This window comes from Crocodylus siamensis, chromosome 1 (assembly GCF_052110815.1).
Source record: "Crocodylus siamensis isolate JL-2025a chromosome 1, ASM5211081v1, whole genome shotgun sequence".
Classification (NCBI taxonomy): domain Eukaryota; kingdom Metazoa; phylum Chordata; order Crocodylia; family Crocodylidae; genus Crocodylus; species Crocodylus siamensis.
This window is the reverse complement of record NC_143395.1, coordinates 268357155-268501333: the sequence shown is the minus strand read 5'-3', so window position 1 is coordinate 268501333 and position 144179 is coordinate 268357155.

Sequence of the window (144179 nt, the reverse complement as noted above, 5' to 3'; positions counted from 1 at the left end):
ACTGCTGCCACTGCAGGTGGTGCTTCCATCCCCAGGCATCCTCCACACATCACACCTCTTCTGCCAAAGCCTTGTGGAACTGCTCCCCCTGGGTCTCACAGATGTTATGCAGCACACAGGAACTTCCACCCAGTGATGATGACCTTGGGGAGGTTCTCCTCAGTGACCTTTAGGCAGGTGGTAAGGGAGTGCCAGTGGCCTTTGAGGTAGCCAGAGGCACACCAGGGCACAGGTCTGGTCCAGGCATCAGTTAAAGTGGGCCTGGTGGGGGTCCAGCTGGCTGCTGTAGGGTCACATGAGCCAAGGCAGGAGCAAGTAGGTGGGTGCCCAATGAAGAGGGGATGGACAGCTACAGTGCCCAGCTGCAGATCCAGCACCCCAGGCATGAAATCTCCTCTTTCTACCAGGCCCAGCATGTGGGAGTTCTGAAACACATGGGCATCATGGATACTGCCTGCACAACTGGCACTTATGTGCATGAAGGCCCTATGGTGGTCCATCATGGCCTGGAGCAACATGGGGTGAAATCCCCTGAGGCTGTAATAGGGGCAGTTTCCATGGTGTGGGCAGGTGATTGGGATGTGGGTCCTGTCCAGGGCCCCAATAGATTGGGAGACTCCCAGTGCATGGAACCCCACCACCACCACCAAGGGGTAATGGACGCAGAGCACGGTGTGCCCCAGCACATCCTGGAGGACATTTCACGCCTTCTGGATGGCCTCCCCAGCATTGGCCTTGCGTTGTGCCAAACATGTGTGCAATGTACCAGAGACTGGCAAGCATGGCCAGCTTGAGCCGGGTGAGGGCCAGCCAGGTGTCTGTGGGGAGGCACAAGCTCGTATCCTGCTGTTGCATGTTAGGCTGGAGGTGCTGCAGGAGGTCCCAGAAGGTGGCCTGGGTCAGTTCAAACATGTACAGCCACTGCTTGTCATCCCAGGTGTGCTGAAAAATGTGCTGCCACCAGTCCTGTGTGGCACTGCAGACCTAGAGATGGCGGGGCTGGAGCTCCAGGAGAGTGATGGTGGCCCTGGAAATGGCATCCTGGAGTCCATCACTGGTATCGCTGCTGGGGAGAGCTGAACAGCAGTGGCCCTGGGATAGTGTGATGCAGCCAGGCAGGTGGTGACTGCATGTGAGGGAGGCAGGTGAGGCAAGATGGCTGTGGGCCAGGAGGCAGTTGGCACAGTGGGTCAGCACGTCCAATGTGGTGGCCAGCAGGGGCATGGGGTGCTGGTTGTTGCTGCTACAGGCAGAGGCTGGAGCAGTCATAGCACAGGGAGGCAAACTGGCCAAGGAGAGAGCTGCTGAATGCTGTCCCTGTGCTTGGCATGCTGCTTCTGAGCAAGGAATGAACTGTCCAGAATGCAGAGAGAGGGGCTGGCTTTTAAAAATGGCTGCAAGGTGTTGGTAGTTTCAGCCAGAGCCTGGCGCTCCCCCTGGTGGCAGTAGGGGCCTGCAGGAAACCTGGTGCAAAGAGCAGCAAATCTGTTCCCTAATCTCTGCATGTGTAGGCCCCTGCCTGAAAGGGTTTACAACAGAGTAGTTTACACCACAATAAATTTAGGCTGGATTAAATGGATGTGTAGATGCACCCAGTATGTAGTATATTTTATTATGTGCTTGCTCTTCTTTAATCTTCTGATAATATGGCCACCACAGTCATTGTTTCCCAAGTAGCCCAGCTCAGAACTTCTATGTGTATTAAGCAAAGAAGGATCTTGCAGCTCATCTCCTGGATCTCAGATACTGCAGTATTCCTGAGAAATCCTTGCTACTTAATTCCCTCTAACTTCTGGAGGGAAGTTAGACTACAGTACAGGAAGAATATACTATAATACAACAACATTCTTCCATTGTGGGGAAAGCTGGAGAAGAAAAACAAATGATAGCATAGGAGCCTACATAGAATAAAATGTAGAAATACAACCATTGTACATTTGTACTCTGCGTGCCCTCTGCATTGGGGGCCTATAGAGAGTCAGTATGTTGGCTCTACACAACTTGTGTATGGGAAGAGTTCCTCCAGGACTTTTGTGACCTCTTTATTGAGTCATATAGTAGTCAGGTATAGGCCAGGATGTGGTTTCTCTATTGGACAGATTAAACATTAATATACATGTACAAACATGGTCTAAATATACATCGGAACATTATTTATTTATTTTAAAATGAAGAGTTTCGTATGAAGAAGCATCTTGATGTGAAATAAAGTGTGGACTGGAAGTGGAGGAAGCTGACTTCTATCTAAGGGGAAGAATATTCATGTATATATTTGAGGTCACAAATGTGGAATTGCAGATGATATTCAAGGTGCTAGTTCATGACCGATCACCTGAAATCTGAAATCCACAGGGGGTCTCCCAGCAGTAATTATTCTCTTAGAATTGCAGACAGTAGAATCCTGGAAATGTTTGGAGAACTGCATCCAATCCTTTATACTTCCAGGCTCAGGATTGTTCTCACTGAAAACACACAGCAGCATTGGTTCTGATGTAAGGAGGGCAGGCTAGGCTGATCTATATTTGTCAAATAATAAGTTTTAAGAATAGGCAATGTAGGTACGAATGTTTTATGAGATTTTTATAAGCTCTTTTAAAAGTCTTTACACTGACTACATCAGTATGGTACTCATAAAACAAAGTTCTAACTCACAACATTTTAAGGTAACTTGAGGTATTCTTGAGAGGTTTTTTAACTTAGGAAGATGGGGATTTCAGTTTCCACTCTAAGTACTGTTTCATTTGTCTTGGTGTGAACAGAAGATGGCTCTAGCTGTAGAAATTAAGTTATAAACAAATTTGATGAACAAAAGAGCTTATTAGCTTATTTGAAAATACTGTTACAATGAATTGCCACACAGGAACTGAGCATTGGTGATAGTGCTGTATTACAGTAGCTATAATTGCTTTATGTTGCTAATTGCTTTATATTGGTATTGTTATAACAAACTATTTAGCTATTATGATAAGGTTAACCCTGCTATGATTTATTTTTCATAATGTTTTAATCACTTATTATTATTTTATATCCAATATTAAATAACCATAAAGTTAGGCAGCTACTTTAAATGGTATACCTATTTAAATATAGCTACTTTAGCATAAGTATACCTGACCTTTTGGTCTCATCCTTTTGGAACTTAAATTTAGTACAAGGAAAATATTTATGTAAGGTCTGAGGTATGTCTGGTATGCGTGAAAAGAGATAAGGAAAGAATAAGTAATGCATCTATGTGGCAATATGAAGGAAGAGAGTCCTCTCGCACCCCCAACCAGAAGGTGAACATAGCCTTCTGTGGTTTAAAAGTTAAAGGTTGCAGCAATGTCAATTCAGCAGCTAAGAATTGCCAAATACTAAATCACTGTAAGAAAGCTATCACTATAAGGAATTAACACAAACAAAAAGGCTTTGGGGTCTGTCCACCTGCAAGGAGGAGATTTGGGCATGTCAGACGAGACCTGACTCCGCTCCTCATGGTTGGTTTGACTGGCCACCAGACTGACCCAAGCAGCTTTAAAACTTGGTAACACTTTAACCTTTGCAGAACTATCTAATTGTCTGTGTGTGTTTATTTCTTTTGTATGAATGAATAAATGAATAAGTATGTATGGGAATGAGTGAAGCAGATAACCTTGCTGTTTTTATTCCTTTTAGGTTTTTTATTCCAATAAATGTGGCGTTGTGCCTTACACCCTGATAAGATTCCCTCTTGTTTTTAATTTATGCTGTATGCCGTGTGTGTACAACAATAGCAGATGCACCTTTAAGCAAATCCTACTAACTTATCTTAAAATAAATTTCAGACCAAGGTGGAACAAGTTGTTGCAGTTCTTTCTGCATATGTGTCATTTCTGTTGTGGATGACAGCAACACTTTTCATGACTTTGTAATGGAGAATCAATTAGATCCAGAACTTGAGAACTGACTTGAAGATGCTGATGTAAGCCAATTTTGGTATAAGTTGTTTCATTTAAGAACTCAGCCATTCAGTGACCTGCTAGACAATCAAGAGGGGGAGATGCTGTTATATCTCATCTAGCATATGTGTTGCAGGGGCACTTTGGTGACCTGCTCCTAGAGAGATACAGGTGTTGGTTGCCGGGGTAACCACAGTCGGTCAGATGACCGGAAGGGGCAGGGCCTGGCCTATATAAACAGCCTAGGCTGAGGCTAAGCCAGAAGTTCTCCTCTGGCAGCTGATGGAGTGGGAGCTCTGCATCAGCGCCCGTCGGGCACATTTCCACCGTGGCGGTGCGCTGTGACAGGCTCTGGGTCGGCTGGGAAGGCCTGGGCGGCAGGTGGCTCGCTGCTTCTCCTCACCCGGGAGCTGTTTCAGACCCCATAACCTCCTCAAATGTGTGTATGTACCCTGAGATACTGCAGGGCAAGGAGTTCACTCCTGGCACATCTCAGTCTGATCTCATTGATCAAGTAGCATGGGCAATGAAGGATGAAGGGCATCTCCTTTGTGTCTCAAAGTTGCATCTAATTTCATCTGGGTTCAGAGCGTGTCACATTTTAAAATAGTTTAGGAAGTTAAATAATTCAACATAAAATTAATCAAAAAAGTCATAAAATCATTGTCAAGACTTCTTCTTATCTGGAATCTTTCATCACATTCAAAAGATGTTAAAAAATTTTGATTTACCTTGCATGTTTTTAAAAATAATCCTTTGTTTATTTTGGGGGTCACTCTCCAGCTTATGGCTGTATTTTTATAGAAATTCATTCTAATTTCTAACTGTGGGAGTTCTCTCCCAGTATAACAAAATAGGCAATTGTGTCTGTATTTTTCCAAGATATAAAAAAGAGGTTGTCTAGTCATATCACTACAAGATGCTTATTTCCATAGGTTTCTTGATAGTGGCTCAATGATTGTGTTGCAGATTCTGAGTTATCATTGTGGGAATCTCTCACACTGCATTTTTCCAGCCCATGCATTTTTTAATGCAATTCTGTCTTCTGTCTCATGTCAAGCTGTGATAGTTTTTTGATAGCATATGTCTTTAGACTGCTGAAGCCTCAAAGACCACCTCAAAGACAATTTGAGTATTTCTCATCCATTTGAAACATGAAATCAGAAGTACTGTGAATCTTTTAAACACAGAACTCATTGGGGTTTTTGAAATGTTGAACTTTCAAAATAATTCCTAATTGAGAATTTCGGAATATTAAAGGGAATTGTTTTGCAGTTTCCCTTTTTCCTTTTTTTTTTTCTAAGCAGCTTCACTTATTCCTTGTTACAAAATATTTTTTCCTGAGTTTAATCATATACTAAGTTAAGCTTCTAGATACTTTCTGAGCCATCTCTTTATGTAAACATTTGTTTCACAAAATGTATTTAAATATGACTTGGGTTCTCTTTAGTGCTAAGCAAAAATACAAAACAATAATTCCCATTCATACGTAGTGTTCTCTCCCAACAACTTGTACCTACTGCAAAGTTATTTTAGTTCTGGTTTAGAAAAAGCTGTTATATAACAATGGACCTATGGTCTAGCTGACGAGGTAGTAACACTTTTGTTCCAACTCAGAATAGTTCTAAAATAAGAAAATACTCCATTATACAAATATTTAAATTAAAATTTTTAAATTTAAGTCTCCTAAGTAAAGCTTCTGTTTAATGTGAATGAAAAGACAATGTTCAGCATCAAACCTCAATTTTGGCCTGTGAAGGTTAATACATCAAGTCTGTTCTGAACAGTTTGTCACTTAAAATTGATCCTATTAAAACATTTGTTTCCCATGTATAAAGGTCTATGCTAAGCCACCAGTACATTATAAACCAGAAATGAAGTTCTGTGTACACACACACACACGCACACATGTACACATGCACACAAACACATACACGGAGACTAAATGGATAAAGCTCCATATACCATGACTTATGCATTTGGAGTGTTTGGATAATATAGCGCTAAGAAAATTGCAGGATAGGAACATTTTCCTATTCTGTTATCCATCTAAATGAATTTCATCTCCCTTTCCCTCTGGTGAATAATCCAAACTGAACTACATGGCATTTCCTCTCCTAGCCATGAGAATAAGCTGATAATGCTGAATTGTCAGCAAATCTTTGACGTACTTCAGTGGTCACAAGAGACTTCACTAGACAGTAAAAAGAGGAATATAATAATGTAACAATCAGCTCATCAAAGGAAAGCCTTTGCCTTTTCAAAAATAGCTAACTTTTAACAAGCACAGTCTAAATCAAGTAGTCATATAACCTCATTACTGGAGGATGTTTCTCTTTCAAAGTAGCTAATACCATTGTAATAAGATATTTATTTCTGACAGTAGTTAGAATGAAAAAAAACCTATAAAACATTACTGGTATTTTTTTGTTACCCAACCCCACCTCAGTACCTGACAGTTATTTAAATATCCCAAAAATGGCTTCAGAAATAGAATTTGTGGAATACATTGCCTATCATTATTAGATCCTCAGGACAAGAAAATATCTTTGTTTGGGCTGTATCAAAACACTCTTGAGATTCAAGCCAATAAATACTTGATAATAAATAATAATACAATCAAAATTAGGAGAAGAAATGAAGGAAAACATTTACTTGTGTAATATCCATCAACTGTTTTTGACTCATTGGATACGTGAGACATCAACATTGCACAAAACATAATGTTACTTATCTGCCCTATATAGACTGAGGCTCCACTGTGCTAGGCATTGAATAACTTCATGAGACAGTCCTTGCCCTGATGAGCTTACAACCATATAGACAAAGAAAATTGGGGTGGCAAGCAGAGGGACAGTTGGGTAACATGACATGCTGAAGGTTGCACAGTGCTAGGAATAGAATTTAGGCTCAATCTAGGTTCTTTGAATTGCATGTTATTACTCTATCCACTAAATGACACTGCTTCTCCCTTTGACTATGTAAAGTATTTCTAGGGTATCTCAAGGTTAAGTCTTCAACATATTTCTATATAAAAGATCCACAAATATATATTTGAAACTTCTAGATGATGTGTTTTGTTGGTTTATGAATCCAATACAACATAGATTTCAACACCAGAGGATGGAGCCAGACTGGTTGGATTTTAGGAACATTTTTCTCACTCTTACTTGAAGGGTGGTGATGCACTGGACTGGTTACCTAGAGAGGTGATAGAATCTCCATCCCTGGAGGTTTTTAAGGCCTGGCTTAACAAAGGCTGAAATAAACTAGTTGGGGGTGGTCTTGCTTAAAGCAGGGGGTTGGACTAGATGACCTGCAGAGGTCCCTTCCAACCTGAATTTTCTATGAGTCTCTGATCTTATATATAAGCCAACTGCATAGTCTTAAGCTTCAAAGTGAGAGGGCAATCAACTGGTATTTTCCAATATTACTGCCAAGGATATGGTGGTTCTTTTGACTGTTAAAAAGTCAGTATATTTGATGCACTCAAAATTTCAAAGTCATATTGGCAATCACGTTCACATTAGGTCTGTGACATATTTCTAGGAATCTCTTTTGGCATAATTCCATACATGGATGCCCTTCATGAAAAAGTTATAATATTCTTTTTCCATGTTGTTTGGAGTCGCTTATTTTCCTCCTTCGTACATTATGACAAAGCCCTTGGGTGTTAGGATGCTCCCAGAGATACACCCTGGGTTTATGTAAGCTTCTTGGTTCCCCTCTCCACTGAATGGGTATGCCCAGGTTATTAAATATGCCCAGAAATCACAATTTACCACAAGCACAACAGTAAAATAACAGAAAAAAACCAAAGGGTTTATTACACAGAGAGAAAAAGTGATCGAGTGCGTTGATAACAGAAAACTGTCAAACAAAAATGACAAAAAGCTACAAAATCTTTACCTTAATATTGGACTATTACCTAGCCCTCATAAAATATCTATGAATATCTCCTAGGGTCAACCTCCCCTTGATCACAGCTATCTCCCTCCACGGTAAACATCTAAGTCCACCCCTCCTCATAGGGAGTCTTCTCCTGTCACTCATCTGAGAACGTTCCACATAGCATCCTGCCCCCCCACCTACCTTCAAGGGAGTCAGAGAATCCTTTTGAGTACCTCTGCCTGTGGTTCTGTAACGTGTTTCATCACAGCATGCCTTAAACTCAAAAGTAATTATGCACTAGAGATGATTTTTTTGCTTCTGAGCATTCCTTAGATATTTTGATTTTGAAGGCTTATTGTTCTACATATGTAGAACGTGCACCTGTCAGCCCTTACATTTTGTTGGTAGATATTGGTAGGTGTTCAGTAAGCATATGCATTTGTGTTTCTATGTGCTCATTCAGATTACTCTTAGCTTCTAGCAAAATGTTTCCTAGATAACATTATGGCCACAACTAAGACTTTATTATGCATGTCCTTTTGGTTTGAAAGCTACCTCTCTCATATTAACAGCTATCTGTGTAGTCTGAGGGAGCGCAGAACTATTCGAAGCCATTGTAACAATGTTAAAGCCTCATGGACAGTTTTGATCTCAAATTATTTATTATAAATATATTACCGCATCTGTCAAAGCTTAATACTTTAATTATTCCATAGAAGGTTTTGGTTTTGGAGGCTTTTTTGTGGGGAGCGGTTGTTTTTTACCCTTCTTTATTCTACGTGATCACTCTGGGTGAGGTGTGGGGGAAGCAATCATTAAAATCTTTTCTACATAGTAAATCATCAACACTCAATTTAACTAATTTATTTTGGTTTAATAATGTCAATTTAGGAGCTTCCATTAACAGTTTCATTGGCTTTCTCTACATCTGTAAGTGTAAACTTCCCAACAGCCATTCATACTGTCCCACTACAACAGTCTACGACAGGGACAGACACTGTCTGGCCTGCAGTGGACTCTGTTTCCCAGCAGACTCTGCTCACATTGCTGAGGCTGGTTTCCATGGAGACCCCAGCAGTGTTAGGGTTGTGACAGCATGGGGTTAGGGTTTCCACAGAGACCAATCCCAGCAGCACTGACAGGGCGCACAGCTAGGCAAGGAGCTGCTGCAGGGCCCAGACCAGGATCTTGCAGTGGTGACTGAATCATCTGGAGCTGGGGCAGAGCTATGATCCACTGCCCGCATGTCCCTGCCTGAAGCATGTGGGCAGTGGATTGCAATTCTGCTCCAGCTCCAGACTACACTATCACCACCTAGCCCAGGACCCAAAGCAGCTCCCCATCCAACCCTGCACTCTGCCAATGCTGCTGGGACCAGTCTCCGTGGAAACCCTGGCCCCATGCTGTCACAGCCCTGACACTGCTGGGGTCTCCATAGAAACCAGCCTCAGCAATGTGAGCAGAGTCTGCTGGGAAATGGAGTCTGACCACTGGCCAGATCCACGATTTTGCCCACTACTGGTTTAAGAGGTAAGCATATACAGAAAGAATCTGGAAATATTCAGAACTGAACTATTCCCACAAATTGCAAATCCATAAACATATAAAAAATGGTCTACCTGCTGTTGTGGCCCAGCGGTAAATTCCTTATTTCCCATGTGGGACACTGGGGTTCAATTCTTGGATGTGCCTATAGTTGCAGTCATCAAGGCCCTAAACATCTGAACTCAAGCAGGTCTTTGGGTACTGTCTAAAGGGGGTGTGAAGGATTTGAGCAGTCTCGTCTCCTGTGTAGGTGTATGAGATCATTTCCCCCTGTCTTTTAATCTTTTATATAAGTCTTTGTTTTATAGCTTTACATTTCTAGGCCTATTCACCCTATTATGCTAGTGTTTAATGTCTCACCCAATATCAGTGCTAGATGTGATTGTACTAGGCTGCCTATAAAACATTTATTAGAGACTGCCTATAATGAAGAAAGAGAACATGAGTGTATATCTCTTATATAGATTAGCTACACATACATTTTTATAAAATGTGAACAAAAGAAATGCATATCACAAACTATTACTACCCACCTATTTCTACCTTTGTCTCGACTAGATTTCTTAGCATGGCATTTATCATCCCAGAATTCCAGAGAACTAATAACACCAGATTTACCATGATTAAATCCAGAGTGACCACTATCATAAAGATGACTATGTGTTTTCCTGGTGTTGTCCAACCATTAGCCATAAAATAATTTCCAAGATGCTTCCTGCAGCACACAAATGTTTGCCTTTTTTACTTTATTTTTAAATAATAAAGTTATAATTTAACACTTCCCATTCTTCAGGAAGGTTATAGAATGGAGGTGTTAGTGTTTGATTGTTACCGGGGAACCTGAAAGTTTTCTACATTCTATGTGAAATTTTTATGAACTTTGATATAAAAACTTATATTTATAATCATATCATTTGCTTCCCAATCCCCATTCAGTGATGAAACATAATTATGAAAATGATTCCAATCTTTTCTATATTTTTACAACCATTTCTACCTGGTAGGTATATCAGCATCATTGCTACTCTAACTTTATTATTAGTTATTTTGCAAATATGATATGAAAGTGGCTGATGTGATTTGATGGTATGATTCATATTTTTCCATGCTATTTTCACCCTCTATATTTTACTTTCAGAATGCAGTAGGTGATTTTCATTGATTCATTCAAGTGTTACATATTTACTGGGTATTGATATTTGGTCTAAGACTCACAATAAAACAGAATAACTTTATTTTGTGATTTTGATCTTTCCTTGTCAAGATAAGGCAAACAAAATGGACTAAATTTCAGAATTAATATCAATTCAACCTCTAGCTGTCAGATAGTACTCCCACTGAGAGAACATGCTCTATGCCATGTCAAGCTGAAGTTGTGGTTAATGGGAAACAACAAAAAATATTCCTTTTCTCAGCAATTTGTCTTCATACATTTAAAGAAAATATAGTATTGTGCCAAGTACTCTCTGCAGCCAGAAGCCCCCTTTTTCTTGATATATTCCTTCTATTTTTGTCTCTGTGATTTTTAAGGAGGTAGGCAAAGTCTTGAAAGATGTAGAATAGCACATTTTAATGAGCAATGTTGAGCTATGGAAAACACATTACTGCATGAAATAAGCATGCAGCCCACATAGTCTAGCCACAATAACCACACCAATTTTTGTTTTCAAAATGTTCATGTTCTTGCTTTACTGCTCCTGTTGTTCATAGGGGATCACCTAAAACTTCCATATAAAATCCTTACTGACACAGAGATGCACTATACACCCAGTAGATACAGTTAGAGAAACATAATTTAAGTTACAATAGCACTAACATTGCTTATTACCATACACAGACACCAGGTCAAGTTTTGTTTAACATTCTTCAAAGAAACTCAAATGGTTGTACAATGGTTGAAAGGTAAATACAAAGAAAAAATGGATGGACTATTCATAATATAAGATTTGCTTGGAGATACGTATATATCTGAATATTTATTTATAAATGTGTACATCTTTTACATTTTGTGAATTATTCTTCTAGCTAATTGCAACACCAGCACTGACACTTGTTTTGAGAACTTAGTCATAAAATTGCCTATCTATGATCAGCACATCAGCGGTATAATTAACTTTCTTCCTACATAAAGAATAGGAAATGGCTAAATACTTGATGCCTGGCCGTTTTCTACACCATATTGTCACGGTGCGGGGCCCTAGGAGTGGCTGTGATCTCTCCTGGCACCCCTACTGTGCCAGGTTAGCATCCAAGCATCCTCATTCTCTCCCGCCACGTCTTTGCTGGTAATATTGTTAAAGGGAGGCTGCCTTTTTGTCTCCTTGGACACGGTGTTCTTATTTATCCTGGCCCTAATGAGCTGTATAGCTTGATCTTTTTTGCACCCAGCCTTATGGGCTATGCATGGCTCCTACCACCCCTTATACCATGCCCCAAGCCTCTCCGGTGTACCGGACGTTGTTAGGTCTAACTATCATTGTTACGCTCGCCCTTCTGAGCCCTTGCCCTTTCGGGGGCCTTCTCTCAATGCGCTCGCCCTCTCGGGGGCCTTCTCTCAATGCGCTCGCCCTCTCGGGGGCCTTCTCTCAATGCGCTAGCGCCCACCCCCGCACTGGGGTCTTGCTTGCGCTCACGCAATCGAGGCTCAGGCAGCCTCAGCCTTACCTGGCCCCAGACCCCCTTCTCTGGGTCTTGCGCCCACTGGGGCCTTTCACCTATGCCCACACTGGGCTCCTCCCGATATTGCCCACACTGGGGCCGGGGTTGGGACACCCCAAAAAAACGTAGCGCCACTCTCTGGCACCAAACTGCTGTGCCTTCTCTGGCACCAGATTGCTGTGCCCTCTCTGGCACCAGGAACCCCCTCGCTACTGGGGTGTTCCTATGAGGCCTCCTCCAACCCCTACAGCCTCATCCGGTCCTCCGGTGTAATATTAAAGCAAAACCATAAGCCAATCAGCTGTAACACAAAAACCAAGCCTCCTGGCTGAAACACAAGCTCTAGCCCTCTGGCTAAATCTCCCTCAAACCCCTCCCAGGGGTTTCTCCTCACCCGGGAGCTGTTTCAGGCCCTTGGACATCTATAGACTGTAATGCTTCTGCAGAGCTCCCACTCCATCAGCTGCCAGAGGAGAACTGCCGGCTTAGCCTCAGCCTAGGCTGTTTATATAGGCCAGGCCCTGCCCCCTTACGGTCAGCTGACCGACTGCAGTTACCCTGGCAACCAACACCTGTATCTCTGTAGGAGCAGGGCACCAAAGTGCCCCTGCGACACACCTCCCCCCTTAAGTTCAAGACTCACTGGGGCTGCTCTTCACTTTGCGAGGTGTGGCATCCATCAAAGGCTCTTCTCTTGGCTTTTTCTTAGGTGTTCAGCAGCTCATATACTGGAGGCGGAGGTTATCAGGCGCCTCCAACTCGCCTTCTCCCCAAGGCACACCGTGTGGGATTTATTGGGATTTACCCGCCACAGGTAGTCCCCCCACATTAGCTGACCTTGGTAAGTTGCAACCTTGGTAAGCTGGCCGAGCTCCTGCCTACTTTCAGAGACTTCTCCCTCTCTTCTCTAGCCCACCTTTGTTCCCTTCCTACACACCTGGGTCTTATTCTCTGGGTAAATTGTAGGGTTTCTGGTCTTTCTCTGCCTCCCTGAAGGTCTTGGAGCCTTCCCCAGATCTCCCACTGTCGACTTAATGCTCTCTGGGCATCCTCTTCTCTCCAAAACTCCACTTTTCCCTGGCCAGTGGATCTCCCTCCAGGTCCTTGATAGAGTTTCACGTAGGCCACTCCTCCAACTTTCTCTTCAATAATCTTTCTTAGTGCCCTCCACCCGGTCTGTCTGGGTATGCTACTCACATAGAGCTGTGGTCTTTTCTCAGATTTGGACTTCCCCTTGGATGCTTGTTCCTTCCTCCTCCTCTCACATGCCTTGGCTCTACTTTCCTTTGTGGGCTGAGTTGCTGCCCCTTTCCTGGCCTTTGGCTCATGTTGCCCTAGGTCAGGGACTGCGCACAGTCCTGATAAGTTGAGCAGGAGATTTCACTCTTAGAGGAAGTCTGTTCATTCTTCCTTGCTGTTCCTCTCTCTGCTAAGTCAGCCACCTCTGGCTGTCCTTGACTAGGCGCTCCCCTTCTTTCTTTGTCCTGCAATAGGGACAGTTCCCTCAGCTGGTGTCTTAGCTGGCTCATTTCTTGGGAGTGACAATTCTGCCACTGGTCCCACCTCTGGTCCCAGTAGTCTAAGAAGGCTGACTGGGTCTCTCTGTGTAAGGCCATCAATTTCTTTTCCATGGGACTCTCCTCCCTGATGCTCCTCCCCAGCTGTCCTGGCCCAGCTTCCTCTCTAGGGCCTTCTTGGCACTGGGAAGTTCTTCTTTCTCTAGGCATCACGTAAGTTTGGGCCAGATGTTCTCAACTTGTGCCTCTGCTTGCTTCAGAGACTCTATGCGTAACTCCCTCTCGTGGAACTCAGATTTAGCGGCTCTCACATACCCCACTAATTGAATTTCAAGAGCCTCCAGCCTTTCCCTTAGGGTATCCATATTCTTCATGGTCTGCAGTTCTTGTCCTGTGATTCCCTTCTCCTTTGACCTCCCAACTTCCTTAAGTTCTCGGATGTTCAGGGTCATCTGGTTATTTGCCTCCTGTAGTCTCTTATTGTCAGGTTATGGGGAGATTAGATTGAGTTAAAAATGGCCATTCACTCTAAGGTAAGTTGGGATGGGGGAGCTTGGGAGGACTGGGGGGGGAAGGTGGGTTCTATGGGGGGCTTAGGGATTGGGAGGCAAGCATCATGCTCAGGAGGGACTGAGCTACTGGGGTTCTGTGGAGGTATTGTGGGGATTGGAGGGATAATCAGGTTCCACAGGGTGTTGCTGAGGTCCAGGGTCAATTGGGGGGATCAGGGGAGCTCATGGGATGCACAGCAGGGATATTATCCCCCCTGACTTCCCCACCCCCAGATGAACAACCACCCAATCCCACCTGTCCTGCTTCCCACCCCAGCTTATTTGCTCAGCTTCCAGCACTGGCAAACATGGGTAAAACTGGCACTGGGAGGAGGACAGTCCTTGGCTGTGTCCAGTGGCTGGGCTTTTGCAGCCCTGGGGTTGCACTGGGAACTGTGCAGAAGACCCATACAGTTAGCCCGGTGTAAAAATGGCCAACCTCAACTAAATTAGGTGTTCCTCAGACCATGAATATTGCATGCCTCCCAAGGCTGGGGGAGGGGGGCCATGATAACCACCTGCAGGTGGCGGCAGTGCTGGCTGTGGGGCCTGGTGGCGATGAACAAGGAGCTTCCGCAGGCAGCCGTGGTGGTGTCGGCAGTGAGGGAGGGATGACAAGCTCCAACTGGCAATCAGTGACCACCCACAAACACTGCTGGCAGCATCACTGGTGGCCAGCACAAATCGGCAACTGCGTGCAGACGCCACTGACAGTGTCGGTGGTGGTATGGGAGGGTGGTGAATGGTGACTGCCCATAGATGTCATCAGCAGTGTTGGCCAATCTCTGGGGGTGCACGTGCACCTGTGTGCACTTCTTAAACATTGCCAGTGCCTCAGAGGTAGGGTTAACTTAGATTGTGTTGGCCATTTTAGAGTGATCTAACTGTCCTGAACTGCTGTACAGTTTGCACTTAGATCTACGTAACTAGTGTAAGGTCCACACTTAGATTAAACCAGATTAGGTTGGATGGTCATTTTTAATGAGATGTAACTTCCTTCTAATCTACCTAAATGTCTGTACCTAACTCAGTTTTAATAATCTTACCCAGGTCTTGCCAGCTCTTAGCAGAAGAAATTTTTCCGTTTAGACGGATCACACCTTTGTCTGGTTATGCACTCAGAAAAGACATATTCCCCCCTTCCTGGGGAGAAGTCTGTCTGTATAGTCAAATGCTCTGAAATAGCAATTATCATTGACAATAGGTGTGTTATAAGGATAACAAAAAAAGTTGTTATAGAAACAAGAACAAACATAAGAAATCAGTAACCATATGCTAAGATACAGATAGAGATATAAGAATAAACAAGCAAAAGAAAATATTAGAACAATGATTATACCTTATCCCTGCATCTTAGTGGTAAGCTCTAAGGGTATGGAGACATGCAATGCTTGGAACATTCTATATACACTTCAAAACCCAGGAGTCTAGATGTACATACCACTTAAGACTGATTTAAACTTCCTGAAACTTTTCAAAAGCTCACCAGGAAAATCAAGTGGTATTTTGAACTGGTCCTTCTTGAATCAATTCTATGTTATGTGTGGAAATGGAACTTTCTGTGTTTAGCTTTTGTTCAATCCTTTAGGTATCCAAAATTCCACTGCTCCTCATCCTCCACCTCCAAAAGCATGCAAGGCAAGGGCCTGCTTTGGTATGTAGCCAGGATTATACTGATTATACAACCCACAGTCCTCTAGGGTGGGGAAGCAGAAAGCCAGATATCCCTGCTCTGCCCTGCCTTGAACTATGGATTTTGTTTTTGTTTTTATAAGACTTGCACTGGAAGACATTTTGCCACTTTCACTTCCATGTGGTATGCTGCAGGTCTTAGGCTCATTTGAAGCAGCTGGTACTGAGAGTGGAGGGATTGCGTTTTCTGCAGGTATGTATACCACCTGGCTTGTGGTGCTAGGGAGGGGGGCCTCCCAAGAACTCCAAAGCTTTTCAAACTCCTGCCCTGGAAAGCCACATTGTCAAATTCATGTATCTGGTAGGACCCTAGTCACCACCGCAGACACCCCCCCGCCCCACTCGAACACCACAGGCAAGGGACCAGGCAATTCCTTCCCCCAGCATGTGGCTACCCCTCCATTCCACCACCCATCTCAAATAAGCCTAAGACCCATAGCACAGGGTCTAGGCAGTGAAGAGAAATTGCCAAAATGCTTTCCAGTGCAAGCCTTGAAAAAACAAGGGGAGATCTTTGTGATGCCCCCAATACACCCTGCCCCGCAGAACTAGGGAGTCACACAGCCCCCCTTCCATCATGTGGCAACTCTCCCCCCCTTTTTCAATCCCTCACCCCAAAGGAGCTTGGGACCCAGCTGCTGCAGGGCAGAATCAATTAAACAGCTTTTAGGACAGGAGTTTAAAAGCTTTGCAGTTCTTAGGGCGCCCCCAGAGCACCCAGCCACCCAGAAACCATGGGTAGGGGTGGTCAGAACCAGCCTTCACAGCACCTAGTAATCCTCCACCACTCTGCCCCAAATAAACCTGGATGGAACCTTGCAGCATAGGGTCTATTAAAGGCAGCACAATTGACAAAATGCTTTCCAGTGCAAGCCTCGCCAGTGAAAAATGCAGAGATCTTGGGGACCCTCCAAAGCACTCAGTCCCTCAGGCTTGTCAACACAACAAGGGGCTAGCTGGATAATGGTATAAATTCTAAACAAATAGTGAAATAGTATTTAAGGTACTTGTATTCACTATGTTTTTATTTTCTTATAAATTAGTGTATTTGACAAATCATATCTTGTGATACAGGGGAAATTTTCTAGCTGGTCGAAGTGTTTGTTCATAAAGTATCTGAGGAATAATTGCAATTATTTTATTCAGCTGTTGTATGCAACTTTCAGGTGTTGAGGCTACTGCAAATGCTAAGATTTTCAATGTAGCAGAAGAGGCCGAAGATGATAATCTGAAAGCACCTACTGACGTTTCAGATCTAACGCTGGACCTGCAATATCTGTAAAAAGATTCCCCTTGTGGGCTGAAAATGTCACCCACCCACCATCAAGAAACATGTGAAGACTGCATTGGTACAAATACATTTTAAGGCTTTCTTACATGTGAAATTCCTTTTTTAGAGCTTGATTGAAGCATGAAGCTTTATGATCTTCTTAATTGTTAATGCCACTGGTGATTAGAGGAAATTTGGAAATGTTTCCCTCAAAAAAGTATTACAGGTAAATCATAGAAAATGATGGTTGAAGGGGACCTCAGGAGGTCATCTAGTCAACCCCTGCTCACAGCAGGACCAACTAGATCATTCCAGCCAAAGCTGTGTCTAGCTGGGTCTTGAAAACCTCCAAGAATGGAGATTCCACCACCTCTCTGGGCAACCTACTCCAGTGTTTTACTACCCTCCTAGTGAGAAAATTCTTCCTAATATCTAACCTAAACTTCCCTTGCTGCAACCGGAAACCATTGCTCCTTGTTCTGTCACCTGCCACCATTGGGAACAGTCCAGCTCCATCCTCTTTGGAACCACCCTTCAGGTAGTTGAACATTGCTATTAAATCCCTTATCAGTCTCCTGTTCTCAAGACTAAATAAGCCCAGTTCCCTCAGCCTGTCCTCAGAAATCATGTGCCCAGCCCCCACACCATTTTTGTTGCCCTCCCCTGGAGTCTCCAATTTGTCCACATCCTTTCTGTAGTAGGGGACCCAAAACTGAACACAGTACTCCACATGTGGCCTCACCAGTGCTGAATAGAGGGGAATAATTACTTCCCTTAACCTACTGGCAACACACCTACTAACGTAGCCCTGTATGCCGTTAGCCTTGGCAACAAGGGGACACCTTTGGCTCATATTTAGCTTACTGCTCACTGTAACCCCCAGGTCCTTTTCTACAGAGCTACTGCCTAGGCAGTCAGCCCCCAGCCTGTACTGGTACATGGGATTGTTCTGTCGTAAGTGCAGGACTTCGCACTTGTCCTTGTTGAACCTCATGAGATTCCTTTTGGCCCAATCTTCCAATTTGTCTAGGTCACTCTGGGTCCTAGCTCTACCCTCCAGTGTATCTATCGCTTCCTCCAGCTTGGTATAATCTTCAAATTGCTGAGGGTGTACTTTAAGCCATATTCCAGGTTGTTGATGAAGACACTGAACAAAACTGACCCAAAGACTGACCCCTTGGGCATACCACTTGATACCAGCTGCCAACTAGACATCAAGCCATTGATTACAACTCTCTGACCCCAATGTTCCAGCCCATTTTCTATCCACTTTACAGTCCAGGCATCCAGCCCGTACTTCCTTACCTTGCCCACGAGAATGTTGTGGGAGACTGTATCAAAAGCCTTGCTAAAATAAAGGTACTCCACATCCACACATCTCCCCACATCCACATAATCAGTCACCTTGTCATAGAAGGCAATCAGGTTATAACATGATGTCACTTAATTCTAATTTGACAGCTCAGAAGGAAGTGGGTCTTGTTGCCAGATTATATACCTCAAAGTTTCTTCTTCCCTTCCAACAGCTCTTGTAGATTTTAGCTAATAGAAATAGGTTTCTTTTTTTTTTTCCTTTTTTTTTTTTGCCTAGAGAATCAACAAGCTGCTAATGCAGCACCTGGGAATGTCTTTAATTAAAATCTTAATTATTCCAAAAATTCTAATTAGTTACATAAAAGAATGATAGCTACTTTTTCCTCTAGTTACTGATTGACTATAACATGATGGCAATTTTAGAAGCAGAGCATTGAAAAATTGAGCTACAGTGACAGTATGAAAAATAGCCGTCTTAACTAGGCTGAAGACAACAGCAAACCAAGAAGTTCAGGGATCATGTATAGGATGGGGTATCTAAATTAAATCAGTAATATAAGTCAATCCTGATCCTGCAGACTGACTGACACTAATCTTCTCTTTGTCTCAGAGATTTTAGTGAGACGTCTATACCTATTATTGCCATTGGTGGCTTTGAGTGGAGGAACATGTCCAGTGAATGGTATGGATGGTAATTCTGAAGTAGTTCCAGAGATTGCACCCAGCCTAGGAGCCCATGACACCAAGCAGGTTTGGAAGAGTGAAGGAACAGGGCTGGAATGTATATGGGATGCTTGACTTAGGTTCTGGACATGAGTTGGAGATTTAAGCGCTCAATGTGCTTGTGTCTCTAAATCAAGACCTAGCTTGCATTCATGCAGCATTAGGAAAGACACACCAAAGTGTGCAGTATTAGGAAAGACACACCAAAGTTAGATAACTGTTAAACTGTTCTATTTTTGTAATCTCTTTTTTCTTCAATTTGTTGAGAATTCTGATAGCTAGCAAGCATATCTTTAAATGTGTTTGTCTTTACATTTTTCATATTTTTACTTATGCCTCATCAAGTTGCAGAACACAGATAATAAAAGAGTGAGATTATGAATATAATTGGCATCTGTATCATAAGTAAATGATGACTTTTATCAGGACAAAGATTCAAGAACTGTATAGTTTCAGAAGAAAGCTGTTGGCTGATGTTGATTTGGTGTTTTTTTCTGGGGACGGAAGAGATGAGGAAGTCACGAAACCTGCCTATTCATTGAGACAAGCCACATTTCAGTAACTAGAGTGTATTTTTCTTAAATTGATAAAATACATATATATATTTGGAAAGCATTTTGATCTTTTTACATCTATACACAAAACAAAAACATGAAATCATCTTTGAGATGAGATCAGAAAGAAGTTCAACACAAAAGAATATTACTTGAAAATGTTAAGGCACAGAAAGAAGATAGTCCATCCCTAGAAATCACAGCTATTACCACTATTGCTACCTTAAAAATTAATGAAAGAAAATAAGAACAGCATATTTAAAGAACATATGCAGTATATGCACATTAATATATATATATGTTTAAATAATTTATGAACCTTCTAATGGTGCTCACTGTGTTCTGTGTTTTAGTAACTAGTCTTAAGCAAAGTTGCAGAGTTGACTTATTAGCTCTACAGTAAAGCATCACAATGAAACTTTGATGTTTTTGCATATTTCATCCTTTGGGATGGGGTAGATTCTGTTGCATTAAAACTGCTAAAACCAGTGACTGAGGAAAGGTACTTTGTTCCCAAAATCTCTAAATCTCCCAACTATTCAGTTCATTCAGTAAAAGATATCAACAAACAGCCCAGGTCCTCATATATTTCCTGGACCATCTTGGCTGCAACATCAATCCAACACTACTAAATGCAGTTTAGTTTTTTTGCAGCTAGCAGATGGCTAATACACAGCCATATAATATTAATATAGAATATGGATTCATATTGAGACTCCACTATTAGAAATGTTAAGTATAGAGTAGACCAACATTTGTCTGGAATAATTTAGACCAGTGATCCTGGGCAGGGAGATATGGCCCTTTGGGATCCTCTCCAGACCTATTTTTTTCTATTATTCTACATAAGTGTTATTCATAAATATTATAAACACAGAACATATTACAATTAGCTAATGTTTTAAAACTCTTTTAGAATGTGTATGTGTGTGTTAATAAGGATATATATTTTATAAACTGTTGCCAATACTGGTTAGTAGTTACATGGTATTGAGTTACAGAATACCGTGCCAATGTGAATGTATTTCGCCATAATGTGATCCTGTGAAAAATACAGCTTTGTATTTTTTGAAGCCATCAAGACTGCCAACTTGACTATTGTTTCTAGTGCTACTTTAAGGGCTATGGAGAGCTTGCGTTCTTAAGTTTCAGTTTTCTTGTATACAACAGCATGCTCTGTTTAGCTCTGCAGCCCAGGCTTAGTTTCCCTCAAAGTCGACAGAAAATCCATGAATATATCTAAAGTCAGAATTTGGCCTGCAATGTCCAGGTCTGTTCATTTAAGTAATTTATTAGAACTGACATGAAAATGGGAAAAATAGCACACATTTTCTATTTTTAATTGTAACATCGAATTTATCATTTTTGTTCAATTATACAACTGATTGAAAATGAGGATGGGTTTTTGACAAAAAATTAATTTGGATTCTCTTGCTAAAAATCAGTATTAAGAAAAGATGTGACCAACTCAATTCTTATTATTTTTTATCAGACAAATACATATGTAAATGATAAATACTATCATTTTGCTTCCAAAGAATTTGAGTTAATTAAATTCATAAGACAAATCATGGTCTGTAAAGTATATTTTACCAGAATATGTTTCAATCAATGATCAATGATACTTTTAGCTAGAATAAGGAGAAGTTGGGGCTGTACTTGTGACTATGTCATAAAAAGGTTCTTTAGTATAGGTCAGACAGTGTAGATCTGGGTGAACCTTTACACACAGCAGATTGTTACAGTTCCTACTAGGCCCCAAAGTACAAGAGAAAACATAAATCATTTAAGGTCAATAGTATTATATATTCCTTTAACTATAATAATTTTTATAGGAAAAAAATCACTTTAAAACCATTTTTTGATTTGCTTAAGCCATCGACAGAAAAAAAAGCAGCACTGAAAACTAACTACGGTGCACACAAAATTTACACTAAAATACCACACACTGAAAAAAAGAGAAAAGAAAAACATAAAGAAACAGCCTATGGTCACAATCTAAAAAAAGCCAAATTATTTTGGGGTTTTTTAATCACTTGAGATTGGCTTTTAAATCAACAAGACATGCCCTTCATAAAACCTTTTGGTACTTAATGGGCATATCTACACAAGATGTTTACTGCAAAGCTGTCTATTTAGCTCAATAGTAAAGTCTCAGCATCTACAAATGCGGCCTTATTAGTCTGCAGTAAGCTAATTAATGCCGATGTAGGGTGGTTCTTGTAAACACAAGTACTATCTTATAGCAGCATTATTTAGTGCACAGCAATGTACATGTAGACACTGATGGGGCTGGCTGGGGCACGAGGGTGCTTTAGTGTGGGGTTGCCTGCTGGCTATCCCTGCACTGGAGCAGCCCTGTGCCCCAACCAGCACACTGAGCCAGGCTGGAGCAGCCCCGGGTTAGCAGGCTGACCTCTTAGGCTAACTACCTTTCAGGGCTACTCCTTTTTGGCACAATGTGCTGTGTTCCTGGGCACATGTGAAAATGTAACACTTGGGATCAATGAACTCTGGTGCGATAAGCACCAGAGTTTATTGCTCTGCCTGCATTTCATGTGTAGATGCACCCACAGACTTGAATTGTTTGCATGAAATAAAATGGGCATTAGAAGGATGGAGGCAAGAGAGATATGAGTTGCTCAAAAGACAGTAGCTACAGTTTGGAATAATTTTGAGAGATGCAAATAAGAATAAGATGTGGACTCGAGGTACAGAATTAGCTACAATCAAAATGTATAATTGTAGGAACATTGAAAAAGACAAACATGGAAAATGCCAAAAAAACATGTACATAATAGGCATGTTCATACTAATTTTATAATTAGTCTGTACACTTGATACATGAAAAATGACATGAAGAGGTGTTTAATAAAACAAAGTAGTAAAAACAAATCACATCATGACAAGTAATAAATCAGTCACACGATACCCTCCGTAAGAATGCAAAGAATAAAAAAGAACACTTACAATATACTTTTCATCAACCACAAAGAAAGAGAGAAAAAATCACTGAATAACCTATTCAAGAACTTAAATTGAACCAGTGGGATTCTGTATTAATGGGGATGTTTTAACTATATAAGGATCTGTTGTGTGTGCGAGCTTATTTTGGTTTCTTAAGATCAGCTCCTTACCCCTAATAGAATCTATCTAGTCTAACATTTTTTTCTGCTGGGTTCAACTACACAAGGATGATTATTATTCTGCTGTTATTTACCTCAGTTTTATTAAGGCTATACATCTATGCTAAAGGTTAACTCAACTTATATTTTCTGCTGACTGGTTTTATTGAGGACTGTGTCTCATGACATTAAGTGAAAAACCATGCAATAGCAGGATCATAAGCAATTGCACAGAGTATTAACTTCTAATATGGCATAAAACAGCCTTGATAAAATATGGGTAGCTGATGACACAGTACTAATTACCCTATTTTAGGAAAATGAAATATCATCTAAGTAGCAGTACTGTTTTTCAGGTGTAAAAAAAGAGGGGGAAAATCTCATACGCTCAGCATTCCTTCAAAAATGGTAAGAGTTGGCACAAGCACAATTTCTATGCATGACCTAAGCAGCATTACTAAAGGATACCCAGTTGCCCAGCACAGCAGTGACCATTCAACTCCGTATTCATCTTCAGCCACTACACAGAGATATCAGAGATATCTATTTTCTACGCTTGGAAAAACAAATTCTGTCCTTCAAGGAGGTAAGTATTCTTCTAAGTGCTGTTCACATTCAACTTCCAGAGTTTGTTATGGCCCAGAGTTTTATGGCCAAAATGTCCTACTAATTGTTATTCATAGATATTTTGCCTTTGTTCAAATGTTTTATAAATGGATTGAAATAGTATTTATTTATCCTATTGTTCCCATATTAAGTGTTTTCTCATAGCTTGTGGAATTGCATCTACCTGTAGAATACTGGATGCTCTTGTGACTTGATAAATAAGGATATTTAAAATGACAAACCAATATTTTCACAGGTCTCTGAAGACCTTTCTCCCCATTCCTTCATCCCTCCTCCCTATTTAATTTAAAAGGAAAATTCAGCATCAGTTCAGCAGCGTTTTTTCAGCAGAAAACATTTTTGTGGCCCAGGTTTTAAAGTTTTGAATGATGGAGGCAGACAGACTTTAACTAAGCTGTCCGAAGTCCTAAATTTGTTGGTAACTTAAAATTCAGTTCATAGGTTTATAGGGCTGGAAGGGGCCTCACAATCTCCATCCTGTCTATCATTGCCCTTTAGGTAATTGAAGCCTGTTATCAAATCCCTTCTTAGCCTTCTGTTCTCTAGACAAAACCATAGTTCTTTCAACCTTTCTTCATAAGTCTTGCTTCCCAGGTCCCAAATAATTTTTGTTAGTCTGCACTGAACTCTTTTCAATCTGTCCACATCCTTCATGCATGAGATATGTTAGTTCTTTTGACTATGTGTCCTTGTGATAACAACTATAACATTCTGTGACTCTGGAAGGAGGCCGACTAATTATGCCAAATGAAAAAAAAATGCGAATGACCTCTGCTTAATTTGATGAAAAAAATCTGAAGTACCTTGTCAAATGATGGCAGTCCAGAAAACAGCTGAAAAAAGGAGAATGATGAGTATCATTATTTCAGAGTACTTTACTTAAGTGTCTTATGTTTATGAGTGACCATTATTCATTACATATCACGAATCTCACTAGGAAAGAATACCATAGCATATAGTTAATAATATTCCATTGTAAATCAGCAACTCTTAAATGTGCCTTCTGAAGTGCTGATTTTCAAAAGGTATTAGCACACAATGGTTGAAATGAGACATTGCATCCTGGATATTATTTGTTCAAATGGGTTACTGAAAATTTTTGTCCTCCACAGGAGCTTTTAGTGTCCAAACTGACCCCCCCCTTTTAATTTTTATGATCTGGCAATAAAAAAACTATCCTAGGTTTTAGAATAACCAAAATATGGTTTCTTATGCTAATTGACTATAAAACTTACATGTCCAGCTGCCTTGACAGACCTGTATTTCACAAGAATGAGCAAATGAAGGGACTCATAAACATTTTCATAATATACAATAAAACAGCCAATGAAGAGAAAATAATACACTACCCTAAATTTGAATGATCACTTTTGTATTTTTCTCTATTTTTAGTAAGATGTCAACTTCAAGCCTCTTTTCTGTGTCTGCATTGGGCATGACCAACAAGTTAGGGTTTTTTTTATTTTGGGGGCTGGGGATAGCTGCCTTCCCTAGAATCTGTTTTGCAAATGCAATGGAAACATTTCCTTTATCTTTTCACAACTGGTCACATGCTCCTGAGGTCTGTATACATCATTTCCTGCTATTGGACCAGTTCCAAAATGTTATGTGATAATTGTAGATTAATAGCAACATGGTTTAATTGATAGAAATAACACATACATGGCCATTCAAAAGGATGCAAAAATAACCCCCCTCTTAGTTTTTTACAGCCCAGAGTATCATTGCCGATATCAAAGTATTTATTCCTTTTTCAACCGTGTTCTTCCATTTAACTCCACTTGGTTATGTCTTTGCATAATGATATCCAGTCACTGGACAGGTGTTGGACTCTAGGCTATAATGAATTTAGGTGCTCTAAAACCTCAGTTTGCTAGTAAAAGTGATAATAGAGCCTAAAGCAGTCACCTCATGGGCAGATCTAGAAGTTTGAAAAGGGGGATGAAGATGGTGAGGTGCATCATCACATATAAACACGTTTTTCAGTTAAAAATGAAATAGAAGCTTTGTTAATATGCTAAGGTCCTATAGCTGCATTTTTCAAGTTTAAGATTAAACAAAAACAAAACAAATATAACTTCATTGGAATGAGTTATAAACAATCTGCAGGTCTGTGAAATAGGAGCTTTATTATCAGGAGCAGAAAACAGACAGAAGAATTGCAGAACAAAGGACAGCTTTATCAAGACCAGTAAAAAGAAGAGAGGGTCATTAGCATCCATGGAATGAAGAGGTTTAAAAGGGATCAGGTAGATCATAATGATCCCTGGAGTCAAGTGCCTCTCTGAGCATCATCTGACAAGAAATTCTTCAGCCACTTCCAGGCAGTTGGCTTTAGGAGCAGGAATCAAAGGGTGTTTTTACATTTACATAAGCAGTTCTGAAGTGGTTTATTGGGAGGACATAATGCATTGCAAACTAATGTCCCTATGTATCTTCAACCCAATAGCTATTAAGGTTACTCCAATGTATTTCAGATTGTTTTATATAATCCGTACTTTGCATACCTTAAATTGTCCAGGAAGCAGTGGAGGTCTTGGGACAATCACAAAAATATGATGTAACTGGAATTTCAGAGATGTGGAGAGAGTTTACATGATTGCAGTATGGGCATGGATGGGTATAAAGAGAAAGAAAAGAAAAAAAGAGGAGAGAAGTTATGGTGGGCATCTGTTACAGGTCATCAAACCGGGAGGACAAAGTGGATGATTTCCCTCTATTCAGTACTGGTGAGGCCACATCTGGTGTACTGTGTTGAGTTTTGGGCCTCCCACTACAGAAACGATGTGGAAAAATCAGCGAGAGTACAGCAGAGGGCAACAAAAATGATGAGGGGGGTAGGGGACATGACTTATAAGGAAAGACTGAGGGAACTGGGCTTACTTAGTCTAGAGAAAAGGAAACAGAGGGGATTTAATAGCAGCCTTCAACTACCTGAAGGGGGTTTGAAAGAGGATGAAGCTAGTTTGTTCCCAGAGGTGGGAGGTGACAGAACAAGAAGCAATGGTTTCAAGTTGCAGGAAGGGAAGCTTAGGTTAGCTGTTATGAAAAAACCTCTCACTAAGAGGGTAGTGAAACACTTGAACAGGTTACCCAGAGAGGTGGTGTAATCTCCATCCTTGGAAGTTTTTAAGACCTGGCTAGACCAAGATTTGACTGGGCTGATTTAGTTGGGGATTGTCCTGCTTAAAGCAGGAGGGTGGACTAGATGGCTCCTGAGGTCCCTTCCAACCCTACTTTTCTATGATTCTATGAATCCTTCTTTAAAAGAATTGAGGGAAGCTTCCAAACTGCAAGACTTGAAGGAATCCAGAAAATTATCTGAGTGTGTTATGGATAGATTTTTGATACAGGTGGTAGCCAGATCAACTAGGAAGGACACTCTATTCAACTTGCTATTCATAAACAGGAAGGAATTGTTTGATAATGTGAAGGAGGAGAGCAACTGATGTGAAAATGACCATAAAATGATAGTGGTCAAGATCCTAAGGGGAGGAAGGAAGGACATCAGAAAAGCAGACTTTAGCAAATTGAGGGAACTAGTGGACAGAAGTCTGAGAGGTAAAGTGATTTAGAAGAGCCGGCTGCACCTTAAGGACATCCTCTTAACAGCAGAAGCAATTTATCCCAGTGTGACAGAAGAATGGGGAGTGCAATTGGAAGCCAGCCTGGCTAAACAGCAATCTTTTCAATCAGTTGCAGCTCAAAAAGGAATCTTAATAAAAGTGCAAACTTAGTCATAGTACTTGTGAAGAGCATAAGATGATCACACATACATAGGGAGAAAATTAGGAAAGCCAAGGAATGATTTGAGATGCAACTTGCCAGGGACATAAGGTCATAAAAAGTATGCTAAAAATAAGAGGAAGACCAAGGAAACATAGGAAGGCAATCTAGATACAGATGATGCAAAGAAAACAAAAGCATTAATGCCTTTAGCCTTCACAAATAGAGGTATCTACCACATGACAAATGTTGTTGGCATCAAAGATAGGGAAAGAGACAGACAGCGAGGGTAGCAGAAGAACAGGTTAGGGATTACTTAGAGAAGCTACATACTTTCAGGCAAGCAGGGCCAGATGCCATGCACTCTAGGGTGCTGAAGGAATTGGCTGAGCTAATGTCAGATCCATTAGCTATTCTCTTTGAAAACTCATGGAGGTCAGATGAGGTCCCAGATGACTGGAAAATGGCAAATACAGTGCTCATCTTTAAGAAAGGGAAGAAAGGAACATCCAGGGAATAACAGACCAGTCATCTGGAAGAATCATGGAGCAGATCCTCAAAGAATATGCTGTGAATCACTTGGAAGAAAACATGGTGATCAGGACAGTCAGATTAGCACTCTGGACCCAGCTGATCCCAATCAGAAACTCAGAGCAATTCACTCCCTGAGGAACCAGGGGATTATGCTTCACCTGCAGCAAACCTGGATGTTTGGCCTGGGCCTTGAGGAACAATCAGAGAGGCTTATCCCCTGAGGCCATAGACCCACTCCAGCCTTTGAAGTCTAAGGACAGACTGAAATACTCTGTCCAGGCAAAGATTTATTTACTTGTTCATGATCCTCATATGCTTCCTTGCTTCATATATCCAATTTCTGGTTTTTACTCTGACTTTGGCTCCTGATTCTGGTCCTGACTCCTGGCAATTCTGAACCTGGCTCTGGCTCCTGATTCAGGTTTTAGCTTCTGACTCCTGTTCTGACTCTTAACATCTCTGAGCCCTGAGATCCTTGGGAACTCAGTCCCAGACTTTGCCTTTTTGTTATACAACCATCCCTGACTGTACATGCCCTGGTCCCTAACTCTGTTGGTGGGGATAGAGCAGTGGATGTGATATTCCTTGACTTTAGCAAGGCTTTGGACACTGTCTCCCATGACATTCTTATTAACAAGTTAAGGAAATACAGACAAAAGTACTGTAACAAGGATACAAAACTGGTTGGATAATCATGCTCAATGCCTAGTCATCAATGGCTGAATGTGTAGTTGGGAAATGTATCAAGTATGGTTCCCCAGGGGTCTGCCTTGAGTCTGGTACTGTTCAATGTCTTCATTAATTATTTGGATGATTGGATTGAGTAGACACTTAGCAAATGTGTAGGTGATACCCTGTTGGGTGGAGTTGCAAATACTACAGAAGGTAGGGCTAAGATCCAGAATGACCTGGATAGACTGGAGAAACGATCTGCAATCAATTAGATTCAACAAAGAGAAGTGCAAAGTCCCAGCACTTGGGATGAAATAACTGCATGTACAAATACAAATTGGGGAGTCACTGGCTCAGCTGCAGTGCTGCAGAGAAGGAACTGTGACTTCTAGTGGACCATAAGCTATATATGAGCCAAAAACAACTTGTTGCAAAAAAACCCAATAGCATTCCTGGATTATTTTAACAGGAGTGTCACTTGCAAATCAAGAGAAGTGATTCTTTTGCTTTCTTCAGCACTGGTAAGGCCTCAATTGGAGTACTTTGGCATGTTTTGGGCCCCATACTTCAAGAAGGATGTGGACAGATTGGGGAGAGTCAAGCCCAGAGCAATAAACATGATTACGGGCCTGGGAAGACAGACCTATGAGGAAAGTTTGAAAGAACTGGAGAAGAACAGAAGACTGTGGGGGATTTGATAACAGACGTCAAATACCTGAAGGGTAATTATAGAGAGAATGAAGATGGACTTTTCTTTGTGGCCACAGGGGACAAGACTAGGATCAATGACCTCAAGCTGAAGAAATTTAGGATGGCAATTAGGAGGAACTATTTGATAATGAGGCTGGTCAGGCATTGGAGGAAACTACATAGAAAAGTTGTGGAATGTCTACACTTGTGTGGCAGGCTGGCCCGTTGGCTCACCAGCAGACTGGATTGTTAACTTGAGCCTGAAATGGCTCAGGCTGACTGGTGGAACATTTCCACCAATTGAGAGGAGGCAGGAAGCAAGCTTTCCCTGCTCTGACCCAGGGGCAGGATGGAGAAGAGGACCTGAGAGGGAACTAACCCCTAAGCCTTCCTTATTGGTTCATTTTCAATCTGTGGGTGGAACATCCAGAAGGGATAAATGCCTATGTACCCAGCATGCAGTCAGCTGTTGGCAAGGGAGAACGAAGATGGGGGCTTGTGAAGATCTGGTTGAACTGACCGGTGGGGTGAAGCAGTTGCCCCAGAAGCACCCAGAAGATGCCTTGCAGAAGTGGACAGCACCTCAGTGGCTGCATGAAGCAGCACCGGTTGCCAACCTGGCATGAGGCAGGACCCTCAGTGCACAGATTGGTGCACAGGGCTTGTGAGGTCTGGGAACAGATGGGATCTTGGCAGCTGCAGAAGGCAGCTTAGGTGCCCAGCTCCATGAGTCGTAGAGATCCCACAGTACATGGGTCTGGTAGAGCTGGAAGGGAGCCAAGCAGCTACATGAGGCAGCACAGGTCCCCAACCATGCGTAAGGAGCTGGACCATTGGTGCCCAGGGCCATAGAGCTAATGGGTTGCCATGGCTGCATGAGGCAGTGTGGGTTCCCAACCATGCCCTAGGCAGGCACCCACTTTGGTGCACAGGGGGGGGTGCATAGCAGGCTGAGAGGGGGCTGAAATGCTCTGGTGGCTGTACAGAGCAGCTTGGGCTTTCCTGCTGCAAGTGGCAACTGGACAGATTGACCACCCCTGTAAGGGAGGACACTGGGTGTCATGAGTTACCCAGGGAAAGGGTGATTCTAACAGGGGAGGAAGGGCCTTTCTCACTGTAAGTGATCAAGGGGAAGCCCCTGAGGACTGGGAATGATTTTCCCCTGGGAACAGAGGGGAGTTGAGGGCCCCTGTTAGTTAAAGGTGGTGTCATGGTTATGGGTGGCTCCTAGTTGAGCAACCTGGAAGAGGGTAATGATATTCTATTTGGTAATGGATCTCAACAACTGTAAAGGTGGAAGAAGGTTGCAGTAAGGTGGAGGTCTCCTGTCATCTAGAGTTCTCCCTTGCCACTGGGCCCAGATTTCTACCTTGGTAAGATCATGTGGTTACTGTTTCTGTGTACCAGCTTTCTCATGTTAAGTCATATGCAAGTTTCTACTACAGGAAACAACATTCTCTCTTGTACCAACCTCCAAAACCTTGGGACAAAGGACCAGAGGTGACAGAAAAGGACTAGTGAATCCAGCAGTCTCCAGCCATGAATCTGTATGCAGGTGGTAGTAGCCTTATGGTTGTCTTGCACCTGGGTTCAGCCAGGGGTGCAGTTTGGCAGCTTCTATCATGACCGAGATGCTACCATGACTATTCAGGATCTCCTTTGCTTACTTCACATGGGGAAGGGGCCAAAAGGTATCCCTAAACCTAAGCTATCTTATTTTCTCCTAGCTAGATAACTCTGTCTGGTGGGATCACTCTCTCTGTGGTCAAAAACAACAGAAGAAGACAATGATTTCTGCATTGTGGAATGTTTGCACCTTGATGGATAACTAAGACAATGAATGATTAGAAATAAGAACTGTCGACATCTCCAGCTAACCATGAGATAAAACATGTATTCTTCTCCTCAGAAAATGTGTGGAGCAAGGTCTCATCAACGTGAACACCATCTTCAGTCAGTAGACAAATACAAGACCATGTGGAGACACCCTCGCTCTAAGCACTGACACCTCCTTGAAGATGTTATTGATAGATCCTGTGATCAAATGTATGTCTGTATTGTGTGAGTCATGTGAGTAACCAGTGACTGCTGGATAGATCACCCCATCTTGTCCAATCCATTATGAACATATGCTTTGCTCTGAAATACCCAGAATAGATCTTTTGGATCTGATTGGACCAAATCGTATCAGGACAGTGATTTGAATCTCCAAATCGAATCCCTGTCCTCTGAATTGGCCGAATCCAAAGCGAATACTTGCCACTTTGCACAGGCCTAATGGATACCACTAGGTCCATCCCCCAACACCTTGAAAAGGGATCCTAGAAGAAGTCTGCCATGCCATCCAGAAAAGCAAGAACAATGCTACTGAACTGGATGCCATATCTAAAAGGCTGGCAATGAGGAACTGGTTCTGAGACTCCAAAAATTTATTCTATGCATTTGGATGCCTGGGGACTTAAGGAAGTACAATACCATGACTATTTTCCAGAAAGAAGATAAGTCTGCATGTGGGAACTATTGAGGTATTGCCGTACTTTCCACAGCAGGGAAAATCCTCTCCTGCATCCTCCTGAGCCATCATCTCCTGGCTGAGGAATACTTACTGGAATCTCATTATAGTTTGAGACCATCCTGTGGGGCAACATAAACTTTGTTGCCTGCCAAGAAAAATGTGAGAAACATCAGAACCTATATATAGCCTTTATTGACCTCACTAAGCCCTTTGATTCCATCAGTTGAAAAGCCCTGTAGAAAGTACTGGACAGATTTTGATGTCCAGAAACGTACATTTAGATCCTAAGTCTTCTCCATGACTAGATGACTATAGCTGTTCTACGAAGCAGATTGAAGACGCATTCGTTTGTCATCCATAATGGGATCAAGCACGGATGTGTCATCGCCCCAACTCTGTTCTCCATATATTAGCAGTAATCTTGATTTTCATTAAGGACCACCTTCCTTCTGGAATTTACACTGAATACTGAATGGATAGAGGCTACTTGAGTCTGAGATGTTTGTAGTCAAGGACCAAAGTACCCAAAACAGCCATCCATGATTCTCAATATGCTGATAACTTGCTAACTCCATCTTTGCTAACCAAACTTTGGGGCTCTTTCATTGAGAAGATTAAGGTGATAGAGCTATTAGCTTATTGCAGGCCATGAATTTTATCCCCTCTCAGAGAGTGAATATTGATGAGGTGATCCAGCATAGGATTCAGTGTGCAATACCTCCTTTTGGAAATTGCTTCAGCATGCTTTTATTGATTGAGATCTCTGGAAAGACACCATGATCCAGGACTACAATGCAGTCATCATCTCTACTCTTCTCTATGGATGTGAAATGTGGGTGACCTACCATTGTCATCTCAAGAGCCTGGAGAGGTATCACCAATGATGCCTCCAAAAAATTCTCCATATGACATGGGAAGATTGTAGCACAACGCCAGCATCCTTGCTGAAACCATTGTTACCAGCATTGAGTCAGTGATCCTCAAGCACCAACTTCACTGGACTGGAGACTGTGTGTGGATGCCTGACTTCTGACTTCGAAAACAAGTGCTCTACTCTCAGCTTAGCAATGGCCTAAGATCTCATGGTGGCCAGAGGAAATGCAACAAGGACACACTGGAGGCATATGTCAAGAAAATGGATGGCAACATTAAGATCTTGGAAGAGCTGGCTGCCAAATGACTCCAGTGGTGCCACATTCTCAACCAAGCAACAGCCCATTTCAAGGTAAAGGTGGCATCTTGCCTGCAAAGCAGAGAAGATAGAATGGAGGAAAGAAAAAGAGAGGAATCCCATCATGTAGCCTATTTTTGTTTGCAGAAAGTTCTGAAACTTCTGCAGACTGATCTGTGGCTCAAGGACTGAACTCGTAAATCATCTCAAGACCCATAATCGAATCATAGAATCATAAAAAATTAGGGTTGGAAGGGACCTTAGGAGGACATCTCCAATCCCCTGCTCAACTCAGGACCATCCCCAACTAAACCATCCCAACCAGGGCTTTGTTGAGCTGGGCCTTAAAAACCTCCAAGGATGAATATTCAACCACCTTCATAGGTAACCTGTTCCAGTGTTTCACCACCCACCTAGTGAGAAAGTTTTTCCTAATATCCAACCTAAACCTCCCTTGCTTCGACTTGAGACCATCACTCCTTGTTCTATCAATGAGCCAAGGTAGAGATCTTCCTCAAATTGAGGGGTTTCTGATGACTATCCTTTGCATTTAACTAATACTCGTTAAGATAAAGGGAGAGCAGTGCATTTCTGTTCTACTGAGAGCAAGGGGGCAGGCTACCATGTGGGACATACCTACAGGTTCAGCCCAGATCCAAGTCAGCATCAGTCTCATGGAGCCATATATCCTTTGGCTTGTTCTATTGGTCCTGGTCCCACATATCTTCTTCTCTTGGTTGCCCAGGAGATCAGTTTCAAGGAGCTATTTAGGTTCAAACATGGGAGGGGCCTCCTTATCATGCTTTTTTGTTGTGTAACAACCACTCACTCTGGTTTTTCATCTGGCTTCAATTTTGTTATCTTACACATATTCATTGAACGTGTAGGACCATTTCTATCTGGCCAATGAATAGCTTAATGAACATGTTCAGTATAAGTGCCTATGCCTATATTTCCACATTGTCTTGGTAATAGAGGGTAATCAAATTGCAAACCATGCATAAGCACCAAAGGCCACTCATGCATCTGGAAACCTGCCAAGTAGATGCACAAAGGGTAATCAGATTTCACCCTTAGTAGAAATACTAGCTTTATATTAATGAGCAGTTCAAAAAGCTAATATTCTACAAAGCTAACGTGAAATGAGCCTGAAAATATGCCTATCCACTGAGATAACTTCCCTTCTTGAACATGAGATGCCAATCTACCCTGAAGTTCTATAGTACCTGCAGAGCACAGTATAAGAAAAAGGAGTAACTCATTTCCTAGTCTAGGGCTGTGCAACCTGCTCTGTGTCTGCATACCATGTGGGCTCCTTGGACTCTCCTGTTATCTGTGCTGCAGGCTCCCTGAGTCTTGCAGGCTACACTGTCCCACCACCAGAGGCAGATGCAGGTGCAGGTGCAGGAAGGAAAAGCTGGAGGAGGGAGGGGAAGCCTGGAGATTCTGAGCAGAGCAGCAGCAGTGGAAACAGTGGTGAGTGTAATGCCTAGGTGGGAACCCATGGCTTGCAAGTTAACTGCTTGTGGGCTGCATACTGTGCATATCCTAGCATAAGCCCTAAACAATTTGTCTGTATAAATATTCTGATTACTTTTTGTCCGTATTTCAATGATGTCTGCTGCAATTTTCTTTCCATTTTTTGACCAGCTGCCCTATTCTATATAAATGACATTCCTTCCAAACCACCTTCTCAGCACTTGGTGTGGCTAATCCCTTTTATATACACACCTTTGCAAGCAGAGATACACATGGACCAAACTCCTGATGATCTTAACTGCTGATGGTACTTTTTTTTCTGGAGGAATTTACTAAGAAATGTAATCATTTTAGTTTACTATAGATAGTCATGCATAGTTAGCACTATTAGGTTTAATAAACAAATTATTGCCTGCTCATTCAATACAAATATGACCAACTCTAAAGATGACAGGCTTATAAATTCCAGATATCTTTCAACTTGCTGAATAGAACTCATCACAGGTGATTTGACAACTACCTCTAATCAATTATGCATATACACATCTCCTTGCAAATTTGGATTATACTCTTAAAAATGATTAAGAAACGATGTGAGTCATCACTCAAGAGAAGGAGTCTGCTACATATCACTAGATGTTTATTTACTCATAAACTCTCAGTTTCAGTTGCAGCTCCTCTGTGCCTAATTGCAATTGGTACTGCAAAGATAACTCAAGTGTATGATATGACTGGTAGTAAAGTTTTGTTTCAGTAATATCAGTGAACATGTTGTAGATTGAAAGATAGGGAAACAATTAACAGTGCTTATCAATAAAATATTTTGAAAATAGAGGCATACAAGTTGGTTAAGTGTATAGCTACTGGACCTCTCATTCTTCCTCTCATTCCTGCAACCTCTCATTCCTCCATTTAAATAATTTTGACTTGAAACTAATTCTGAAGCCATCAGTGTGTGTGTGTATTTTAAATACAATTTTAGGAAGCATATTCTGTCAGAGGCATGGGTTTAGATAATTCAAACAACTCATTGTACACATCATTTCCCATTGATTGAATTAGTGGAGACATAATAGGATGTTACCTAGAATTTATTTACTTCTGAGTTCATTTTTGCACTCTCAGATTGAGTGATTTATGGATTAGATTTCTTGGGTTTGTTTGCTTGTTTAATTAAATTTTCAGTCTGTACATCAACCATGTTGTTTTCTGATATTGTCAGGTTTTTTTTCTTATTCAGATGTGTATGATTACGCCTTGGCTTTCATTTTGAAACAGCAAAAGCTTGTTTTTGTCTATAATTCAATTTCTCTATTAATAGAAATCCCAGAACCCACAGATGCTTTCCCATTTGTTTTGAAGAGCTGGCATCATAGGTTTTTCCGTTTTCCCAGGAGCATATTTACTTTCATGGTAGCTGCAGGAGACCCTGACAACCATTACACAGTTTTACTCAGATAATGGTTCTTGCATAGAGGCTATGTCCCTTTTCAGTTTTCTCTTTCTGCTTTTTGATGTTTTGCCCTATAAGAGTTGTACTTAAGTATCATTGCTTTTACATTAATTATACCCAGATTCTTATTTCTCTTTAATTCCAACTGTATGAGAAGCATGACCCAGTCTACAAAACATACTTACCTTTGTTACTTTAACTGCGCTCATTGTTTTAGTCCATTGATATGCATCCATTTAGAAGCACTGTGACCACGTAACAGGTGCTAGTGAAAAGTTAGTTGGCATTAGCTTCAAGAATTCTTTCCTAATTAAATTACTTGATGGATACATAGAGGGAGTCAGAAAAATAGTTTTCAAATAATAAAATCTGTCTTGCATTTATATCTATGGTGTTATACTTTCATATCATATATTTACTCAAATCCAAGACAAAGGTTTTTCCTCCCCCCAACAAATGGCATAGGGAGAAACGGCCTCATCTTAGATCTGAGTACCATCCTGAGGCAGGTGGTGGCTTAGGTCAAGCCTTGGTTCTTAGTTTGGGGTTAGGGAGAGGGCTTATAGTCAGGGGAGGGGGGGTGACCATGGGCTATGTGTAAGGGAACAGGGGAGATACATGTGCAACTGGGAGTAGGGCATGGGAGATACTGTGTATCCTGCCTCCTGCCACCCCTCCAGCTGACCCCTTTACCCCTTACCTTCTGTTCTATCTCCAGTCCCTCCAGCCCTAACCTGGTTGGACAGGAGCTGCTGCCATTTCTTCCCGGCAAGGCAAATCCCAGCTGAAGTCTGGCACTGAAGAAGGGGGTTAAACTTCCCTTCCCCTGAGTACAGAGCTGTCCTGCACTGCTAAAAACTTGCTTCTGGCTGTGAATGTGGACTATACATCCCAGAGGCAGCTGGAAACAGGAAGAGGAAGTTATGAGCAACCCAGAATAGTCCTGCTGTTGTGATTCTGGACTGCAAATCCCAGAGAATGCGGGGACAGCAGGAAGAGGAAGTGAACACACAGCACATGCTGGCTATGTCCCAGATAGATGTTTTCTAGCACACCTTGGGTTTTGGCATGAGCCACTGCAGGTATGTGGCTGCATTTCCTGAATAAAAGGTCAATGTCTGTCCAGTTGTTTCTCAGTTTAATCTCTGCATCTTAGACTAACCTGCAAAGATAGAATTGATTCATCCTCAGGTTTTTTGACTGTCTGTACTTAGCCTTAAAGGGAGGACAGGGTGGCATCTCAGAGATTCAGTAACTTATGAATTCATAGCCTCTGATTAAGTAGTCTGTTGCCTATGAAAGTTTAAGGCTTTCTGGGAGTCTTGTTGCACAAGCCACTTAGGATGTGTGTAATCCTTCTGCCAGGCACTGGTTGGCAGCAAAAAAGGTCAGGTTTATGTTTTGTGGTACCTCATAAATTATACCTGTAGCTCCAGCCCCCACCCAGAAATCAGGCAACACTAAATTTGCTGGGATGCCTCATATAAACAAAACTCCGTCCTTGTAAGCAGCATAAACACAAAAAACCTACATTTATTACAAAGAATAAAAACAAAGAATAAAAAAAAAGGAAAACATTAAACATAATTTTAAAACACTATTAACTACAAAGTAAAGTCAATAGGTGGCACACTCTTTGGGGGTGGCTTCACCCATACCAAGGCAGACAGGGACTTGAGGCTCCCCAGTGGGTAGTTCTGGGGGCTTGAAACCCTACATCTGCTCTTTAGTAATGGGTTGTAGAGGAGAGCCCACACTGGAGAGTCCTGAGCTGCTGCTTGAGGGAGCTGCTTAATAGTGTGGACTGGACAGTGAGGGTCTTTCAGGATTGCAAGGGACTTTGTTGCTCCTGGAAAGGTGGTAGTGCTGACCTCCAATTCCATGTTGTGGCTCTGAGAGGTTAACGGCTGCTTTTGTCAGCATATTGCACCCCAAAATTCCTAGTTCCCATCCTAGCTCTGCTGGGCAGAAAACTAAAGAACTCGAAGCAAAAGTCAGGCCTATCCTGGCTTGAGCCTGAACCACAACTAGTGCCCAACCACATCGCTTGGTTGGGACATAAGCTACAAAAGGGATACAAGGAGGTCCGGGCCTATCTTGCTGGCCTGAACTGGGCAGCAAAAACCCAACCAGGTCTATAATACACTGAGGCCTGGATAAACAACAAGTAGTGCCAGGTGTTACCCTGGCCCGAATCTGCCAGCCAGACATATGGCTGGGGTTCAGTCATGCAGTTAAACTAAAATGCAATAGCTGTAAAACAACAAAAGGGGCCCCAGCATATGGCTGTAGCCTGGACATCCAGTCTCAGCTACACCACTATGCTGAAACACTACAAGTTACAAAACAGAGGGGGCCAGGCCCATGTGGCCAGTAACTACTAGGACCCACTCCTGGTCAGTCTGCTCCCAGGAGACTGGTATTATGGGGATAGGTTGTTGCTGTGTTGGTCTAAGGACATAGGCAGACAAGGTTCTTTAGGTAAATCTGTTGTATTTTATTAGACCAACTCAAATAGTTAGAAAAAAATTCTTCTTTGCAAGCTTTTGGGCACAAATACCCTATGTCAGGCTTAGGAAGCATCTGCAGTTGGTCTGTATTCTTCCTGGATAGAATGAATAGTAAAGAATCCATAGGCTGGTATGCATGCAAGAAAGCCAGTCAGTGAAAATGTAAATTGGGGAGTCAATGGGTAAGGACAAGTGCATTGTGTGGGTGGGGAAGGAACGTAGCTGGTAAATAGTGGAGAGGTACCTGGGGAATCAGTTGTTAAGCAGGTTATAATGTATCATAAATCCAATGTCTACATTTAGTTCATGATTTTTTTGTATCCAGTAGGTTGATGAAGTGAAGTTCATAGGCTTGTCTGTGAAAGGTGTTTTGTAAATTGCCTTTGAGGATTAGAACTGAATTAGCGGAGAGAGAGTGGTTTTCTTGTGAGAAGTGTGTCCTCACAGGCACATCTATCCATGTCTTTGATAGATTTCCAGTGTGCATTCATTCTGGTGTGCAGTTGTTGTTTGGTCTCTTCTACATATTTCCCATCAGGGCATTTGGTGCATTGGATGAGATACATTACATTTCTGGGGGTGTAAGTATAAGATCCAGGAATGCTAATGGTTCTGTTGTGGGATGTAGTAATTGTGGGGGTGGTGGAGATATGGATCCAGACCATGCCATGGAAAGAAACATAAAACCTGCTAACATATCTTCACCACACCCACAAAAGGGTGTGGAATTTACATAACCCACAAAAGGAATTTATAAAACACTTTCACAGATGAGCCTATGGACTTCACTTCACTTCATCAACCATTGGATACAAAAAATCATGAACTAAATATAGATATTGGATTTGTGCAACTTTATAACATTGGATTTGTGACACATGAGGCCAGAGGGTTTTACATATTTTGCCCAGATACAGGAGCACATGAGCTGAGGACTTGGCCAGAACAACAGGGGCCATCTTGCCCACATAATAGCATGCACAAAACAAGCACAATACACAAACAAAGCACACACTTTCCCATATAAAACACAAGGGTGGGTGTGGATGTTACATGCATTAAACCTGTGCAGTATTAAAGTTAGAATGTTATGAGAAGTCATACAGTAATGTTTACTGTGATATCCAACATATGCAGCTTGTTGATTGTTGGTCCCAGCCCTGGCACAACACTGGAGTCTTGAACCAGCTCTGTTTTAGTGAAGGATTATGACCAACAATCAGCTGATTGTCCATCTCAGCCCCAGCACCCCAGGATAGTCTCATATTAGTCTAAGGTACTACCCAGTCCTGCCTTCTGTGTGACTTAAGACTAACATAGCTAACTACCTCTCCTACAGCAAAAGGTTATCTGCATGTAGGGTAAGCATTCAGGCAAGATAGAGGTGTAGCCTGTCTCTAATAACATCTCTAAGAGCTTTTCCCCATGTGTTAATATATAAGTAACTCTTTAGTTTTATTTTATTAAGAAAAGTATTGTTAACTCTGTATGCCAGTGATGAGAGAATACCAAAGCAAGAACTCCAGGTGTCAAGCCATTCAAGCCTGTTGGAATTTGAAACACAGTCTAAGATTAGGAGAAATCCCTGCCTTTACCATAGGTAAAGACACAAGGCCTGAGAATTGTGGGGGTGTATTCAGAGTAACCTAAAAGGAGACAGAGATGAACTGAACTGTGACAGCAGTACTCATGTTTTATAATCCTGATCCCGGCTAGTGATCCTGGCTGAAAATTATTTTCTTACTAATATTCTTATGTCACATCTTTTATCCAGCCCTCTGCTAATGTTAATATGGCCCAATAACCTTAATATAATCTAACTATGACATCTTTCTCCTATTGTTTTTCTCCCTCCTCCTTCATCTAACCCCCTATTTATAGATGGCAAATTCTTTATGGCAAGGGTTTTTTAAACTTTTTTTTGTAAACACCATTACACTTTTGGGTATAATCAGAAAGACAATAATTTAATTGTCTACCTATAATAATATATTTACCTATACACACAGCATATATTCCCCTATGTACAATACTTTAGGTATGATTGTGGGCTTTTTGTCTTATTGCAATAATAAATCCTATTGACATTATCTTTAATATAACTCCCATCTCATTATGTTGTGATATATGCTGAGCTTGGAGGACCATCATCTAAGGAAGATGTGTAGATGTAACATGGAGCCTAGGGCTCCCTTTACTTTGAGATGAGACATATTGCAAACAGAGCCCAAGTATCTATCTAGAGGCTAGATACAAGAAGATATACAGGAAAGAAACCTAAGCAGGAAGCTGAAAGGTGAAGGCAGCACCTGTAGCCCACCTAGGAAGCACTTTACAACATGAGCTGCCTATAAAAAAACAGGAAGTTAGAAGCCAAAAACTAGGAGTGCCTTTTGCAGTTAGTTACCCTGGAACGAGATAATAGGACAGAGCCTAGCTTAGGTACAAGGGCATTGCTAAGGTAGCAGCTGTAGAAGCCAACCAGTAAGCCTTATTAGAGAACACCTGCAGGTAGAGGTGTTCCCACCTGATCTGAGATGGGCAGGGCTTAGGAGGTATATAAGCCCAGGGCTTTGGGCATGGTGTGGAGTCTGGCCCTGCAAGTTGCAGGAGGAAGAGTCCTACAATCAGATTGCTGTGGCTGAGTGGGTGCCTGAGATCTGGATACTTTTGGGAACTATAAGTAGAAAACAGGGCTTGTAGGGACTAATTAGTGGAGGTAGAGTTCCCAGTGTCAGAGAAGCACACGTATCTTGGGCCTGCTGGAAGCAGGGTGCAAACTGCAAGGTAGCTTCAGAGGGCAAGAACCAGGGCCAGGGGCTTGGTGAAAGAAAGTGAGAGAGAGAAATGGATATAAGACCATAGGGTCCAGTAGCTCAAGAAAGCAGAGATGAGGTCCAAGTAGCTCAGGAAGGGTACAGATTAATGAGTATGTAGAAGCCTTAGAAGGTATGATACTGGACTGGGGCTGAGGGCCCATTAAACTGAATAGTTGGTAACACCTGTGAAGCATGGGCATGATTACAGGGAAGGTCAGGGGTCACAAATAGCCCATAAGGAAACAGGTGCTCTGGTGGGAGGCATGTACAGGTCAGGAGGACCCACTAGATTTGGGAGAGACTGGGACTTCCTCTAGGACACTTGGGTGGCCTCCCTTTCTAAAATTAATTAAGAACCTCAAGGCATGCCAGGTGGGAGTAATTTCTCACCCTAGAAATAGATGAGACATGGGCAGGAGCAGTATGGCCATCACTGGAGGGCATCATGGATACACCTGGAGCCATGGTCTTGTTACAGCAGACAGAAAGAGAAACTGAGAGAAATGTCTATACATATGCTTAGCAATGGGGGATGGGTATTTAAATTAGAGTGGTTCCTAGAGATGCACCACACCATCATATGTATGAAGCTCCTGCATATTTAAAAATGACTGTGGGACACTTTAACTAAAGCTCATTCAACAAGCTTTAGTTAAAACACCCCAGTGGCCACTTTTAAACCTTCAGGGGCTTATACACACGACACAGCGGCAATGCTAAAGCATTCCAATTGGAATGTGTTGGAGTAAGCATATAGGCACCCCTTGTGTCCTCTGAAATAGTGGACTGGATAAAGTTAAGCCCATTGCACATTTAAATATAATTTAAGCAACTTACTATGGAACATGTATTATAATTCCATAGAAAATGAAGAAGGAATTAAGAAATGACCTTAAATATAATTGATTTAAACTCCCCCTTCATTCAATTCAATTGGGTATGGCCTGTGGTGGAAGAGATTCTGACCTCTTTGCTATCAATGTTAGTCTGGAGTAATGTCCTTTAAATGAGTAGGGGTTACTTTGGACTGACAGCAATAGAAATGAGATGAGATACTCTGACATTATTTAAACTATTCCCAACACCTGTGTCAGGGCTGCAAAGTGGTATAATTCAAATGAAAAAATATATACATAATAATGAAGCCTTGATCATCAGTTTTGCCTGCTAAGTACAAATCAGTCAGTCTTAACCTATATTTTTGAAGCCTACAAAATCAATGTAAAAAGAGTTTTCTTCATTAATAAATTATAGGAATATATTTTTTCTTGTTAAGAAATAGTTATTTTTTTACTTGAAAAGTGTGTATGCTTTATTTTGTGCACTTTAGTTTCATTGTGCACTGTGTGATTGCATTTTGATGTTATAACCTGCACCAGTGTATATGTGCATTGTGTCTGGGTTTCAGACTTTCGTGCAAGAACATTGTGTGCCTCATGCCAGAAGAGGTATGGTTGGCATTGCAGGTCTGCTTGAACCAGGTTTTGTTCTTTTAAGTATGCCCCACACTGCATCTAATGTCATGGCCCTAAACTCTCACTTCTGCATCAGTCCTTTGGTACACTTCTTACTGTGGCACATGATGCAAAGCTGTTCCTGCTCCTCCACATCCATATGCCAATGGTCTTCAATGGTCCAATTGTATCCCCATCTTTAGCTAGCAGAGGAAGATGGGCCAGCCTCTGACATTGTGTTTGACTCCCTTGGGGTCTGGGTGTCTGTAGGTAAGTCTGAATGTCACTAGGGGGGTGAGTATCTGGCCATAAGGGAGTAGGTCAGGGCACATAGGTGACCATCTTGGCCAGCTGGGTTTCGGTCTAAACAGGCACGTCCCTTACTCCAGCATGAATGGCTGGCCAGGGTCCCCAAGTTCTGAACTTGCCAGGGGCATCCATCTGCTAACCCCAGCATAAAGGGCAAGCCCAAGACCCAAATTTTCAAGGGGTATTCACCTGACATCCCCAGCTTAGTTGGACATGCCATGCCCCAAAGCCTGAACTGATATGGCAACAACCATATCAGCAACACCCACTCATGTCCCAAGCTAGCATGACTCTCACACCCTAAATTCAGCATGGTCACCTCCTTGTTAGCCATTCCCATCCATTTGCCTTCCACCCTGGATCTGAAATGCCACAACTGGCTTCTCATATTGAGGGAGGGACTGGGATAGGATATAGGTCACAGGTTGCTTGGGTCTGGATCTTTGATTCAGGTTTTGAGTTTGAGTCTTTGGGTCCCAGGTCTATCTGAATCATTGGGGTCTTTTGGTCTGTGTGTGGGTCTTGGGGTTTCATGACGTTAAGGTAGTCCAGCTCAGGGTCTTGGGTGAGTGGAGGCCAGAGTGCAAGATCCAGACCTAAGCATCCTGTGACCCAGATCCCAGCACAGCCCCTTCACCAAAAGGAGGAAGCCACTTCTGGTATTTCAGATCCAGGGTGGGAGGTAGATGGATAGGAATGGGCTAGCAAGGAGGTGACTCTGCCAAATATAAGGTGTGTGTTGGCCATATTAGTTTGGGGTATGAACAGGTGTTGCTGGTGTGGTTGTTGCCAACAGATAAATGCCCTCAGAAAGTCCAGTCTTTGGGGGAGGGCGTGGCCAACTGGAGAGAGGGGCTGGGCTTTCTTAGCCTTGAAGCTAAGAAACTCTGGACCTTACACTAACTTGTAATCACTGAGAGACTTTTTTTGTGTGGTTCACAAGAGATACAAGTAGCTGAACCAAAATTTTGGTATTTTGACTGTCAAATTTCCCCTATAGAGATCTGGAGCATGAGCCAAAGTATGCAACTCAGGCCTGCTTCCTTCTTTCAGAGGTTGATGAGTTCTTATTCCATATTCTCTCTCTTTATATTACCTTCTCTACTTGTAGGATAAGGAGTTCTACCAGTCTTACTTACCAACCCTTTTACTCAGCTCATATTTTCTTAAAGTTTAAATGGGGGCCATTGGGGTTTTAGGAGTCTCAGACAGAGAGGGAAAAATGTTTTCAGCCCTTAAATACACAAAGCAAAACTTCCATTTCTTTCAATCTCCCTCCTTACAGGCTTATAAGACCCAGGTAAACAGAGCCTTGGCTGTGGTGATACAGCTGGGGAAGGCTAGGCTTTGAGCAAGGGGTTGAACTACATGACCTCCTGAAGTCTGTTCCAACCCTGACTTTCTATGATTCTACATTTATCCATCAGAGGGTATATGCATGTATGTAAAATGCATAACTTGGAGACATGTGCAGCTTATACAAATATATATAGTTCAGATATACCTGGCAATATGCCAAGTAACAAAGTTCTGGTCCAAATCCATGTTATGAGGTTGAGGAGATGTAATGCAAGATTCATTAAGGGGACTGAATTGGTTCATAAGAGATACAGGAGTCAACTGACAGGCTAAAATCCAAATTTGGATCTAAAATTCTCCAGGTTCTGGACATGTTCAGATCCAAGATTTTAAATTGCTCCTATCATTCCTTAAAATGTTATAAAATGCATGCTACAAAAGTTCACAGCACAAATTACATTGTTTCTTTAATTATACCCTGTTTCTGAAAAAAAGAAATAATTTTATACCATGTAGTACATAGTATGCATTCAATGTTTTATTTAACAGGAACTCAGGCATGTGAAACACTACTACTTGATGGTATATAATTACTTTTGTTTCAGGTCATAGCAAATTGTTCAGTCTTTTAAAATGATTCTTGATGCCTTTCCTCTTCCTTTTACTGACATATTTCATAGTAATAATTCTTACTAAGGCTAATGGAAAAGAAAGATGTAAACAAACTAAAAGCAAATGGGTAGTACTAGAATAAGAGAAGAAAATACAGAACATATTGCTTTTGTATTCTGACAATGCCAAATTGATTCTTCTTTGGTGCTTTTTAAAATGAAGATTTGGCTTGCCACAAAAAGTCCTAAAATTTAAAAGAAGCATGGATTGATGTATACACATTTAATGCATTGAAGAACTATTTATTTTATTTTTAATTCTACTCTGCTTTTGGTACCACTCTCAGAACAGCCCTCAGCACATTTAGGACCACACAGGATTGCATGTTTTCTGGATCCTGGACTGCAGAAGCCAGAGCCCGGTCCTGGTGACCTGACAATGATATATTTTGGAGAACACAGATCCAGAAGCTTATGATAAAGAAGTACAAATCTGCCTGCTTTCTCATTTGGGTGGCCCATAAGAGCTTCCTGCCATAGCAAGTTGATTCTTACCTCTAGCTAGTGCTCTTCTGAATGTTGAGAAGCTTTCAATTTTGATTATTTGCCTTTGCCATATAGGTTTTTGGAAGTTCTGTAGATTCACACACACAACCTAATCAATACCCCAAACAAAATACAATAGAAAACTTATTTGATGATGATATATCTCCCTTCCCAAATGGGGATTATAAATTAATTTATATAAAAGGGGAGAAGTTTTTACTGCCAATTTAAAGAGAGGGAAATTCGTATAATATCATGTTACATTATTTGCTTAATATAACATAATGAATGTGGGGGGATTCACAGAATGAAACCTAACATATCTGAATCTGTGTTTCCTAGTCAGATTGGGGGCTTGTTCATATAGTGTTTTTCCTGTTTCCATGTTACAAAGATTGCCATTTTGCTAGCTTAATTGTATCTGAAGGTCCACGTTGTCACCTCATTTTATTGTGTTAGTCATTTTTTTGTTGTAGTAATTTAAATCACCTCTGATATGTTTTATTTTTAGTGGATGAATTTGTGCCAGGAGGATATTTTTTATTGTATTATTTTTTTCAATGTGGATCTGACATACAGGTGAAAATGGCATTTTCCCTGCTTTGCAACAATTTCACCATGAGGTGCTGCTTGTGTTCACTAAGAAATCCATGGAATTTTTGTTGCAGTGCTGCCACAAGACACCATGTGCAATTACTGCAAATCTTTACTGGTGATTTAGTTCAAGGTCAAGGCTAATGAAAAATACAACTGTTTTGGATTCCAAAAAATATTGTTCCACATCTTCTCATGCACTTTTCCCTAACTTTTCTGCTTCTTTTCACATGCACTTCTTTGCTGCCACTCCCTCTTCCCCCAAAGTAGTGGCTAACCTCGCACTCCTGGAGTGCACCCACCCCTGCTTTCACAACCTTGATGCCAAGCCCTGCTTGTGAGGGGATGGCCGGCAGCCTCTTGCAGAGGTTGTTATGAAAAGATTTCATGAGCCCCTTGCAGCAAGTGCCAGAAAAGGCGTGGAGGGGGGTGGGGAAATGTCTCCTTAATCTCCCCTGCACTTGTGAGTTCTTCAGAACTCCACTTAAGGTGTGATATAACAAACAATTACTAACAAACCTTAGAAAGAAGTTTTCTAGCTCAGTTAAATTTTGAAAAGACAGATAAAGTATAAGTCAATATAGATCATCTAGAACACAACAGCCTGAAACCAACTGATTCCATTCTAGCTCACTTTCCCCTTGGAATAACTTGTAGAAAAATCTATGTTCAAGTAGGCAGGAGTCTTCCCCATCTCATGAAGCTCCTGCAACAGCTTCCTTCAGGCTGAACTGATAACAGTGTCAAAAGATCCAAAGCAGGGAAGCTTGAGCTCTTGTTTACTTAAAATCCCAATGTCCCTTGTCATGGGACTTTCTCATGAACTTCATCATGTGGCTGCAATCCATTAATGGGCTCTTAATAAACCTCTTCTCTTAGTCTTTTTCCAATTAAGGTGTTATTTTAGAGGGAGAACAAGTAAGTAAATTACCTTGACTGTTAGTTGTCTGTCAGTCCAGTGACTAGTCTAAAACTTCTAGTCAACCTGGAGATAAAATGACTCCAAAGAAAGCATGCGCACTCTATATTCTGAATGGAATTTGGTAACAGTTCAAATAGAGAGTCCTCAGTATTAAATGACACTTATAAACTATGGATTCATTTATCAGATTGTAATAAGATCCTAAACCATAGAAAATGCATTGTTCCTCAGTCATTTGCTTGCCTTTGCCAAATTATATTTTCTGTGTAGAAAAAACAAACACAAAACCCCCCCTTTTGTTTGAAAAACCGTGAGTATGAGTCTGCTGTGCACTGAGTCCAGTAGAATGAGTGTACTATGCATTAAGCATCACAAAAAGTTTGCCTTTGCAACTGCACATTAGCACAGCTACTGCACCTTTATCTCGTACCTCATATTAAAGGTACTAAAATGTGCAGTAGCAAAGATGCATTAAGGAACATGTAGACATGCCCAGTAGGAACTTTCTAAGAACACGATAATTTATCTGTCTAAAATGAGTATATTCCATAAGACTATTTGTCTATTTGGCTAAGTTGTTCTGGAGTTTGCAGTAATTATACACAAAACATTATTTGCCAGCACAACTTTGTTCATCCACTCTAGAAAAAGCAAGTTATAAAATGGGGCAAAGCTAAGGGTGGGGATTCCTCAAAGAGTTGCTGAGAGCTCTTAAGTTTAGATTAAATCAGAATAAAAGATTTTCTGAGGAATTAATTTTCTGGTGTTCAAAACACCAAAACTTCCAGGCACTTCAGAGTGAGCTCTCAAAATATTCAGAGCCTTCTTGGTATGCACCCACTTTTTACGCTAGTTATAATATAACCCCCTCCCCCCACTTCAGAAATTTGGGCTCTGAAAAATAACAGTGTGAGACTTCAGATGCGGGGGGTTCACAGTTATAAATGAAGAAAATAAAGACTTGGAGAATATTTCTCAGTTAAGTCTATTGTTACAATCTAACCCGTAAGGAAGTTAAACCGATTTAAGAAAAACAAAGCTATCACAGGTGGAAAACAGTAAATTGGAAGAAGCATCATATGGAAAGTATGTTCTTTTGTGCATTCTGACTTTCCCATAAATGGAAACTGAAATGGATTGTAAAAATCAATGAAGTATCAGAACTGTGGTTGACTATAAGACTTATACACAATCTTTTATGCGTGTCAGGTTCCCAGAAATGTAAGTCCCCGATGTTAATCTTTCCCAACCCCAAATTGATATGCAGAGGGGTGATGTATAGGCTTTTACGTTAATTTGCATGTCATTGGATTGTCTCTCTCCCCTGCTATACAATAGGGTGGCAACTTCCCCCCCTCAACATAGCAGGCAACAGTGATAATTTTTGATAACTTCCTAGTAATTACATGACCCTTCAAGTGCTCCTGTGCAAGATCCAAAGATATTCTCCCAGCTTGAGTGTGAATCTTGTCTCATTTGTGGTTGGCACATAGTTATTAGCTTTCACTTAGCTGACAGATGTAGTGGGCGATAGAAGAACAAGAAAAAGAAATACAAAGAAAAAGAGGGAGTCTGAACCAACAACTTTAATCTCAACAGAATAAGAAGAATAAGAAGAAAAGTTGGGGGTTTGTTTTAATCTACAGATTTAAAGATTGATTTCAGTCAAATATATTTACTTATTTGCATGTGCTTATCTTCAAGGTGTATAAATGTTCATATTGCTTGAATATGTCTACATAGCCTACCCAAATAACTCTTAGTTCTTTTCCCTGTGTGCCTTTTACAGTAATTAGCACAGAATGTTGAGTCATTATGTGGGAGGTTTGGGGTTGGGACTCACCTTGGTAATTTTCACTTTGTTGTCTGTGAAAAAGCTGTCATGATAGTACCAAGATGATACGCTTGGTCTTCTCTCCAAGAGGGCATGCGTGACACATTCTTAAACCATCTCCTGCCAGACAGTCCCTGGAACAGTCCTGCAGGTGTCTAGCTGCAATCTCTGAAGAGATGGCAGCAAATCGTATCCTTTTGTCTAAGGTGTCATTGCTGTTGAAGAGGAAAAATCGCTGTTGGCGAGAGACAATTCATAATACAGAGGTTGGAGAAAAACTCATATGATTTGTAAGATAACCAGTGCCACCAAAATATTGTGCAGTTTAAATGTAATATATATGCAATGTACAGCTTGACATTTCCCACATTATAGTAATGATTAGATGATTGCAGCTGTGCAATAACCTTTATTGTAGGCTGCAGCAGACATTTAACTTAAAATCTGAGCTAAGATCAAGGTGTTTAGAAGAATTACACTTCCTTTTTTTAAATATTCACTAGTAGGATATGAAGTCAAATTTATTTGCTTTCAAAGGTCATACATAACTTGCAGAATTATTTTGAGCCCATCTATCTGTTACTGTAGCCATTAGTGTTATTATCACAGCAGGCCTATGCCTGTTGCCCTATAGGCAAGGGTCTTCCAGGATTTCTGTCCATTTACTATGGAGATTACAAAGCTGCACATTAAATCAGTCTGTCTTAGCATTGCCCAATATTACTTTATCTTTATTCTTAATAATGCTAATATATACATTAAATACATTAAGACTTATTTGGTTCTAGGCATCCTACAAATACTAAACAAAAGACACTTCCCTAAAGAATTTAACATTTAAATAAACAAGACAGAGAAACATGTATAAAAGATGGAAAGCACAATTTAAATGGCTTGTCCAAGGTCATGGAGCAGATCAATGACATGGATAGGAATGGATCATTGGTGTCCTAAATTTCCATTTAGTGCCAAACTCATTAGACCATTGTGACTGTCCAAAACACAAAACACATTTTGTTGCTCTGTCATTTGCTAGAGTAGAGAAAGATGATCTTTTTCCTTGGAATGGCTTTACCAGTTTAAATGCCAACATTTAAATGTTTGATCAGAATTACACACGTGCACACGCATGTGTGTGTGTGTGTGTGTGATTTTTGTCTTAAAAAAATCACACTTGTTAGCACCACATCTGAACTAGATCTGGGTGCTGTGATAGACAACAAAATGAACATGAGCCACTAATGTGATGCCGTAGCTGGCAGAGCTAATCAAACACTGGCATGCATCTATTGAGGCATCTCAAGCAAGGCTAAGAATGCCATCCTCCCCCTCCACTCAGCCTTTGTGAGACTGCAGCTGAAGTTCTTCATCCAGTTCTGGGCACCACACTTCAGGAAGGATGTGGAGAAGCTCAAAGAGAGTCCAAAGGAGGGCCACATTAATGATTAGAGGCCAAGAGACCAGGTCATATGAGGAGAGGCTGAAAGACTTGCAACTGTTCAGCCAGGACAAGAGAAAACTCAGAGGGGACTTGGTGGTAACCTATAAGTATATTAAGGGTGTACATCAGGGCGTGGGGGAGCAGCTGTTCACCAAGGTCCCCTGGGGGAGGACAAGAAAAAATGGACAGAAGCTGATTGAGGATTGCTTCAAGCTAGACATAAGAAAAAACTTATTTACAAGTAGAGTGCTGAGGGTCTGGAACAGGCTCCTCCCAGAAGTGGTGTAGGCATCCACCCTGGTGATCTTCAAGAAGCGTCTTGACACCCATCTTGCTGGGGTCATCTGATCCCAGGGGTCTTTCCTGCCCATGTGCAGGGGGGCTGGACCTGATGAGCTGTAAGGTCCCTTTCAGTCCCTAACAACTAAGAAACTATAAATCGATGGCTTGTCTCTAACCTTAACTTGATGCCATCCATCACTGACTTTGGTATTTTGCAAACAGAAAAATGACCATTATTAAAGTGAGGACTATGGGTTATTTGGAAAATGGGGCGGGGAAAGTTTATTTTCTGACCTTTTTGTGACACTAAACATACATATAACAATTACAGAATGGAATAACTGTATCTTGAGTAGTTGAAACCACCCCATTTGTAGGAAGGGATTGTTCTGAACCCTGTATAAGGTATAGGCAGGGTCATCAGTGCCCCACTTTCTTGTGCCTGCTCCCCATCTTTAGTTAACTAAAGACAATTAAATTAAAAATTAGCACTGGTTCCTCAATTTTAGCTACTCCAACCAAGCTGAGACATTTTGATTATGTAACTTAGATACTTAACAACTAGCAAAATGAGACATATCATAAGAGATTTAGTCCAAAGTCTAAGAGGATATCAGAACTGTTAAGCTATTTATGCAATTAATAATTTTGGCCATTGAAATTAAGATATACATTTCACTAGCTATGAATCTGATGCTTTCACAAAAGTTGTTGCTTTTACAGTTTAATTCAACAAACTCTTGTACGTTATGGTCATAGAGGATACCATCTGCCCTTGATTTTGAGAGTGGCTGAGGATATTCTCCATCTCTTGCAGGATTGTTTTATGGAAATAATTATTTTAGTATTACTATATGCATTGCATGAATTAATAAGTACAAATGAGAGTTAAGTAATTTTGTGTTCATTTAATAATAGCTGATTACATGCTACTATGTGCCATTTAATGAAATCATGCCAATATTTTAGGGGTGAACAGGTGAAAGTATAGTTGAATTGGAGTGGCTTCAAATGGAAAATTGTCTCTCTCTTGCCTAAGAAAAAATAGATAAAATATTTCTATAGGCTATGCCTTAATCTCACATAAAATTATTTTTGTGCCCAACAATTTCTGATTCTCAGGAATGCAAGGAAAAATTCCAAGTTTGGTCTATTGAGTAAAAAAAACAAACAAAAAACACTTAGCTATGAATGTGACTGTGATTGGTTGGCCATGATGAACTGAAAGTATTTTTCTGCTCATAAAATCCAAAGTGAAGCTTAAGATTCTATAAACTCAAAAACCAGAATAATTAATTTTTATCAAAGTGCATTTGCTCTTTCCCTTACATAATGAGTTAGAGATGCAAGCCTTTCCTATCCATCCTTGACTATTATTAATGTTGCAAATACAACGTGAAGAAATAAAAAAATAAAAAACACATTAAAGCTGGTTCTAGCAAGAAAAACATCTAAAGCTTTTTCTTTCTTTGATTTTAAATTAAAAGTTTTAGATTGCAACTGACCCACTTTAGATCCTTCCTAACATATAAGCAGAATATTAACCAATTACATCGCTACCATTGCAACTGCAAATCATTGACAGTGACCTTATCTTTTCTGTTGTCCCCCCTCCCCCAGCTTTCCTGGTACACTGTAGCTCATATTTGCTTTTGTAACATGCTTTGTGGTTATAATGAATGAGGTTTTAGCATGCTTAATTTGTAGGTTTTTAGAGAAATGGTTGCCTGTAAAAGTAAGGGACTAGTTTTAAAACCCCTTCCAGTCTTATCTTCCATAAAAACAAAAGTGTCTTTCCACTCTGGAGCCAGAATAGAATAGACAGTATGTTTTGTAAGCCTATATTTCATCCGGACATAGTAGAAGCAGGGTAGATCCAAGGAGGGTACAGTGGTGCACTTGCTACCTCCACCCCTGTTTTGAGTCCTGCTTTTCCCAAACTTTAAAACCAACTGCTCCAGAGAGGCAGCTGTATTTCTATTCAAGCAGTGCTGAGGAAATTGATTGAGTTCATGGCTTCATATAATGTACCTGATTCCTGCTAATCTCTTTTTACTTCACAGGTGTTGATTAATGGAACATCAAGATCATTAAAAGGAGAGAAGGTCATTAACACCTGTGAAGTAAAGTGAAATTAGCAAGAACCAGGTACATCATAATGAACCATGAAGTCAATCAACTCCCCCAGCACACCCTGTATAGAAACGTTATTCATTTATCATTTCATCTGCGATTTGCTGTCTGTCAGCTATTCCTGGTAATATCTCTTCTATTTTGCAGCCCTGCAGACAGTTTAAAACCCTTAATTCAGGTGTGGTAACATTAACTGAAGTGAACATTTATTCAGTTGTGGAAATGACTAACAGCAAAGTATTGGATACACTGGCAAGGTGCTGGAGAAGGCTAGATTTTCTTTTATGAATCTGAAAAAAAGATTACTAAATAACTAATAAAAGAATATTTTGAACTATTTTTGCCTAGTTTGTTGTGTTTTTTTTAAATTTAATCTGCAAGATTGCAAATTAGTACAGATTCCAATGAAGTTATATTTGTTTTTGTTTTAATATTAAGCTGAATAATATAGCACTGAGCTGTGAACATATTAGTAAATCTTCTAGTTTATCTTTAACTGGAGAAAAAAGATGTGTTGTTATATGTGATGATGCACCATACCATCTGATTGCCACTTTTTCAACTCTTACATCTGCCCATGAGTGGGAAGTTATGTGAGGTTGGCTGTGGGATGGAGGCCAAAGACCTGAGGTAAGTGGAAAAGTGGATGACCCAGAGGAAACACAAGCAGGAGGGGGAAACGGGAGGCATACTCATTCTTCCTGAGAAAGTAGGGCAATCAGCAAATTACCTTGCTGGGGTCATTTGACCCCAGTATTCTTTCCTGCCATGGCAGGGGGTCAGACTAGATGATCTGCTCAGGTCCCTTCCGACCCTAGAAACTATGAAACCTCAGGTGCCTATATGCAAATGCACAGAGCCTGGGAAACCAGCAGGAAGAACTGGAAATTCTCGTGCAGTCACAGAACTATGACATGACTGGAATGACAGAGACTTTGTGGGATATCTTGCATGACTGGAGTACTGTCATGGAGTAGTATAAACTGTTCAGGAAGTCCAGGCAGGCATAGGCACCAACTTTCTTTTCTGCTGGTGTGTGCTTGCAGATGTAACGCTCCTCCCCACACAAAACCCCCTCAAAACTGGCAGCTTACTTTTAACTCAATGCATTCCCATGCCTAGTCCTGTGCACACCCAGAAAAAGAAGGACATTACTTCAAACTGGCTCAGCAGCAGCTGTAAAGATCCGGCTCCTTAGTGGGGCTTTTTTGGTGCTCATATCTAATAACTGATTGAGTCAGGTTTAGTTAAAAGCACCAAAAAACTGTGCTGAATCACCCAATCTTTACAAATGCTGCAGAGCTGAGTTGAAGTAACTCACTGCTGCTTTGGGTAAAGCATGTTTTGGAGGGGTTTTTTGGCCTAACATCTGCAAGTATGGCTCTAACAGTGGTGAGCATCTGCTAATATTTTTCAGTGGGTGTTTAAGCTCTGGAGCACCCCTGGAATTGGTGCCTATCCTGGCAGGGGATAAGAGGAGGAGGAGTTGCACATTATGTAAGGGAGTTGTATGATTGCTGAGAGCTCCAGCATAAAACTGAAAGTCCCTGAGGGTCAGAGGGGACAGCAACAAGGGTGATGCCATGGTAAGCGTCTGCTATAGATCACCAGACCAGGGGGATGAGATGGATGAGACCATCTTCAAACATCTAGTGGAAGTTTCCCAATCACAGGCCCTAGTTCTCATGAGGGACTTCAGTCATGCTAACATCTGTGCACAGGTAATCCAGGTGCAAGTGTTGGAGAGACCAACTAGGGGGCCACAGTCTTTTGGACCTGCTGCTCAGAAACAGAAATTCAGAAAAGCAGACTGACTCCCTCAGGGAAATGATGGGCAGAATTCCCTGGGAGGCCAGTCTGAGGGCAAAAGGAATCCAGGACAGCTTGTTGTATTTTAGAGAAACCTTAATGAGAGTGCAGGAACAAACCATCCCAATGTGCAGGAAAACTAGAAAGTATGGTAGAAGACCAGTTTGGCTTAGCAGGGAATTCTTCAATGAGTTAAACACAAAAGGAAGCTTACAAGAGGTAGAAACTTGGACAAAAGACTAGGGAAGAGTATAAGACTGTTGCTTGGGCATGAAGGGCTGAAGTCAGGATGGCCAACACATAATTGGAGTTGCACGTAAGAGGGGATGTGAAGGGTAACAAAAAAGGTTGCTGACATACTTGTAGAAACAAGAGGAAGATCAGGGAAAGTGTGGGGCCTTAACTGAATGGGTGAGGCACTCTAGTGACAGATGATATGGGAAAGGTTGAAGTACTCAATGCCTTTTTACCTCACTGTTCACAGGCCAGGTCAGCTCCCAGTCTACTGCACCTGGCAGAACAGTTTGGGGAGGAGGCGAGCAGCTGACAGTAGTGAAAGAACAGGTTAGGGACTATTAAGAAAAGATGGACATGTACAAATTCTTGGGGCCAGAAGCAATTTACATCAGGGTGCTAAGGGAGCTGGCCAATGTGACTGCAGAGATGTTAGCCATTATCTTTGAAAATTCATGGGAATCAGGAGAGGTCCCAGATGATTGGAAAAGGGAAAATATACTGCTCATCTTAAGAAAAGAAAGGAGGAGGATCTGGGGAACTACAAACTGGTCAGCCCCATCTCAGTGCCTGGAAAAATCATGGAGAAGATCCTGAAGGGATCCATTTTTAAGCACTTGGAGGCGAAGGTGATTATGAACAGTCATCATGGATTCACCAAGGGTAAGTCATTTCTGATCAACTTGACTGCTTTCTATGATGAGGTAACTGGCTTTTGACATGGTCTCTTACAATGGTCTTGCACGCAAACTAAGTATGGGTTGCATGAATGGATTGTAAAGTGAATAGAAAACTGCAGGATCATTGATATCATTATCTAGTTCGCACCCAGTCTCAAGTCCCAGAGGTTGGTCCTGGGGCCACTTTTATTCAATGTCTTCAAATGACATGAAAGATGGGATAGAATGTACCCTCAGCAAGTTTGCAGATGACACTAAGATGTGGGGAAACAGTGTGTGTGTATGTGTGTATATATATATATATATATATATGTGTGTGTGTGTGTGTGTGTGTGTGTGTGTATACACACACACACACACACACGCACTGGAGGGCAGGGCTGGGAGAGTTGGACCAAAAGGAATCTCGTCAGGTTCAATACAGACAGTTCCAAAGTCCTGCACTTAGGATGGAAAAATCCCATGCGTCAGTACAGGCTGGAGACTGACAGGCTGGGCAGCAGCTCTGGAGAACAGAAAATGGCGTGTTACAGTGGACAATAAGCTGAATATGAGCCAAGTGTGCCCTTGTTGAGAAGAAGGCTAACAACATACTGGACTGCATTACTGCATCGTCAGCAGATCAGGGGATATGATTCTTCCTCTCTATTCAGCACTGGTGGAGCCACACTGGAGTCTTATGTCCAGTTTTGGGCCCCCGACTACAGAAAGGATGTAGACAAACTGGAGAGAATCCAGTAGAAGGAAAGGCTGAAGGAAGTGGGAATGCTTGGGTCAGTAGAACAGAAATCTGAGCGGGGATTTGGTAGCAGCTCTCTACTACATGAAGCGGGGGGGCGGGGCGCTTCTAAAGAGATTGGAGCAAGAATGTTCTCAATGGTGGCAAGTGACAGAATAAGAAGCAAGGATCTCAAATTCCAGGAAGGGAAATCTAGGTTAGATATCAAGAAAAACTCTCACTAGGAGGGTTGTAAAGTATTGGAATAGGTTACCGAAAGAGGTTGTGGAGTCTCCACCTTTGGAGGTTTTTAAGATCTGCCTATACTATGCCTTAGGTGGGATGATCTAGTTGGGGATAGTCCTGCTTTGTGCAGGGGGTTGAACTAGATGACCTCCTGAGATCCCTTCCAACCTTAATTTTTATGATTCTATGATTTTGTCATTGCTATGGCTGGAAATGTTCTGGGGCTTGAAATGCTCATGCTGGCATATTACTGGCTCTCAAATTATGTTGTGATCTAGTGTGATTCAACTCAGCTGCAAGGTCCAGAGAAGACTGTGGAATTTGCTCACCCTTCTTTTCCTGCTGTTTGCTGATGAGATCTCAGAGGTAGATGCATACTCCTCCAGCTATATACCACAGCAGCCTAGAAAAAAACAGAAAGCCTGATCAAATTCTGTTCAGACTGAATGGAAAGGACATTTTATCAATGTCTTCTGTGAAACTAGGAGTTGGGCTTAACAATTTAGACCCTTTATGATGACTGTAGCTGTCTAGGCTACTATTTATGATGAATTCCATATAATCTTTATTTAATTTTCAACCCTAAGAGGAAGAGGGAGGGGACTAAACCAAATAGTTAACTAGCATTTTCCTTTCAGTAGACAATATAGCTATCCATTGAAAGAAAAATGTTAGTTAACTACCAAAGGACTATGGATACTACTTTATCTAAAATTGATTTGTTATAATCTTGACTTTTTCACCTTCCTTGGATGTCTGTCTTGTGTGCTTCCTTGCAGAAAACTCTTTTACTCCCTTGTTATGAGTTAGAGTGCATAAAAAATGTAGATTCAAGTACTTCATTATCTTCTCAAAACTGAACTGCAACAACCCCTTTATTCTAAATTGCCCTTACAAGGTTATGTTGCTGTCATTCTATGTTTGTTTTTAATATTTCTGTTACCAAGTTGAAAGAGAGATAATCAACTAATGAGGCTTACTGGTACTAAACTACACTGACAAATAGGTCTCATCTGTGGCCTTCTTCAGGAAACAAGTTGTAAGCCATCTTGCCTACTAAGTGGAGCTTTCCACGGGAGTCAAAATCTTTCTAAAATTCCATGCCCACAATCCAAAGTTGTGACCTTATACAGGAGCCTTAGACTAGAACTGACTTTGACTTTGTTACTTTAACTTATGTTACATGTATCTCTTCTCTATTGAAGAATTATTCATATACTAATATTCATCTTAATGATACAGTTTGGGGTAGTGTAGAAAGTAGGGACTTGGAGGATCATTTTATGATTTTTTGTTTCAGGTTTCTTTAAAAAAAACCAAACCCAACAACTCCACTAACAACAATTTGTTATACATTTTAAATCCACTTGTGCCTGGAAATTCAAAATCAAAATTTCCAGAGAAATTATAATGTTTCCATATATTATATGCAGCTGTTTGGACTTTGATTCTGCAGCCCTTTATAAGTCTGGTTTTGCTGAAAGCATTGGAAGTTGTGAACACACAAAGGTTGTTAGATCAAGAGGATCTTTCATTGTATTGAATCCAAAAAAGCATGGTAACACTCCAGGGGTGCTAGCCTACTTGACTCAAAATCCAATAAAATATTGATATGACCCCTGTGAAGTGAATCCAATAAGTTTTGTACATCTCTACTGAGGTCTACTGATGACAGTGTTTAATAAATTGTTACTATGAAGTTTATTTGTAGCCTATAAGTCACAAACTCTGATTTTTTTTCTCATGACATCTCCTTTGGGAAAAGGGTTTAGCCAGCTCAGTGAAATAAAATGAATTTATGTATTAGAAAGAGGACAGCCAGGTAAAGAGAAAGACAAATATTGACACTGGGCAGATACTTAATCTATTATCCTGGAAATTATCCGCCAAATTAAAAAAATTAAACAAGATGCATAAACATAAATGTTAGCACTCAGCTGTCACTTAAAGGCATATACCTAGTTACTGTATGTAAGGAGTATAGAGCCATTACTTCTACAAATGAAAGAAGAATTTTGATAACTTGGGGGTGGGGGGGGCGAGGTTGGAAGAAAGTATAACAAGGACATGAAAAAAAATTAGAAGCATCTGAAACTTATCTCTTGGCAATAATAGGTCAATTGTATCCAGAACAGAAAGCAGTGTGGAATCTACAAGCTGACATTTAGGAAAAAGATGTCTCACAGTTTTAATTTGTCTTCTAAATCTAGTTTTTTTAATTCTTCAACTTTGTTGCATCAGGCTCTTACACATAATACATGCCCTTCCATTTTAGCCTCAAATGCCATTCATTTTTCTCTATTAAGCTGTCTGTCTTCATACCCTATTTTACTGAGTGTCCAAACTCCAAATGGCAAGATCATCAATTCCTTGACCATTTGCTTCCTCTTTAGGACACCCTTGGCATGTTGGAGGGGCTGCTGTAAACTCTAGTTTCCGAAGTTGTCACTCTCCAATCTGACAACATTTTCATTTTCCAGAGTGACAATTTACTTTCTGACAAGAAAAGCAAGCAATATGTTCGTATCTGGATGCAAAAAAGTTATGTTCCTAAAGCTCTACTTAGATAAAGAACCAATTTGCAAGGAGGAGGAGGAGATCTTTCACCAATAGATTTCATTGGAAATTCAGTGCAAGTTGCTCAGCAATGTAAGGAGCAGAATTATCTCCATCACTGATACAAGGTAATGCAATTTAACAGCATGAAAAATGAAACATTAAACTTCAAAGAAAGAGAGATAATGTTAAGTTTTTGAAAAGTTTGGATAACTTGAAACCAGATTATTGCAGAAGGTAATTGGTTTATCACTATTCTTATGTGTGTGCACACTTGTGTATGTGCATTTTATCTGAGGTAAAAATCCTTTTCACAAGAAGAAATGAAAAAATCAGTAGTACTATACCATTTCACAAAACACTGAATTTATGACATTCAGTAAAGTTAGATTATTTTTTTCAGTGTGAAAATATTTATAGTTCAAACTTCATATTCTAACATTCATTTTCTCTAAAGAGTGGGAGTTTTACCTTGCTTTAATTGCCATTTATTTTTTTCTGGAAGTACAAAACTTAGAAGTTATCTTGGCAACATAATGGGTATCATCGAATAGTTTTGTATTAATTATTCATTACTGATACACATAATCTGGTGCCTGCCACCTTATGGACCAATAAGAAGACAGGTCCTTTTCCCAAAGACCTTAGAAGTTAATTGAACCTTATTCAGGTTAAAATTAGGGTAGGAGATGCTATGTTAAACAATTGCAATTGATGTATTGGTTCTGGCATTTATCTTGCTGGTTTCCAGGCTTTTTTTGGTGTTCACGTTTTATATACTTTTCCATTTTTAATTTTATTCTTTTAAATTTAGATTTAAATATTGAATATTAAATTAATATTTGATCCCCATCACCATTATTAGTATTTGGTTAAAACTCTGCAATTGTGTCACATCTAATCTCAGACCAACCTAATAAAAAGATACCATGAAAAGGCCTACATTGTACAAGAAAAATAAAATAAGTGGATAATTCACATAAAACACTTAGATTGGCAAGATAAAGAATAACAGTGCAAACTTCCTTCTTCCACCAAAGTTTACTTAACCAGCGCAGATTGTATGATAGTCAAAATTCCAGACTAATTTAATCCCGGTTGGTTTCTCTGCTGAGAATGTCACAAAGGTGTTGGTGAGATCAAGCTGTTATGATGTTTTGATGTGGACATCTGTTCACTTTCTCTTATTGCCAGGAGACTGCTGCAGCTTGCCTCAGAACTTGATTCAGATAATAGGGCACAATAAAGTATCGAGTAAGGCCAGCTATTTTTGTGCAGTATTTATTAATGGGCAGTTTTATGGATAATAATTTTAATTGAAATAATTTCAATTTTTCCCTATGGCAATATTATCTTAATAGAGCTACTGACTGAAGCATGGTGGATCTGCTGTAGGAAGAACTGGTCAATATATCCTGGGGAAGAAATTAAGGACATTTTATCTATGTTGAATCTTCTACTGGCAAGACTTAAGTGTGAGTAGAGCAGACTAGGGACTAACTGCTAAAGGACGGTTCAGTACTAACACGTGGAGTGTGACAGTAGTAACAAAGCAGTTATGGAAGTGCTATGATACCCAGCAGTGGGGTTGGAAGTTAGGCTATGAATAGTGGGTGCGGATTGGAGACATTTGTTGGCAATGTTGACCCAGTGTTGAGGGTCAGTTTATGCAAGTAGTGCCCCAAGACAGTGTAAGAAATATGTATCCAAAGTGAGGGTTTGGAGGTGGAAGGGTGACTGAAATGTGGGAAAGAGTAGGAGACATGTTAGGCTTGTTGCCAAGGAATTCAAGATGACGAGTATAGCTGGAATGTTAAACACACTCTTGGCATAGCTTCTGAAAGTAATATTGGGGTGGCATCTCTGCTTATCTTTCCTAAGGAGCTTGCCTTTTTCCATTTCAAGACTACAGAAACATATGATCGACTTTTTGCCTTACCATCTGCTCTTATCAGACTGCAACGTCTGAATGGCAGGCAGATTTATATGGGCCTTTTTCCACATTGGGATAGCTCAGAACCATGTTAATTTATGCTCAACCCAATAGATCATGTGAAATTTAAGCACCATCCCTATTCCCATCAGCAATGTGCCAGCACATGTGAAGCTGGCTTCTGTGATTACTTTTCACACTGTTTCCACTAGCTTGCGGCTTAATATGTACAGTAACATTTGGCCCTTGAAGACTTACAACACTTCCTTCAACAAAATGCTTTAACATTTTTTCTTTCCTACCACCTTTCTATTACCACTGATCCTGTGGTCTCCCTTGCCTTATTCTGATTTGGATAATAAACCACTTAACGCTTGTAAAGCAGATGGTACCCTTTGTCACTTCCACAGGATATCAGGCTGGGACTAATTGAAAATTCCCCTGATGTGTGGAGAATTATGCTTTGCTCTCCTCACCCACATAAGAAAAGCACTTTCTCATTTGCATATCTCACAATCTCTCACTCATTAAAATTATTAGAGATGGACAAATACCACTGCCAATTCCGGAAGCATTGAAGGCTGAGGAATTTTAATTTGGGCCACAGATCTGAGGTTTCTCAGACTTGTACAATTCCAAGGCTTGACTAAGCATGACTTGGCTTCCTGGTTGGCAACTTAAACTTTTTTCCCCTTCCAAGTAAAATGACCTCCTACTATCAAAAGACATTTCCTTCCTTCTTCATGTATTGGAAATACCATGACAGCTTCTATCTAACACAATTTTCAGGACTTACAAGCTTTATTCTATATAGCTCAAAGCATCTGAAAGAGTCATGTAAGGGTAAAGGACTGGAAAAAATGGAGGAAAGAAATGTAAAGAAGTTGAAAAACCTTTGAAAAACAGATTTTGGGGGCAGGGGAGAATACCAAATGATCCCTCCTCCCTCCCAGGATCCTACTGCCCTTTACTTTGCTGCTTTTAAGTATAATGAATGACATATTTTCCTTGCTAAGTGCATTCAAATGCATGTGTGACTAGAAGTTTTATACTGGCCTTATAGTATCATAATGTAGGAGATTCAGTTAGTGGGTTTAATGCTTGTGCATTTCCCACCAGTTGTTGTTATATGCTGCTGCTAACACATGCACAGTATACCAACACCTGCTTGTTCTATTCAGGTTCTAAGACCACCCTCATTAGTGTACTATCTGAATGCCTTCCAGTAGTTAATTAAGTGATGTGACTAACATCTGTCTCATGTAGTTTATTCTCACTCTCATCCTTGCCCCATGGGATAGATTGTGTGTGCAGTGGAGAATTTTAAGTAGTTTTTTCTGCAAGAGGATTTTTCTTTTTAAACTCACATGCTCATGTATGTTTATAATCAGCAACACTTAAGTGAAAGCAATGGACTTTACATTTGGAGCAGAAATTGCTGAGCTTTGTGGTGGCCCATAGTTCCTGCAGGTGTTGATTCAACAGTCTTGGTGCCTGAGAAAACTCTGTCTCCTACATAGAGCTGTGTTATCATTGTAATAGAAAACTCCACTGTACCTGAGAAATGGAGTTGTAGATGATGATCTTCATCTCAGAAATTTAGGTGACCTTTTAGATGCCTTAGGTCACGCTGAGTTTCTTGAAGATGAAGCCTGATCTTGACTTGATGTTCTATGGGAAGTATATGAGATGGAGGAGTCATTTCGAAGTAGGCTGTACTAGTTGCAGTTTCCTAGAGCTTGATGGCTCTGTGGCTAGGTATGCAGCATTGTTGTAGGCCACCTGGAAAAAGACAAACAGTTATAGCTGAAGCCAATTCATTGCCTAGTAGGTCAAAATAGTTTCTGAGTCATATAGACCCTGTTGAAAACACTGTCCATGGCTGATGATATTTGAAAATTTAGGATCCAATTTGTAAGTGTGTGTAGGAATGTAAAGATAGAGGTAGATGCCTACTGAAGAAAGGACATAAGGGCCTGACTCACCAAATGGATATTTTGAACCTGCAGCTTCAATCAGCTCCTCTTGTCCAGACACTAGGTCATGATAATGATAGTAGTATACTCATGCATCATGAATACAGCTAGAACTATACATCAGCTTTATACTGTTGACATTGAGTTTAAGGTATCTTAATTTAGTGTTGGTGGATGTTTATTTTCTTTTGTGATGGAAAACATGCCAGTTTTCTAGCCCAATACCTGGACATTTTGGTCCTGCCTCTGGATTGTAGATACATAAGCATGTATGCTCAAATGATTGTTTCTCATCTTTTTTAGACTCAAAACACCACCTCAATAGATTGAAAACATCCCTCACTAGATTCAAGACACACTCTACAAAAATGCCAGCTTAGTTTTCACTCTTGGTGGATGGGTCAGTGTGACAGGGTACTGTCTTCTGCTACATTTAAAAAAAAAAGAGGCTGGTAATTGTGCCCCCATCAAGTCTTGCTGAATTTTCCTCCCTTGGGGATCAGCTTTTTCCCTCTTTACTCTCCTGCCACGACTTGATGTTACTTGGTTCTTAAAAAGGAGGGAGGCTGACCTACAGGTTCCCAGACAGGCTTCAGGCTCATCACCTGTAGGATAATGAGCTGTTGCCTTAAGGGCAAAATGCACACTCCTACCTCCCTTTGATGTGCCCTGTGCCTCGCAGATGTTTTATAATTTTCTTTTTATGTTGGGGTCTCAGCCTCTGTGGACTTATCCTCTCTCTCTCTCTAGCTAGGCCTGCCAGTCAAAAACCCACTAAGCAGGGCTTAACCCCAAGGCTCTAGCTCTCTAACTCACTCAGGCTCAAGGCCCTCCGTTACATAGTCTCCATGACACCAGGCCTACTGTACCTTCTACACTGTGTCCCTGTTGTGTCAGGTTTTTGGGGCGTCAGCCCCTTCCAGCTTTACATCTCTTTCTGTAGTTAGGGCTGTTTGCCTAAGTCCACCCACTAGGTACTGCCTTCAAGGCTCCTATCTTCCCTCCAAACAGTTCAGGGCTTGTAGCCCCAGTAGAGCAGGGCTTCTTAAGCCCTCTATCATAGTGCCCCTCAGTGCTATTGAGGTCTCCTCCTTTCCTACAGCCTCAGTCACAAACCACCAGCATTTAATATATTAAATGTAAACCATAGGCCTCTATGGTCATATAATGAAAATAAAAAAAATAAGAGAGGCAAATGCCTGCTTACATGTGTCTGTGCTTCTGTTTTACAGCATGGCATATTCTTCCCAAGAAGGCACCACAGCTATTCCATAGTCATTGGGAGTCTCCCTCTCTGCTGCCTCTGGCCTTCTCTATTTGAGGTTTATATGGTTCTGGCCTTCCCCTTCCTGTCACCTGACCAGCTGGCAGGGTTCAATCCTTAACCCCTGCTCAACTGGTCAGCTGCTCCCAGTAGGTTCTGGATTTAAAGGGGCCACCCTGCTTCCTGATAACAGGACTAGGGTTCCCTGTTTCAGCTGGTATCAACCTCAAAAGATGTGGGAAGTGGGGTCTTCCAAGACTTGGTCCTTGGCCCAGTGCTGTTCAATATCTTCATCAGTGACCTGGATGAGGGTGTGGAAAGCACTGTTCAAATTCACAGATGCCACCAAACTATGGGGCAAAACAAACACACTGATGGGGAAAAAACAGATCTGCCTGGATTCAGACAGGTTTGAGAAGTGGGCAGAGAACAACAGGATGCAGTTCAACAAGGACAAGTTTAAGGTGCTACACCTAGGGAGAGGGAATCACCAGCATACCTATAGGTTGGGGGATGACCTTCTTAGCAGCACAGCTGCAAAAAGAGATCTCAGAGTCGGTGTCAACTCCAGAATGATTATGAGTGATCCATGTGACAAAGCAATTAGCAGAGCTAACTGCACTTTGTCATGCATTAGTAGGTACATCATGAACAGGTCCAGGAAGGTGATGCTCCCCCTCTATGTGGCACTGGTCAGGCCACAGCTAGAGTACTGTGTCCAATTCTGGGTGCTGCAATTCAACAAGGATGTGGACAACCTTGAGAGGGTCCAGAGGATGGCCCCTCATATGGTTAGAGGCCTGCAGGGAAGGCCTTATGTGAAAAGACTGAGGGACCTGAACCTTTTCAGCCTCTGCAAGAGAAGGCTGAGGGGGAAACTTGTGGTAGTATACAAATTCACCATGGGGGGGCAGGGAGGGACAGTGGGGGAAACAGGGAATAGTAGATGCTCTGTTTACCAGATCACATCTTGGAATAGCTAGAAACAAAAGCCACAAGCTGATGGCGAACATCATTAGGTTGAACATCAGAAATAACTTCTTCATGGTTAGGGTTGCCAGCATCTAGAGTGAGCTTCCAAGGAAGTGCTGTCCCCTACTTTGGGTGTTCTTCAAGGGGAGATTGTACAAGCACCTGGCTGGGGTCACATAACCCCAGCACTTTTTCTTGCCACTGGCAGGGGGTCAGACTTGATGATTCTTTGGGGTCAGACTTGATGACCCTTTTGACCCTAGCATCTATGACTCTATTCATCTTTCTTTTGACTACAGAAAAAAAAAATAGAGCAATTCTTCTGTTACAAACTCATCAAGGTCAGAACAGGTCAAAATGTTTTTAACACTTTGGACTTATGTGTGAAAACTCTGGGTTTACTGTGTGAATCATGTTTGCCCAAGTAACAACGCTAACATTGCTTGATACCCTATGACACCCTTGAAAGGCTCTCAGTGCTCTCCAGGGTGCTGGGGTGTTCTGGTTGAGAATCACTGTCCTAGACTGAGCATATTCAACTGGCTACTAGCTGACTGGATAGCTGTTCATGCCTGAGTTCATGTGCAAGTTCAGGAGAAGGGACTGCACAAAGTTTAAGCCAAGGAGATCTAGAACCCATGTTTGAACCTACAAAATTCTGACTACTTATAGCGCACTAGACACTATGCCATGGTTAGATATTATTACTTAGCTCTCTAATATTCCTTTTGAAGTGGAGCTACTGCCTCTTGCATTTACTAGCCATAGCACAAAATGTAGTGGTAAAGTTTCACTCCTAGGCATGGTGGGGAGGAAGAAATCCCAGCTAATATCAAGGGCCTGTTTTCCCTCCAGAGAAGCAGAAATCTTACCAAGCCACATACCATCCAGTTTGCTTGCTTTCTTCTGGACCTGCATATTTTTCTCTTTTGGCTGCCTATACAGCCACCTTCAAAAGGAATGCTGGAAAGCAGTATCTAGATCATACATAAGCTGTGATGTAGTGGTTATAACACTATGCTAGGAAGTCACGGGGGGGGAGGGGTGGTATTTCTTGGGCAAGTGTCATAACCTTTTAGCTAGTGGAGCTAAAATGTGGGAGGACTGCCTCTTTCACCATCTAATGGTGGCTATTTATGGCTTTCTGGCCAGCTACATTGTTATGACATCCAAAATAGACACATATACATAGTTGTATAGCTGGCTGGCCAATGAGTAGCCTACTGAGTATCCTCAGTTTACATGTACATGCTTACACATTCATGCTGCAAAGGCAAAAAAAGAAAAAAAAAAAGTCAGGGCTTGTGTATAAATGCCCAAAAAAACTTACACAACTAAAAAGTTGCCACTTCCTGGTTGCATGTAGAGGCTGATATATCAAGAGACAGATTAGATCTTTGTAGAACGTCAGAAGGAAAATATGTAGAGGCAGAAGTGCAAATTGCTCTTCAGTATTTTTTGGGTGCATCTCTCCAGGAAATATGTAAGCTATTTTAGCATGATTCCCTGTATGCCTATCATCTCTATCTACGTTTTATCTTGCTGTCCATCACCATAGGTTTTAAATATCCTGGGAAATTACTGTTTATAATGTACAGCAATTTCATAGAAAAATACATAATCTTTGAAAACCTATCATCTTAAACCTCTGTTAAAAGTTTCTTTCATATTCTATAATACAAAAAAACCCCCTTATTTACAAGCAGCAAGTTAAGAATGTATAACTAGAATTCTGCTCCTCTTAATGTGGAGTGTTTAAAACAAAGTAAAGAAAAAATACAGTGCCTAAGAGGTTAAATGGGTTCAGAGGTGGACATTCAGGGAGTCCACACTTTCAGAATCGTAAACAATGGCTGTTAATTCCCATCTCTACCTTTCTGTTCTGGTCCTTGATTCCATAATTCATATCCAGGGATCCTAGTTCTCTCTCATTTTAAAAAAGCCCCAATATTTATTTAAAAAAGTAAACCCAAATCCACAATTTCCATGATTTAAAATGAAACACCTCTAATATATAGAGGTGTTTCATTTGAATCACAGAAAAGTGTGCATTTTGAATTTGGGGTTACTTTTGTTTTTAAATCAGAGAAAACCAGGATACCTGTTTGTATCCCCCCATTCCCCTTGCTCCCTCATGCTACTTATTTTTAATGGGAAAAAAAAAAGGTCACCCCTATTCTTGATGTAATGGTCAGAACCATGATCTAAATGGGGAGGTGTTCATGGGCAGTTTTCTTGTGGAAATCAGCAGGAAACTTATGCTGCTCATCACTCCATACTTCTGCATCTTTGCAAAACACCCTTTCTGGGTGAACATATACACAGGATGCATAGCCAAGCTACCTTCCACCCTCCCCTCTTATCTATAACTCTCTCAGTTAAGGTCATTAGTGCTATGTTCTTCTAAATACCAGAGAAATAAGGGCATATAATGTATCCTTTCCCCAATATCCTTTCTGAATTAGGTTTTCCTATAATACAGACTAAATATACAACATTTCCTTCCATCTTTATACAGAAGTCACCTTCACCCAAAGCTAGATTATATAGAGTGCAGCCTGGCTTAGTGGTTAGGCCATTGGGGAAGGACAGGAATCAGGGACCAAGTAATCAAATCCAATAGGCAATCCAAAGGCAGAGTCCAAACACAGGCCAGGTCAGAGTTCAAGAGACTATAAAAGAATTACAAGAAGTAAGGGGAAAAGCCACAAGCCAAAGCCCAGATCAAAGCAGACCTGCGTTAATGTTTATGACTATTCTAGGAGCTGATGCAACAGGTGTGACTAAATGAGTAGCTGCACTCCCAGCAGCCAATCAGGAAGCCAGCCAGGTGATTAGTTGGGGTAGAGTTGTCAATCAAAGCCTTAGGTAGCTGTGGCTGCCTAGGCATATTTCCCAGGCTGGCCTGCCTAATTAGGATCCTTAATAAAATGCTGATGTGGTGAGCCATTTATTTTTGGTATTAACTTGCTGTTATGGAAAGGGGAAATGCTGTGACTGTGTTTTTCACCCCTGGGACTTCCTATATTTGTTAATTTCAAAAACCCTGTATGCTATGAAAAGTTTTCTTTAGTCACAACCTCATTGACTTTCTGTGGCATGATCAAAACTATCTTTGCATTCTTTAGAAAATCCCTGATTCACTACTGCTTCATCTGAAAGACATAGATCTTGGGGAAATCTTATGTATGCAGTTTTGGGCAGGAGATTATTACAGGGTGTATACAGATATTTGGGGAAGCTAGCTGGGATGGGAGGATTGACAGGGAGGCTTGGCGGGGCAATAAGGTTTTGGGGGTCTTGAGGGGGGGCTAGCAGGGTCTGAGGGAGAGATTGGAGAGAATGGAAGGGATCAGGGGGCCTAGTGAGAGGATTGGCAAGGCTAGCAGGGTCTATAAGGGGGATTGTTAGAGGTACTGTTTGGTTGCATGGTGAGGAATGAGGGGGCAAATAGGGCCCACATGGGGGATTAAGGGAACTAGCAGGATCTGTGGGGGGATTGGTGAGATCAGGGGTAGCAGGGGGGTGGGGGAGCTGCCTTTTTCTGGGACCAGGGGTTCTTTTTAGCTCCCTGACTCCCCCCACCCCTAGACAGACAACCACCTCCAGCAAACCAACACTCCTCAGCAAACCAACCATCCCAGGCACTCCTCCCCCAACCCTGACTTGCTTCAATTGGTTCCTGGCACTAGCAAATGCTGGTAAAACTGGTATGAGAACGGCTTGTGAAATGAGGGAATTTGGTGGGCTCAAGGTAGGGGTGAGGGTAGCTGGGCAGTTCACAAGGGCATGTCCATCTGGGGGTAGGAGAAGGCTAAAGGGCTAAAAATAATTCAGTCCTGGTGGGGTATAGGAAAAGTGGAGCCCTGGGGCTGGGGTCAGGGGCTGGGAACTGTAACTAAATTCAGTTAGATCAGTTTGACTATTTTTAGACTGATCTAACCTTGTTGAATTTCTGTGCAGTTTGCACTTAGATTCACCTAATGAGGGATCTAAGTGTGTAGACAGAAGTATAGCTCCTTTCTGTAACTGAGAACATTTTGCAGGAAGTGTTCCAAGTTGCAATGAACCCCCCGGACCAAACAGAAGTTCATGCTTGTTTCCGGGGGGGGGGGGGAAGGACTCTAGCTCTTGGCTGGGAACCTGCAACCAGTTTTCCCCAGGAAACTGGGGGAAACTTCTCTTATTCAGCCTAGCAATGACTCCTCCTCCCTGTGAGGTTGCAAGGTTTTCAGAATGAGTGGGGGAACCAGGAGCAGAGGGAGCTTATTCTAGGGGTTCCCCAGCCAGCATTGGGGGGGGGAAGGGCATGTTGGAGCCCCCTCAATGTTAGGGCAACTCCAATATACCCACCCCACCCTCCAGCAGGGGCTGAAAAAAACCCAAATCAAACTCTCTCCACTCCCTTTCTCCCCTCCCATTCTGAAAACAGAAACAGGCTGGCAGCAGAAGTTACAGAAGACCCTATATTTTGACCTGATCAGTCACTTTTGAAGTTTGCAGCTGTGCACTTGTGTTTGGTCACAGGTAGAGACTGCTTTCTGTGGCCCGACTGAGCCAAAATTGTCACTTCTGTCTGTACCTTAAGTGCAAGGTCTACACCAGGGTGAACTAAGATAGATCAGGTGACCATTTTAACATGATCTAACTTCCCTCAAATCTCCCTAAATGTCTGTACATTCCCACACTGGAGGCTAGATCCATCCTCATCCTCTGTGTCAGGGGCAGCAAGAGCAGTATCTGCCTGTGAACAGGCATGCAGGGTCTTGGGAATGGTTGTTACAGTTTCAGTGATGGTGGTATCCATATTGCCTTCTAACATTTGAGTTACCAGCTGCTATGTTTCAGAGAGGAACAACCTTTCATACTGACACCTCTTTCCTTGTTTTGGTCCTCCTCCTTGCTCATTGTCCACAGCTATAAGGGAGTCAGTGACCAATCATAGTTTGATGCTGTTGTTCCTATAGGGCTCTGTTAGTGTTGTTAGGGAGAAATTAGATTTTACTGGTCATATCAGGCTCCCTAAGTTTAAATGGTCTGTTTGTGCATTGTGAGGATCCATCTGTGATACCATGCCCCTAACAAGCTCATTATTCCAAGAAAGATACTGCTCGCTTTGCTTAGCTTGGCTGAGCTTTTATTTCTATCCACAAACAAGCCCAGACAATACTAACATCTATGGTCTTGCTGCTGTAGAAAGGGATAATGCTGAGGCTGGATTTTTTTCCCCTGGGACTTCCTACATTTGCTAATTACAAAAACCTGCAGCCCCCACAAAGTTTTCCTTTGCTCACAGACTCATTGACTTGCTGTGGCACCATCAAAACTATCTTTGGATGGTGCTATCTGGGTCCAGGATAAGTATTAAGAATTGCCAGGCATCTCTTCTACTGATCAAAACAGCCTTGTTCACAGCATAAACAACCAAGTTCTCACGAGCTGCTGAAAGATATTTAGGTGACATCATCCCCATGATTCTTTACCAATTATTGCAAACTTCCCACCAGATATGGATACCTGTGGCTAGATAACTCTGATCTTCATTTTGGTGCTTTGTACTGGTCCCATCAATTCAGTCTATCTAATCTGAAACCAATGAGCTACTTTCCCAGCATATCTGTCCGGCCCATATATGGTATGCATAGTTTTATTCCATGGCTCATGATGTTAGCAGGACCTCTGTGTGATTTGTATATGCACTGACTAATGGTTGTATTAATCCCTATTAATCCATAGGGAGGCCTACAGTCCCTTGCCTGGATCCTGGAGAGCTCTTCATAAAACTGTCATGCCATTGTCCTTAGTTTGTATGCCATGTCTGTTTTATCCTTAGTTTTCTGGCAGCATTGAATGACATGCATATCTTGCCCACACTATGCCATATGCTCCGATAATTTTTACAGGAGGCGTAAGAGGTCAAGACCTACTCACACCAATTTTGTGACTAGCATGTATGGCAAGACACATCTGCTATTTGATGGGTTTTCTGTTATTCAGTTGGGTTACCGGACTGTGACAGCTGGCGTTCCAGCACAATGTAGCATCATCATCTGCTATTGTACAGGGAAGAGTCTAATGTTTTGCTTGACCCCAAGAGTAGTCAAGAGTGAATGGGGAAGGGATGATAATCAGACCCCACAGTGGAACGTAAAGAACAGTGGGATTTTTTCTGATTGGTCATCCCTCTATTCTGGATAAAGTTAGAGGACATGCCATATAGAACAATGTAACTTTTTATGCTATAAATCTACTACTCTCTTATTCAGGGTAATACCTGTATGCCATGTGACTACTCCACTTTCTCTCCAACATATTTTCAGAAGATTATGAAGTAAATGAGTCATGTGTCTGCACTCTTAGTATGACACACCTATGAGTTTCGTGTTTCCCTTTAAAAAAAATGTGATTTTTTTTTGTGCCTTTGACCTTCTTTTCAATTGTAATAATGTGTTTATCCATTATCTGGAAAAGATCTTTAACGGAGAATTCATGGTGCATGACTACTCTGTTATCAAATTCAAACATGTAGATTATCAGGCCATTTTGGTTACTTATTGGCAATTTGTGGCTAAATATTTTCAATTTTTCTCCCCAAAAACATTCTCACTCTTCTCCTCCCGCCTTTTTCTACCCTCATTTCCAAACCATCATAACAACCATTCCCAAGATATTTCCCTTAGTGCAAGGAGGCTTAAACAAAGATTATCCCAACGGTGGGATCTATATAAAAACTTGCATTAGGAGAGGGAAGAGGTGGATTTTAAATGAAGGCAAGCTACAGCCTCTTATTTTTACACCTCTGGCAGAGTTTCACAGTTCACTTTTGTGTCAGTGCTTTAAAAATGAAAAGGTGGAACATTGCCTTCATGGGAATATTGCTGCTTATTGCCATATTCTTATGAAATGCCAAAGGGCAATATGAAGATAAAAAAGGATGTTTTTTCCCCAGTTCATACTTGCTCTCCTCTCAGTCAATGATGCCAGCAGCATCCTACCTCTGATTCAGGAGGTGTCTTCTAGTGTTTTCTGTAACCTGGCAAATTAGATCAATATGAGCATGGAGTCACTTTAACCTCTGTTGTTTTCTTTGACCTCTGTAAGACTGGAAGCTTTTCCTTTAGGTTTGATAATTTGAGAAGTATTAAAGATGGTAACTTCAACAGGAAAGTGTCAAAGTGGAGTCTATAAATACCAGAGAGAGATGACAAAATAGTTGAATTACAAGCTAAACCCACTGAAAATTGTAGCTACTTGAACAAAAAAATGAAACTATTCATAAATGTGCATGATCCATAGCATTACAATTATGATTTTAAGTATTGCAATAGGTTTAGAAAGGGGAAAAATTTTTATGCATAACCTTCCTAGCTTCATAGTAAAGGGCTGTTTTAAATTTCCACTACGGATACCAGTCTAGGTTACAAATATGCAAGAACTCCACAATATCAGTGCCTCCTGATTTAAACCCTTTCTACTATTATACTATTAATCATACTTTTATAGAAGTTCTGAAGGACCAATGAGGAATAAAAATCCCTATGCTAGGTGCTGTAGAAAGTCATATGAATGAAAGGGAGAGAATCCTGCATTCTGACAGCTGCAAGATACAACCACAGTGCTACATAAGTCAAATATATGATGTTCCATTCCTCATTGCTAACTGCATGAATTGAGATAGGAATTTGCTACTCTGTAAAAGTGGTTTCCTGAGATTGGTACCAAAGCTGCCCAAAAAGATACATAATTTAAATAGGAACAGCTTTTGCTTCGGACAAAGCTGGGCCAAATTTGTGTCTCTGTTACTCTAAGTTTACCATGCTGTAACTCCACTGAAAATAATGGTGTTGCACTGTCAGAAAACTGTTGCAGTGTAGGGATTTTCATAGATTTCATAGACATTAGGGCTGGAAGGGACCTCAGGAGATCATCAAGTCCAGCCCCCTGCCCAAAGGGCAGGAAGTCAGCTGGGGTCATAGGACACCAGCAAGATAAGCATCCAATGTACTCTTGAAGGTGTTCAATGTAGGTGCTTGAACCACCTCTGCTGGCAGACTGTTCCAGACCTTGGGGGCTCGGATAGTAAAGAAATTCTTCCTTATGTCCAGCCTGAAACGGTCTTGCAGGAGTTTGTGACCGTTCGACCTCGTCATCCCTTGGGGCGCTCTGGTGAACAAACGTTCCCCCAGATCCTGGTGGTCACCCCTGATAAACTTATAGGTGGCCATCAGATCACCCCTGAGCCTGCGCTTTTCCAGGCTAAAGAGTCCCATGGCTCTCAGCCTGTTATCGTAAGGTCTGTTTTCCTGACCTCTGATCATGCGCATGGCTCTCCTCTGGACTCTCTCAAGCTTCTCCACATCCTTTTTGAATTGTGGAGCACAAAACTGGACGCAGTACTCCAGCTGCGGCCTCACCAAGGCTGAGAACAAGGGGAGAATAACGTCCCTGGATTTGCTTGAGAAGCATCTATGGATGCAAGCCAGCATTTTGGTCGCTTTACTAGCCGCAGCATCACATTGCAGGCTCATGTTCATCTTGTGCTTAATGATGACCCCCAAGTCTCTTTCTTCTGTAGTGCTATGCAACGTAGCACTGCCGAGCCTATAAGGATGCTGCAGGTTTTTCCTCCCAAGGTGGAGAACCTTGCATTTTTCAGTGTTAAACACCATCAGGTTCTTGTCCACCCATTTGCTGAGCTTGTCCAGGTCAGCCTGGATCACCCGCCTATCTTCTGGCGTGGATGCTTTACCCCAAAGTTTGTTGTCATCGGCGAACTTGGCCAGTCCACTCCTGACTCCAATGTCCACATCATTAATGAAGATGTTGAACAGGATGGGTCCCAGGACAGAACCTTGAGGGACCCCACTGGTCACAGGGCACCACGATGAGTGACTGCCATCAATTACAACCCTCTGGGTCCGACCACAGAGCCAGTTTCCCAGCCAGCGGATCGTGGTGGAGCCAAGGCCACACCTGGCCAGTTTGGCCATGAGGTGATCATGGGATACCAGATCAAAGGCTTTTTTGAAGTCAAGATATATGACATCAATCTCTTCTCCCCTGTCCAGGTGATAGGTCACCTGGTCATAGAAGGAAATGAGATTGGTCAAACAAGACCTACCCGCAACAAACCTGTGCTGGCTATCCCTTAGGATGTTAGCCTGGGCCAGTCCCTCAAGGATGGCCTCCTTAATAAACTTTTCTAAGATCTTCCCCAGGATAGAAGTCAGGCTGATGGGCCTGTAGTTAGCCGGATCCACTCTCCTCCCTTTCTTGAAGATTGGCACCACATTGGCCTTCTTCCAGTCTTCGGGCACTACACCAGAGCGCCAGGAGTTTTCAAAGATCCGTGCCAGGGGCTCGCCAGCTCCTTGAGTACCCTGGGGTGCAGATTGTCAGGGCCGGCTAACTTGAAGGTATCCAGCTTCGCAAGGTGTTCCTTTACGATGTCAGCATTTATGGAGGGTAGAGGATCCCCATCACCTGGATCTCCCTGTCCCATAGCAGGCATGGGCATCCCATGGGACTGATGAAAGACTGAAGCAAAGTACCTATTTAATAGGTTGGCTTTTTCCTGGGTGTCAGTTGTCAGTTGCCCCATCTGGTTTAGCAGGGGTCCAACATTGCCCTTGCTTTTCCTCCGGCTTCCCACATATCTGAAAAAGGACTTTTTGTTGTCCTTGATGCTTGAAGCTAGTTGGAGTTCAGTTGCAGCCTTGGCTTTCCTGGTTTGCTCCCTGCAGGACCGGACCAGCGCAGAATAATCCTCCTTGGAGGTGAATCCCATCCTCCATCCTTTGTAGGCTTTCCTTTTTAGCCACAGGAGGTCCGCTAGGTCTGTAGAGAGCCAGGAGGGTTGCTGTGCCTTCTTGCTGCCTTTTCTCCGTGTTGGAATAGATTTAGGTTGTGCACTGAGGATCGCTTCCTTGAGAAGGAACCACTCTTCTTGAACTCCCCCCTCCCTGGGGTCATGGTCCCTGAGGGCCTGACCAACAAGCCTCTTGAGCTTGTCAAAGTCAGCTTTTCTGAAGTCAAGGACTTCTGTGTTGCTGACTGACTTGCCAGCTTTATGGCGGATGAATCAGGACCTCCATCTGCATTAAGTATTTCTGTCAAGCAGAAAAAAAAATAGTTACTACCAATAAAAGAGAGACAGAGAAAGTGTGTGTGTGAAAACTGAGCCTATAAGCAGTAATGAAAGCCACACATGCTGTATTTTTCGAAATAGATATATTCTAGTGCTGTCTAACTGGTTCAGGTGTTTGTGCATTGTATCTGCCCTATTTTCATTATGTTAGTGCATATATACCAGCAATTGGAGAAAATAGCACTATCTGATTACATTTTGTTTTTAATGGCCTGTTTACTCGCTTCATAATCTAAAGAGCTTCATTGTGTGAATGTGCTGTATTATGTAGCATCTTCTTTATTTTAGTATTTGTCTCTATTTGGACAAGTTCCCTGTTTGTTATATATGCCATTGTTCTTTCATCTGTGTTGCATTTTATTGCCTAGTTCCTCTAAAAGTTCTGTATGGCTTACTAATCCTCAGTACCAAATGCCTGGTACTTTCTACATTTCATTATGTAAGCTTCCTTCCATATTACTTGATTTTGCATTGCATACAATTAAGGTAGTAAGAAAAGAACAAGTCACCTATAAGCAGAATTTACCCAGTGGGCACATCGACACATGCAATTTGTGACACAGTAAATTCTGGTGCATATCATGCAGGAGTTTATTGCTTCCAGGTGCTGTGTTTACATGTGCCCCTGGGAACCTAGCAAGTTGAGCTGGGTCAGAACAGCCCCAGGTGGCAGGGGGCCCAGGGGTCAGACTGCCAGCCCAGCTCAGGCCTGGCTCAGCTTGCTGTGGAGGGGCTGGCTGGGGCACAAGGGTGTTTCAGTGTGGGACTAGTCAGCAGGCAGCCCATACACTGATGCACCCTTGTGTTCCAGCCAGCCCCATCAGTGTCTACATGTGCATTGCTGTGCAGTAAATAATGCTGCCCCAGGACAGTACTTGTTTTTAAAAGTAATAGCCTATGATGGTGTTTATTTACTGCGACCTAGTAGGATTGCATGTATAGAGTGTGGATTTTTACCTGTGGAGCTAATTAGGTAGCTTTGCAGTAAATGTCTTGTGTAGACGCACCTTGTGATGCTCAGGACTCTTCTCAACAATGAGGCACAAAAGGTACTGAGAATATACACCAGTTTCTCATTATGGCTCCATGTCTCCATGCTTGCCTCAGACATTCAGCCTGAATAACTCAATTGTATGCCATCACTGTCAGTAAGAACTAGGATGGGCTAAACCCCTCCAGAGAGACCCTTCGTATGCTCTGGCTCAAGCTGAGTCAAGAGGTGGTACTAGATAGTTTTCACAATGATTCTGCTTCCTTCTCCATTGACAGAAACATTATATCTATACATTCTGAAAGAACAAAGATACCCCTCAGGGAGTACGAGTCCTGGAGGTTGAAAGGCACCTCTAGCGTGAAGGGATAAAGAAAGATGATTTTTAATGTAATAAAGCAACTCCTTCACTAATGATTGTGCCTCCACTGGTGCTAGGCTGCTATATACCAGTGGAGAATTTGACCCTGTATATGAAGTTGAAAAAAGAGTACTGAAAAAGAATATAGCATACTCTTCTGGAGATATGCTTATTATCCCACAAAGGCAGATAGACTGAAAAGCTGGAGGGGAGAAGCTTGTTCTCTTATGTCCTGCAGTATCTTGAACTGTAGCCAGAAGAGAAGAATAATTAAATGAACAAGAACTGCCAATGGCCAAAGGGGCTGCATTGCTATCCCTGCTCCCTTATTCTTTTATTTAATGAAGTGAGCTAAATGTAGATAAATATAATGCTTTGGATAGAAATTAACATTTTGTCCAATATTCATTGTTGCACCTACTCTGAAATGGGAACTGGAAGTACTTTGTTAAATGGACTGAAAATTTGAAAGGTTGTCTAATTGCACTGTGCCTTCTGAAAGTACTTCTTGATCATTTATTTGAAATGTTGTTTTGTGGCTGCCAATAGCAGCTTTCCTCAGGGATCATAGGATATCCCTACATTTGCCAGTTCAACCATATACTACGGGGCTTGCTTTGTTTTCTTTTTTTTCCCCATGGTTGAAGGATAGTGTATTCTCTGTGAAACTCTCCCTATAGCAGAGCTAAAGGATTCCACTTTGCACAACAAATCCTGCCACCTCATGCCTGGATACAAATGGCCCTGACTCAAATGGAACATTGTGTAGTTCAAACGGAGAGATCACACATGATAAGGGCACATCAGGCATGCTGTTAATTTCACACCTGTGGTTATATTCCCATGCAGCAGTGCTTGCGGCAGTCAAGGATAGGCTTGGAAAGAAATGGGAGCAGGACTGGTTTAGTCCTTGGTCATATCACATTGCATAGTGGGGGCAGGGCAGCAGCAGAGCTGAATTATTCATTTTGCATCAAGAATGCTGTGCACAAACATTTAAAGCTTCATTTCTTTCCTTAATGTCTAAATCTATAGTCTCTGTAGGGTTGGCCATTCTGTCATTAGTTAACTCATTTTTCCCTTTTGATTCCCTTTTCCTCTTATTAAAGATTTTGTAGTGTGCAGCTGTGATATCAAGCTCCCTTCCTATAGTACTTCAAATGATACCTTGGGAGTGCTTGCACTTAAAAAGTATGTTGTATTTTGAAAGATTTTACCTAATGTTTTTCTTTATAGCTTAAAACAGGGAATACGACTAGAATAACAAATGTTAGTCCACAGATTTTTAAAGTGCATCTTTTTTCTGTATATTAATCTAATATCTGGTTTTTAGTAGAGCTAGTTGGAAATGTTCTGTTTGTTTTTTTGCTTTCTTGTCAGGAAATGCTTATTTGTCACAGGAGAACATTCTGCTGTCTGACCAACCTGGTGGATTTCACCACAGATATTCAGGGTAGGCAGCAATGCAACTGACAAGAGTCATGTCAATTTCAAGAAACAGCTGCAGGGACCCAAGAAGTATATTTGGTTTCTGAAATACCATGTGCTGGTGTTTCCCGAGAGTAGTTTTACTGAATTTCTGTTCCATGGGATACATCAAAATGTCAACCTTTCTTTTGAAATGGAATTTGTGAGTTTTGACCTGTTAGAATTTTAAGTCTTGGCAACTGTGAAGCACCTTGGGGCAAATTCTGCTCAACTCTATTGTGTATTTACAATGGTCTTCCTAGAAGCAGAAATCAATTACCTGTCTTTCATACAGAGAAAAGATAGTGCAATATGACTTGGTAGCCCTTTTAAATATCATCAAGAGATTCTGGAATACTCTAGTTCCTCCGATGTTTTTATACCAGTCTGTATACTAGTTTTGTCTAACACAGAGAAGAAGTAAGGAATCTCCTTTTGTATATATTTCTGAGGTGAACAAAAACTGACATATTTGAAAAATTCTTTTTCTGGGGCTATAGTGTGGGTGGCATAAAAAAAGCCCATTTACTGTTACTATGGTGAAGCATTTAACTTCACTGCAGTGGTGGCACTATTTCATGTATTTAGAATAGGAAAAATGTTCCATTTTTATTCACTGTATCCATGGCCCTGAAATGCTTCAAAATAACTTTAAAAATCTCAGTTTAAATCTCAAAAGAGATGACCCTGCTGTGAATCTGCAGGAGACAAATTAAATAAGTGATGGCCATGAAGAGATTGAGGGATTTATTTATTTATTTTCAGTTTAGGAATCAGTGAAGAAGGAACTAAAATCTGTCCTCTCTGAATAAAACCATGGGAACTGACAATAGCAAACTCTCAGTGAAAATAAAAAAAAAACATTTCCTATGTATAGTGATGTAACCAGCTGCCAGGTTTTAGGATTCTCTCTCAATGTGCCATATGGTCATCATTAGTTTCAGACCCTGTGGTTCAATTCCAACTCTGCTTTAGGTGGCTAAGTGTTATTTTGGGCTTGTGCAATTTACATTATCTCTCTGGCCACTTACAATCACTAGTGATCCTATATCCCCAAGAAGGCTCACAAACTCAGTGCCATTCCTTCAACTATTAGTCTTAAAAACCCATAATTGTTTGCCAGAGGAGGAGGGCCTTCTGACATTTTGGTCCAACAACCTACTGGTTATATCACTTTCCAAAGGGGTGGCAAATCCAAGCTGGGCTTGAACCTATTTTGCCCATGTCTTAATAAAATATCCTAATCCAAGGCCATGGTCTAGAAAATACCAAGAGAACCTTAGGCAGACAAGGTTCTTTGGTAAATCTGATATCTTTTATTAGACCAACTCAAATAGTTGGAAAAATTCTTCTTAGAGACCCTTTGGGTTTAAATATTCTTCATCAGGCTGAGGAAGCATCTGCAGTTGGTGTGTGCTCTTCCTGGATGGAATGAATAGTAAAGAAGCCAGAGGCTGGTATACATGCAAGACAGGCAGTCAGTGAAGATGTAAATTGAGGAGTCAGTGGGTGAGAGACAGGTGGGGAGATGTGGGGAAGGGGAATGAATGCAGTTCAATATCTTCATCAGTGACATGGATGAGGGTGTGGAAAGTACACTGTCCAAATCTGCATGTGACACAAAACTGTGGGGCAAAGTAAACACACTGATGGCAAGAAACTGAATTCAGGTGTACCTGGACAGGTTACAGAAGTGGGCAGAGAACAATAGGATGCAGTTCAACGAGGACAAATGCAATGTGCTGCACCTAGGGAGAAGGAAACACCAGCATACTTATAGGCTGGGGGATGACCTCAGCAGCACAGTGGCAGAAAGAGATCTCAGAGTCATTGTTGACTGTAAGATGAATATGAGTCTTCAATGTGTCCAATTCTGGGTACATCAGTGTATCCAGTTGGACTCTACAGAGTTCACTTCTGGGCGCCGTAATTCAAGAGGGATGTGGACAACCTTGAGAGGGTCCAGAGGAGGGCCACTTGTATGGTTAGAGGCCTACAGGGAAGTGTGAAAGAAATCAAACTTTGCGCTGTGGTTGAATCAGAACTGACAGAGCCAGCTTTTCTTTATTTAAGGCTATACTGTGATCACAGGGAGAATTCCATACAGCAAGGGAATCACCCACTTGTCTGTTTTTCAAAGGATTTCTCAGACTCTCTAAGTTTACAAGCATATTTATACCAAAGACAGAGAAAGAGATAAAAAATACACCTTGGAGAAACAAAACATTAGTAAATTACACAGAAACTTAGGAAGTTTACTTAAACAACCTATCTATGCATAGGGCAAGATATCAAGATAACCCAAGGCATGCAGGAATGCACAGGGCAAGATATCAAGATAACTCAAGGAATGAAGGAATGCTTATTCCTTATCTCAGAACATTTGAATTAAGCAGTATCAGCACGTCTGGTCTTTGTCTGTTTTTCTAGTCAAGAAAGCCAATTACTTCTACAGAAGGCCCTATGAGGAAAGGCTGAGGGACCTGAACCTTTTCAGCCTTCACAAGAGAAGGCTGAGGGGGGATCTTGTGGCAGTATACAAATTCACTGTGGGGGGAGGGGGGACAGAAGGGAATAGGAGATGATCTGCTTTGGCCTCATAGCCCTTTTCCCTCCCCCCACCCTTTTCCCCACAGACCTACCTGCTGGGGGATGTGTGTGTACATGCATTCAGCCCCTCCCCAATATTTTTTTCTCCTTCTGTCTATGTAGAGGCCTATGGTGGCCTAGTGGTGTGGGGCAAGGTCCCCACCCAAGTGCCATGGTACAGATGTACCCTAAGAGAAGTAGAGAAAAGAGAAGTTGACTGTGTAACTGGTAGTTAATAAAATAGCTCTAAATTAAAAGAATTTGAACATCCTTGTGAGGCAGAGGAAACTATTAGCAGGTGCAAAAGTGTCTTCCAAGGAAAGCCAAGCTCAGGACAAATCTACAGCTGATGCTTATGCTTTGTTGATGCTATATACTTTAACAATACAGACAAATCCCAAAAGTGGAAAAATAAAACTTCATTTAATCTTTGTTTACTTTATTAGAAGTAAGGTTTTACTCTTCTGCAATTGGTTGCTGATACATCTTCAAATTAAACTGTTTAGGCTTGTTTCTCTGTGTATAGTAGGAGGCCCATGCCTCTGCTAGTAGAAGTGAGAGAGTGCAGTGCCACAGAGGGACTAGCTGCAGTCAGTGGCATACCATTGGTCTCCGGTGCCCAGGGACCAAATGCCTGCATTTGCACCATCCCCCCAGGATGATCAGACTAGGGTCTGGGGCCCCCTTTCGATCCCACAGCATGTCCGTGGGGAAATTAACAGCATGGCGGGGGCAGGGGTGGCAGCCTGGATTTCCAGCTGGAACTCATAAAGAAACTTACAATCCATGAACCACACACCAAATGAGAGAGGTGCCACAGCCTCCTTGGCTGGTGCCCCCCACCCTCCTAGACCAGTGCCCGAGGGCCATGGCCCCCTCCTTCCCATTGGTATGCCACTGGCTGCAGGTCAATTGCTTAATTGCCAGGGGAGATAGGCAGCAGGTGAGAGGAGGTAGAGCAGTAGACCAGAGCAAGAAGCTTGTTAATCTGGGCAGATTATTGCCCTAAATTCCGATGGTCAGGTTACTGGAATGGGGAGGATAAGCCTACCCCAGACTGGCCCTGATTCTGAAGGGGAACAGGTTGGGGCATACCTCCTCAAGATAAGTACTTCTTGAGTCAAGTTGCTTATTGCCTAACTAGAAATTCGGGATGGTTGGGAAGCCACAGGCAGGGTGTCTAGGAGACACTCTGTGGAAAAGCCAAGGCTCATGCAAGGGGCCCTGCCAGGTTCTGGGACCCAGAAGGCTGTGTGGGGCTAAAGATGAGCAGAGAAGAGATGGGGGAATAAATAGGGAGAAACAGGGCCAGTGGCCCAGCATTAAGAAGTCAGAGGCCCAGCACCCTGTGTACCTGGATTGTGTCAAATGGGTGTCACTAGAGTTTAATAGTGAAACCTTAAACCATATTTAATTCCAGCTTTCTGCTTTCCTGTGGCAAAATTAAAATATCCTATGTGATATTTTAACTGACTTTTAACAGATTTTAGTCAAATGATCTTGAATACAACCCTTGGGAAATGTTGAAACTCAATTTTTCAGAAATTTCAGATAACTGTATCAGGATTCCTAGGATTTAAAACATAATATAAAATTTAATGCAAAGCTTTATGAGACAATATTTAGTGCAGATTAAAATGAGGAAATACTCTTTCAAGGATTTTCCCTCTAAAGACTATGTATGGATAGGTACCCATACCAAAGCTACACTTACACTATCATACCCCAAAAATTTGTATTAATTTTCCAGTAAATAAAAACCAGGAAAAGAAAAATATACCATATGGAAGATAATGTTGTCAAGAACAAAACCCTGCTGGAAATCACCCTGTAAAAAGCAGAAAGGCAGCATTTCAGGTGATTTTGTTTGAGCAAATACCAATTTTTCACAGACTTCTTACCTGGCTAATGTATGATGGATTTCAGTGCTCCAACAACTAGTCAGAGTGAGGGGGTAAAATTAACATAGCATTTTGCAATTTTTTGTATTACTCCCTATCTTCTTCGCATTTTTGGTCTGGATTTCTTAGGGTAGGTCTGGAGAAATCTTTGATAAGATTTAGCACATGACTGGATTTCCAAGATCAGACAGCCAACTGGGCCATAACCATCCAGATACAAAGCAGTCTGTCCCTTTTACCTGTTTGGAGTCAATTTTTCATAAATAAAATTCCCCATGCCTTTGAATGGAAACTGAGGGAGTGGCAGCTTAAATTGCCCAAGAAGATGTCTGTCAGTGACTGATACATGGAAAATCATTTCCAAAGATGTGGGAAGTTGTGCTTTTCATAGATTTCATAGACATTAGGGCTGGAACGGACCTCAGAAGATCATCGAATCCAGCCCCCGCCCAAAGAGCAGAAAGTCAGCTGGGGTCATAGGATCCCAGCAAGATAAGCATCCAATGTACTCTTGAAGGTGTTCAATGTAGGTGCTTGAACCACCTCCGCTGGCAGACTGTTCCAGACCTTGGGGGCTCAGACAGTAAAGAAATTCTTCCTTATGTCCAACCTGAAATGGTCTCGCAGTAATTTATGACCGTTCGACCTCATCATCCCTTGGGGCACTCTGGTAAACAAACGTTCCTCAAGATCCTGGTGATTACCTCTGATAAACTTATAGGTGGCCATCAGATCACCCCTGCGCCTGCGCTTTTCCAGGCTAAAGAGCCCCATGGCTCTCAGCCTGTCGTCGTAAAGTCTGTTTCCCTGACCTCTGATCAAGTGCATGGCTCTTCTCTGGACTCTCTCAAGCTTCTCCACATCTTTTTTGAATTGTGGAGCCCAAAACTGGACACAGTACCCCAGCTGCAGCCTCGCCAAGGCCGAGTACAAGGGGAGAAAGACGTCCTGGGATTTGCTTGACAAGCATCTATGGATACAAGGCAGTGATTTGGTCACTTTACTAGATGCAGCATCGCATTGCAGGCTCATGTTCATCTTGTAGTCAATGATGACCCCCAAGTCTCTGTCTTCTGTAGTGCTAGCCAGTGTAGCACTGCTGAGCCTATCAGGGTGTTACAGGTTTTTCTTCCCAAGGTGGAGAACCTTGCATTTTTCGGTGTTAAACACCATTAGGTTCTTGTCCACCCATTTGCTGAGCCTGTCCAGGTCAACCTGGATCACCCGCCTGTCTTCTGGTGTGGACGCTTTGCCCCAAAGTTTGCCCCAAACTTGGCCAGTCCACTTCTGACTCCAGTGTCCACATCATTAATGAAGATGTTGAACAATATGGGTCCAAGGACAGAGCCTTGAGGGACCCCATTGGTCACAGGGAACTATGATGATTGACTTCTATCAATTACTACCCTCTGGGTCCGACCATGGAGCCAATTTCCCAGTCAGCGGATTGTGGTGGACCCAAGACCACAATTGGCCAGTTGTGTCAAGAGGTGATCATGGGATATCAGATTGAAGGCTTTTTTGAAGTCAAGATATATGACATCAATCTCTTTTTCCTCATCTAGGTAATAGGTCACCTGGTCATAGAAGGAAATGAGATTGGTCAAACAAGACCTACCCACAACAAACCCATGCTGGCTATCCCTTAAGATGTTGGTGTTGGCTGGTCCATTAAGGATGGTCTCTTTAATAAACTTTTCTAAGATCTTTCCTGGGATAGAAGTCAGGCTGATGGGCCTATAGTTAGCCGGATCCACTTTCCTCCCTTTCTTGAAGAGAGGCACCACATTGGCCTTCTTCCAGTCTTTGGGCACCACACCAGAGCGCCAGGAGTTTTCAAAGATCCGTGCCAGAGGCTGGCTATGATGCTCGCCAGCTCCTTGAGTAACCTGAGGTGTAGATTGTTAAGGCCGGCTGACTTGAAGGTATCCAGCTTCTCAAGATGTTTATTCATGAGGTCAGCATTAATGGAGGGCAGGGGATCTCCCTCACCCGGACCTCCCTGTCCTGTGGTGGGCATGGGCATCCCATGGGACTGATGAAAGACCAATGCAACGTACCCATTTAATAGGTTGGCTTTTTCCTGGGCGTCAATTGTCAGTTGCCCCATCTGGTTCAGCAGGGGTCCAATGTTGCCCTTGCTTTTCCTCCGACTCCCCACATATCTGAAAAAGGACTTTTTATTGTCCTTGTTGCTTGAAGCTAGTTGGAGTTCAGTTGCAACCTTGGCTTCCCTGATTTGCTCTCTGCAGGACCGGGCCAGTACAGAATAATCCTCCTTGGAAGTGAATCCCATCTTCCATCCTTGATAGACCTTTCTTTTTAGCCTCAGGAGGTCTGCTAGGTCCCTGGAGAGCCAGGGGAGCTGCTGTGTCCTCTTGCTGCCTTTCCTCCGAGATGGAATAGTATTAGCTTGTGCATTAAGGATTTCTCCCTTGAGGAGCAACCACTATTTTTGAGCTCCCCTCCCCCTGAGGTAAGAGTCCCTTAGGGTCTCACTGACAAGCCTCCTGAGCTTGTCAAAGTCAGCTTTCCTGAAGTCAAGGACTTCGGTGTTGCTGACTGACTTGCCAGCTTTATGGCAGAGAGTGAAGGTGATCAGCTCGTGGTCGCTGTCCCATCGATCACTAGGTCAATAATCACATGGTCCCATCAATCACTAGGTCGATGATTAGGTCATCCCCAGTAGCCAGTACCAGGTCCAGCAGTGCTTTACCTCTCATTGGCCCATAGACTTCTTGAGTCAGGTAGAGGTTATCCATGCATGATAGGAAGCTTTGCAACTGTTTGGATTTTGCTGAGTGATCCTCCCAAGAGATGTCTGGATAACTGAAGTCACCCATGACAACCATGGTCCTGGAGCATGCAGCCTCAGCCAGTTCCCGGGTGAACTCCTGGTCAAGCTCTTGATTTTGGGTGGGAGGTCTGTAGTAGACTCCCACCGTTGTGTCCCCTGTGCCGCATTCCCCATTTAACCCAGAGGGACTCCAGTCGTCCACCCTGGTCGCTAACATCAGCTTGTAGGGATGTGTAGCTTTTCTTAACATAGAGTGCTACACCACCACCCCCCTTTTTTTTTGTAAATAATGGAATTGATTTGCTGGTTGACTCATATTGGACCCAGCTGTTGGTTTTCCAATTCACTTGAAGGATGGATGGAGATAAGATTTCATATTGACGGACATTTGTTATCACCGGGCATGTCTACAAGAGATGCTAACTTTGTAGGAGCTGAATAATACTGCACAGTCACACATTACAGCCCCAACAGTACTAATATACTACTGAGCAGTATTATTAGGCTACTGTGCAGTAGCGTCACTTATAAGGTGTTTCCCAGCACTACTGCACAGTAACTCCAGTTGCTGCACATTTATTTAGTACTTGATGATACAAGCACTAAATAAATGCACAGTAACCACTGTATGTTAGTATGTTGTGTAGACATGCACACTAGCACCAAAACTGAGAGCTCTCTCATGGCACTGTTCATAACTTGTTTAGGTGCTTTTGGCAGAGTTGAGATTCCTTCAGGTCTTGTTAGCTGTAGAGTAGTAGCTGATTAAGTTAGTGGCTTCAGGAATGCAGAACTTGAATAAAGGTGAACGAGTTGTGGCTAGAATTTCTTTTTGGCATAGAAGTGGTTGTAGCAGCATCATCTCCACTCTAGCAGCAGTAGCCCCATGGCAGGATCAATGTGATCTGGTACCCTATCCACTTCCTCCCCCCCAGTACATACATACTGGGTGTGGGCTTGCAAGGCTCTCTGGGAGTGGCAGGGGAACACCATTCCACTCAATCTACTTGCCCCTACCATTTCCCTGAGATACATGCTTGGTGTGAAGCTGCCCTAGCCAATTCCTATGACCAGTCAGGGCAGTGCAGGGCTGCCATTGCCATGGCAAAGATTCCCAGTGGGGGACACTTTCAGCACCCTTTCATACTTGGCACCTGGGACAGGTGCCCCTCTCACACCCACCTAAGTTACGTTGCTGTAAATCTGTGCTATTTCATTTTATTTAGTGTCAGGGGATAGTAATAATATAAAAATAAATGACATAGGTGGAGGCCAAGCTGTCTTGCAGTTTTGTTCCAGTGACTGGAGGGTGGTTTTAGTCATTGAAGTTCAGTTCATATAAGTAAAAAAATGGTGGAAAAGGCATAGGTAGTCCTGATGCAGCACTTGGGATGGGTGTGGTGGGGACTCATCTGGTTGCACTGGGGGGGCAGGGAGTGAGGAAGGGGAGAGAGGCAGCTCTGCTCCAATCCAGTTGTGCAGGGATGGGTGGGAGAGAGAACCTGTCCCTGATCCAGCCATGGTGGTTGGGGGCAGCCTGAAGCCAGCCACACAAGGAACAGAGCATGGCCTGGCCACAACCTGTTGGGGGGTTAGGGGGTATGACCTCACCATGATCCAGCTGCACATGATCCAGGGGAAGCAAGGGGTCATGGCCCTGCTCTGTCCCACTGTACAGGCCTTGGAGTTTGGGAATTTGGCAGCAGGGGGAGATGGCAGTATTAATTGCCACTGTTCCCCAGCCACCAAATTTCCCAACACATTGGGAATCCCACAGGCCAGATTTGTTTTGCAGGTTGGAGGTTGAACAGCCTACTCTAAAATAGCTAAACTTCAAATACGCAAAACTGTTTTTCTAAGTGGTCTTATCCATGTAAAGAAGTCTTGAAGTAAAATTTGTCACTAGTTTAAGAAATGTTCAATACAATTCTTCTAAAACAGCTTTAAAAGCCTTGAGGGAGGGGGGAAAAAAGAGAAGAGAGAAGACTACAAGATCCTTCTTACTTTCATCTTATACTATTCTGTGATAGAATTAGGGTGCGGATCAAAAAGTTTCCTTTAACAGAGAAAAGTTATTTTGTAAAAACTTTGAAGATGAAACATATTTGTAGCATATGAAGTCTGCATTCCTATGTATGCTATACCCATTCTAGTTGTCATCTATCCTATCATCCATAATTTTTAATGACTACTTTGGTAGGTTCTCCCTAATCACATGATTCTGGTTCTCCATAATCACGATTCCCATGTCTCCCCCTTTTTTCAGTACTCAGCTCATTCATAATCTTACGTTTTAAGGTTTCTAACATAGGCAGTTATAGACGGGTGTGCCAATGTTTGCTATATATATTACACTATCAAAATTAAACATTTTTCCATGTTCAGTTCTTATAGATATGCCATTCTGTTACTCAAGTACAACAAAAATGGCACCATTTACACAAAGTGGTGAATGAAAGATAGCATCTTCTAGTTTAGGGCTGCCTGTTGTGCTTAATAATGAAGTTCTTTTTTTCTCTAAGTGGTGGGTCTCAGATATGTTTCCATCAAGCTGGGTTCCTGAACACAGCATTTCATTTTAGAATAAAAAGAGATTGCAATAGATGAGTCACAGGAGACTTATTTTTCATTCCATGTCTAGAAAGCTAGAATTTAAACAAGCAGCTTGTATTGGGGTTCTAGCAATCATTTCCTAAAAATTAAGAGTGCCTATGAAATATACATATGCATGTGTGTGTTCACACCCCACTATCTATAGTTAAATCAATCTGTCTGTCTAGTGTGTGTACATACACACACTCACACACATGCGCACACACACACGTGCCCGTGTAAGTATGTATATATATATAGATATAGATATATTGAGATCTCTGTCTGTCTCTCTGTTGAAGATCCTTTTTACCTTATATATAGTTCCATTTTCATATTAGTTATGCTTATAAAAGGGATTATATGACATGGTTGCCTGGGGTAGCATTGGAATGTATTCAGTGCCTGGAGTATTCCCTTCCACTTGAATAACAAAGTCCTTTTGCTGTAAAAATATTTGTCATAGGCAATATATTGGGAATACATATTTTGTTGCATACCACACACCTGCAAATAACATATGCTCCTCATTTCTGGAATGTAGAAAAAAAGGATTTTTTAATGAGTCATGGCCCACTGCACTCTGCCCCTTTTTCTTTGCTGAGACCAGAGAGATGTGCGTAGCAACCAAATCTTTGGTTTAACTGGGAGAGGAAGTTAGGCATATTAATTTAAAGGCAGGCTAAAGGTAGTTTTTGACCACAGCAGGCCAGTGAATGTGATAGCACAGCATGCTGCCTGAAACTTGAGCCTGGCCAGCTGGAGCCACACTCCAGCTGCTGGCCAGGCTTCCTACTGGAGTATCACCACAGCTCCAGTTCCTGGAGGCCCCCAGGACTCCAGGTAAAGCTGCTGGGGCCAGCACAGCTGTTGGCCCCAGCCTCCCCTACCCCACCCAGGGTAAGGTGTCATGCATCAGAGCACACGTGGCATGCGTATTTCCTGGGGACAAGTAGTGATGGCACCAGTTGTGCTGCTGCTATTTGCCGCCAGAAAATGTGTGTTCCCACTTGTGGAGATGTGCCCTGCATGCTTGAAAATGTACGTACTGATCAACAGCTTGAATATGCTTTTATGGTATAATGCAATACAAGAAAAATGCCAATTAAAGATTCTTATTTTATAAATCACAGTGTTAAACTGTATAAATTATGGAAGTGATATTTTCCCAGTAAAATAAGCAGTAAGAAAAAACAGTATGGCAGAAATACATGTTGTAAATCCCACATCATCGTTAAATCTTATAACAAAATAACATTTTTTTTGAATGGAAGAAGTTATTGCAATAAGCACTTTAAGTGTACAGAGATATAGAAATGATTTGCTGTTGCACTAGGATTTATTGTTTTTCCCTATGCTTACTGTTGTTACATTTTAATTCAGCTCTGTTCTGAAAGAATTATTGTGTTGAATGATTTAATCTATAATAAGTGACTCTTCCTTGGCTGTCTTTCAAATTGAAAGACTTACAAATAAAAGATTTTACAGATAGATTGGGAGGGACTCAGAGGACTATTTTTAATAAAAAAGGGAAAAAAAGAGGAAGACTGGCTTTATCTAAGTAGCTATACTTGACTGTGTGTGTCATGAGGAATACCCAAGAAAGAGGGGTGGGATTTCTATCAGTGTTCAAGCATGAATACATATAAACTTCTTGTAGGAAGGACTGATGAGGAACAGCAGTATTTTTTATCCTTAAAAGCCTTAGAAGGTATGTGCCTAGATGAGTCACCTAAAGAGCATGCTTACTCCCTATCCCTTCCTTTCCTCTTTTGGTCACAGTGCTCCCAGTTGAGGTTGGATATCATATAAAAGATATTGTAGGCCTGATACAATAGCATCATGCTCCCTTTGCATGGGAAAGCGCAACAAAAACATAAGATGGTAATAAATACCATGTCTGCATCTGAATCCCCTTGGAAAGGCAAGACAGAACTGGTGGGAAAATGAAATCTATTGGAACAACCCTCCATTGATGCACTGATAAAAATTAGAATGGACTAGCAGCTACTACTAGATACATCACAGCTGAAACTAAGGTGGAAATGGACATTTATGGTGGCACAAGAGCCAAGCAAACAGGCATCAATGCCCTTTGTTGCATAACAAATTATCCTAATCTGTGGCTGCAACACTGATGGTATGAATTTGTCCCATTGGTTTGTGGCAGGCATCTGTTTGCCTTAAGCTGGGAGAGCATGGGTAGCTCTGAGCAGGCACTCCTAACACTTCAGGGGAATCCTGAATTCCCATTCCTGTAGCATACAGGATCAGGTCCCTTAAAGCACCTTCCCAGGTTTCCCCCTTTGCAGAGATGCTTACTGGAGGGATCTGACTCAGGGCATTGCTCTGCAAATGGAGAAATATAGAGGATTTCCCAGGTGTTCCTCTGCTTGTAGGGAAACCTGTGGTTCCTTCATTTACGGAGGTGTGCAGAGAATGCTGTCCCACAGAACTGGGCCCCAATTAGTGCTGGGAGCAGTGGGAGCCTGACTTTAGGGGATAAAGAGCAATACTTATTTTGCTCAATGAAGTGGATCAGTTGTGCTAGGACACATCCCGGCACAGCTGAACTATTTCATTTGGCAATGTCTATTTCTACCCTGATGCATGCAACTCCTTGATGTTCATACAATCACCTTTTACTCTATTGACAACATTTTTGTGCAAAAATTAATATATCTGAATATTTAAGTGTGTATGTCCTCTTAATGTGTATAGACATTGAATCAAACTGAATTTGAATTAGCTGCACCAAAGGTAAGCAATAGTACTTAACGTACTGTTGTCTTTACACACAGGTTAGTTTGAAATAGAGGTAGATAAAGACATAACTTAACTTTTAGTTCTGGTCAGTGAAGATTTGCAAAGTTTCTTTACTTGAAGTCTGAAGTCATGCAAGATATCCTTGACATCCATAAGTAGAATCAATCATATGATTCCTCTGATTAACCTTCTATGGAACACAGTGAAATCATAAAGAGAAGATATTATTTTAAAAGGATTGACCTCTTTTGTCTCTAAAGTTGGCCACATTTAAGTGATTTTTCTGCTAGGGTGGAGTGTGACAATGACATACTGCAAGAACTTTTGGTAGGTGGATAAATTTGGATAAAATCTATCAATGTCTACATGTATTTCTATTTAAAATAGTTTTTTTTTTTTGTAGGGATGTTAAAAGCATTTATCAAAAATGTACTCTATCAGTTTTGTTCAAAAGAGTTAGCCTATCAAAGCAATACTTCACCTGCTTTTTAATTTCTGCAACATGATGCCATAATCAACATTGTATAGAGGTCTTTTCAGAAGCAGCAATACCTTCTTCAGGTCTTAGGTTTGATAGGGTATGTGGATAAGACACTAGCTCTGCAATGCTGGTTTTAAAACAGAGGATTTTGGTCCATCACCCTGACACCTTTCAATAGTTCTAGATTAATATATAAGAACAATGTAAATGCTAAAAATAAAGGCTTGTCTTTCAGTTCCTTCATGTTTCTATTTTAAGGTCAAGAAGAATATCTGTATTGTAAACAGAGTGGAAGCCATAGCAACATACAGTTTATATATTTATTTTCAACACAAAAAATCATTACTTTATTTTTTGTGACATTTTCTTTCTTGCAATTTATAATTTCAGTAATGACCTCCGGAGCAGGCATTTCCTGAGAGTTAATAACCAGCTGGGGTTAATGGTTCTCTGGGTTTATCTTGAGCTTCCAGCATCTCCAACTGGTCATAAACCAGCATCTCCAGCTGGTCATTAACTACTAGGAAATGCCCTTCAAGTCAGACCTTATTGCTTAAATAAAACACCAACAAAAATGAAAAGATCTTTTGGAGTATTGATTTCTTAAATGCAATGACTTGCTTTGACTATAATTGCTGCTATGTAAGCTATTCTTCTTCCAGTTTTTACTGAGAATTTATTTTCAGTACCAATGAAAATGTTACTAACAAGTTAGTGAATTATCCCAGAGATGTCCCCTCTGGTTTTTTGGCCATCTTACCTGAACACTATCACACAGTGGAGACTTTTTTTTTTTTTATTAAAGAACCCATCTCAGGGACAAATGCTTTGAAAAGTAGTAAGTGCCATGGGTTAGTAGTCATGTCATAATTTCTTCCACATTCTCACTTACTAATTATGAGATCCAGCTCATTTGTCTAGGATGGTCTTAGAAATCATTTTATGAAAGCATAGGCTCTCATTCAGAATGAACCTTATTTTCCTATGGAAAAAATATGAAGTCTGAGATTTTCACAATTAGCCCTTGCCCTCCATGCAAAACATCTGCATCTGTTGCATGGGATTAGCCTAATAAAAATATCAAATATTAATTTAATGTTACTTTGAAGTTGTAGGTCCATCGAAAGGCCACTAACATTGTTCACAGTGTAGCATGGCATGCTGCACTCCAAAAAGAAAAAGTTAACTTGAGAAATCACACCCACAGCCATTTTAAAGGAGCTATATATATCACATCAGGTATAAGGTATAGCATATGTAAAGTGTACATGTAGTGCTTCATTATGACACTGTCTGGCTGAATCCAGAAGTGGTTTAGACATGTTCATATTGTTATTGCTATATTGTTGCCAGCACTCTTAAAGTGCTCTACAGATATTATTGGATCTAGCCTTACAACATCCCATTGTTGTCAAATGTTTTCAATGGATCTGTTCCTAAGTGCCTGCAAACATCAATTATATAGGTTAAAAATATAAGTAAATGCCATGTAAAAGTTTCACGTTGTGCATAAGCCATCTGGAACTCTGATTATGACCCTGCCATCTGGAATGCAAGCTCTCAGGGAAACTCTGTTTCATGATTGTTTAAACAAAAGTGAAACGTTTCTTTTTAATTTTAGCCATTGGCTCTTTTTTATTTTTAATAGCTATTTTATTGTACTTTAGTCATTAAGGGATGATAGATACTAAGATCTCTGACTCATACAACACAGTAGAGAAATGTATTTGTATATGTTTGTACTTATATTCACTAAAAATGCTAACCCTGCCAGATCAAAAAGCCTTATTGAAAAAGAAAAAATACACACTATAGTCTAATTATATTTTCTGGGGGGTGGAGTGAATTAAACTTTGAGCCAGGCCAAATATCTTCTATCTGAAGCTGAAAACTACACTAACAAGTTATTAACATGAATCCAGCACAACATTTCTGATAGTTAACGTGTTCAAAAACTATAGCAATTATAACTTCAAAAAAAGAAATCATTGTCTAGCTTTAAGCTCACTACATATATATGCCTTAAAATATTATATATAGCTGCATAGTTTCATAGTTAGTAGGGTCGGAAGGGACCTGAGCAGATCATCGAGTCTGACCCCCTGCCATGGCAGGAAAGAATACTGGGGTCAAATGATTCCAGCAAGGTGTACATCCAACCTCCTCTTAAAGATCCCCAGGGTAGGGGCCAGCACCACTTTGCTTGGAAGTTGGTTCCAGATCCTAGCCGCCCGGACAGTGAAGTAGCGCCTCCTGATGTCTAATCTGAATTTACCCTCTGCCAGCTTGTGACCATTATTTCTAGTCACTCCTGGTAGTGCTCAGGGGAACAGGGACTCCCCCAGTGCCTGCTGGTCCCCTCTGACCAGTTTGTAACAGGCAACTAGATCCCACCTCAGCCTTCTCTTATTATTTCTCTTATTTTATATATATATATATATATTTAAAGAATATTACTTCCATAAGATAAATGGAACACGGAAGGCACTTAGTAAAAGATTACATACACGCAAATAAAAAAAAAAACTAAACAGAACTCACTGAACTTTTTTGTTTTTGAGATCATTTGTTATCTATGAATATTTTGACAGCTGCTGGCTAGTCATTAAAATTTTCATAAATCTCCCAAATCTCTTGAATTTTATTATGACTGTTTAATTTGGCAAGCACTTACAAATAACCAGTACATTTCTAGTAATTAGTATCAGTTCATGAAAAATTCACAAATGGGGAAAAAGGACAATATTCACAAAAAACATACTGCAAGATAATTTGTGTATGACAACAAAGAATTCTTTTAAGATTCTCATCATTGCAACTGGAAGGAAGCTCATTAAAATTTAGATGAAAATAATTTTTGTAGTCAACCAAATGCTTTTTTAAAATCTCTTCAGAATAACAAAACAAAAACAAGCATGTATTATTTTACCTTAAAAAAAAGATTTTACATTCTAGATGCATTTTTATGGACCCAAAACAGAGAAGAATCCTTTATACCAACTTAGACCATTTTTAGAGTTATTTAAATTTACTATGGTGTTGTTTTAAGAACAGACAAGTGGGTGTAATTTGAACATCATTTTAAACAGATTCCTTAGTAGATTCATAATCTATAATTAAATTCATAATTTGCTCACTCAGACAAACAGGAAGCTATGCATAGAATAAGAGGATTTAAAATGCAAGAAAAGCAGCAAGAGAGCGAGGAGAGAAAGATGGAGATCAAATACACACATGGACAGAGCTAGGATTTTGAAGAGGGGGTTGCAGATGGTGTGGTGCACTTTCACATGTAACACAATACATATTTTTCCTCTAGGTAAAAATAAACTTGAAGCTTTGCCAATATCCTAGGGACCTAGGCTATATTATCTAGTTTAAGATTGAAGCAAAAACAAATAAAGTTTTATTGGAATTGTGGTAGGGTTATCCCTGACTGAGATTAAGTACTCTGCAACCTGTAGCCTTCCTGGACCAATCCATTCATCCCGCTATTACTTGCCCTTAATTCACTGCAGTGAGGTTCGACTTGCTCCTGCCATATCTTGATTTTTTTCTTGATGTTACTAGTTGGGAGGGGTTGTTTGTTTTCTATTGCAGTTGTTTAAAGACAACCCGCACAGGAATTTCTTCTGGGGCTCTAACCTACCCTGTCCCAGTGCCACCCAGATGTTACAACACCAATTACAATCATAACCTTTCATGAGTGGTATAACTTTATTTATTTTCTTTTATTCCAGGTTTGATCTTTTTGTCTCAACAACACAGAAGAGAGTGGACAACCTGGCTTCTTTTCAGTATCAGGTAAGTCTTGTGTACAGTTGCAGGAGGACCTTAATTACCCCACTCTCTCGGGGTCACTTGCCCTCTATTGTCATGCTTTAAATACTTCAGATCAAAAGGGAAAGGAAAACCCTGTCTGGGAACTTTATCCCTGGGGCTTGATCCCCCTTCAGCCTCTTGACCTGTGCTTCCCTCACCAAATCGTCTCTCTTATGGCTGGATTCTGGCCACAGCCTGTGGTTTTGATCCTGCCCTTTCCTGGGTTATGGGTGGGTTTGCTGCCCCATGAACCCACCTTGGGTTTGAAGAACACAAATATAGTTAAAGTAAATGAAAGGAAAAAAAAAAGAACCCAACTTCAGCTAAAACCTGTCTGGGGGGTCGCCCCTTCTCCTGCAGCATACCCCTCTTTGGTGGAGCTTTCCCACTTGTGGTACTACTGTCCGTGGCGCCTCTTCAGCTGCAGCCCCAGGACTCAGTAAAGCCCGGCTGAGCTCTTCTCTCAATTTGGAGCTGGCTCTCCAGCTCTCCCCAACTCTTGCCTGCCATCCCTTGCTATTGAGCGTGTCTCTCTCTCACTCCTCTCCTCGTGTGCCCTGCCCCTTGCTTCCCAAGGCCACTCTATTCTCATGGAGAAGCTGCTCCAGAAGTGCCACTCCTGTGGCTCTCTTTCTCCTTCCCATGCTGGCATCTCATTTTTGGCAGCCTCCTTTTTCCCTGCCGGGAGTGTTTTCTGCTTTTTAGTTCCCTTGCCTGTTTCTCTCCACAAAAATGTTATTACAAATTATGTATAAAAAGCCACAAAAGCTAGGCAAAAAATAAGAAGTTGTTTCATTATTCCTGTTGTCATCAGAATTAATTCTACATCTCTTTCGGACTAATCAAAGAAAAGGTAGCCTTCTTGAGCACATTGACAATGCAATGCTTCACTGAAAGTTAATTCCACACCTGAACTGATGTTCACATAAGTCAATGTTTCCACACCTAAGTTACTAAGTTAGCTAGAGTTAAAAACAGCCTACAGGATCAGAAGCAGTTAAGACAAGAGAATTGCCAAGGAAAAGCTAGCTTGATCAGTGGAATGTCAAGACTGTTAAAAAGGAGAGAGGCTCATTAACACCTATAGAATGAAGAGATTAGAAGGAATCAGGGGGTGCATCTACCCATGCACTGTAGTACAGAGCTGAAAAGCATCACCTTCTGCATGTGTGCCTGTATTAGGATGCAGTAAGTTAACTCTGCTGTAGGATAGTGCTGTCAAGGACAAGTTAACAACAGAGTTATTCAGTGTGCTGAAACACTTATGTAGATGGTGATCAGGTCTGGCTGGGGCACAGGATGCTATAATACTGGGGCTGCCTGCTGCCTAGCACCATCATACCCCAGCCTGCTCCTTTGCCACTTAACGCCACCACCCAGAGCCCAGGGCTGACTCCCCAGGTCCCCTTCCAGCCCAGGGGCTTCTCCACCCTGGCTCAAATTCCTGCAGTCATGGGCACACACAAACTTTGCACCTGGGAGCAGCTGATTCCAGCACAAACTGTGACAGCCTCCAGCACAAACTTATTCATTCAGGGTAATTGCATATATAGCTGTACCTAGGTAGATTATAACAAGCTAGGAAGTCAAGTGGCTCCCTTACTGCTGCTTGACTAGAAGTGCTGCTGTCCCTGCCAGGCCCTTTGTTTTAAACTTCAGATGGTGCAAGAATCAGAGGGGGTGTGACTTTATCCCCCTGGATCTGCCCCTGCATACACAGATTTTTTTTTAATTTGTGAACTCCCCCCAGTACTAAAGCAGGACTCTCATCAGGCTACGTTGCCTTCTGTGGAACTGAAGGTCCTTGCTGGGACTAAAAGAAATAACTTAACTCCTATTTCCTGTCATGGTTCACCAGGCCAGCCAGTCTAGTGGATAGAACCAGGCCTGGAGCTAAAAGCAGCAGGAGTAAGTCAGAAGCCAAAATGCCATGGCAGGCCCAGGAGCCAGGCATAAGAACCTAGTTACCAAGTCAAAAGGAAATTTCACAGGGTGAAGTCGAAAAATAAGCCAAACTTGGATCATGATTAAGAAGCAGATCTGCAGGGAGAATCCAGAGACTGAAATCTAGGGGAAAGCCAAAGGCAGGGTCAAGAAACAGGGAAGCTAACAATGTTGCTGGGGCAGGAACTGCTCAGAGAATAAAGACCAATTTGTTCTGCAGCAACGCCTGGGTGCTGGAGGAGTTCCTTAAATGCAGCTCTAGAACAAAATCAACTGAAAGGGATCTGGGGGCCAGCTGGCCTTGATTAGTAGTAACCGGGTCAGTGCACCCAACAAGAGCAGAGCAGTTTTATAGCCAATAGCATACAAGGAGGCAATGTGGCTAATTCATGCCCTGCTATTTTTTACTTCCCAGCTCAATACATCCCTCCCTGCAATTTCCTCTTCTCCCCTTCTGTAGTTATGCCCTGTCCTCTGGTAGTCATTTAAAACAAAAATGCAAGCTGTTGCTTTAAACCAAAATCCCTCCCAACCTGTGCAAACAAACATTAGATGCAGAAACGAAACAGTGTTCTTTTAAATCAAACGTCCTCTATCTCAGGTAGAGCCAGGGCCATTCTTCCAGGAGTTCTCTCTGCTTCCTGCATTCTGGCTCCCCTCTGACTTCATGGGCAACCACACTTCCTCCCCTTCCCCCCAGTAGCTCCACTTCCAGCCAGCCCATCCATCCCTTCAGGTGTTCCCCTTCTTTATCTATTGCCAGGTTGCTGCCTTGTCTCTCAGATGAGTCACATTCACAGAAGTATTTGTCCTTGTGCTAATGGGTCACTTGATCCTTTTTATTGCAACCTACACCTTTCCTCCTCAGACCTTATCTTGACTACTTGTTGGCTGGTGTGGAAGGCTTGTCAGCTGTGCTTTCCCCTTTTCCTCTGGTTGCCTTTTACACTATGTCTAAGAAAACCATTGAAGTTAGCCTCTTTCTTTGTACTGCTCATTGTATCTATACCCACAGCAGCTATCAGAAATATAGTTAAGACCTTTCCAAAGTTTTTTGTAAATTTCCCCCTCATACTCATTCAGGGATGGGAGCTAAAAATTGTTGAGCTGTATTTGAATGTGGCATCTAATATTGTAGTTTTGCTTTTAGGTTCTATGGATACTTGAAACTTTTATTTTATTTTTCAACTCAGTCTTTGGATCAAAGCATTTTCCTTGTATATCACCCAAATCTGACCAGAGCAAGAGGACCATCCATTTAATGCATCAGAACTATTACTATTTACCTATCAAAGGCCCTTGTATCCAACCTGTAACATATATTGAGAAGGAAACACTCCAAAGGGCTATGGATTTCTGAGTCTCCAGACTCTCCAGTCTGTTTGGCAGAGTAGAGGTAAAGACATGCAAGGAATCCTTCTCTCAAGCTTCTCTCTAAAGGTTCCCAAACAGCTGAGCACACAGGCGAGCCCTGTACTGTGGGGAGCAAAGCACTGTGGGATGGCAGAGAACTGCTGTGAGGAGTGTTCAGATGTTCCAGGAAGTGCCTCTTTTTTGTGTGCTTTGGCCATTTTTTAAGAACTTCTTCAACCATGCATATCTGTTTGATCACTGTCTGGAGCTCTCCAAATGTTATGGCTGTCCAGGGCCACTGTCTCAGCAGGTATATATTTGTTCCTCTCTAGCCATTTCTATATTCATACACAGAACTGGAAACTACATATTGTGCACCACTGTGTATCTATTTATAATTCATATATTTCCACAAATTAATAGCTATTAACATTCTTATGTAATAATGTGGGAAACAGTTTAATAAAAGATGTTATGAGTGATAGTTTAATTTAGCAAATTAACCATTTAACAAAATGAAACTGGGCACTGTTTACTGTACTTTTAGTGTCCCATGGAATAAATCAAAGAAATAATTTTTCTGTTCCCATTATTGTTATTTTTACTGGCTTCTCTCTCTATTTCTACATTATAATTAATCCACTGTATTCCCCCCACCCCCTTAATCTTGATGCACAGAAGATTTTATGTTGATTTAAACACTCTTGGTCTTCTAAGGAAGAAGAGTAGAGATGTTTTAAGTAATCTCCCAATATTTTAATAAAGGTCTATTTAGTGTGAAACTATCCACTTAATTTAAAGCATCCCATGCCATCATATTTCTGTTATTCGGAAGTGTTACTCAAATGTATTGAAATTAAAGCACTCAACAAGTTTACAGTTATAATTAAGGAAAAGAATAAAGTACTTTTATAGTCTTTATATTTGACCCCAGTAGAAAATAAAGAGGCTTATTGCTTTTCTCTCATAAACATCCTCCTGCCAAGCAAATACAGGAGACCAAAACCCTCCTCCCCCCCTCCTTTCCTCAGAGTATCTCCAAATAACAGCAAGGTCAGGAACCTATTGTATTGTTATGGAAACAAATATTAATATCATGCATGTAATGAAAAATTGAGGCCTAAGCAGTCATGATGAAATTCTTACTTCACTGAGAGGGCTGTCAAAGGGATTGTGTAAAGTGCCATTTATTTAAGCAATTAAATACTGATGATGTTTAGGCTCACATTTCAAACCATGTGGTCATAGAATCAAAAGAAATTAGGGTTGGAAGGGACCTCAAGAGATCATCTAGTCCAACACCCTGGTTAAATCAGGACCATCCCCAACTAAATCAACCAAGCCAAGGCTTTGTCTACCCAGGTCTTAAAATCCTCTAAGGATGGAGATTCCACAACCTCTCTGGGTAGCCTGTTCCAAAGCTTGACTACCCTCCAAGTGCGAGTTTTTCCTTGTATCTCATGTAAACATTGCTTGCTGCAACTTGAGACCATTGCTTCTTGTTTTGTCATCTGCCACCACTGAGAACAGTCTAGCTCCAGCTGCTCTGGAACCACCCTTTAGATAGTTGAAGGCTACTATTGCCTGCCTTCCCCCCCCCCCCCCGTCTTCTCTAAACTAAATAAGTCCAGTTCCCTCAGCCTCTCCTCAGAAGTCATGTAACCTGGCATCCTAACCATTTTCATTGCCCTCTACTGGACTGTCTCCAATTTGTGAATATTCTTTCTGAGATGGGGGGTGGGGGGTCCAAAACTGAACACAGTATTCTGATGTGACTGAATAGCGGGGAATAATTACTTCTCTTGATTTGCTGGCAACACTCCTACTAATGCAGCCCGGTATGCCATTAACCGTCTTCACAACAAGGGCACACAGTTGGCTCATATTCAGTTAATTTTCCACTGTAACCCAAGGGTCCTTTTCTGTACAGCTGCTGCTTAGCCAGTCAGTCCCAAGCCTTTAGACCAGTACATGGAACTTTTCAATCCTAAGTGCAGGACTTTGGATTTATTGAACCCCATGAGATATCTTTTGGTCCAATCTGCCAATGCATCTAGGTTTCTCTCAATCCTAGTCTTACCCTCCAGTGTATCTACTACTCCCTGCAGCTTGTCCATGATGAACAGCTTTGGACTACAGTGTACACAATGAAAGGAGTCCAAGAGAGGCTTGACATCTGCTCTTAATGAAAGATTGGGACAATTCTATAAAAAGTAGTGACTTGTCTGTGACTTGTGACCACTTTATTCAAGGGAGTGTAAAATTTGTAAACAAATTACTTTAACAACATACTTCCATGTTGTAGCCATGTTGGTCTAAGGACATAGGCAGAACACATTTCACAGATGAGCCTATGAACTTTACTTCGTCAACCTCCTGGATACTAAAAATGATGGACTAAATATGGACATTGGATTCATGACACATTATAACCTGCCTAACGTCTGACTCCACAGTACCTCTCCACTATGTACCAGCTACATTTATTCCCCTTTCCCACCCCCCCGCATCCCAACCTGTCTCTCACTCACCGACTCCTCAGTTTACATCTTCACTGACTGCTGTTCTTGCATGCATGTCAGCCTCTGACTTCTTTACTATTAATTCCATCCAGGAAGAGTACACACCAACTACAGATGCTTCTTCAGCCCAGTGAAGGGTATTTATACTCAACAGCTTGCTAAGAAGAATTTTTCCAACTATTTGAGTTGGTCTAATAACACATATAAGTTTACCCAAAGAACCTTGTTGGTGTTGATATACTGAATTCAAACAACTGATTTCTTCTACTCCAAACAAAAAACAACTCTATGCCCCCCAATTTGATGCTGTTCAGCAAAGGGGTAACATAAATGTGTATATTGTGTAAGATGGAGCAGGAGGATAATCTGTCCTTCAGTGCAGATTTCTGCAATGACCTACCCATCTTTCAACCATACAATTTCTGCTCCCCTGAATTTTATCAATAATAGCCACATCATATACCAGCTATCACACTCATCCTTCTGCCGTGTAGTCAATTAATTTCCAAAAGGCCTCTGATTTAGTATTCCACAATGTCCTCTCAGGAAAATTGGAGGTCTGTGGGCTTAATTCTGAGACAGTCAGGTGGGTGAGAAACTGGCTGCAGGATAGGACCCAGAGAGTCATAGTGAATGGATCTGTACCATGCTGGTGAGAAATGGACAGTGGTTTCCTGCAGGGGTTGGTGCTTGGTTCAGGGGGTGAAGAGCTCACTGGCCAAGTTTGCAGATGACACCAAGTTATGCGGAAGTGTGGTCACGCTTGAAGATAGGCTGCAGATACAGGTGGACCTAGACAGGCAGGCAAGTTGTGGGTGGATCAAAATCTGATGAAGTTCAACATCGAGAAATGTAAAGTGCTCCACTGCAGGATGAGCAACCCCCAACACACCTACAGGCTTGGCAGCACCAAACTGACTAGCACCATAAATGAACCTGGTGGTAATAATCTGGGGTTAATAATAGATCATGAATATGAGCTGGCAGTGCGCTGCTGTAGCCAGCAGGGCAAATAATATTCAGAGCTTCTGAACTGCTTCAGAAAAGCTTCAGAGTCACTTTGGAGATCCGGCCATAGGGTATAATGGGGAATCAATTAAATATCTATGACTTAGTTGTTTTTTGTCTGATTTGGACAAATCACCACCCCAAATTCTTGAAAGCAAAACTCATGTCATGTGTATGTGTTACACCACAGGGGGTGAAAACTGCAGGCCTGCCAGCCCGTGCTGAGGCCACAAAGCCTGCCAGCTGTCAGGTAGATAGGTGCAGGGGTTCTGGGGCCCTGCACCCCTAGCTGCTGACAGGCAAAACTCGTGACCTGGGTGCTTGTGCAACTGTGTTTGTCTTGGGGCATGGTGGGGGAGGGAACTAATGCAGGCCTAGCTGCTAGTCTACTGTGTTACGAATCAACCATGATTCACTCAGGGACCAGCTCAATACACAGTACCTAGCTACTACATAATGAGTTAACGAACAAGGATTAACACCTACAAAACCACAGACTAAGGAGAGGAAATAATCAATACAGACAATCAACTGCCTCAAGACAGAGACAGTCAGTTGCACAAGCACCCATGTCATGAGTTTTCCCTTTCAGTAGCTAGAGGTGCAGGGCCCCATAACCCAGAACCGCTGCACCTATCTCCTTTATGCCTGGCAAGCTTTGTGGCCCCAGCAAGGGCTAGCAGGCCTGCAACTTTCAGCCCGCTGCACCTTAACACACACAGTGTCACCCACGTCACGAGTTTTGCCTGTCAGCATCTTGAGGTGCAGTTCCCCCCCAAACCGTTGCACCTATCTCCTTGAAACCTGGCAGGCTTTGTGGCCTCACCAGGGGCTACCATCCCAGCAAGTTTCACTGCCCCTCCGGTGTAACACATACATGTAACATGAGTTTTGCTTTCAAGAATTTGGGATGCAGTTTTCCCTGAACTGGTGTACTGATATTCTTAAAACTTGGCAGGCTTCATGCTCTCATCAGAAACTACCATCCCTGAAAATTTCATCCAAATCAGACAAAAACAACAAAGTTATAGATATTTCATTGACTCCCCATTATGTCCTATGGCTGGATCTGTGAGGTGGCTCCAAAGCTTCGGAGCTGCTTCAGCCGGATCAAACCAGGAAACTAATTCAGAGCTCCAGATCCGATCACTGGCATGTGAAGCAGCCAGATCTGAAGCTGGATCAAATAGCTGCCTACTCGCACAGGCCTACTAATATGCTGCATCTCCATTTCCCTTCTAGTTTTTAATTATAGTTTTATGCTTTGTGTGCACTCTTCCCCTGCCTTCACCCTGAGAATTTCCTTATAAAAGTAGTAAAATAGACCAGCAGGGGTAGTTTTACCACTATGTCATCAAAGCCTAATTTCAGGAGAGTTAGGCAAAATATTATCTTGTCAGCATTAGTGCTCCCATCATTGCTTGCACCAATGGGGCAGCATTAGAAGTAGAGGGGCAGTAGAACCTGCCTGGCATACTGAGGAAGCCGTCTTCCTAGAGGGGAACAAGCAACAACTAAATTTCTTTCCTGCTTACCTATATTATCATTACAAAAAGGCACTATAGCACAAACCCATACTTTCCACACTCATAAGACAATGTTTAGCCTTCGCTTTGCTGCGTTTAGAAACAAAAAGAAGAGGGATTACTGCTGATGTGGGGATTGGTTGAGACTATACCACTCATTCTTTTTTCCTCTCCTTTGCAAAGGTCATAGAGAGAGATGAGTTGGTGATATGGCTGGCAGTTTGGCCAAAATACATGGCCTATATCCAACACTTGCAAAAATCAGTGGTTTCAACTTTGGGGCACCTTTTCAAAACTCTTTGGCTGTGCCCAGACAAAAAGCTCTGGTAAAGATTCAAATTGTTCTGCTTGCATGTCTTCATTAATGCCTATGTATCTATTTGAGTAAATCTGTACTTTAGACTTCTGTTCTCAATTCAGCAATTCGAACTGAATTTAAAGTTTTTATGGAGGACATTTGACTTATTTATAAATATGTATGTGTCAAAGTAGAACAACATATTGACAAGGCAGTAAATTGGGTATGTGTTTAGAATACACTATAGAACTTTCATTGCAAAATTAGTATAATATTGGTACAATATGCAATACAGGTGAAACAACTTCTTGTGTGACTCTATGGCTTGAAGCTCTGTGATGATAAGCAGTTGCTGCTGAATAGGGGAAGGAATGGTTATGGGACTGCTTCATCTGTATGAACTCCAGAAGGGGACAAAATATCCACCCAGTAGGACAAATTCTCAGGGAGAGGGTGAAGGGTAGGGAGGAGTTTCATTCTGATCATGGAAAAATGTGGAATTTCAGTCACTTTTGTAATCCAAAAAATGGGGATTTTTTTTATCACTGAAAACCAGGATCCTAGGTAATCAGAAATGTCTTCATAGGTATGTTATAATACTACAGTGACCACATTCAAACACAGTAGGCTAAGCCCTAGAACTGAATGAAAAGAAGAGAAAAGGGCTCTTGTATTATTTTAAGGCAGAGTGTATGCCCCATGGTAAATAGTTTGATCAAGGTCCTGTAAGCTATCTATGGGCACAGACAAAAGTGCAGCACCCCAGTGTAACTCAGAATGCTTTGCAGGAAGTGTTCTGAATTACAATGATCCCCTGGACAATTTATTTCAGCAGGGATGGGAATCTACTTGCTGGCTGGGAGCCTGCAACCAGTTTCCCCTAGCACTGGCCTCTCTTCCCTGCCAGATGGCCCTTGCTGTTTTCAGAATAGGAGCAGGGAAAGGGAGCAGAGGGAGTTCATTTGAGGGGTTCCCCAGGTGGTGGTGGAAGGTGGGGTGGGTGAATTGGAGCCCTCCACCTTGGGGGAGAAGGGTGGCACCATTATACCCCCCCACCCTCCGGTGGGGGCTGAAGAAACCCCAGACTGAACTTCCTCTACTCCCTTTCCCCCTCCCATTCTGAAAACATCAACAGCCTGGGAGGCAGCACAGATACAAGTTACAGATGAGGCTATGTTCTGAAACATCTTTATCTGAATTATCATGTGCCAGGCATGAGACTTCAGATTTTCACCCAGTTGGCCATTTTTGAAGCTGTCTACAGCCATGAACTTGTGTTTGGTAATGGCCATAAACCACTTTCTGTGGCCAGATTGGGAGAAAATTGTCACTTGTCTCTGCACCTTCTGTGATCTTGCCACCTGAGCCTGAAATAACTTTGAGGTAAGAAATCACTTGGAGATAACACATTGAGGAAGATCTCTTGAGTGAACTCCGGTGAGACAAATCTGTTAAGGAAGCTGAAATCACTGTAAGCAGTATATAGTCCTAATCTGAATGTACCTCAGGACTGACATCAAACAAAAGTTTTTCGGGGTAGTGAATGGAAAAAGAAGAAATGAGGTGTAAAAGGGACATTTACCAGTTGTGTGTTCATCCAGGAAAGCAGGAGGCTGAGTTAACAAAATGCTTCTAAAATTAGCATGGAAGAGAGGTTTTTTTTATCATTCACTGAGGCACATATTTGTGTTATGATATGATGGGATCTGATCCTTGATCCCAACAATTGTGCCGCCTGCCATGACATACATGCATGGCAAGATGCATGATTCTGGGATCAGGGATCAATCTAAACAGTGCCATCACTATTTGCCAGTGCAGAGAAATCTTAGATCATGCTCCCAGGTTCCTCCCATACTGGCAAATTAAAATCTGGGTGTCAGTAACCCAGGATGAAGTGGAGTTGTCTTGGGGCCACCTAATTATTGGTCCCATCCCCAACACCACATGAGAATCTGAACCCTCTCTATCCCAGTGGCACACAAAAGCCTGGAACTGGCTCTGGTCTGTTGCTACCCTGCTATACAATCAATTTAAGGCACAACACATGATAGAAGCCAGCCAGAAAAATATTACATATAATACTTCACAGTAAAAATGCCTATTACTATTTAACAGTAGAAGTAATAATAATAATAATGGGGCATCTGGTATTACCAGTTAAGTTAATGAGAACAGCCTAGATAAAATAACACCTATACAACACAGTCAATTTAATAGTGAGCCAAGTTCTGCTCTCAGGTACACTAATATAAATCTATAGTGAGCTAAATAATCTGAATAGAAAAACAGATATATACAGGACTAACAGAATAGGTATTAGGTTACTCTTTAAGTTTTTTATTTCCTCACTTTCAATTTTATCTGTACAACAGTTATTTGCATAATTTCTATGCATTTAATATAATACATTGGAAGAAAATAAAGACTAAATTCAATTCAGGTGTAATTACAATTTAGTTAGAAACAAAATGAAGCATGTGGTAACCTGAGATTATTTTTAATAATTCACAGAAATAATCAACTACAAAAGAAAAGATACAATGTAAAGTTGTTTAAAAAACTATTTTACCCAGTTCAGTGTGTATATTGTGAAAATTATACACAGGTGGGTACCTGTTCTTTCAAGAGTATTTCAACATTTAAGGGCTACATTCTTGCTCACACTGGTGTTATTACAACAAAATATTTAAGGGTGTTTCTGATGATTCCTACTAGCAAAATGTGGGTACGTAAGTAACTGAAAAACCACGTTTAACCATGTTATCAATGGCTTAATATTTCACTAAGAAGAATTGATAAGTGGGGTCTGGCCTTGGCTTAGCACTGTCGCATACCTGCATTAATGACTTGGAGAAAGGAATGGAGTGCATGCTTAACCTATTTAAAGTTGACACCAAGCTAGGTGGGGGAACAGACACTTTGGAGAATAGGATTAGGATTCAAAATGATCTTGATAAACTGGCAGAATGATTTAAAATAAATTCAGTAAATACAGGTGTTTATTCATAGACAGAGCTCAGATTTTGAAAATGTGGGGGTGCAGATGATGTAGTAAATAATCACATAATACAACACAATTTTTCTTCAGTTAAAGAGAAACTAAAAGCTTTACTAACATTCTAGGGGCTATATGCTATATTATTCAATTTAAGATCAAAGCAAATACAAATAAAACTTCATTAGAATGTTCACAAATTTGCTTGATTATATATTAAATTAAAAAAAACACACAAACAATAGGCAAAAATAGTCAAAATATATTGTTTCATTAGTCCTTTAGTCACTTTAAATTTACATCTCTCATTCAGACTTCTAAACAAATCTAGTCTTCTTGAGCACCTTGACAGTGATTCCAATATGTAACTGTTAGCCTTTTCGACATCTGACTTATTATTACTATACCTGAGTTAAGTTTTTTAGCTAAAGTTACAAGCAGCCTGTTGGACTATTGTGAAAGAACAGGGTATACTTACCTGATGCCTCCTCCCAGCTCCAAGCTTGAGGTCTCCAAGAATAAGGTCTCCATACTACAGTGGGAGCTGCTGGCGCACACCAGAACCGCTTTAAGACACCTCCAGGTGATGCGGATTGGGAAATCACATTGGCCAGAGCAATATCTGGGGCCGGGCAGAGGGCCAGAGAGAGAAGGAAAATCAGAAGCCAGCTGGCAGAGTAACACATGGCTGCATCCCACCCAAGACTGAAAAAATATGTGAAAATAAAGAAGCCGGTAGGCTTGAAGGCATGGGAGGGGGAGCCCTCATCCACCGAGGGGAGGAATATAGAAAGAAGAATACAGGTACTCTCTCTCTCAGTTTAACTTTATTGGGTTAATTGAACACTGGCACTTGTTAATGGAGGCAGAGAAGCCAGCAACACAGAACAGAGAGAATGGGTGTTGCGGGATTTGCTTCGGACCCAACCCGGCTCCCTGTGGGTTTTGTTTTACTTTCCCTCCCTCAGAGAAATGGCAAGAGGTGCTCCTCCAGTGTCTTATTGGCTCTGAGAGGGATGAAGACCCACCAGAAAGAGGGAGTAGGAAGTGAATGCTCCCACTCAAGGTATCTCTTGCCCTAATTGCCTGCCTCTCAAACAATCAAGCCAGGTGTAGCAGCAATATAAGTAAAGAAGAGACCTGATCAGTCCCAGTGGAGAAGGTTCAGTCACTCGGGGAAATATAGATTGAGTAAAGGCATTGGCTAGACCTGGACAAACTCGGAAAGGGACCCTGCTGGCCCAATAAAATCTCTTTTCATTTCTTCAGTTAATTTGATGCTTTTTCACTGGGACAGAGGTCGTAATGCGCATCAGCAGCTGGTAGTGACCAAGTGGTGGCACCACCCTCTTCCTCTCTCCCCCTTTCCTTATATCTTCAAGAACCAGTAAAACCAGAGAAGTCATGGCAGGCAGGAACAAGGGAGACAGAGAGAGAGAGAGGGGGGAGCCACCCCAAGGCAGCTACACACAGGGAAATGACCTGAGAATAGCTGTTGGGTGTGAAGACATGCCCCTCTTCCCAGTAATGACCCGATACTATGAAATACAAGAGACATCACCAGGAATATGTATCATATAGCTAAATTTCATAAGAAAGGATAGTTTGAATAGTGGAACATCAAGACCATTAAAAATGAAACAAGGTTGTTAGTACCTATGGAATGAAGAGTGATTCTCAGGACTGGGGTAGATTATAATGAGTAATGAAGTCAATTGTTTACCTCTGTGCTGCCTGAACAGAGTGGCAGTTGGTTTTAAAATTTGGACAGAGCAGGGATTAAAGGCAGGTTCAACTTTCTCCCATGTGCTTACTCAATAAGGATTTATGCCATGGAATATTCAAATACCATATGTTGAACAACTAGTACTGCAGAACCAATATTGCAGAAAACTGGCAGTTATAGTGAATCACAAGCTGAACATGAGTCAATTTTGTAATGTTGTTGCAAAAAAAAAAAAAAGCTAACATACTCAAACGTATTAATAGGAGTATAATGTGCAAGTCATAGGGAGTGATTCTTCCATTTTATTCAACATTGATGATGATTCCCTTAGAGTGTTGCATCCAGTTTTGGGCACTCCACTTCAAGGAAAACATAGACAAATTGGAAAGACTTCAGGTAAACAAAAATTCAAAATATTAGAAGTTTAGAAAATGAATTAAAAGGAAAAGCTGAAAAAAATGGGGTTATTTAGTTTAGAGAAAAAGATGAATTGGGGCTGAATTTAACAACAGTATTTGAATACGAAAAGAATCATTATATTGAGAATGTTGATCAACTATTCTATGCGTCTACAGAAGACAGGACAAGAAGTAATATAGTAAAATTTCAACATGGAAGGTTTAGTTTAGATATTAGGAAGAACTGTTAAACTATGAGGGTGGCTAGACAAATGTTTCTCAGGGATGGTTTGGAAAAAGATAATTCTACCATAAGCAGGAAGTTGGGCTAGATGACCTTATGGAGTCCTTTCCACTCCCTGTTTTTCTGGGCTAGATGACCCTCTGGGGTCCTTGCCAAACCTTTGTTTTGACTGAACAAAGCATTTAAGCAGGTGCTTAACTTGAACAGGCCTTTAGCAGATACTTGAAGTCAAAGGAATTTAGACATGGATCTAAAGTTAATCATGTACTTAAGTTCTTTGTTTGACAGAGGAAAACCATTGAACCTATGCTTTTTAAATAGCACCTTACTTACCAAATAATCTAATGAAATCCAGGAATAAAGTTACTGGAAACATAAATAACAGCAGCAGAATTTGTCTGTATGAAACCAATCACCAGGACTTGTGACTTCTACTTACTACCTTCTTCCCCATGAATGTGTGAATGCACTGGAGTAAAGCCAAAATCAATTAGCTTTTAGTGAAAATAAAATCTTTATAAGTAATGAAAAAATATATTGCTTCCATCTAATAGGATGGAGGTAAATCATTTATGAGGATATATATAATTAGTGACATACATAGCAACAGTAAGTAAAATACTAAAAATGAATGAAGTACATTCTGGGATGCTTGACTCAATTGCATACAAGATGATTTTATTAGCTGGTTACTGTATCCAGTAATAAAACCAAAGTTATATAGTTGTCTTTAACTGGTTTTGTCTATTGGTTTTTAAGGATGCACCATGTCATTGATTTTTTTATAAAAATTATAGTTGACTGGAATACAACTTGAATTTCATCTTCCATTTTGATGGTTATAATCTACTAGGGTCATTCTATCATTGCTAAAAATATATGTCTAAATGATGATGAATGAACACTTAAAATAGTTAGCCCAATTTCACTATTTTATTATTTCTACTATGTTTTTCTTTCAGTAATAATACTAGAAAATCAATTCTGATACCTCAAATAGGCCTTTAATTATCTCTTGAAGTGCTGCAGTAAAGGAAAATATATTGTGTTCAGTGATAACTAACTTGCTTTCTGCATTATTTAGAACTGTCCTATTTTCATTACTTTAAAGCTCCCATCTTGTTGGTATCCCATGAAAACGGCTGCTTTGTGAAGATGACTAGGCAATTATTTCAGTATCAAATCAATCAACAGGCTACTGGTAACATTAAGGAGTCCCAAACCAGTCTTCTTCAAACTGCTTAAATATCTCCAAGTCCAAGGAACAATATGGAAATTAGAGATTTTCTCTGTTCTACAAAAGTGCCAGAGGCTAGTTAGGACAGACTGTACTTGGATGCCATATGGTATGCTATCTTATAGATAAATACAGGGACCTTTCCACATAGACCTTTCAAATCATTACAAGATCACAGGGTCTAAATGTCAAAGATGCAAGGAGAAATCACTGGATCCACCATCTCCAAAGCATGGGGACTGGATATACACTTATATGCTGGCAAATGATCATCATTCAGCCTTACTGGATTTGAATCTGAAAGGGACAGCAGATGCTCTGACTTTTCTATAAAAAGGGAAGGGAAATAAGAGGGTACCATTTGTTTTCATTCAAAGTAGTGAAATCAAAGGACTTTTGGTTAAGGTATTGGGTGTTGAGGTAAAACAAAATAAGAGTAGGAAATTAACGAAATAGCTAACAGATCCATTCATCATGTTAAACCTGATGTACCCAAGAATGGAATAATCTTTATTCTCTTTTTAAAGTCAGTGCAAGTCATTTATTGATTTCAACTGGAACAGAATCAAACTGCTGACAGTTAGTAGATCTGTTACAGTGCACAATTAATATTTCTGCAACATATTGAATTCCTTTTCATGTAAACCAAGAATAAGGGAAAGAACTTCCAAGAAACATTTTGGAAACATCTAGAGTATTGTATGTGAAATGATGTTCAATTATCATATATACTGTTACAAAGGTTTGACATGAAATCAGACATTTTGAAAAGGAGAGTTTTTCATAACTCCTATCATAGTTAACATATGGTATCGAGTTACAAGCCTCAAAGGATGAACAAGGGCTGTTCGGTCCTAAAAGGCTTACAAAGGATTGACCTTACTTGTGTGTTCAAGATTTTGCAGGTAATTACAAGTTATCCAAGTTATTCTGAAAGCTGCAGAAGTAGGAAAAAGTGATTGGCATTTCAAAGAACTCTTAGAAATGACTTTGGACCAGGCAACATTATGGGAACATTAAAAACACACTGAGCATATGAGATTGAACATAGCTATCATTTCATCACCTTTTTTGGGGGACAATGTTTACAAATATGTCTTTCCACAAATCCATTCACTTGGTTCAAAATAAGCAAATGTCCAAAACTTCTGTTTCTCCAGATCTGTGTTTCTAATATAGCCAAATGTTATTGACACACCGTAATACTCTCCTATGGAATTTAGGAGGACATTTTTCTGTCTTAGTGATGAAGGAACCAACCATATGAAATCCACAACTGGCAATGAGAGCTTTGAAAATAGTTTACAGAGAAAAACATATTTCATTTTTTTTCTCTTTTTCTTGTGTTTTACTATCCACAAGCAGAACACCATTTCATTAAATGTTTCATATTTCAACATTATTTACCAAAATATTTCTGCATTTCTTTTCTGCATGTGCCACCTCTCTCTATCTAACAAGTGTGGAGCAATAGATACAGAGATGTAATGTGACTTACCCAAGGACACAGAATTAATCTGTGTCTAAACCAGAAACAGAACAGACATCCAAGGTAAGAAGGTAATTTTTTATTTTGCCTCATAACCATGTCTTTTTAATTAATTACATTTAAGTTGGCTCCTTTCTAAATTATGTTTCTCTTTTAGCTTTTTTATTTTATTATGTTTTGATTGATAACTTTATATTCTCCCATAAAAGAAGATTTTCTCCAGTAGGCACAGAAGAACCTATTCCATCATGAGAAAAATCTTTGCAATTTCATGCCTACTGTTTTAGATTTTCTTTTTCAATGGAAACAAAGCACAAGCAGTTGACGAATGAGTTACAGAGAGAATTGTCCATATGACTTCCAATAACATCATCTCAACACTACCAATAACTTTATTTTCAGTCAAATAATTTAAAATCTACCCACTACTGTAGTAAGCTAGGAAGCTATGAGTCATTAGTGAAATATGAATTAATAAAAACTACAAAATAGGCTGTGCATTTTGTATGTCTCCAGCTGGCTAATTAAATATTTGACAGCAGAATATGATATTATGTATTCTGATACTGAATATGGAAGGCTTTTATTGTTGTTTCTCTCATCCATCAAAATTACAGAAAACAAATGCATTTCATTAGTCTATACAAATTTGTCATTGTTCTGCATCTCATCGTTTGCTATTAGTTGAAGGCTATGTCATCTGCATGAAAGGGGCTTAAAAGCATAATTTGTTGAAACAATTAGAGCATCACTGTATAAACAAAACTGTAAATGTTTTCAAGTGTTGTATATTAACTACATTTGACATATACTATTTATTAGAATGTACTCATTTAATTTATACAAATTTAAGTGATGTATTAACAGTATTGTCAATGCAACTTTTTAGTTTCAAGCAAGAAAACTGACAGTGTAAAGTGAATCCTCTGCATCATTTTGAAACAAATATTAGTTATGAGCTAGATAAAATATTAATTAGGAGAAATGATAATCAAAAATGTTCCCTTTTTAGAATTAATGAAATTTCTATTAGACTGCAGTTATTATTGACAATTATTTTAAAAATCTAATTAAAAAAGCACTCTGTAGTAGTTAAATGATGCTACTTAGTAAGGGACAGAGTATTGTTGTGATATCTTGGAACCAATCTGAGTAGCAGACTCCCTGCTTATGTGAATGGGAGAAGTTGCAATCATAGAAAGCCTAATGTTCTACTACCTAAAATGCAGATAGCCAGTTAAATAAACTGGTTTCCTGGACTGCCTTTTTCAATATTGTGGGGGGGACTGGCACAGATTATAAACTATCAAAATTATATGTATGCTATTATTTTATTTTTCCACACAGTAAAATGTTTTTTGATGAATTAAATAACTTTCATACCATTTATACCATTTATGTATTGCTACTTTCAAGTTGATGATTTGCCCAAACTCTCTCACAATCCTATACTGTTATTTGTAATGACTGAGCAAAGATCTTGAGTGGTAATGAACTTTTAAACTGTTTTTGGTATAAAAGTGAATTTGGCAGGAAAGGAAGTAAATATATTGTTATATTTGTCAGGCTGTTTAAATCTTGTCTAAATGAAACCTGCCAAGGATTGCTAAAACTTGTTCAGGCCAGTTTCCAAAGGCCTCAAGAATAAAGTATTCCTCAAAATTTTTAGTAGGACCACTTCTTCTCTAAAAGTTAGATTCTTAGACATAGATTTCAGTGAAGCAAGGAAAGAGAGTGTTCTTATGCACAATCTGAGAAGAAATGTAGGATTTTTTTTAGCTTTTTTTCTTGGTGAAAACGAAACAAAAAAGCCTACCTATAACTTGTAATGGGTTATAGTCCTTCATTCTTTTGTATAATAATGATTTTTAAAGTCTATACTTATATATTTAGAATACGTTTATCAAAACAAAAAAATATCTCAACAGTACAGGCAACACCCGCTTAATGCGGTTAGCGTTATTTTGCTATAGTGCTCATTTAAAATTCATACCGGATTCCACTGAGCGCTCAGCCAGTTTCACTATAGTGCTCAGTGGAATAAGGGAGTTTCAGCAGGAAAGCGAAGAGAAGCAGTAGCAGTGGCATCAAGAAGCAGTGAGTGGGGAGGGAGGTGTGTGAGCATGGGACCTGCATCAGTGCCAGGGCTGGCGGGGGCTGAGGATGGGATGGCAGGAGTGCAGGTCCCAGGCTAGCACGTGGTGCTGGAGCGGCTGGCAGGCAGGAAGGAGGGTGGGAAGAAGTGAGAAGCAGTGGTGATGAGAAGTGGTGAGTAGGTGGGGTGGGCATGAGCATGGGGTCTGCACTGGTACCCTGAGCTAGGGCTGGCAGGGGCCCAGAGCAGGGCAGCAGGAGCATGGGGCCTGGGCTGGCACATGGGGCTGGAGCAACCAGTGGGTGGGCAGGGGGTGGAGAGAGGTGGCGGCGGCGGCGAGAAGTGGTGGTAACCAATTTTTGCTGTTTACATTAATTCCTGTGGGGAAATGGGTTTCTCTTAGTGCAGTTCTGCTTAACACTCGGTTTATCCAGAACCAATTAAGAGCACTAAGAGGGGTTTCCTGCAATTTTAACTATGTAAGACAAGCATGGAATGCTTTTCAAATTTATCTACAATAAACATCCTGATTTCACAGCAAATATAAAGTAGATTTAGACACAAATACAAAATAAGGCATATGACACACCCTTACTACAAATTTTGTTAGATACACCTTTGAGACTTGCCCCTGGGATATTCTTACATCTTCAGCGATACCCTTCAGCCTCAAAAGTCTCTTTGCCATCTGCTGCTTGTCCACTGAAAGCAAACTAAGGCTAAGTACAGACATTCAAAAACCCTGAGACAGAATCAATTTAAATTACTTAGTTTTCTGTAAACAGCATAGTTTAAACTGGTAGCAAACAGAACACACATTTGCCCTTTAGTGCAGGGAGGTAGGGACAACAACTCTTAGATCAGATTCCACCATCTTTAAACTAGTCTATGTATGCTGAACTTCTGTTCTGCTATGGTTATAGATTGGTTTTGTGTGCCCAACTTTTGTTCTCTTACAAGTAGAAACCAGTTTCTGATCACTTTTAACAGTAAACCTGTAATTTCTGTAACTGGCTTAAGATACTCCAACAGTTACCTCCCTGACGAATGGTGCCTCAACTTTTCCTGCTTCACCCAGGTCTTACTAGTTCTCAGCAGAGGGGATTTTGTCTATTATAAGAATCACACCCTTGTTTGGTCATGTGCTAAGAAATTTTAGGTGCAGTCTTCCATAGAAGATGGCTGCCTGTATATCCAATGCTCTGAAATTATACCTAACCTTGACAGTAAGTTGTAAAAGATAGCAGAGAGATTGACTATAAGACCAATACAACCATAAGGAATTAGCAATTATGGGTACACAGAGAAGTGCAGCTCTCCACTTGAACTGAGAATGCTTTGCAGGAAGAGTTCTGTGTTACAAGAATCCCCTTGAACAAACAGAAGTTCACTATTGGTTCCAGGGATGAAGGGAATCTAGTTGCTGACTAGCTTCCCCTAGCAATGGTCATTGCTCCCTGTGAGGTTGCAAAGTTTTCAACATGGGAGGGAGGAAAGGGTGCAAAAGGAGCTCACTCAGTGCTGGAGTGTGGGGTGGGTGAACTGGAGACCCCCACATCAGGGATCTCCAATATACCTGCCTCACCTTCCAGAAAGGGCTGAAAACCACCTAGACAGAACACCCTCTGATCCTGTCCCCCCTCCCACTCTGAAAACAGTGATGAGCTGGCAGACTGGCAGAAAGCATTTACAGAAGATGCTCTGTTTTGAAAGATCTTCATCTGCCCCTCATGCAACGAGGGTTCCAATTTTCACCTGATCAACAATTTTTAAGCTGTCTGCAGTCATGCACTTCTGTTTGGTGATGGATACAGCTGGCTTTCTGTGGCCAGATAGGGCAAAAAATGTCACTTCTGTCTGTGCCCTATAAATTGAAATATAGACACAGATAAACAAAGAAAACAATGCAACAGTGACAATTTTAAGAATGCAGCTCCACCTCAGCTTAGAAGGTTAGAAAGCAGCTGCTGCCTCTGACCTCCCTTGTAGTGTGTTATGTAATTTTTCCTGTCAGCCTATTATGCTGGTTGCAGGCCTAAAATTATTTTCTATCCCCAGAAAAATTAAAAGCAAATGCTTGTTCCCATGGAAAGGGTTAAGTATGGTTACTTATTTATCTACCATTTACATACATTATCCATTGGATTCTTGGGAAGTCCATATTATGCATATAACTTCTGGTCCTCCCAAGCATCTGTTTACCAAACCTGAAGTCTTATTTTTGCTCCCATTACGACTTAGGAAGCATTTATGTCCTTTCAGATGTATGCTAAGGTTACAGTCTGTCGTTTAATGTGAGAAATGTCCTGCCCTGAATAACCTGTTATTTTCACTAAAGGCCTCTCTTTTTCTAAAATGTAAATTCATCATTGTCTGGAAGGAACTGGATCAAGTATCCAGACCATGTCCACAAGATTCTGTTTGATTGTCCTTTAACCATACTCATGGCAGATGCTAATTCTCAATGATTACTTCTTTCAAGTGTGAATAGCATAGGAACACTTAAATTAATCATTGTCCTATTAAACATTCTTGGCCAAAATATAAAACAAAAAATATATTCATATCAAATATCACTATTCATACAGATGTCAGTTAGTTAAAGGCTGCTATAAAAACCCATTCTGTATTCTTTTCTGCAAACTATATTTCCCTCAGCCTCTTTTAATAAGTCATATGCCCAACCCCTCCTAACCATTTTCATTGCCCTCTGCTGGACTCACTCCAAATTGTCCACATCCTTTCTGTAGTGGGGAACCCAAAACTGAACACGTTACTCCAGATGTAGCTTCACCAGTACATAATAGAGGGGAATAATCAGTAGGGTCATGTGAAATGGCAGCATTGTTTTAACCAGTGTTTCAATGTTTTGACAGAACAGCGTTTCGTTTCGAACTTCAAAACAGTATCCCAAAGTTTTGAAAGCAAAACTTGTCACGTGTATGTGTTAAGACACAGTGGGTTCAAACCTGCAGGCTTGCTAGCCCCTGCTGAGGCCACAAAGCCTGTCATCTGTCAAGGAGATAGGTGCAGGAGCTTCTGGGTTCTGGGGCCCTGCACCTCTAGCTGCTGACAGGCAAAACTCATATCATGGGTGCTTGTGCAACTGACTGTCTCTGTCTTGTGGCAGAAGCAATTCCCAGCTCTGATTCTTTCCTCTCATTAGTCTGTTGTTTTGAAGGTGTTAATCCTTGCTCATTAACTCATTATCCTCCCTAGCTACTGTGTTATGCAATCAATCATGATTCACTCAGGGCGCAGCTCAATACACAGTAGCTAGGATAACATGACATTAGTTCTCCTTCAAGATTTTGGGGTCCAGTTTCCCTAACCCCCCTGCACCTATCTCTTTGAAACTTAGCAGACTTTGTGGCTGCATCAGGGGCTACTACCCCTTCAGTTTTGACCCCACTGTAGCATAACACATACATGTGACACAAGTTTTACTTTCAAGAATTTGGGGTGCATTTTTTCTGAACCCCCTAAACCTATATCATTAAAACTTGCTAGACTTGATGCCCTCAGAAGGGGATACCATTTCTACAAGTTTCATCCAAATCAAGCCTACAATAACAAAGATATAGACAGTTTTCTCCATTATAGCCTATGGGTGAAACGTCAAAACAGTGTCAAAACAGCAAAACTTTTTGACTTGCCTTGTTTTGTTTGAAGGATGTTTCAACGATATCCATTTCATTTTGATTTTGCTGTTTCAACCTCAAAACAGGTCAAAATAGTGTCAAAAGAAAACTGGCAGTGAAATTTCACACAGCCTTAATAATCACTTTCCTCACTCTGCTGGCAACGCTCCTACTAATGCAGCCCAGTATGTCATTAGCCTTCTTGGCAATAAAGGCACAGCGTTGACTCATATCCATCTTATTGTCCACTGTAACCCCCAGGTACTTTTTCATAGCCAATCAATCTCCAGCCAGTAGTGGCACATGGGATTCTTCCATCCAAAATGCAGGACTTTGAACTTGTTCTTGGTGAACCTTATGAGTGTAGCAGGCTTGCCTTTTGGAGCTTGGGTTGAGTCCCAGATGAAATCTTGCTGTTTTGATTGGTGGATCCCATCCACTGATCAGGAGACAGCAAGAGGAGTTAAGTCATGGCTCTTTCCTGAGGGGAAGGGGAGTGGAGTTCCCCCCCACCCCTGGACCTGATTGAAGACTGCAACACTCAGGTCCAGAAGACTTCAGGGGCAGAGCCCTGGAGAGTATAAAAGTCACTGCATGCTGAGCATGAGGGAGCACATCTGTGACAAAGAAGAGAGAAGAACTGGGCTTAGAAGAGCTGAGGACAGCTGCTCAGCAGGGCAAAGCAGTAGCCCAGAAGTGCCCCTGAAGACTTCCATCAGTGGGGAATGGAGGACAGCTCTAGCAGCTAGGCTCTTGGTGTACAGCATGGTGTCCATACGCTGGGACCTGCATGAGGTGGTTTGGATCTGCAACCTCTGGCATGCAGCGAGAGACACAGTGCAAAGGCCAGTGCATGGAGTAGGACCTTTGGAGTGCTTGGGTGGCTCAGGTCCTCAACCTCTGGAACAACTGGTGTGGTGCCAGAGGACTGGAAGAGGGCCAACGTGGTTCTTCAAAAAAGGGAGGAAGGAGGACCCAGGAAACTCTAGGCCACTTAGTCTTACCTCGATCCTGGGTAAGCTTTTTGAGAGAATTATCTTGGCACATGTCCATGAGGGGCCAACAGGGGTTCATTATGCTTAGGGGCAACCAACATGGGTTCATTAGAGGCAGGTCCTGTCAGACCAACCTGGTGGCCTCCTATGACCAGGCCACCAAACCCTTAGATGCAGGGGTAGCAGTGGACGTAGTTTTTCTGGACTTTAGTAGGAAGGCTTTCGACACTGTCTCTCACCCCATTCTCATTAAGAAACTAGAGGACTGTGGTGTCAACACCTGCACAGTCAAATGGGTCACTAACTGGCTGGAGTGGTGGTGGATGGATCATTTTTGACCTGGAGGAATGTAGGCAGTGGGGTTCTGCAGGGCTGGGTCCTCGGGACCGCACTGTTCAACATCTTCATCAGTGACTTGGACGAGGGGGTAAATAGCACCCTGTTCAAATTTGCTGAAGACACTAAGATGTGGGGGGGGGGGATATGAGCATGCTAGAAGGGAGGAATAGGCTGCAATTGGACCTAGACAGGTTACAGGGGTGGGCAGATGAGAACAGGATGGGATTCAACACAGACAAGTGCAAGGTAATACACCTGGGGAAGAAATATCAGCACTATACCTACAGGCTGGAGAACTCCCTTCTCATCAGTGCTGAGGCAGAAAAGGATCTTGGAGTCATCATTGATGCCAAGAAGAACATGGGCCGGCAGTGTGGGGATGTAGTCAGGAAGGCCAACCACACCTTGTCATGCATCCACAGTTGCATCTCAAGCAGGTCCAAGGAGGTGGTGCTCCCCCTCTATGCAACACTTGTCAGGCCACAGCTGGAGTACTGCATCCAGTTCTGGGTGCCACACTTCAAGAGGGATGTGGACAACATGGAGAGGGTCCAGAGGTGGGCCACTTGCATAATCAGGGGGCAGCAGGGCAGGCCCTTTGAGGAGAGGCTCATAGACCTGAACCTATTCAACCTCCACAAGAGAAGGCTGAGGGGGGATCTAGTTGCCTGTTACAAGCTAGTCAGAGGGGACCAGCAGGCACTGGGGTCCCTGTTCCCCCGAGCGCTACCAGGAGTGACCAGAAATAATGGTCACAAGCTGGCAGAGGGTAGATTCAGATCAGACATCAGGAGGCGTTGTCATGGCAGCTAGGATCTGAAATCAACTTCCAAGGAGGCGTGCTGGGGGAGATGGGCGCACAGGCGGTCTTCTCTTCCATCCTGCCAGTGAGCGGTCGAGGCAGACGTAACGAGATGTGCATAGCGGAGACCAACTGGAGGCTACAGGAATGGTGCTTCGAGGCGGGCTTTGGCTTCCTCAGCCATGACCGGCACATCGTGATGAGAGACATGCTGGGATGGGATGGGCTCCACCTTTCCCCTAAAGGTAAGCGTGTGTTCTCTTCCAGGTTGGTGAACCTCCTTCGGCGGGCTTTAAACTAGGCTCGTCGGGGGAGGGGGAAGATGAGGGCGGAGGAGATGATGAACTACCAGGCCCAGCAACAGCCAGCGAGCCCAGACCAATGGTCAAAAGGGAGAAACAGGTAAGTGATGGGGGACGGGGCATTGCTGAGACTAGGGGGTCAGTGGGCACAACCGTTGGAGGCCTCAAATGCCTCTACACGAATGCTCGAAGTATGGGGAAGAAGCAGGAGGAACTCGCCCTCCTCCTAGCTGTCACCAGCCCTGACATAGTAGGGATCACAGAAACGTGGTGGGACTCATCGCATGACTGGGCGGTGAGTGTCAAGGGCTATAGGCTATACAGGAGGGACAGGATAGAAAGGAAAGGTGGAGGAGTAGCACTCTACATCAAGGAGGAATATACTTCCTCGTTAATTAGCAAGGGGGTAGAGGGGGGGCACTCTGAGGTGCTCTGGGTTAGAGTAAAAGGCAGTCCAGGGGAGAGAGACTTAACGGTGGGAGTCTACTATAGACCTCCCAACCAGGGAGAAGAGCTCGACCAGGAATTCTTAGGTCAGCTCACAGAGGCAGTGAGGGCTAAGGATGTGGTCATCATGGGGGACCTGAACTTCCCAGACATCTGCTGGGAGGAGCAGTCAGCCAAGTCTGATCGCTCACGTCGGTTCTTAGCCAGAGTGCAGGACCTCCATCTAACCCAGGAGGTGCACAGTCCTACCAGGGGAGACGCCTTGTTGGACCTGGTGCTGGTCACGGGTGATGACCTGGTGAGGGGGCTGCGGGTGATGGGCCACCTGGGAGACAGTGATCATCGCTTGCTGGAATTCACCATCCAGTGTAAGGTGGCAAAGGGCTGCAGAAAGGCAACAGCCCTAGACTTTAGGAGGGCTGACTTCAACAAGCTAAGGAGGATCGTTGGGGAAGCGCTGAGGACCCAGAGGGGAAGGGAATCAGATGTCGAAGGTGAGTGGTTGCTCCTTAAGGAGACGATCCTCCATGCCCAAAGGGAGGTAATCCCAACAAGGGTCAAAGGGAGCAGGAGGGCACATAAACCCCCATGGCTCACTAAGAGCATCCGGGAATGTCTCCTTGCTAAAAGGGAGGCATATACCCAATGAAGAGATGGGGTCATCACCAAGAAGGACTATGTTACAGTCGCCCGAGGATGTAGGGGGGCAGTCAGGACGGCCAAGGCAGAGATGGAGATAGGACTAGCTTCCCGGATTAAGGACAATAAGAAGTCCTTCTTCAAATACATAGGGGGTAAAAAGAGGGTCCCGGGTAATGTGGGGCCCCTGCAGGACACGATGGGCAACTTAGTCATCACGCCAGATGATAAAGCTATCATATTTAACGATTTCTTTGCCTCTGTCTTCCTAAGTAGGGACCAGTTCAGCCACCTCCCTGCTGGGCCCCCCTCGGGCCCCGGGAGAGACACGCCTGGGCCAGGGGTTAGCGAGGAGTTAGTTAGGGTACTTCTGGAGAGGCTGGACGTGTTCAAGTCCGCTGGTCCGGACGATCTTCACCCTAGGGTTCTACAGGAACTGGCCAAGGTCATTGCAGGACCCCTGGCGTGGCTCTATGAGCACTCGTGGTGCTCTGGCGAGGTGCCGGAGGACTGGAAGAGGGCCAATGTGGTCCCTATCTTCAAAAAGGGAAAAAAAGAGGACCCGGGAAATTACAGGCCAGTTAGTCTTACCTCAATCCCGGGTAAGCTCTTTGAAAAAATTATCCTGGCACACATCCAGGAGGGCCTTGCGGGGGAATGCATGCTCAGGGGCAACCAACATGGGTTCATCAGTGGCAGGTCTTGTCAGACCAACCTGGTGGCCTTTTACGATCAGGTCACCAAATCATTAGACGCAGGGGTTGCTGTGGATGTAGTCTTTCTGGACTTCCGGAAGGCTTTCAACACTGTCTCTCACCCTGTCCTCATCAAAAAGCTGGGAGACTGTGGTGTCGATGCCCACACGGTCAAATGGGTGGCCAACTGGTTGGAGGGCCGCACCCAGAGGGTGGTAGTGGATGGGTTCTTCTCGACCTGGAAGGACGTGGGCAGTGGGGTTCCGCAGGGCTCGGTCCTCGGGCCCGCACTGTTCAACATCTTCATCAGTGACTTGGATGACGGGGTAGAAAGCACCCTGTTCAAGTTTGCTGATGACACTAAGATGTGGGGGGATGTGGGTGCACTAGAAGGGTGCAATAGGCTACAAGCTGACCTTGACAGGTTGCAACGGTGGGCGGATGAGAATAGGATGGGGTTTAACACTGATAAGTGCAAGGTGTTGCACATGGGGAGGAAGAACCGGCACCACACTTACAGGTTGGGGAACTCCCCTCTTGCCAGCACGGAGACGGAAAAGGATCTTGGAGTCGTCATTGACTCCACGATGAACATGGGCCGGCAGTGTGGGGAGGCAGTCAAGAAGGCCAACCGTACCCTGTCATGCATCCACAGATGCATCTCGAGCAGGTCCAGGGAGGTGATCCTCCCCCTCTATGCGGCACTGGTCAGGCCGCAGCTGGAGTACTGCGTCCAGTTCTGGGCGCCACACTTCAAGAGGGACATGGACGATATGGAAAGAGTTCAGAGGAGGGCCACTCGTATGATCAAGGGTCAGCAGGGCAGGCCTTATGAGGAGAGGCTACGGGACCTGAACCTGTTTAGCCTCCACAAGAGAAGGTTAAGGGGGGACCTTGTGGCCTGCTACAAACTGGTCGGGGGGATCAGCAGGTATTGGGGGAGTCCCTGTTCCCCCGTGCGCTGCCAGGAGTGACCAGGAATAACGGTCACAAGCTGGCGAAGGGTAAGTTTAGATTAGATATTAGGAGGCGCTACTTCACAGTCAGGGCGGCTAGGGCCTGGAACCAGCTTCCAGGGGAAGTGGTGCAGGCTCCTAGCCTGGGGATTTTTAAAAGGAAGTTAGATGAGCACCTTGCCGGGGTCATCTGACCCCGGTGCTCTTTCCTGCCAAGGCAGGGGGTCGGACTAGATGATCTACCTAGGTCCCTTCCGACTCTAGCTACTATGAAACTATGAAACTATGATGCTGGCTCCTACCTTGGGGGTCTTTAAGGCAAGGCTAGACAAACACCTTGCCAGGGTCATTTGACCCCAGTATTCTTTCCTGCCATGGCAGGGGGTCAGACTTGATGATTTGCTCAGGTCCCTTCCAACCCTACAAACTATGAAACTATGAATCCTGGGAGCTTGGTGCTGGAGGCGCTTCATGGAGGGCCTGGGAGTGGACCGAGCCTGGTGCTGCACAAGGCAGCCCAGGCCTCTGACCAATAGCAAAAAGTTGAGTCCAAGGAGCCAGACGGTGCTCGGGCTACTGAGTCAGCAGACAGGACTGAGCCAGAGGCCCCTGAAGCCCTGCATAGAAGAGCCCTGTCCCAGGGGACAGTGACTGCCCCCCCGCCAAAGCCCACTGCAGGCGAGAGAGCAGCTTGGTGCAGAGGATGAGGGCCTGGGAGCTGTGAGTTGCAGGGAAAAGAGGATTCCCACAAGTGAAGGGGGAGTGCTGCCTGGTTAGTTAAGGGCTTCTGAAAGTGGAGGTCCTACTGGGAGGTCCTAAAGTTATCAGCTTTCTTGTAGGGCTTGGGAAAAGCCAAAGGGCATTGGGGTTTCCCCTTGGGACTAAGTTTATCTTTGGGGTTCTTGTGCCATAAGTGGTGTGATGGCATGCCTTATATTTTGTGAACTCTCATGTTTGTAAATTAGTAGATAAGTAGAGTCCTAGGGCTCTGCTGGGACCCCCTGTTGTTATTATTTCATCTGTTGTTTACTTGTATTTATTTGTGGCTTATTTATTGTTCACCTATACTTATCTATAGTTTATCGGTTCGCTATCTATGTTTATTTTGGGATTTATCTGTTTCAGATCAGATACCTACCTGTAACTTACCTGTATCTGGAGCGCTGGTATAAGGTTTTATGTCATTTACCCAGAGGGTATTGTTTATGTTACTTGTTTAGATATCTTATAAATACATATTTTTTTACATATGTTTATATCTTATATCCATGTTTCTTTCTCTTGTGATAAGTTAATATAAATGAATTTGTATATAGTTAAGTCCCCTGACTGTCCTGGCCTGGTTCTATAGGGATGGAGGGAAATTGAGCAGTCTGTAGTTCCCCACCACAGCACACTTGCCAGCTAATAATCCCCTTCAAGAGAAGGAGAGTATATACCTGTGTTACCTGGGCTACATGAGATTTCTTTTTGTCCCATCCTCCAATTTGTTGAAATTATTTATTGAATCCTAGCCCTACCCTCCAGCATATGTACTACTCCCCCCAGCTTGGTATCATCCACAAACTTTCTGAGGGTGCCCTCTATCCCATCTTCTTGATTGTTAATGGAGATATTGAACAAAAACAGCCCCAAGACTGACCCCGGGGCACTCCACTTGATGCCAGCTGTCAACTAGACCTTGAATCGTTGATCACTAACTGTTAAGGCAAGTGATTTGGTCAGTTTTCTATCAACCTTACAGTCCATTCATCCCACCCATACTTCCTCAGCTTGCTTTGGAGAATGCTGAGGGAGACTGTATCAAAAGCCTGGCAAAAGTCAAGGCATAACACATTCACTACCTTGCCCTCATCCACAGGGCTAGTAATTTCATCATAGAAGGCTATCAAGTTGGTTAGGAATGATATGCCCTTGGTTAATCCATGCTGCTTCTTCCTGATCACTATCTTCTCCTCCAAGTGCTTAGAAGTGGATTCCTTGAGGACCTGCTCCACAATTTTTTTGGGAACGGAGATGAGGTTGACCAGTCTGTAGCTCCCTGGATCCTCCTTCTTCCCTTTCTTAAAAATGGACACTATATTTGCCTTTTCCAATCATGTGTGACCTCCCCCAATTGCCACAAGTTTTCAAAGATAATGGCCAGCGGCTCTGTGTTCACATCACCCAACTCCATCAACATCCTTGGATGCATTGCATCAATCCCATGGACTTATAAATGTCCAGCTTTTCTAAATAGTCCCTAACCTGTTCTTTCACCACAGATGGCTGTTCTCCTCCTTCCCAAACTGTGCTGCTAGGTCCAGTAATCTGCAAGTTTACCTTGCCTGTGAAGACCAAGGTAAAAAGGCATCGAGTACTTTAACCTTTTCCTCATCATCTGTCACTGGTTCCCTCCCCCATTCAGTAAGCAACCCACACTTTCCTTGTCCTTCCTCTTGTTGCTGACATACCTATAGAAAACCTTGTTAATCCCTTGCTACATGTCCCTTGCTGCAGTTCCAATTGTTCTTTGGCCTTCCTGATTTCATCCCTGCATGCCTGCGCAATATTCTTATACTCCTCCCTAGTTGTTGTCCAAGCTTCCACTTCTTGTAAACTTCCTTTTTGTGTTTAAGCTCACTGAAGAGTTCTCTGCTAAGCCAAGCTGGTTGCCTACCACATTTGCTATTCTTCCTGCGTATCTGGGTGGTTTGTTCCTGTGCCTTCAACAAGGTTTCCTTAAAATACAACCAGCTCTCCTGGACTTCTTTCCGCCTCAGGTTGGCCTCTCAAGGGATCCTGCCCATCAGTTCCTTGAGTCAAAGTCTGCTTTCCAATATTGTCTGTTCATGACAAATCCCCTTGACGAAGCAGAATGAAAACCAAAGACTAGATACTAAACTGATATAAACTGGCGTGTCTACATTGACTTTAGTCGAAGGTTGAAGGATACTGAACTTCAAACAGCAGGGAATGGGGAAAAATGTAATGATTAGAAAGGTACCAATTAAATATATACTTTAAATAAGTATGCTATCACTGAAAACTATGACATTACAAAAGAGTCAGTTAACCTGAACTTAATGCCATCAAAATGATGATTCCAGTGATTCCAATGATATTCCTGTAGAAACTCTTTTTAAAAGCTAATGTTTCTTTAAATTAGGGAGGTCCAAATGGCAGGCTGCATGGTGTCTGTGAGAGGCTAATTTATGGGTCCTGGACTCCTACCTGGCCATCACTTCCCCCATTGCTATAGCAGTAGCAGCAGACAGGATCTCTGGGCTTCCCCCACTCCACTGGCTTCACTTCCTGACCTCACCCCAGGAGTCAGCACTGCACAATGCAGCCTGAAGTGCCAGGGGAGCATGTAGCATAATTACAGTGGGAGTACCCATATCCAGGGAGCTGAGAGGTGGGGACACTATGCAGGTAGTACAAGTGGGGGACTACTCCCTTGTGCAGTGGAACATTGAGGTAGCAAGGCAGTGTGTGGTTCATGTCAGTTTGGCCTGTTCATCTTGTAACCACTATTGGTGTGACCTGGGATGGGAAGGCCTGGGTGAGGGAGATTCCTTACACTCCATCAATGCTGATCTTGTGAAGGAACACCTTGAGAGCCTGGATACCTTTAAGTCAGCCGGCCCTGAAAGTTTACACCCCAGGGTACTATGGGGGCCAGCAAGCATCGTAGCTCAGCCCCTGGCATGGATCTTTGAGAACTCCTGGTGCTCTGGTGAAGTGCCTGAAGATTGGAAGAAGGTCAATGTGGTGCTTATCTTCAAGAAAGGGAGGAAAGTAGATCTAGCAAACTACAGGCCCATCAGACTGACCTCGATTCCAGGGAAAGTCTTAGAAAAGATTATCAAAGAGGCCATTCTTAACAGACTGGCTGATGGGAACATCCTGAGGGATAGCCAGCATGGGTTTGTTGCAGGTAGGTCTTGCTTGACCAATCTTATTTCCTTTTACGACCAGGTGACCTAACACCTGGACAAGGGAGAAGAGATTGATGTCATATATCTTGACTTTAAAAAAGCCTTTGATCTGGTATCCCATGATCACCTCTTAGCAAAACTGGCTAACTGTGATCTTAGCTTCACCACAATCTGCTGGCTGGGGAATTGGCTCCATGCTCAGATCCAGCCAGCAGGGTGGTGGTTGATGGAAGTTAATCATTGTGGTGCACTGTGACTAGTGGGGTCCCTCAAGGCTCTTTCCCTGGGCCTATACTATTCAACATGTTCATTAATGATGTGGACATTGGAGTCAGAAGCGGACTGGCCAAGTTCACCAATGACATCAAACTTTGGGGCAAAGCATCCACGCCAGAAGACAGGCGAGTGATCCAGGCTGACCTGGACAGGCTCAGCAAATGGGCAGATGAGAACGTGACGGTGTTTAACACCAAAAAATGCAAGGTTCTCCACCTTGGGGAGGAAAACTTGCAGCATGCTTACAGGCTCAGCAGTGCTATGCTGGCTAGCACTACAGATGAAAGGGACTTGGGGATCATGATTGACCACAAGGTGAACATGAGCCATCAATGTGATGCTGCAGCTAGTAAAGTGAGCAAAGTGCTGGCTTGCATCCATAGATGCTTCTCATGCAAATCCCAGGACATCATTCTCCCATTGTACTAGGCCTTGGTGAGGCCGCAGCTGGAGTACTGTGTCCAGTTTTGGGCTCCACAATTCAAAAAGGATGTGGAGAAGCTTGACAGAGTGCAGAGAAGAGCCACGCGCATGATCAGAGGTCAGGAAAACAGACCTTATGATGAGAGACTGAGAGCCATGGGACTCTTCAGCCTGGAAATGTGCAGGCTCAGGGTTGATCTGGTGGCTGCCTATAAGTTTATCTGGGCTGCTTACCAGGATCTGGGGGAACGTCTGTTCACCAGTGTGCCCCAAGGGATGACAAGATCGAATGGTCACAAACTCCGCTGTGACCGTTTCAGGCTGTACAGAAGGAAGAACTTCTTTACTGTCCAAGCCCCCCGAGGTCTGGAATAGACTGCCAGCAGAGGTGGTTCAAGCACCTACTTGGAACACCTTCAAGAGACATTTGGATGCTTATCTTGCTGGGATCCTATGACCCCTGCTGACTTCCTACCCCTGGGGCAGCGGGCTGGACTTGAAGATCTTCCTAGGTCCCTTCCAGCCCTAATGTCTATGAAATCTATGAAATCTTCAACCTCATTTTTTTTTTTTGTTCCATTATTGTATGGCTGCTTCCCACAGCTATTCCTTCCAAGCTGAAGTCTTCCAGTATCCCAGAATGCACTGAACTCTGAGGGCCCCAGTCCTTTTTTCTCTGGAGCTCAGGTGGCTTCTACTGTCCTATACACTGCTGGCTGGGCTGCCAGCCTGCTGGGTGCTGCGTGACCTTCAAGAGGCCCAATCCTTTTTCCCCAGAGTGCCTGGTGGCCATGGTGTCTCCTGTTGCTTCCTGGAACAGCTCTGCTCCTGCTGGCAGCAACATGGGGGGACTGGTGCCACCTGAGCTCCAGAGAAAAAAAAGGATCAGGCTTCTTGGAGCACAGAGCTATGGTTTTCCTGGAACTGATACAATGGCTCTGCACTGAGAGTGGGGCTGGCAGGCTTGAGCCCTATTTTCAGCACAGACTTGCTATGTGGGTTTCAAGGAGACCAGAGAGCCCCAGGGAAGCTGCTTCCTCACTACAACTGACATGACGGTGGGCCTGCTCTCTGCCCAGTGGGAGCAGAAAGATGGTGTTGTTCCTAGTCCTGCTGCTGCTTACCAAGCCTCTGGTGGTGTGTCACAGCTGTGCATATGAAGGACAGTCAGAGCAGGTTGTTCACCTTCCTTGTGACTACTCTATTAATCTGATTGACATTTGTTTGGCTTACAGTGTAAGGTTTAACAAGCCCCTGAAAAACTGAAATATTCTTGATACAGCATTCAAAAGATACTTTTCATCTGAAAGAAGTTAGACTGAGTCATCTAAAAACTAAAAAATGAAGTCAGGTTAGGTTATTTGTTATAAAGGAACTCCGGCTGTAGTATTTTTGTTGTTTTCTTGTTTTCTTCTCGTCATTTTATGCCAATTGGATTCATGATAGTTGAATTAAAAACATGACTATTACTTCCTTTTATGATGAAGAAAATTGATTCAGATGTGTTTGTTTTTTTTCTGTACCCAAACTTCAGTTTGAAACAGGAGACTTTTCTAGATTTTCTTAACAGCCATATTTTTTTGTATTTTGTTTTTTCCTTTAAATTGCATTAGGATTCAAAGTAACTGAGGTTGAAACACAGAGACACTGAAGAAGAAAATTAAAAGGAAAAAATAATTCAAAGTAAGATATACATCTTAGAGATGCATAGTTTCCCAAAGACTGGGTAGCTTATTAGCAGGCCATACAGTTATAACTGGTGGACACTAAGGTTTCATTTGTGCTTGACTAACTTGATTGATGAATGTTATCCTTATATGAAGAATCAAGCTAGGTATACTTTTTTTCTTTCTTGCTTACGTTCATTGGGAACTTAGGTGTCACATGACTTGACAGAGTCAAGAATTTACAGATGCTGTTGTCTGAGATCACATTTTTAAGGGGAAAAGTGTTGCAATTGCACCATAGTTTCAAATAAGTACAATGATTAAAACAGAAGGTAAAAATCAAGCTGTTGAAAGACATCATAGGAATACAATAGAGAGATTGACTCCCAATGTGTCTGAGTGCCAGTGATAAAAAACCTCACAGTTTGTCAGTCAAAAACCAATGGGTCACTTCAAAGAATGGTACTACTTACTATACACTCAGAGAAGTCTCTTTATAAGCAACTTCTCCTTTCATTCCCTACTATTTCAATGACCTCAGCAAGGAACAATTACTAGTAGAAAATGAAAGAAGGGGTGGACTGTGGCTAGGTCTTGTGCAGAAAAGAAGGGTAAAAGGACTCTTGATTCTCTGTGCCCACAGCGCAAGGGTTGCTTAAAAACTGAAGTTCTTGTGCACATTCACATCACTACTCGACATCTTTTCTAGAACTAGAGTAAAGTATGTGTGTTCTGCCTGCACTCCCATGAGTTTTGGGATTTATGTTTCCTGAAAAAAGAAGAGCTATGCATCTCCACTGAAGGCCAATATATAGGAGGCCTTGCTGATTCCTCCTGATTTTTGGGAGGTGATTATGCATTCTTTAAGAAAGCCTGGAAATTACCCGAAATTATTACAGTTTTCTTTTCCTTTCTTTATTCACTCATATTTCATTCTAAGAATAATGATTTCTATACTAAGAAACTCTGGCTGATGGAACAATTACTACTTTTCTGAGCTACAAATTAATACAATATCGATCATTGTCTTTCAATCAAAACATAAAATGAACAAGGATACGCAAGAGATACCTGCCCTGGTAGTGCTGAGCCAAATACAGCTGCTACATATAATTTTACATAGTTTATACTTGCATGTCTTAATATCGTGACACACTTGCTATTCTAGAACAAAGAATGCTCTAGGTATTTCAATATTTAAAAAGTAAATTTTATCAGAATTGTGATTTCATGGATAGTATCTGGTACCATCAGAAACAGGATACTGAACTAAACTGACTTCACTGTGCTTCTATAAGGTACAACTCTACCCTGCCTGACTGAAGATTTGCTTGGCTAATTACCTAACAACAATTCTTATTCCTAGTGGCTATTTTTCTAGAACTTTTCATAAGCAGTGAATTAAACTTGTATAAATTTGGCCATGTGATTCACAATCTTGGTGGTCTGGGTTATGGGATCCTTATACTTGTTGCCACAAGTAGTCATGTTATATTGTGTTCTGTCCTGTTAGAAGTTAGTTCAGGTCTGACCAGGGCTAGATCAATCATAAACTATGAGCCATATATAAGTCAATTCAGCTGAGTTAAAACTGTATGGAAAATCATGACTAGAAACCCACACAATCCTTTCTTATAAAATGGTGTTTTGGCAGATTGAACATTAAAATATTATTTTCATTTATTATCTTGAATAGAGACTTACTTTAATAATATTTAATTCATGAACTTTTGAAACTGATTAAAAGCTACTACCTACAGCATATAAAGAATAGTATTTAATGTTCTATGAAATAGCTATGAAATAGCTTCACAGATGTGTTCTATGAAATAGCTCTAAATGGTCTATCAAATAGCTTCACAAATGTGTTGTTCAACTTTATAATGCATTGCAGCCCAGCAGTAATACTTAACTACTCAGTAGTTAACACATTCAGTAGCGCTGACCATGCCTGCAGGGATGCCATCTCATATACTAGAGAGCTCCAAGGGGAAAATGGACTCAAATTCTTCTTCCACTGAAACACAGGAATCAAACAATGTTTTGGAAGAAAAGTAGAGTTCAGCACTTTGAACTCAGGTTGCACCCAGTTTAGCCACATCAAAATGTTGTATAAAGGAAACAATGGAAGACTGGTGGTAAGGAAAGTAGCTACATGTTAACATTATGAATATTATCATAGAATCATAGAGAAGTAGGGCTGGAAGGTACCTCTATGGAGCATCTAGTCCAAGTTCTGGCTTGAGGCAGGATCATCCCTAATTGAAACCATCCTATACAAATCCATTGCCTAACCTCTTAGCAAAACTACACAATCCACCTTGACATAGCACCCTAACGAGCCAAAGGTAAAGCAGGGGGACCACATCAGTCAACATCTGGTTGCTGTAAAACATGTTAATATACGCTCAAGAGATCCCAGGAAGAGAGCCATGCACCCTGCTAAAGAAGAAGGTCCATAACAATCTGGCCCTGGGGTAAAATTCCTTACTGACCCCAAATATGGTGATTGGTCTGACCTGAGTAGAGGGGCAAGACCCTCTAGCCAGGAAACCTCAGGGGTTAAGTTCCAGTGGGAGCACTGGCATACCCTTGTCAAAATTTGTGACCCTGGCTGCAGCAGTGGGGAAGGGGAGGACAGAGATTCCTTCCTGGCACTCTGCAGCAACCAACAAAGCTCAGAAGCATGGAAAATACACATAGAACAGAGGAAATACCCATACAGGCATAGCTACATCTAGATCAGGGGTTCTCAACATTTTTCTTCCTCAGCCATCCTGCCTTCTCCAGCATGCTAGAAAAACTCCATGGACCACTTATGCCACTACTATTACCTGGCTCCCCAGCTGCACCCGCACATCCCTGGGCGCAATGGATGGGGCTTAGTGGCTGGGAATCCAGGGTCCCACTCACCTGAGCAGCAGCAGTGAAGAACCTTGCCTTCACCCACCTGCAGCTCCACCCACAAGATGGAGGCTGTGGGGCCAGGTGAAGCCAGGGATTCGCCTCAGCCCCAGGGGACCAAGGTGGCTCCTCCCCACACTGGGATAGGCTGGGCTGGGCAGACCCGCTGAAACCTGCTTGCAGACCCTGGACTCCGATTGAGAATCTTTGGTCTATATCATTCCTGACCAGGGACTGCCCAACCTCTTGTTGAACATCTTCAGTGATGGAGACTCCACAACTTCTCTAGGCAGTCTGTTCCACTGCCTCACTGTTCTGACACTTTTTCCTGATATCCAATCTAAACATACTTTGCTGCAACTTCAGGCCATTGGTCTGCATTCTACCTTCTGCAGTAAGAAAGAAAAGGTGTTTTCATTCTTCTTCATGGCAACCCTTGAAATATTTGAGGACATATTATCGTATGGTCTTTTATCTTCCCTTCTTTCCTTTTCTTTTCTCTTGGAAATTCATGTGGTAGGGATATTGGAAATGAAAGCAATATATCCATTTCTTTTTCAGTTCTGTCCACAAAGCTTTTAGTTGTTTCCTCCAGAAGTAGAAGCCTGGATGAAGAAGTAGGTGTTTCAAGTCAGAAGTTTCAATACTTAGAAAAGAACAATGCAGCCAGAATGGTAATAGCACCTCTAAAGAAGAAACTAAGAATTTCTGTTAAAGATAGCAGAAGGATTCTTTCAAAGTATAAAAAAGACATAATATACATAAGCTCTTTTCTTCTGTCATGCAAACTGACTTCTCCTTGAAAATGGAAATCATAATTCCATAAGCCGAAGAACTGATAGATGACACTTGGTAATGCTTGATATGAATACAGTGATGAATGTAATTTAAATATCCAACGTGGAAAAGATGTTGTTTCAGATACAGATTCTGGAATGTGAACATATCTTGTTATTACACTAGGGGTACAAATGACAGTCATATTTACCTGTCATTAAACTGAATGGAGAAATATAAACAAAGAAAATATTAGTGAAAATATGTTTCAGATGGTCATCTTTAAATATTGTAATTTGAGTTACTTGAAACCTATACTCTGTGACTATAAAAGTGTCAAATGGGCAATGTCTGAATATATGCTGTGGCACACTATTGTAGAGGCTGAAGACTTGGATTTTTTGTAGTAGTGTTATAGCTATGATGGTCCAGGAAAAAATGCAAGAAGCAAGTTTTGTGAAATGTGGTACTGTTTAATTGACCAAATCTATAATTAAAAAGGACATTAGATAAGCCTCCATACAGAAAAAGTCCTTCCTCAAATTTGAGAAAGAAGCATATAGAGCCTAAGCTAAAATACCAATTAATTGTTCTAAATTGCATTTTGTCACCTAATGAATTTGCTTTGATCTGATCTTAGCAATTTGGAACTTTATGTATGCATTGGCTTATCCAGTATCTGCAGCAGGTTTGGGTGCTGTTGAACTATTATTTGTCATGGCATGATAAATAATGATGGTATCTGAGAGATTAAATTATCATTGATAACACAAAACATTTATTTTAAATCTACCTGACATTACTGATTCATCTAAACATTTAGTTTAGAAATATTTAATTCTAACCAGGCCAGACAGTTGCTTATATGAAAGAATACAGTTTGAAAAAATAAGCAATCCAACTGCAAATACACAAGTAAATATTGCCATGATGGGCCAGAGTCCCAATAAATAGTTCTTATATCATCATTCTTTCTGGCAAACAGACTAGCAGTGAAATGCAGCCATTTTATTTTATTTTATTTTATTTGAAAACTGTCAGCCTAGATCATGATTATTACTTATGTATCCATGAGTAGAAGAAGTTCACGGATACCTGGATATTCAGTAGATGTCTCAGAGGTGATATGACAGAAACACCTGAAAAGCTGAGGATTGCTTAAGTGCATCAGTACAACATGTTTCTTCTTCAAGGGAATCTAGGTAATGATCTTTAAAAAAAAAAGAAAGAAATATTCCACTGAGAAATAAATATATTGCTGAAAATGATTGGCAACAGTACTTCCCATGGATAGTGCAAAGTTTTTCTAAAGAAACCTCAGCTCCAGTCTTTGCATCTGTAATAATCTTTTGAAAGTAGTTTGTCTGCACATTAACAGTTCACCCTCCGCAATCTTAAACATTTAAATTTATTATATCTTCAAGAACAAAACCCTGTGGAGTTTCCAGTGTCAAGAGACAGACAGAAGTATACTAAAAGATGCAGTTATAGAGGTTACATATGATTCTGGGCATTTGCCCATCTAATTTTATTACTCATGTGGAACAGAACACATGGTTAATGATTTTTAACAGAAAAAAATGTATTGTTTAACAAAGACCTTTAGACCATTTAAAGGCTTGTTATTTTTCAGGGCAGGTATCATGTCAGAATATAGTGATGGGTGTTCAGAGTGAGTCTTAAGCAAAAATATTATAGTTTTCCCCAATTCCATTGATGCATTTTATTGTTTAATGTGAATTACACATTGCATTTCAACAATTTTCCAAAACATTTTCACTTCTGATTTTGTTTCCTGAGGAGACCCAGCATGGAAAAGGAGAAGTGGGACATTCAGGGCCTTATTCTTTAAGATCTTTCATAAAGGCAAACCCTTAGGTTTGTGCAAAGCCTCAGTAACATTAATAGGGATATGCATAGACACAAGAATACAGTCATACATACCGGTTTACAGGAACTGAACCTTAGCTGTTAGATATAGCAGGAATTTACTCATACTGTAGAAATTAGTGTTTTTCATACATTTTTTGAATTCTTTAAAAATCTAACTGAAATGTGAAAGTATAATTTTAAATGCTAATAGCATGTCTTCATTGTTTCTTAAACATACAAACACACATTCCAGCAGAAGGTGACTTTCCTGAACAGAAATTTTGTTAAACCTTTCAAGTAACATCTATTGAACTGAATAATGTAGGTATCTAAGCACATTAAAAGCATATGTGAATGGACATATTTGCTAAAATTATTGGGAAGAAAACACATAAACTTTTGAGGGTACAATAATGGCATCCCTTTTCTTTTGATTTTGCCCTTTCATAATCTCCTAGCTAATGCATCTTTATAAAAGAAATGCTGAGATGGCAAGCAAAAGAGTTCCTGACAATTATCAGCATTCAGTCTAGAAAAAATAAATACATGTGAGCTCAATTTTAAGAATGTATATTAATTGAACGGAATGGACCTACCCATGAGCATAAAGTTAAGCATTTGCATTAGTGCTTTGCTGAATAAGAGTCTTGAAAGATTAGGTTACACATAGTACATAAGATGTACACATGTATTTGTACAAGTGTTGCCCTGAAGGGTCAGGCCAATGCTAAGGATCTCAATATTGCACTGTTAGACAGGAAGGCGTGGTGTATAATTGCACATAAAGAAACACACAAATCAATTAGGTGCATACGCACGCAGATTACTAGCTCAAGCACATATGCATCCAAACCAGCCTAGGCACCGGCATACCTATCATCAGATCAAGCACATATACTATACACCCCAGAAGTTAGACACAAATCACTAATTCGTATATCATGTACACAATGCCTTACACACACACACACACACTAGCAACTCAGATACACACACATTCAAAATAACTAGTTTAGGTTCATGCACACCTATCACCCATACACGCTACACACACCAAATTTAGACAGAATCAGTTACCAGTTTCCAACACCTGCACATCCAATACACATACGTGGATTACCAATTCATATACCACACACACACACACACACACACAATAATATCTATATATGTATATATATAAGTAGAAGTGTAGGTAGTGAAAGTTGCTGGAAATGAAAGTCACTGGGACCAGGATTAGAACCGGTAGACTAGAGGGGCCTGGGGAGAAGAACTGAGGCTTGGGGGTAACTTTAGGTTAATTGATCTTAATTGATTAAAAGACAATGCCTAAAGCCTGAAGAACAGGGAAGTGATGCTGGCACAGAGCCTGAGGCTGGGACTGGAGCCAGAGCTACGGGGGAGCTGAAAAGGTAGGTGGGGAGAGGGAAAATGGGACTAAAGGAAAGTGTGGGTGTTAAAGAGGGGCTCTGGATGTGGGGAGCCAGAGGATGGTTCTGGGGTAGCTAGAGAAGTTACAGGGAGCGGCAGTAGGTGCTGGGAGCTGGAGAAAGGCTCCAGCTGATGGAGAAAACTGCAGGACAGCCACAAGGAGCTGGGAAGCTGGGGGGGGGAGGGTTACTACAAAAGATGCAGGGGAGGCCTGAAAACACAGTGATGGGTAGCAGAAAAATCACAGGAAAAGCAGCAGGAGAGACTGGAAGGCAGTAGAGGCAGTGGGAAAGCATAGAAAGGCAGCAGAAAGTTACAGGGAAAAGGCAGTAGGAGCATGAGAAGCAGGGGGACAGCAGAAAATCTCAGGAAAAGCAGCAGGAGAGACTGAGGGACAACAGGAAAGCAAGGAGAGGATGAGAGGTGTCAAAAAAGGGGAGATGGAAACTAGCAGAGAGCGGGGGGGCTGGACCTGAGACAGAGAATGAGGCTGGAATTTAAGATAGGGAAGGGACTGGGATTCAGTAAAACATGACCCAACTTGAGCTTGCAAAAGACAGTGGTTTTATTGAACAGGGGAGATGGTGACATAATGTCTTATTGGTTCCCTTGGACTCCCCCCCCCGCCACACACACACACAATGGCAGCAGGGGTTAGAGAGGCTTGGTGCTGGGACTGAAGTCCAAGAGGAGACAGAAAGACAGAGACAGAGAGAGAGAGATAATCCAAATTGTAGGAGGAGTTGTGCAGGTAATATCTACCTATCCAGGCTGGAAAGGGGTCCTTGTCCAGTAGATGTTGTCCAGAGAGGGGTCACCGGCAGGGCCTCTGGGTGGATAGGTAGTGTGGCATGGTGCTAGTCCAGATGGAGAGGGTGTCCCACTGGGTCTGTCTTCACTGCCCCTTTTTATAGGGGCAGACCTTGTGTGACCCTAGTGACAGGAGGCATGCCCAGGCAAGGGTCAGCCCCTGGCATACTGAGCATGCTCCATGCAGGGATGTGCAGTTTCAGGTGTCCGTAATGGTGAGAGTTGCTGGTTCTGTAGGGTCTTTGTCTTTCAAATGCTGGTCTTGTCTCTGTTCTTGGGTAAGGTCTGTGGTTCCTGGATGAATCAATGCGAGGTGATGGCCCAGTCATTACAAGCCATTTAGTAGAGGCCTGCTACCATTGTATGCCAGTCATTCACAATCATTCTCATTGGGAACAAATTTACATGGGAGGGGTACAATGAATCATATTGTTGCAACATGGGATGCCCAGGCAGAGGACAGAAGATGGAGGTTGGATGTATGAAATGGAAACTTGACATGACTTTAGTTCACTTACAAACACAGGCCTAAACCATACAATATCCATATGAAACAATAAAAAAACAAATGAAAATGATAATAATACAATATAAAACAGTGGCTATCCAAAACCAAAAACTTGCTACCAAAATGTTTAAAGCTTATCGTAAGTCTGAGCTCACTTATACTTATCTATAGGGAATAGAGAAGGAGAGAAAAAGTCAGAAATGGTTAGGGAAGGGGAGGGAATGCATTTTAAAATAAATACAAAGAAAAGAAAAAGAAAAACGGGGGGTTTTGCTACACATGCTATGTCCATACAATTTACGTACATAAGATCCTACAGCTGCAAATGTAGGATACATATCAGATCTTGTAATAAATATTCTCAATTAAATACCTGATTAAAGTATTTCTTAAATAATCAGTACTATATGATTTCATATTTTTATATGTTCCTACCAGGAAAATCCAGCTGTAAGTTCTGTTAATAACCTTGCTGGGAAAATGTTATGATGAAATCTTTTTTGGGCTGGGGGGGTCAGAAATTGCATTTCTCAAAACTGAAACGTGTCATGAAGACTGTTCCATCTTAATAAATGTCTATGGGAATCGTGCATGAGTATCTTTCCAGCTTGTCCATTGATTTGGGAAACTTATTGATGGGTGCTGGTGCTCTGAGGTCTTCTAAGTTCTGATCTCCCTTTGCCAAGTATGCTGCCAAAATTCCAGGTTTTCCAGGTTTGCAGATTACCCAGGTATCTAGCAGGTTATCAGATTGGTTGCCATGGAGCTGACAAACAAGGAAGCCATGGGAGGTGCTAAGCTTTACACAATTCCTTCCAGCTTTACTGGAGCTCACTACTGACTATGATCCTGTTACATGAAGAGTATGGTCCATTTGCGGCAAGAATTATAATGGTTCATCAGTGACTGACGAGGCTTCCAGCATTTCAGCTTCATCTGCAGTTTTCAGACAGGCAGCCAAGAATCCCAAGCAGTGTATTTCTTTTGTGTGACAAGAAGGAGGGAGGCAACTGCTTTTCTCCACCATACCTCAGAAAAACTAAAATTCTGTTTCTCAGATGTAATGATAGAAGAACTTGGACAGTGTTTCCTTTATGCCAGGGGTATCAAACTCACCCCAGACCTCATGCTGAAACTGGACAACTAGGGTTGTTCTCTGGCCAGATCTGTGGAATCACGAGCAGCTATTTTATGCAAAACCATAGTGTAGCAAGGCACTGAGATGTGCTTGCTCCTTCAAGAGGGCAAGCAGTCTGTGGCAGATACGAGCTAATGAAGGACTCATCTGATGAGAAGAGGTCTCAGGCTGGAGCCATATAAGCCCAGAGCCTGCTCTGGTCAGGGAGTCTCTCCCTAGCAGTCAAGAAGTGAGGAGTACCAGGATGCAGGGCTCCTGAAAGGACTGGATATTGCTGGATAGCCATGCAAATCTGGGGACTGAGGCAAGCCCATTGGACTGAGAAAGACAGGGTTTACAGAGAAGTGGCCCTCGTTTATGTTAAACCCCTAGAGCGATTGAGATGTCTGCCAGAGGACAGTGATGTTTCTTTTTCATTTGAGTTAAACCAGTAACCCAGGAGCCCTCTGACTGAGGGTGGGGCCCAGTGAGGAGCCCAGAAACCCAAGCTGGGAGGTAGGCTGTATTAGGAAGTGGAGGTTTACAGTTTTAAAGAGGTAGAGGGTAGTTATCCCTTTATGTTTGCTGTGACCCAGGGGCTCAGTGTTTATGTTATAGTCTAACCAGCGGTTTGAATTGGAACTATAAGGGGTGGTTATAGAGGTTCCATTAGTGCCCATAGGGCATGCAATAGCCTTGAGCCCTGCTAGGGGCAGGCTCAAGGCCTGAGCAGCTGTTGAGCCCAGAATGGGCAGAGTGTACGGCCACAGAGGCCAGACCAGGAGGCAGGGGCCCAGTGCCCAAAAGGGCCAAATATCAAATTATAACATCTGTGAGGCTTGGAACACAGTATAGGGAAGGTGAAGGAGCCTTTCAATTTGTCCTTAAGGCTTTTGGTGCCCTATAGGTGCCTAATCAGGCTAAGAGGGACTTACCAAGACTGAGGGCTGGATTGAGGTTAACAGGGTCTCAGGAGACTCAGTGGGAACTTATTTGGGATTAGGGCTCGCTCTAGGTTGGCAGCCTCCTTATAATATTAGGAACAAGATGCAGTAGGAGAGTAATCCAGGGAGAGTGGCATTAGAGTTTGAGCCAGGCAGGAGTGGTAAAGCTGCTAGGGGTGTCATGGCTGCTGCTAGGGGTGTCACGGCTGCCCCTGTGGCAACAAGCCTGTCACATATAGTATTTGCCATGTTTCCTAGCCAGATCTACAAGAGATTGCATCTACAATACAAGTTGACCATGACTCTTTTTTGGCAGAAAACTAGGCAAGATCAAGCTCTTGCTGGTCATTTCAAATTACGAGTGCCAGAGTTAGTTTTAAACACTCTGAGGGGTTGCAGCCATCTTTCCTGATTCCTCAAGAGGGAATCCAACCTATTACTTAATATGCAGATAAATGAAAATGAAATTTCAGCATATACTACACAGACTAATTTTAGCTCATTAGCAACATGAAGGAACGTAGACTCATCAGTCACTGACATATTCAAACTATCATATTTCAATGATGTTAAATTGATGTTTTCTGCTTCTAAGTAGTGTTTTTTAACAAATACATTCTGGAAGTATCTACATGTGCAATTAGTGCACATGTAGCTTATTGCTCTGGAGTATTTGCTTGTGGGTGTGCCATTTGAACATGAACTTGGGAGCAATGAACTCCAAAGAAATCAGCTCTGTAGTTTGTTCATGTGCAATATGTGGAACCCAGTTGGAGCAGCCCCAGCTGTCAGGGCATCTTGGGGTTGGCCTGCCAGCCCAAGGATGCTCTGACCAGGCCCAAATGTGCTGCAGGGGGGCTGGCTGGGGCACAAGGGTGTTTCAGCGCAGAGCTAGGCAGCAGGCAGCCCCTGCATTGAAACACCTTTGTGCCCCAACCAGCTAGGCCACTGTCTACAGGTGTACTGCTGTGCAAACCTCTGCAGCAGGGTAATACTTGTATTTTCAAGTGCTACCTTGCTGTGGAGTTTATTAGATTCCTGAGCCCTAATAAGGGCACAAGTGTAGATACTGAGATGCTTACTGTAGACCTAATTAGATGTAAATGCCCCTCTAATTATTACAAAATTCTGACTGTGATTCTGATTGTGTCATAATATGACAGCGCTAGAATAAAAAAAGAATCTGTCTTTAGGGAACCTTCAGAATCATGTCTAAATCATGTATGCCAAGGGAAGAAAAGATCTGTTTAGTCATTGTATATCCCTTGCCCTTGCAAGATTATTTCCTAACCACAGTTCATGTTTAGTGCTTTGTCAAGTCTTAAAAAACTCCAGGTGATGTAGCTCACCATTTCCTTGTGAGAGTATTCAGTGATTTATAAAATCATACTGACAAGGTATTTATTAGCCTGTTTACCTAAATTTTGTTAATTTAATATTGTACTCTCCGCTATACCCCAGCATAGTTTCTCCTATGAGTTGTCATATGAACAAATAACATTCTTAAAGGTGAGAGATACTTCTCATCAGTTTAGTTGGCTTAGTAAAAGGAAGCTTTTTTCCCCCTAAAGATTCCTTGTCTGTGTGGCTTATGACAGACTGAGGCCCTTGCTTTAGGTCTTAGTTCAAACAATGAGTCTCACATATAGCAAGGCTAAGAATGAACTGGAAGGTTGCTAAAAGCGAGCTCTGCACCCTTACAACTGACCATCAGTTGGTTATTACAATAAGAGACTATATTTTCTCCTTGGCTATTAATTTTTGCTTAGGTTTTGCTAGAAAACATAAAATCCTGGCTCCCAAATAACATACATACAAAGAGAATAACCTCTAGGATATTTAATAAACGCAAGCCATGCAGCCTGAACAAAAGAAATCACTGGGAAAAATGACAGTATGTTCTCTTAGCAAAGAGAACAGCAGGATCTTGTTTTGTTTATTGGCATTTTGTTTTTTCACTAGCTCATAATACTCAAAAGCCAAATTCAGTGATGCAGGCTTTTTCTAACTAGGAAACAAACAAACAAAAAACCTCAGAAACACCCAACCCCAGTACATAGATCACTGTATAGTATTAGAGGAAACATTTTCATAGTGTTTATGCAAAGGTGCAATGTTACAATATTTGCTGTGCTTTATATTTGCTAAGAATCAATCATCCCTAATGGGTTTGATGGGTACTAGTGTACTTACAGTGCTTTGCTCTGTGATTCATGTCATAAACAAAAGAAAGGGAGAGATTAACTCTATTTTCATAAGCAGCCATTGCAATGAATGCTAAACCAGCATTATCCAATTCTAATGGTGACATAAAATTGGTAGATACACTTTAACACTTTCCTAGAGAGAAACTCATAAATGTTCAACTGAGCATGGCATTTCCTTTAACTTACTTGCATAATTTAGTTGGGGAAAGTATTAATATGGGAAGAAGCCAAAGGACTTGTCATTCATTTTTCATGTCCAAACATTTTGTTTGGGAACAGAAGGTGCAAAAAAAGCTTTGTGATTGTTTTAAGTTTGGCTAGCTTTCCAGCGCCCCAAGGTATTGTCCTGCTCCTTTTTCTTCCAGCCATATCCTGTATCAGTACGAGTGAAGCTAAGGTACTTAAGATGATGGTATTCTAGCTCTAGACCACCCAATACCCCCTTTCCCCCCATCTTGGGAAAATTACAAGATAGGTATACCTCTTTTATGGCTACTTTATCCAGTAAGGAAATGAAATCAGAGAAATTAAGATGGCCTCTGCCTCTAAACATTTCACAACATTTTTTCCTATGGATATATAAAAGACTTTGAGGGAGGGGGTGTGTTTTTTTGTTTTCTGGGGTTTTTAAGTCAATCGTCTTTTTATGAAGATAGAATTATTTTTGCCACTTTACTTGTGGAATACTCCCACATGAGAACTTTTTACAGGCTATGTTAAGTACTTTAAAGTTCAGTTGGTCTTTGAGTTGGAAATAAATGAGGCGATACTTTTAAAGCCAGAGACATGTACAGGCAACCCCCCCGCTTAGTGCTCTTAATTGGTTCCTGAAAAACAGAGTGTTAAGCAAAACAAGTGTTAAGCGAAACCGAAAGTGTTTGATGACCCAAGATGGTGACTGCAATTGTTTTTAATGACCCAAGATGGTGACTGTGACCACTATAACAAACCTTGCTGAGCACTAAGTAAAATCAGGTATCAATTTTAAATTTTAGTGAAATAGCTCTAAGTGAAACAGTGATAAGTGGAGGTTTCCTGTTGTTTTCTCACACTTGAAAAAAGAAAATTACACAAATAATTTAAATTTAACCTTCCTGAAAATATAGTCTTTGGGACCAAACACAGAAAACTTCAGCCCAGGAGGTGAGCTTTTAAGTAAGATGTTGGTGTGAGTAAAAAGTGTATATAATATTAAATCTGTTCTGCAACCTTAGCCATAGCATTTTCTGCCAAGTGTCTACTATAATAATGATTTGCTGCAAGGAACATGAAACTCTTCCATAATTTCTCTATCTACAGTATTTGGACACTGTCAGGAAAGATAATGTAATTAAGGGAGAGAGAGAAAGATAGAGAGTACCATCAATTTATTGCTTCACCTTTTAGTACCCAATTTATCCAACAGATTTTAAAACCAATAGTTTGATGTAAAATCTTTTACAACTCAGGGAGTGAACAGATGGCACAACAATATTAACAATGACACCATATATACCAAATGAACTGGTGCTCCACTCTGGTTAAGAGACTGTCAGCATTTCTATTACAAACCCCAGTTTTCAAGGGTTTGTAATTTGGCTGTTTTAAATAACATCTGGCAAAACCTGGTTTGTAAGCTCTAAGCTTAGGTAAAACTTTTTAAAGAAAAATGTTATTTAAACCATTTTAAAGTCAAGAGGTTGGAGTTTGCCATCCTTTATACATGCTGAGCAATACTATAAATGATATTAAAAAGCTTGCTGCAAAAGACTTTAAAGTCAGCTGGGATGTATGTGGTAGCCATGTTGGTCTGAGATTAAAAGAAATGCAAAAATCTAGAACTTTTGGTTCCAAAATGATACCTCTTATTAGACCAAATGAGGAATTGCAAAAGAAGCCCAAGACATAGCAAACCACTCCCCCTCTGATGAAAGCTAGGAAAATCCAGCCCCTTTGTACATCCCAGAGGTCTATGAAGCCATCAGCCTTCCCACCCTTGGCAGGTGGGAGAAGCCAGTCCCCTGGACTGCTTTTGTGTGCCTGTAGGGATACAGTGTCTATGTGTGTCACTTCAGGGACACTATGTGTTGTGTGTATATGTGAAATTGTGCACCGCTGCAGCTGTAGGTGATGTGTAGGGGGTCATGTGACCCCCTGAGATTGGCTGCCACCAAAGCTGCTGTTGGCTTCTGGTTGCCCCCCCCCCCCCGACTTCCAATGTGGCCAATGGCATCTGTGGGCAGTCCCTGCTTACCACTCGCTGCTTGGCAGCCCCCGCCCCTGCCGCTGACACTGCCGGCAGCAGCTGTGGGCAGTCCCTGCTTGCTGCACATGACCATGGTGCACCCCCAGTCTTGGGAGACACCAGTTGTTCAAGACTGCAGCCATAGCTCTGGGGCTCTGTCTGTGGTGGTGGGGCTTCCCATGGCAGCTTTGATGCTAGAAGCCCCGGGAGCACCTTGAGCAAAGCCACATCACTGTGGCCAGATTTAAGTCTACTGAACTATCCTTCCACCAACTAACATAGAAGTGCCTGCTTTTGCTATTGACAGTGCCCCCCTGTCCACTCCCCTGGACCTGGATAGACATCCTACCTAAAAATCTAGTCAATTCTTGCATGAGGTGGTGGCTCTTTTCCAATGAGGGCCATGTTTATACCATTTGGGTATGGGAGGGGATAGAGCCATCAGACCCTTTGTCTCCTTGTGACGCAGACTGACCTAACCTGGCCCCTTTTGGGAATGGAGCCCTCTAACCCATCCCCGCCATGGCAAAAACCAACCCACCAGCATACAACCTGCTAGCGTTCAACATCAACCCACTAGCCAACAAACCCATCCCCAGCCTGCCAGCACCCATCCTGCAAGGACCTGAAAACTAATGGTCCCTTGGCTGTCCAGTAGTGGCAGCCCCAGAAGCTAATAGTGGGCTAGGCCCATGGCCTTAGTTTTTCAAATAGGCCTGCAAGGACCTGACCCTGACCAGACTCACCCAACCTGTGCTGAAACTG